This window comes from Carettochelys insculpta, chromosome 28, assembly GCF_033958435.1.
Source record: "Carettochelys insculpta isolate YL-2023 chromosome 28, ASM3395843v1, whole genome shotgun sequence".
Classification (NCBI taxonomy): Eukaryota; Metazoa; Chordata; order Testudines; family Carettochelyidae; genus Carettochelys; species Carettochelys insculpta.
In genome coordinates, this window is record NC_134164.1 from 6,200,036 (window position 1) to 6,319,713 (window position 119,678).

Consider the following 119,678-nt stretch of genomic DNA (forward strand, 5'->3'; position numbering starts at 1 on the left):
CCTGCAGGGCTGGGAAGCCACCACCATCCCACAGGAGGGGTTGGTTCAGGGCAGGGTGATCTTGTGGGGCGTGGGGGCTGAGACCCTGCTGTGCCCCTCTGCCCCCAGTGCCCTGGGCCTGGCGAACACATCCAGTTTGTGTCACGGAGTGTGAGGGTCCCCAGGCTCTGCCCCCCCGCCACAGGCAGACGCGACTCTCGCTCAGCAGGGAGAGCAGGAGGGTGATCGGGCGACAGGGACACAGCGGAGAACAGACTTGTCAGCACAGGAACCAGAAGCCGTCAGCACCGTCCATCTCGGGGAAAGGGGCCCAGAGGGGGTCCCTGAGCTGGACACTGGCCCCCCTTCCTCCCTCTCCAGCCAGACCGGACTGCCCCACTCCACAGCCCAGTTCCGATTCCAACCAGCCCGGCGCCTTCTCCCGCCTTTGTCCTGTTTCCTGGGGAAGATTGTCACATGGTGGCTTAGGTTACACACAGTCGGTAGCTCCATTGCCTGCGTGGGAGAACTCATCGCTCTGAAACTGCCCTCAGCGCTGTGCGCTGCTGCTGTGCCGAGGGAAACTGAGGCACGCACCTGGTGTTACTACAGCACAGTAGGAAACACCTGCAGCATAACTAGGGGAACAAAATCCTCACACACTGTGACTTCATCACAGTTTGTCCCTTGCAGGAGGCTGTGGAAGGAGGCAAGCCAACAGAGCAGCACGGTGAAGGGTCTGTGTACAGTCAGGGTCCCTCTCTGTCCAGGGCAGCTGCCTGCCGGGCGGGAAAGAGGTGAGAGGTGGCCCCTATCCTGGGAAAACTGGGAATCCTCCCAGCTTTGGACAAGGGCAGAAATCTGCCCCAGAAGCCAATTCCCAGCACAGGGACCTGGGCCATGTCCTGACTTCCGCTGCTCTCAGAGCAGCACTGTCTTACTCTGGTGCCAGCCCCTGTGCCGAGGAGAGGAAGCATCAGGGATGGGTTCCCAGGGAGTATCTCACAGAAGCCTGGTGTGACCTCTGGCCATCTGCTCGGTATGGGGGTGCAGGGGCTATGCCAGCCCAGGGTCAATATGTTTGCAGAGTAAGTGAATACCCAGGCTAGTGTCGTCCCAAAGGGAAGGAGCAGGGGAGTGAAACTTGTCACTTCAGCCAGGGGAGTCTCAGCCCCGACTTAATCCACAGTAATGAGCATCCCTGGAGCTGTCCCACAGCCTGTGCAGTAAATCCCCAAAATACGTGGCTTCAAGTTGCGCGTAACTCACTTTAATGTGAGTTAAGCACAACTTGAAGCTGCTCTGCGGCCGTCAGCCTGCCCACCTGCCCGCGGAGATCCTCTTCCCCCTGCTTCCCCCCAGCCGCGCCACTGTCAGGCTGACAGCCAAAGAGGCTGGGGGAAGGCAGGGAGAAGCAGCCAGGAAACTGAGCAGCTTTGGTGGGCTCGTCAGTTTCCAGGGTCCTGCAAGAAGCGCGGAGCTGGGAACCAAACAGCCGCCTGGGTCCTGGCTCCCCACACCAACTTGCGCAAAAAATTGAGTTCCATGGGGGTTACAGTTGCTGCATAACTCAGGGGTTTACTGTATTTGCTGTCCGCACCAGCTGGGGGAAGCTTGAATGTTAGAGAACCCCAAGAAGAGGCTGCCTAGGGGTCCCTGGGGCTGAGAGACAGTCGGTAGCCAGGGCTGACGAGCGGGGAAACATGGGGACTGGTCCTTGGTCACAGCCCCCACCCTCGGCCGCACCACACACATTGGTAAGATCCATGGGAAATGGGAAGACATGACGCGCACCCACCATTGCAGGGCCATAGGTGTCTCCTGACAGCGCAATACTGCACCAGGGAAGTAGAAAGGGCACAAGACATTCTCCTACATGGAGCCACTGTTCCATCAACAGGCGTGTCCCGTGAAGAATGGACTCAACCTGCTGTGGACCCACAGGGCTCTGTAAAGAGTGACCACAGGGTGAGAAAGAGGGGAGCTTGTTAATAAGTACAGAGCGGTGGTTCTTGTACAAACCCGTTACACCCGCATCTTGAATGCTGTGTGCAGATGTGGTCGCCTCATCTCAAAAATATATCTTGGCATTGGAGAAGAGTCATAAAAAGGCAACGGAAATGGTTGGGGCATGGAACGGGTGCAATATAAAGAAAGATTAAAAAGACTGGGATTTGTCAGCTTAGAAAAGAGACTAAGGGTGGGATATGGCAGAGGTCTGTAAAATCATGACAGGTGTGGAAAAAGTGGATAAGGAAAGTTACTTAACAAAAGTTACTTCCCATAACAAAAGAAGTAGGGGTTACCATATTAAATTAAGTGTAGCAGGATCCTTTGCTTCAAATGGCAAGACTGGGTCACAAATGAGGAGCTTTGGAACAGAGCAGGACGAGGACCGCTTGATGCTCAAATCAAGAGAAGACAGTGGATATGTCCGGGCCACGCATGGCGAAAACCATCATCCGGCGGAGTCCGTCAGGCTCTCACATGCAACTCGCAGGGAAAATGCAAAGGAGAAAGACCTTGACCAACGTGGAGAAGATCTGCTGAGACTGAAGGACAACAACTGGGGTGCTCCTGGGGTCAGCTAGAAGTTTTGTTGGGAGACAGAGCAAACGGGAGGGGACTTGTAGATGACCTGTGCTCCACTCGGAGTACAAGGCTCTAAGTCGAGTAAGTCAGCTTTAAAACTAACAGAGGAAGTTTGTCTTTGCGCAGGGCACAGTCGGCCTGTGGAACTCCTGGGCTGAGGATGTTGGGAAGACCAGGACTCTAGCGGAGTTCAAAAAAGAACTAGATAATCTCGTGGAGGTTAGGTCTATCAGTGGCCTAATGGATGAGTAGGAAAGACGTCCCTCACCTCTGCTTGTCAGAGGCTGGCAATGGGTGACAGGAAAGGCGACTGGATGTTCCCTGTTCTGTTTACTCCCTCTGGGGCATCTGGCATTGGCCGCTATTGGAAGACAGGACCCTGGACTGGATGGGCCTTTGGTCTGACCCCGTATGTCTGTTCTTATGTGTGTTTATCTCAAGCTCTGTTAAATAACCCTTGGTTTGATTTTGCTGTAGGCTTGTCGCCCTGCCTGGTGGGAAGCAGGGCGTGGAACTGGGATGAACCCAGGGAGTCGGGATGCTTTTCTTCCTAGAGTGGGGCATAAAGCCCACATCCCGAAGGCAAGGAGCAGTGCACTTGTGTGCGACAAAGCCGGGTGTGTAAATAGCCAGCCAGCACTGGGGCAGAGCAGGGCCTGTGTGGGGCAGAGCCATGCAGCCGCTGTAATCAGAGGGGGCTTCTGAGCATGCATGGACAGAGCTCCCTCTAGCGATTCACCCCAGAAGTCCTGCCCCTGCTCAGCCTCATCTCTGCATGGTGCCCAGGCTGGTATTCAGTAACCTCCCCAACAGTGCATCACTCTGGCTTGCCTCCCCTGCCCAGACCCCTGAGGCACCAGATGTGGGTCCCAGGCCCAGGCTGTGCTGAGGCTTAGCCCAGGCTTAGGGCTGAGTGGTGCCCTTCCTTTTCATCCCCCCGCAGCTGAGCCCTGCAGAGAAAGCAGAGCATGTCCAGCTGCACATGTTGCCATCCAGGAGAGACCAGCTGACTCAGAGCGTGGGGAGGCTGGGCCTTTCACCCCAGCGACTGGGGTGGGGGGTGCATGGTGATCAAAAAGCTCTGCCAGCCTGACGCGTTGTCAGGATGAGTCCTGGCAGCAGGGCCGGGGAGGTGACGCCAGTTGAGCTGTGACTCCCATACAGGGACGTTGGGCAGGACACCAGCGAGGGCTGCTCCTCCCTCAGCCCTAGCATTGATAGCTGCGTCTGCCAGCGGAGAACCAAGGATCCAGGGCCGAAGAGAACACCCTCTCCCCCCATAGCGCCTGCTGCTCAGCCCTGGGAGATGGGGCCAGAGGCAGAGGTGGGAAAAGTACTCAGAAAGTTACTTGAGTAAAAGTACAGTGGCTGGGGTGGGGGAGAGAGTGAACTTAAGTACAAGTCACTGGAATCCATTTGGGAAATTACTTGAGTAATATTACCCCAACCCCCATCTTGATTGTACTCAAGTACCCAGAAGTGAAAGCACCTGCACTTTTACTCAAGTAACTTTTTGGGTACTTAGGTACAGGTCACCCATATCCCTCTGGAAAACTGAGCACAAGGACATACACCTGCCCACACGCCACACCTTCGCTGTACTCAAGCACCCAGACTTGCAAGCAGCCGCGCTTTTACTCAAGTACCTTTTGGGGTATTTTTTCCACCTCTGACCAGAGCAGACAATCAGGAGCAGGCCAGGCATAAGCCTGTGGGGGCGGGACAGCCCTGAGGCCTCGCCTCTCCCCTACCCCCAGCCCTGCAAGATGCTCCTGCGCATCTCCGACTCCCGCAAGCCGAGCAGTCCTGCGGCACCTTAGAGACTAACACATTTACTGGTTAGGTAAAGAGCTTCTGTGGATAAGACCCACTGCATCAGATTGGAGTAGAAAATGAGAATCCAGCGTTTATCTAGCAGGGAGAGGGGAGGGAAGGAGGAGGAGGAAGAATAAAAAAGGGGGCGGGGGGGGTCAACTGTCTTGAATAGGAGCAGTGGAAGTGGTAAATTAAGTTAAGGCAGACGGCTGCCACCCCTGCCGGTATCAGAGACGGGGAAACTGCCCTTTTCTGCACCGGCTACTAACCACCTGGGTGGGACAGGACTGGGTGGAAGAGTTTGGTTGTGCTGCCCCCTGCAGGGCACCCCAGCCCGCAGCTCGGGGAGAGATTTACCCCAAGGGTGAATGCATGAACCCCGCTCAGGCCTGGCCTTGTCCCATTTCTCGCTCATTTGCCCCCAGGTTCCTCGCATCTCACAGCTCTCCCGCCAGCGCTGCCCTCACTTCCACCACATGCTGGCCCCTGCGGCCCCAGCTGCCCCCCAAAACGCCCACTGATTGGCTGCAGCCACCAGGAGGCAGCGCAATCGAAGCGGGGCGGGACGTGACAGCACAAAGGCCCCAACTTTGCTGCCTGCCCCACGGGGGCACAGAGCAGGGTAGCACCTGGGTGGTTAGCCAGGGCCTGGAAGGGTCTGCCACAATCCCCTCTGCAGAGCTGCCCTCCAGCCTCGCTCCACCCTGGGTTGGCCTCCCCGCTTTGGCCGCTGCTGCTCCTGTGCCGTGGCCAGCGAGGCCATCACTAGTCACCCCCAGTCCCAGCCCACAGGTTCCCAGGCGAAGGGGCACATGGGAGCTGGGAGGCTCTGGGAACGTGTGACCCCATTCTGCCTTGTTGCAGGCCCATTCACAGACCAGAGGTGGGGCGGGTCAGAGCGTCTAGCCAGGTGGCTGTCTTGTCCCAAAGGGGCCCCAGGGCCTTGCTCTCCCCAGTCCCTTGAATCCAACCATGAAACTGCACACAGCAGGGCCACCTGCTCCAGAGCAGCCGCCTGCCTTGACCTGGCACCATCCCTGCCTCAGTTTCCCCTCTGACTTGCTGGCATGTGCAAGTACAGACACCAGACAGTCATCTGGCCAGGTGAAGGCGGCCTCCAGCCCCCGCTGGCAGAGAGACACTCACCACCCCACACCCACCCACCCACCTGGTCTTCCCAGGGTTGCCCGGGGGCCAGGCTGAGGGTGGGAAGTGTCACTTCCTGCTCCTTCTCCAGCAACCACTTCCAGGCCCACCAGGCTGGAATCAAGTCTGCTGAGCTCTCCAGGCCCCAGCTGTGCTGTCTCTCAGGCTTAGGGGCCTCCCTTCTTCATCCTGCAGGGCACACAAAAGCTGGCAGGTCCCAGGGGGCCGGGAGCCGACCCCCTTTAATGGTCCAGCCCCCCCAACACACACCCCACAGCTGGAGCGGACGAGTCAACGAGGAACAACACGCACATGAATAACAACCACACACGGGCGCCCAGGGAAGCTTGCGTTGATTCCCAGGAGACAATAAGGCGGCTGATTTATTTTTCCACTCCCGCAGATCGTGCTGGGCCTTACATGCCCTCACCCCTGCCAGGCTGCTGGGCATGACACAACACCTAGCCCCACGTGCTGGGCGTTACACAGAGCCCCTCCCTCAGCGTTCTGGGCATTAGCCCCCCGCCCCCTGCCCGTTAACAGAAGGTGCCTCTGGAGCGTGGAGGGGAAGGTGCTGTAACCACACGGCTGCAGCCTTCCCTGGGCCGGCAAGCAGCCCCAGCCCCAGCCCCAGCCCCTACACGGTCTCCCGGCAGGTGGAGAATGAGGCCCTACTCCGGGGGCACTGCCCGTTTTGCGCCCAGCCCACGCAGCCGGCATCGCTGGCCAGCTGCCGCAGCTCCCGGCGGAAGCGCACGCCCACGAAGGCATAAAGCACGGGGTTGAGGCAGCAGCGGGCAAAGGCCAGGCCGCCGGTCACGACCAGCGCCAGGTCCTTGCGGCTGCTCTGGGCACAGCTCATCTGCCGGCTGCCCAGCATGTCGGCCGTATCCAGCAGCACCACCAGGCTGTGGGGCAGCTGGAGGGCCACAAAAACCAGCACCAGGGCCACGGTGACGCGCAGGGCTTTGTGCCTCTGGAAGCTGCGGGCAGCCAGCAGGGCGCGGGCCACGGCCGCGTAGCAGCAGGTCATGACCAGAAAAGGCAGCACAAAGCCCAGGAGGACCTGGGCCAGGTTGGTGGCTCCCTGGGCCGCCTTGGAGACGCCGGCAGGGAAGAGCACCCGGCAGAGCTGGTGGCCCTGGCGCCACTCCGCCTGGGCGTACACGAACTGGGGCAGGGCCAGCAAGGTGGAGAGCAGCCAGGCCAGGCCGGCGGCCAGCCAGCCGTAGCAGCGGGCCCGGGGGCGCAGGCGGCAGGCAGCGGGCGCCCGGACGATGGCCATGTAGCGGTCCACGCTGATGCAGGTGAGGAAGAGGAAGCCGCTGTAGAAGTTCAGGGCGTAGAAGCCCTGCAGGCTCCGGCAGGCGTGGGTGCCCAGCAGCCAGCCCTGCAGGGTGCCCGCCACGGCGAAGGGCAGGGTGAGCAGCAGCAGGAGGTCGGCCACGGCCAGGTGCAGCAGGCAGACGTCGGTCACGGAGCGGGCTCGGCGGTAGCGGGCGTGGGTGAGCAGCACCAGCCCGTTCCCGGCCACGCCCAGCAGCGACAGCAGCAGGTAGGCGGCTGGCTGGTAGGCGCGGGCAAAGCCCCTCACAGGCCCCTTCTCGCACAGCTCGGGCAGGGAGCTGCCGGCCTCGGGCTCCAGCTCATCCCCGGAGTAGAAGTTGGTGGTGACCAGGGTCTCGGCTGCCCAGGGGCCGGGGGTCTGCAAGGGAGAAACGTCAGGCTCGTTAGCAAGGAGCTTTGCTGCACTGCACAGCAACACAGCCACAGCACCGCACAACACAGCAACACAGCCACAGCACCGCACAACACCACAACACAGCACAGCTACACAGCACCGCACAACACCACAAACACTGTACAACTACACAGCACCGCACAACACCAGAACACAGCAACGCAGCCACAACACAGCTATACAGCACTGCACAACATCACAAACACTGTACAACTACACACCACCTCACAACACCACAAACACTGTACAGCTACACAGCACTGCACATCACAAACACTGTACAACTACACAGCACCGCACACCACAACACAGCAACACAGCCACAACACAACTACACAGCACCGCACAACACCACAAACACTGTACAACTACACAGCACCGCACAACACCAGAACACAGCACACCTACACAGCACCGCACAACACCACAAACACTGCACAGCTACACAGCACTGCACAACACTACGACCACAGCACAGCTACACCCCCCGCAGCAATGCAATACAGCACCGCAGCTACACCACAAGGCAACAAAACACAGCTCTGCACAGCTACATGACACAGCACCACAGCGACAGCACACTACCAAGTACCACCCAACACAACACACCACAGCCGCAGTACACAGCACCATGTGGCACCACCCCAACACCACAGCACTGAATCACCATACACCACAGCACAGCTCCACAGCACCGCAACACAGCACTGCAGTTACACCACATGGCAACAAAACACTGCTCCACACAGCAACACAACCACAGCACCACAACACAGAAACACTACCAGAGCAGAGCTACACAACAACAACACAATGCAGCACTGCAGTTACACCACATGGCAACAAAACACTGCTCCACACAGCAACACAACCACAGCACCACAACACAGAAACACTACCAGAGCAGAGCTACACAACAACAACACAACACAGCACTGCAGTTACACCACGTGGCAACAAAACACTGTTCCACACAGCAACACAACCACAGCACCACGCAGCAACACACCACACTACAACTCCGCACAACAACACAACCACAGCACGGCTGTACAACACTGTAGAGCGCACAACACAACACAACACCACGCAGCTCCCAGGTTTGGGGCTGCTGTGTGGGGGCTGCCAGGCAGGGAGAGGCCCAGGCCGGCAGGATGCTCTGCAGGCAGCAGAGAGAGCCCAGCGGGTGGCTTCCTTCGGCTCCTGGATGCTTGGCAGGGTGCATCACCCCAGGCACCTTGCAGGCACCTTTGGCCGGCGCCGGGCTGTGGCTGGGAGCCCAGAGCAGCTCAGCCGTTCTCTGACGAATAGTGAAAGTGTCAGCAACCAGAGCGTCAGACAGGAGCATCGCGGTGGGCACAGGTGCTCAGCATCCAGAACTCGAGCTACGTGGCACTCAGCACCCACAACCAGCGCTGCCTGGCTCTCAGTACTGAGAACTGGAACTCAGCACCCGAAACTGGAGCTGCCTGGAGCTTGGTACCCAGAACCAGAGCTCAGCACCTAGACCTGGAGGTGCCCCCACTCGGCTCTCAGGCCTAGGGTTGCAGTCGTTATCCTGAGCTGGGGACACTGCCAGAGCCAGAACCCTTCAGGTTGAGTGCTTGTGGGACAGGGAGTCCATCTCAGGTGTCATGGCAGGCCCCACAGAATGGCTTTGAGCCCCTCCACGGTGGCGCTCTGTTTCCTGGCCTGAACACACAGAGAGACACGCACAGACAGGGCGACCAGGCTGCCCTTCAATGGGGATCCGGTGGCTGCCTGAACTGCTAATAAAGATCAAAACAAAAAAGCTGTAAAGTGGCACTTCAAAGACGAACAAAATAATTTATTAGGTGGTGAGCTCTCGTGGGACAGACCCGCTTCTTCAGAGCACAGCCAGACCAGAACAGACTCAATATTTAAGGCGCAGAGAACCAAAAATAGTAATCAAGGTTGACAAATCAGAAAAAAAATGATCAAGGTGAGCAAATCAGCAAGCAGAGGAGCCGGGGGGGAGGTCAAGAATTAGATTAAGCCAAGTATGCAAAAGAGTCCCTATAATGACCCAGAAAATTCGCATCCCAGCTCAAACCTTGTGTTAATGTGTCGAATTTGAATAGAAAAGAGAGTTCAGCAGCTTCTCTTTCCAAAGTAGTGTGAAAATTCCTCTTGAGTAAGACGCAGACTCTTAAGTCACTAACAGAATGGCTCCCTCCATTAAAATGTCGACTGACCGGTTTGTGGATCAGGAGTGTTTTTTTGTCTGTTTTGTGCCCATTAACTCTTTGCATAAGTGAGTTTGACGTCTGTCCAATAGACTTTGATACCTTGATGATATCACCTTGATAATTTTTTTTTCTGATTTGTCCTCCTTGATTACTATTTTTGGTTCTCTGTGCCTTAAATATTGAGTCTGTTCTGGTCTGGCTACGGTCTGAAGAAGCGGGTCTGTCCCACGAGAGCTCATCACCTAATAAATTATTTTGTTAGTCTTTAAAGTGCCACTTTACTGCTTTTTTGTTTTGATAGCGTAGAGACTAGCCCGGCTTTCTCTCTGTTGCCAATAAAGATGCTTGGGAGAAGAGATGTGTAAAACCTGCTGAGCTCTGGTCCGTCTGACATCCCACCCCCGGTGATCAGATGCACCAGGCATGTGGGGCCAGCCCTGCCTGGAGACCCCACTGCAGAATGGCCCACACCAGAGACCAGCTTGCATCTCAGCCTGGCAGAACCAGAGCCCAGCTGGCGTAAATGGGCAAAGTCAGGGCTGTTGACGGAGGGAAACCACCATGGTGCACACCGGTAATTTGGCCCTGGCCCACGGTTTCCGTCTGACTGGGCTCTACGCTGAGCCTGCAGCTCTGCAAACCCCAGCTGCTTGGCCTGGCTTCCCTCCCCCAGCCTCACAGCAGCCCTGGGGCCCTGAGATCTGGCATGGAATTTTGCCCTGCCTACGCCAGGCAAACGGGCCCCACGGTGTCTTTGCCTGGTGGGCTGGGCAGAACCAGATTCCCTGCAGACGCAGCTTGGGACACCCCTCCTGCAAGGAGCTGCGCGTGGGTGCCAGATTCAGCGTGGAGCTCCCGGCTGGATCGGGGCCCCAGGGGCTTCCATTCCACTCTCGGCCCTTAGGCTGCAGGCATCGCCCCATGCCAGCCTGCGCCAGCCGTGGGACCATGGCTCAACTGCGCCGTGGGAAAATCCCATCCGAGAAAACCCGGTTGGCATAAAAACAAGCACGAGGCATCCCCTCCCCCACCCTGGAAACCCCCACCCCCAGCCCAGCCCCTCACCTGGTTCGAGGGAGACATCTCTGTCATTGCAAAGCTGCAGCCAGGGTCCTGCTCCTTCAAGGCTCCGCTGTGGCCACTCCCCGAGCCCGTCGCAGCCTGTGGTTTGACCACGTGCCCCACCTGATACTGAGAGCTCCTCTGAGAATCCAGGACCTGCCCCCGTGGGACCTGCATGCAGGAGGGGACCCGGGGTGCGGGGGAGGCAGGCCTGGTGTCCGTGACAGGAGGCAGCCCCTGAGTAGTGGTGTCAGACTGAACAGAGCTGGCGCCTCGCGCACCCGGGGGCCACGCTTTGTGGAATTGGGGGCATGGCCTGGCGGGTGCAGCAAATGGAAAGGAGACCCTTGGAGCATGCTTGGGCTGGGAACAAGGAAGCGAACCTGCCAGGGGGCCTTGCTCAGAACCAGGGCTCTCGGCCTGCAGAGTCCATCAGGTCTGTCTCCATTTGTCCCAGCTGTCCTGCTAGCCCATGATGCCGGGCCTGAGACTGGCCTGGGGAGGAGCCACTCACAAATCAGGGGCCTTGTACGGGGATAAACTTGTCTGGAGCCCAAACTGGCTATGGAGCAAAGGCTGCTCAGCCTGGGAGCTCTCAGGGGCTGGGACCAACAAGATGTTTTGAGATTGTGCCGCACCCAGCACAGGGGACCCCTGCTCCAGAACAGGGCTCCAGGGTGTTATTGTAATACAGCTTTATAATGTACAGCTCCAAGCACAATGGGTCCCAGGGCTCCTGGGAGTTACCGTAATGTACCTAATAATGTACAGCACCAAGCACAATGAGTCCCAGGGCTCCTGGGAACTACGGTAATGTACCTAATAATGTACAGCACCAAGCACAATGAGTCAGTCCCAGGGCTTCTGGGCACTACCATAGTGTATCTAATAACATACAACACCAAGAACAATGGGACCCAAGGCTCCTGGACTCTACCATAATGCACCTAATACCATGCAATGCCCAGCCACAGCGGGATCTGGGTCATGACAGGGACCCTGGACCACTAATAGTAATCACAGCTGCTGTGGATGTGCAGCTGAATGACTGGAACAAGGCCAGCTGCCACCAGTGGGGCTCTGGTCCCAGCGATTCCAGTGCAGCTGCACCAGTGACACCAGCTGGGCTCTGCCGCTGCTTCTGGCCAGTGACAGGGACTCACCTTCCCTGGGGAGCCAGGACCGTCTCTCTTTCAGTGCTCGGCTTCAAGTTCGCTTTCAGAGCCAGGGGCAGCCCTTGGGGCCGAGCAGGGGGTGTCACTCCACTCTGCCACGCCGTGGGTCTGTCTAACTTCACCTCCTCACAAACCAGTCCGCCCTGTATCACCCCACAGCCCCGGGCAGGGCCGGGAGGGGCAGAGGAGCTGCTCTTCCATTCCGGTCGTTAACAGGCTTTCGGCTTTTTGCAGTGGGAATCCCACCGTCCCCCCGTTTCTCCGAGCCTGAGTCACCTTTGCAATGGCTTGTCCCTGCTTGAGGCCTCCACGACCCGGCTGCTAGCACCTGCCCACCAGCCAGCCTGGGGTGCACAGAAACGGGGTGGGGGGGACACACCCCATTCAATGTCAGTGAGCCTTCTGCTGGTGTTCCCCTTGAGCTGGCTCTCAGCTGCCCCTGGACCAGGCCTGGCATGTTGTATCCAGCCAGGACACAGCATCTGAGGGCCCCACCAGGCCTGGGGGGCTGTGCTGTGCGAAGGAGCAAAAGGCACCAGAGCCCTGCCCACCTGCTCGGGTTCGGACCTGGCCTGTGGGCCTGTGCCAAACCGGGGGCAGCTGCTGCTTCAGAGCAAGCTGTCAGCAAGGGGCTGGGAGCAGGATGGAGCACTAGGCAGAGGCAATGCAAAGGGGCCTACGTGAGGCACGTGGGAAGAGGTGGAGGCATCAGCTGAGCTCCTGCTGGGCCTGGCGCACGGTCTGTCATTCACTGCTCCCCAGAGGCACCTGCTGGGCTGGGGACTCCTGCCCACGGCTCCCTAGATGTCACGGCAAAGTGGGGCTGCAGGCGGTGGCAGCTGTGGCCACCAGCTCTGGACGGTCTGAGAGGGGCAGGCAGCCAGGGCAGGACGACGACTTGGGCTGGGCTTTTGCAGCTGCCTCGCTGCTCCCCTCGTGGGCCCCTGGGGAGGGCAGGAGCCTCCAAAGCGCCAGGCAGCCAGCTCGGGGACACCCTCCTGCCACTCAGGCAGGGGCCTGGCCAGCCAGCTCCAGCCCCCGCACAGCACAGCCCAGCCCAGCCCACAAGCCAAGAGCTGCTTCACTTCTGAGTAACTAACTGTCCCAGCACACGGGGAGGCTGCACCTGGGATTCTCTGTTCTCTCTTTCACCCTCCGACCAGGCCCTGCTAACAGGAAACAGCCACGTCGCCCACCGCCAAGCAGGGCCTGCGCATCTCCCTGTCCCAGCCCTTGCCTGCCTCTGGGGTGTGAGGTTCAGGCCTCTTCAGCCAAGCTCAGAGCCCCCCGCTCCCGCACAAGAGGGGGGCCAGGTGGGCCTGAGCCTGGCTACCGGGTCCTGCAGTGCCGCAGCCCTGGCCTCGCAGACGTCCCTGGGGCCAGCATGCGGGAGGCTGGGGCTGCTCAGAGCTGCAGATGGGAAAAGACTGGGGGGCAATGACAGAGCGCAGGGCAGGGTTGGCGGGAGAGGGAAAGACCCACCAGGGTATTTTTGAGTGACCATCACCTCTCGTGTCCCCTGGGTGAATGTGCTCAGCTGGCCTAAGCCAGCTCCCCAGACCTGCATGGCCTTCTCTCCGGTATTGACGAGGGGAGCTGGCCTGAGCCCTTCCTCTGCTACATCCCTGAGAGCTGGGCCCCCCTCGCTTTGTGGCCTCAGGGCCCCAGCTGTGCCCCCACCCAGGGTGGCCAGGGCAGTGGCAGAGGAGCCAGGGGCTGAGGGCAGGGCAGGTTGAGAGTGCTAAGCCTCAGGGCGTGTGGGTGCAGAGGCGGCCGGAGCCATTGTGGGGGGCGGGCGGTTCTTATGCAGGACATGCGGCCGGCTGGCTCCGACCCCCCAAGGCTTAAGCTGCTTGGCCATCAGTGCCACATCTGTCACAGTGGTGTCCCTGTTTTCCTGCCAGGATACCCTGGCGCTGGGGCTGGGATGGGGGTTCACAGCCGCTCCTGCCCGGGCTGTGGCTTGTGATGTCGCTCACAACACCTGGAGGCGAGAGCTGCCTCCTGGACACCCCACTGCTTGGCACGGACTGCCCCCCTCACCGCTGGGGAGCCCCTATGGCCCAGGGCTGGGGGTGGCCAGCTGGACAGAGAGAGTGAACGCCTGCAGAGCCTGCCCGGCTGTTTCCTAGCCAGACCTGCATGCCCCCAGCCCCAGGCAAGGCAACGTTGCAGCTTTGCTCTAATCTTTTTCCCCATCCATGTGTGGAATAAATTTTGTTATGTGCTCCCAGGCATCTGCAGAGGTGCACCACCCCCCAAAATGCACGCTGCTGGCCCTGAGTGCTGGGGGCGCTCAGATAATCAGGCACCTGAATCTCTCCTGGGTGGCTGCCCAACTGCTCAGCTTACAGGCCACGCAGATTGCAAGCAGTTGGGTTGTACACAGTATTGCTTCTAGCTGCCTCTGGGTGGAAGCTCAGGGCTCTGCCGCAAAAGGTGCAGCTGGCTGGGCAGACTCTGCCCTTAGCTTGAGACAGAGAGGGCTGGACAATGGAAAATGGCCCATGGGGGATGTCAGCAGATCCCCACCTCTGACATCCCAGGTGCTGTTCAGACACAGCAGGAGCTGGTGGAGGTGGCTTTGGTTCCCTCTGCCCAGCCTGCTCTGGCCCAGGAGCAGGGCCATGAAGCCCAGCAGCGTCCAGAGGGTCTCAGGGTCTGGCTTGTGTGTCTGGCAGAGAAGCTGAGAGGTCCCTCTCCCATAAACAATGTCCAGGAGGGGCAGCAGCCGACTGCACCAGCCCTGCCAGCAGCACCTTTCACAACGGAGCATTGAGCCTGCACCCGGAGGCAGCTAGAAGCAATACCATGTGCAGCCCAACCCTGGTATGAGTTTGCCAGGTCTCAGCATGGCTGGTCAGCTGTGGGCCGGGCCTGTGTTTCTCCAGCGCTGAGGTTAAGTGAGAATCAGCACCACAGAGGGAAGCTGCATTTGATATTTTTGCTGTTTGTTTCTGTCTGTGACCTTATTTTGTAGGGAATGAGCTCCCAGAACTCACCGGTTTTCCCTGCATCCCCCCCCCTCCAGCAAATGGCAGCTATCCCCATCGTTAATTGCATCCAAAGCCTGGGAGCCAGCCAGGGCTTTGCCTAAATGCATTACACAACATTTCCGCTGCTCGAGGGAGGAGAATGCGGGAGCTGGTTAGAAACAACCTTCACTTCGCTCTGCACCTGTCAAGCATATGGCCTGGTTTCCCCCACCCATAGCAAAAGGTTAGAAGGGGGCTCACAGTCAGGGAGTCTTCTGGGGGGCTGCCAGCACTGACCTGCCACAGCCCCCCGCTCCCCCCCGAGCTGTTCCCCATCAAGCCAGGGACTCACCAAGCCATAGCCAGGCTGCTGGGGAAAGGGTGAACACTGTGACATGTGCCCCACCCCCCCAAGCCTCCCCTCCCAGACGCCGGACAACTCTGGCTGGGACTGTGGGAAAGATCTCGCCCCTGCACTTCCCCCCCACAGAGGCGCTCTGGGGCCCCTCTGATCCTGACACCCTCTCAAGATGGCCTGGAGCATCCAGCCCTGGAGGCAGCTCATCTATGAGAGCCCCGGACCAGCGCTCCGGCTGGGGGTGGGGAGGATGCTACAGATGGGCCGTGTTACCAACCAGGGTGGTTCCTAGGCCTGGCCTCTGGGAAAGGGGCCAGTCTCAGCCAAGAGGAACGAAAAGCTGCAGGACCCAGAGTGGGGCCCACAGCTGACCCCACAGCCCCTGTGACGGGGGTGGCTCAAGATAAGGGGGTTAGAGCTGCACAGCGGAGAGCTGGGCCAGCAGTCCTAATTCTCTGCCTGCCGCTTCCCGGGTCAGCTCCCAGCCTAGTCTGGGGTGAGAGGGTGCAGTGCCCCCTTTCAGTGGGGCAGTGCGTACAGCACAGATCCCTTCCCCCTGCACACCCACTGCCCCTGCTGTGCCCCACCCCCCTCCTGTGTCCTCACCCTCTTGTACACCCCCCACCCCGATCTGTGCCCCACCCCCCTTGTGCACCCCCACGGCACCAGCTTTGTCCCCCCATCCCCCTCCTGTGTCCCCACCCCTGCTCTGGCCCCATCTCCTTGTGCACCCCCACAGCCCCTGCTTCATGCCCCACCCCCAGGCGCACCCCCACAGCCCCTGCTTCGTGCCCCACCCCCCTTGTGCACCCCCATGGCCCCTCTGTGCCCCCATCCCCCCATGCTCCCATCCCCCTGCTCTGTGCCTCATTCCACACGTGCACCCCCATGGCCCTTTCTTTGTGCTCCCACCCCCTTTATGCACCCCATGGCCCCTGCTTCGTGCCCCCACCCTCCTTATTCATCCCCACGGCCCCTGCTTCGTGCCCCCACCCCCCCTGTGCCCCCATCCTCCTTATTCATCCCCACGGCCCCTGCTTCGTGCCCCCACCCCCCCTGTGCCCCCACCCTCCTTATTCATCCCCATGGCCCCTGCTTCGTGCCCCCACCCTCCTTATTCATCCCCACGGCCCCTGCTTCGTGCCCCCACCCCCCCTGTGCCCCCATCCTCCTTATTCATCCCCACGGCCCCTGCTTCGTGCCCCCACCCCCCCTGTGCCCCCACCCTCCTTATTCATCCCCATGGCCCCTGCTTCGTGCCCCCACCCTCCTTATTCATCCCCACGGCCCCTGCTTCGTGCCCCCACCCCCCCTGTGCCCCCACCCTCCTTATTCATCCCCATGGCCCCTGCTTCGTGCCCCCACCCTCCTTATTCATCCCCACGGCCCCTGCTTCGTGCCCCCACCCCCCCTGTGCCCCCATCCTCCTTATTCATCCCCATGGCCCCTGCTTCGTGCCCCCACCCCCCCTGTGCCCCCACCCTCCTTATTCATCCCCATGGCCCCTGCTTCGTGCCCCCACCCTCCTTATTCATCCCCACGGCCCCTGCTTCGTGCCCCCACCCCCCCTGTGCCCCCATCCTCCTTATTCATCCCCACGGCCCCTGCTTCGTGCCCCCACCCTCCTTATTCATCCCCACGGCCCCTGCTTCGTGCCCCCACCCCCCTTGTGCGCCCCCATGGCCCCTGCTGCAGCTCCCCCCCCCCGTCCCGCTGCAGACGCCGCCGGAGAGCGGAGCACGCGCGGCGCCCGGTCTCGGCGCGTGCATCATCAGCAGCCGGCGCAGCAGCTGCGGCAGGAGACGCTGCAGCGGGGGCCGGGCCGGGCCGAGCCGCGGGCACCCAGCGCTCCCAGCCAGCATGGGCAGCCGCCTGCTCTGCCTGCTCCTCGCCGCCTGCGCCGGCAGCCTGCAGCCGGAGCGCCGCTGCCCCACGCGTGAGTCCCGCGGCGTGGGCGCTCCGCAGTGCGGGGGAGGCTCTGCAGCAGCCCCGGCTCCCCGCGCTGCAGGCGGAGGGAAACTGAGGCACGGCCGGCGGGGGGGTGGCGCTTTCCCAAGGTCACCCGGCCCGGTGGTGGCGGCAAGGTCAGGACTGTCCCCCCCCCAGCTCTTGTCCCTGCAGCACCCGCCCGCGCTCACTGCGGTCCGGGGAGCAGCCGGGCCACAGAGCTGGCCCCTGCAGCAGCAGCGGGGAGCCGAGGGGCCTGCGGGGGATGGGGGTGCCCGGCTGGCGGTGGGGGATGGGGTGCCTGGCTGGTGCTGTGGGGTGTCCGGCTGGTGGTGGGGGATGGGGATGCCCGGCTGGCCTCGTGGGGTGCCTGGCTGGTGTTACGGGGGATGGGGTGCCTGGCTGGCAGTGTAGGGTGTCCGGCTGGTGGTGGGGGATGGGGATGCCCGACTGGCCTCGTGGGGTGCCTGGCTGGCAGTGTAGGGTGCCTGGCTGGAGTTGTGGGGTGCCCGGCTGGCAGTGTAGGGTGCCTGGCTGGAGTTGTGGGGTGCCCGGCTGGTGCTGTGGGGGGTGGGGTGCCTGGCTGGAGTTGTGGGGTGCCCAGCTGGCAGTGTGGTGTGCTGCGGGGTGCCCGGCTGGTGGTGGGGGATGGGGATGCCCGGCTGGCCTCGTGGGGTGCCGGGCGGGTGCTGTGTGGAGTCCATGCGGAGGGATTTTGGCCCCAGCCCCGTCCTGGTGCCCTGACCCTCTCCTGCGTGTGAAGTCATTCCCATGCTGGCCACTGTAGGGGCTGCGGGGGACCCAGCACAGCTGCCTTTGCTGGGAAAGAGGCTCCCCGGGCCCAGCCTTGGCTGTGGGTGGGGGCGCTCAGGGGCGCCCCCCAGGGGCACAGGAGGGGTTCAAGCAGCGGGCGGAGCTGGCGTGCTCCTGGTCTGCCGCCTAGCACTGGGAGCAAGGGCAGAGGGGCGGGTCCCTGGGCCACCCCAGGCTGGGGCAGGGCGATGGTTGCTGTGACCCTCTAGCGGAAGGAGGGGGGCAGGGAACAGTTCTGGGGGAGCCTGCCCCACCCCACCCCGCCCCACCCCACCCCGGTCCTGGGATTTCTCCCCTGCACACAGGCAGAACCTGGGAGGTGTCTTTGGCCCCACGCCAAGACCCAGCCCAGTGCTCCGGGAGTGAGCGCAGAGGGGGGCGCAGCCCTTGCCAAGGTCTCAGCAGAGGCTGGGGGCGTGCTGGCCGTGGGTGCTGAGCACGTGGCAGGGTCTGGCCCCTGGGCGTGGCTCTGACGCCTCTGTCCCAGCTTGGGGCTGCAGGGCGAGGGAGGGGTTGTGCTGCCAGTGCTGTGCTGAGCCCTATGGAGAGGCCTGGGATGCTGCTGGGTGGGTGAGGATCCCTGGAGGCACCTGGGGCTGGGGCGGGGGCACTGCCACGTTCCCAGTAGGGATGCCAGCTCTGCCACAGGGCCCTCACGCAGCTGGGGGTCTCCAGGGAGAGGAACTCTGCAGAGCGCAGTGGGGCTGGCTCAGGACTCGCATCCCGACCCCCTCGCTGGGCTGCAGCTGCACTGCCGCCCGCCGGGAGAGGACGCTGGGCTACGACCTGTCCGACTCCCTGGTTTCAGCTGGGGCAGGGCTGGGGGGCTGACGGGCCTATGCCCCTCTGGTGCCCTGGCTGAGGGGTCTGAGCACGGGGTGGGGTGCGGAGGGGAGAGAATCCTGCACTCCAGCACCAGCCCTGGTGCCCCTGTGCTGTGGGGAGAGGCCGTGGGTCTGAACTCCTCCCCCCGCCCGCAAGAGAACAGCCCTGAAGCAGGCTGAGTAAGGAGAGGCCCTGTCTCAGCCGGGCGCCTGTCCCTACCCAGTGCAGGGCTCTGGGACCGCCTGGGTACCTGCCCCAGATGCGCCTCTGTGCCCCAGCCCATCCCTTTCCCCCCCGGCTTGGCCCCCGCATAAACCCTCCCTGCACCAAGGACAGAGCGTGCAGCGGGATCCCCGAAGCACTGGACAACGGTGGAGATGAGGATACTGCTGCCCCCGGTAACCCCTGGCTTGGCCGATGAGCTGTGGCAGAGGGCAGCCGTCAGGTGGCTGCAGGACGGGGGAGGAAGAGGCTCACCCAGCGGGTGCCCCACAGGATGCAGCCTGAGGCTGCTGCAGCTGCCTGTGCATGCAGCCGGCTGGGGCTGCCTCCCCTCTGGAGTCTCCCAATGGAGGTTTGCATGACCCCCTCCCCATGCAGCCCTGGCTTGTCCTTGCCAGCAGCATCCCAGGCCCCCGCTAGCACCGGGGGAGCACACGGGGTCCCTGGCTGACCCAGTGGGAAAATGGGGCTCCCCTCCCTCCCCAGGCCAGGGTTCCCCCGGAGCTTCCCTGCAGCCCGTGGCCGTGTAGCTGGTGCAGGTGCTCAGCCTGCAGGGCGTGTCAGCAGCATTCTGCAGTGGGAGCAAAGAGGAGAGCGGCTGAGAGCAGACAGAAGCCCTGCAGCTCCCGGGAGCTGAGCCGAGCCGAGCCAGCCATGGCCCCGTGGGGCTGGTTCCCTGGCTGAGCCCACGGCCAGGGCAGCCACCCGTCCATGGTTCAGAGGCTGAACTTCCCTGGGCTTTCCCTTCCTGCCGCGGGCGCAGCTCCCACCCCCCAGCTGCAGGTGTCTGGGAACCGCCAGCCTTTACAGCTGCTCCCCCAGGGGTGGCACAGGTGGGGGCATTGTCCCCCGGGCCAACTCTGGGATAGCAGCAGTGAGGAGGGATGCAAGATACTGGGTGGTCCAGGTGTGTGCCCCGATTCCCTGTGCCCAGCCCAGGGCCTCCACCTCCTGGGCGTTGCGATGGGCCATGGGGGCTGTGGCCAGTCGGCCCCCTGCCCCCAGGCGCTGCATGGAGGGAGGGGGAGGGTGTGACCCCAGGCCTGGAGGGGGTTGGGGAGCTGGGGGGGGCACTTCAGACAGGCTCAGCCCCTGGGGTGGGGCTGGGAGCCTGGCCCACGGGCTGGGCTCTGACCCTGCCCTCACGCTGTCTGAGTGGCCACAGGGGAGGCCGGGGTTACTCCCCGCAGCCAGGCTGGCGTCTCAGCTACTGGCCTGCGAGGTGCAGCTGCTGGGGATCCAAGACTCAAGTTCCTGCCTCAAGCTCTCCCAGGCCAGTTAAAGGAGGTAATTGGCCCTGCTGGGTCCCTCCTGCCTCAGGAGCCAGCCCTGCCCTGGCTGGTAGGGGCTGAGGAAGGGGAGGGGAAGGGTCCAACTGCTGGACTAGGCTATTACCACCTAGCCAGGGGGACAGAGTCCCAGTGGCTGCAGGGCTCCAGCATCTGGGGAGAGGCCAGGGCTAGGACAGGGCAAGCCCAGGCAAAGAGGCTTTAATGCAGCCTGTTCCCTGCAGCGCACTGTTACGACGAGCTGGTCGCTCCCCTCTACTCCTCCTCCATCAGTGCCTCGTCTCGCTACAATATCTTCTACTCCTCCAGCTTCGCCCGGCTGCACAGTGAGTCCTGCCCGGCTGGGCCCTGCGAGCCTGGGGGCGGTGGGGCTGGCAAAGGAGGGGGGTCCCCAAATTCCCCAGGGCAGCGCCTGGGCTTGGGTAGGAGGGGGAGGTAACAGGCTCCAGCATTCCCGGTGTTTGTGGGTGGATGCTCAGGAGAGAGTCCGATGCCAGTCAGTGGATCAGAGAGTTCACCCCTAGGGGTTCAGTTTCTACTGGTGGTGCACGTTTGCCCCATCGCGGTGCAGGTATAAAATTATTCTGCACATGGGTGAGAAAGGTGAGCGGGAACGCTGACGGGTTCCCCCAACCGTGCTGGGCTGGGGTCCCTGGGGCAGCCCGGAGAGCAGGGAGCCAGCTGCCCTCGGGTGCCTCGGCTGAGCCCTGCAGGGAGTGGAAGGGCCAGAGCCGCAGATGCCACCGGGCTCTAACCATGCCCCCGGCGCAGGCAGCAGCGGCTGGTCTCCAGACCCCAGTGACAAGCAGCCCTGGCTGCAGATCGACCTGATGAGGAAGCACAAAATCAACGCGGTGGCCACGCAGGGGACGTACAACACGTACGACTGGGTGACGCGCTACATGGTGCTCTATGGGGACCACCCCAGCAGCTGGCGGCCCTTCTTCCAGCTGGGGAGTAACTGGGTAAGAGGCCGCTGCTGGTACATGCGGGCACGGGAGGGGGGCTCCTGCCAGCACCCTGCCCAGCCGCTGAGCGCCCCCGTTGGCACACAGCTCCCAAGGCAGGGGGCCAAAGAATCGGCCAGTCTAGGAAAGAGCAGGCGCCACTGATTTGGCTGCCCTGGGACGCTCGACCGAGAGGATGAAGCGATCCGGGGGACACCTCCCGTCAGTCAGGGCTTGGCCTGTGGAACTCCACGCCGCAGGATGGGGGTGAGGCCAAGAACTCAGTGGGACTCGAAGGGGGGCCGGCCAGTGACGCGGCTATCGAGAGCAGCCAGGGCTACCACGGCGTGGGGCGAGGCTCCCTGCTAGTCGGGCCATTGTGTGGCCACTCGGGAGAAAGTCACACGCTGCCCAGCTGATGAGCAGAGCTCCTGCAGCTCGAGGTGTGTTCGAATGGTGGTGCACGTGCCTTGGCACACGTGATAAAACTTATTCCGCACATGGGTGGAAAAGATTAGCGGCTGTAACGCGCATGGCCGAGAGCGTCTCTCCTCCTGCCCGAGGCCTCCGGGGTCTGACCTCTTCCTCCGAGGGGCTGGTGCAGAGGCCACAGCCTCCTGGCCCTGAGGAGCGGGGTGGCCTGGCGGGAGCACAGTGGCCGGGGGAAGGCGGGGCGTTGGGCACGGCTGCAGGGGCTGGTTCAACTGGGGCTGTTTCTCCACCAGACGTTCTTCGGGAACGTGAATGAGAGCGGGGTGGTACGCCATGACCTGCACTACCCCATCCTGGCCCGCTACATCCGCATCATCCCCACTGCCTGGAACCCCCGGGGCAAGATCGGCCTGCGCCTGGGTCTCTACGGCTGCCCTTACTGTGAGTGAGGGGTGCTCCTGGCTCCGGGCCCGGCCCAGGGAGCCCTCTGTGCTAGCAGGGTTGGGGACGCAGGCCCGAGGCTGCAGTGCAGGGGGATGGGGGGTCGTGGGGAACACAAAGGCGCGGAGCTGTGGGCCTGGCTCAGCTGGGTCCCTTTCCCCCCTGTGGTACAGTACAGAGCCCCAGGCCCCTTCAGCCCATCGGGGCCCTCGTCCTCAGGAGAGTTTCAGTTGGGGGCTTTGGGTGCCCCCACTCCTGGCAGCTCCCCCTCAGTTGGCAGGGTGCACAGCTGAGCTTTCCACTCTGAGCTCCTTCCTTGGCTGGGCTGGGACTCTAATCACCCCAAGCCTGGCTGTGGGGAGGGGAACCTTGCCCCACCCACTTTCCAAGGTGCCTGGGCCCCCAAAGGAACAATGGCCTGACTTCTCCCCATACTTCCCTTACACCCCCGATACCGGCTCTTCCCTGGGCCCGCCTGCCTCTCAGCGTCAGGCATGGCCCTGGCACACGGGGAGCCCGGGTCGGGTCAGCCCATGCTGCATGGAACCCTAGAGTCCGAGGAGGGACCTCAGCCCCCTGCCCAAAGCAGGACCAGCCCCAACTAAACCATCCCAGCCAGGGCTTGAAAACCTCTAGGGATGGAGATTCCACCTCCTCTCTTGGTAACACATTCCAGGGCGTCACCACCCTCCTGGGGAAAGAGTTTTTCCCAATATCCAGCCTAGACCTCCTCAGCCACCACTTGAGACCCTCGCTCCTCATTCTGCCACCACTGAGACCAGCCTCTCTCCGTCCTCTTTACAGCCCCCCTGCCGGAAGTTGAAGGCTGCTATCAAATCCCCCCTCACTCTTCTCTTCTGCAAACTAAATAAACCCAAATCCCGCAGCCTCTCCCTGCAGGTCGCACGCTCCAGCCCCCTAAGCATTTCATTGCCCTCCTCTGGACCCACTCCAATGTGTCCACCTCCTTTCTCACCTGAGGGCCAGAACTGGCTGCAACACTCCAGACGTGGCCTCACATCCTGTTGAACCGGCTGGTTCCTGTGTCCTTGAGCCTGAGCGCCCCATGGCACCATGCTGGCCGTCCAGTCTGCTCCAGCCTGGAGCCTGTTACCGTTCTCCAGCCTCCCAGCTGCTCCCCGGCAGGCCGGGTGGCTTCTGCTGGGCGGGGATGCAGGCTGGGGTTGCAGCAGCCGCCCCCCCCCTCTGGCTGGGGGCCCAAGTAGCCCGTCCTGGCAGGGGTGTCGGGGCCAGGCAGAGGGGTGCGGGCAGGGCTGGCCAGTGCCCTGGCTGACTGGGGTTTCGCCCCCCCAGACTCGGACCTGCTGTACTTCGACGGGGACGACGCCATCGCCTATCGCTTCCGCGGCAAAACCGTCCGCACCGTCCAGGACGTCTTCGCCTTCAGCTTCAAGACAGTGGAACGGGAGGGGCTGCTGATGCACGGCGAGGGCTCCCAGGGGGACCACATCACCGTGGAGCTGGTCCACGCCCAGCTTGTGCTGCACATCAGCTTAGGTGAGGCTGGGCCTGGCTGGGGCGGGGCGCTGGGGCGGAGGGGGAGGCCTGCTCCGGGATGGGGGAGGGGCACTGGGGGCGGGGTGGGGGGACTGCTCCATGTTAGGGCTGATCTGTGCTGGGGGAGGGGCGCTGGGTTGGGGTGCGAGAGTGGGGGGTGGGAGGGCTGCTCTATGCTAGGGGAGGGGTGCTGGGGCTGTGGGGTTGTTGGTGCTGAAGAGGGGTGCTGGGGCGGAATGGGGGGGCTGCTCCATGTTAGGGCTGATCTGTGCTGGGGGAGGGGCGCTGGGTTGGGGTGCTAGAGTGGGGGGTGGGAGGGCTGCTCTATGCTAGGGGAGGGGCGCTGGGGCTGTGGGGTTGTTGGTGCTGAAGAGGGGTGCTGAGGCGGAATGGGGGGGCTGCTCCATGTTAGGGCTGATCTGCGCTGGGGGAGGGGCCCTGGGGTGCGGGGGGGCTGCTCCATGGTGGAGGAGGGGTGCTGGGTTGGAGTGCTAGAGTGGGGGGTGGAGGGGGGCTGCTCCATGCTGGGAAAGGAGCGTTGGGGTGGGTGGGGCTGCTCCATGCGGGTGGAGGGGCGTGGGGGGCTGATCTGTGCTGGGGGAGGGGCACTGGGTTGGGGTGCTAGAGTGGGGGGTGGGTGGGTCTGCTCCATGCGGGTGGAGGGGCGTTGGGGTGTGGGGGGCTGATCTGTGCTGGGGGAGGGGCACTGGGTTGGGGTGCTAGCGTGGGGGGTGGGTGGGGCTGCTCCATGCGGGTGGAGGGGCGTTGGGGTGTGGGGGGCTGATCTGTGCTGGGGGAGGGGCGCTGAGGCAGTTGGTGCTGGGGGATGGGTCTGGGGGGCGCTGCTCTGTGTTAGGGCTGCTCCGTGCCTGGGTGGGGCGCAGGGGCTTGGATGGAGGGCACCGGGGGGCGACGACGAGGCAGACGGAAAGGGGGCAGGAGGATGGCAGGGGCTGCTCTGTGCTTGGCGGGGAGCAGTGCTGGGGAGGGCTGGGGGGCGAGCTGGGCTTGGCCAGGGTGGGTCCCTTGGGGGGGTGGGGGTGGGGGGAGATGGGGATGGGGGGGTTGGGCAGTGGGAGATCAGCTGGGGCTCACAGTACTGGGCGTGGGTCTGGCAGGGGGCTGGGGCTGGTCTGTACGTGGGGCAGGACCGGGGTGGGTCTGTAGGTTGCAGGGGGAGCGTGGCAGGAGGCGGGCTGGGACGACCCCTGCATGGGACCCGGGGGGTGACGGGCCAGGCTCCCCAGGCAGCAGCCCGCTGCACTCCAGCGAGGGGCACACGACGGTGACGGCGGGCAGCCTCCTGGACGACCAGCACTGGCACGCGCTGCGCATCGAGCGCCGGGGTCGCCACCTCAACCTGAGCCTGGACGGAGAAGTCCAACGTTTCCGCTGCAACGGGGACTTCGAGCAGCTGGACCTGGACACCGAGGTGGGGCCTGGCTGCAAGCGGGGCCAGTCGAGGGGGGCGGGGGGCCTGGCCGGGCACTGCCGCGGAGGGGGATGCCCACCCGTGGCCCATCATACTGCTGTGCTGAGAACCACGGGCAGCAGCGCCTAGTGGTCTCAGCTTGTGCCTGTGCAGTAGCCTGGGAGCTGGGACCAGGGGCTAACCCAGCAGAACCGGGCTCCTCCCACCCTCCTGCTGCGTGCTGGAGAGGGCTGGTGCAGGAGACCTCGTCCTGGGGAGCGCAGTGGGACACAGCCCGGCCCCCCGTGGTGCTGAGTTGCCAGCTGCGCCTCTCCCTGCTCGGCAGGGGGCACGTCCCATCTGCCCTGGAGGAGCAGTGTCCCAGGCGGCTGGGGCTCAGCCCGATCCCGCTGGCCTCCCTACAGCTGTTCTTCGGCGGCGTCATCAGTCAGAAGAACCGGAGCCTGGTCTATCGGCAGAACTTCCGGGGCTGCATGGAAAACATCTTCTTCAACGGGGTTCACATCACCAACCTGGCCCGCCACAGAGCCCCCAACATCCGCTTCGAGGTGTGGGAGGCTGGGGGGGCGGGGAACCCCAGCGAAAGGGGAGGGGAGCCCGGGAAGCAGGCGGCTTGCACATGGGGTCCCCTGGGCAGCCACCCAACCGAGGTGGGTGTCTAGCCTAGTGGGTAGAGCAGTCTCTGACTGCCACCAGGAAGCCCAGTGAGGTCAGCCCGGCTGTCGGCCTAGGATGGCAGCTGGGCACGGGCCAGGAGTGGGCTGGTCTGGTGCTCAGATCCAAGCCCAGATCGATACCACAAGGTCATCCTGGGCCTGGGGCTCTTGGCTGCTGTTGGCAGACGCCGGGTGTGAGCTCGGAGCCAGGGCCTCACGGAGCCGTTGGCTTTATGTAAAGTTGATTTTAATGCTGTGGTGGTCCACCACGGAGGGGGCAGAGCCGAAGCTGTGTCTCGAGTCCAGCAGGGCTGTCTCTGCCCGGCTGAAACCGGAGGCAAGTAGCACAGACAGTCGCAGGGACAAGGCCCGCTCCAGGCGGTGTGATTAAAGTTACCAACAAAGCTCCAGATGGCAGCAGGTTCAGATCCAGAGCAATCCGTGTGCCAGTTATAGCTCCTGGGCGGCGTTCGGGGTGAGGGGTCTCTCGTGGATTGAACCTCAGTAGAGGACATCACACAACGCATGAGCCATAAACTAACGTCCTTCCCTATGGTCGGGAGATGCACCCCGGGCTGTAATGCTCCCCGAGGCCCTGGCGGGAAGGTTTGTATCTTAGGTTTATTATCTGTGAGAACAGAGTGAGTGGAAATTCTACAAGGGTCCTGGGACCGAAGGATCACCCGGCACCCAACAGCATCTGTAGTGTACTCCTGAAGGCAACAAAAAGCCCTGTGGCACCTTATAGACTAACATATTTTGGAGCGTGAGGTTTCGGGGACAAAGACCCACGGGTCTTTGTCCCCGAAACCTCACGCTCCAAAATATGTTAGTCTATAAGGTGTCAGGGGACTTGTTGTTGTTTTTGAAGACATGGACTAACTCGGCTCCCCCTCTGATACTCACGAAGGCAGCATCCGCCACTGGTAACAAGCCAGGGTGTCCTTGAGCAGTTTGGGTCCCACTCTTTGATAAAGGACCTGAGCGCACATCTCAGAAGCAGAACGCTGTGGTCCAAGTTCTCTCCAGGGTGACCCCATAGCTACTTCGCCGTAAGGCTTTTCACCATTTGCTCCAGCTCCTCCGCAGTCGCTTTATCCCCCAGAATCCTTTCCACCACCCCGGTGACCCAACCACATTGCCCATCATGGCCACGGTGGCCTGCTCAGCGGGCCAAGCACGTCCTCCAGTACTTTGCACATGGCCCAGCCCGGGAACCAGCAGCCCAGGGCTCTGCCGGCGTTGAGCACCGCCCAGGAGTGGAGCTGCTGTAGGGACGTGTCCTGGTCCCGGCTCTACCGCCCCTGCCCCTTTGTGCCCAGGTGTGATGGGCATCAGAGGGGCAGCAAGGGCGAGTGGCTTTTGGGAGCCAGGCTGACGTAGCTGTAGGATGTGTGCTGCCGGCTCAGCCAGGTGTTTGCTGGATTCTCCACAATCCCCCTGACGTCCCAAATCCAAGGTGGGCGGGGGAGCAACAGGGCCCGCCGGGGAAAGGGAATATTGCATGTGGGCCTGGGAGAGGCCTCCTGCCTGACTCCCCCACCGCAGAATCATAGAACACTAGAACGGGATGGGACCTCGAGAGGTCATCGAGTCCGGTCCCCTGCCCTCCTGGCAGGGCCAGGCACCATCTAGACCAGCCCTGCTCGGTGTCTGTCTAACCTGCTCTTAAATATCTCCAGTGATGGAGATTCCACAACCTCCCCAGGCAATTCATTCCCGCGTCTGACCGCCCTGACAGTTGGGAACTTTCTCCTAATGTCCGACCTAAACCTCCCTTGCTGCAGGTTAAGCCCGTTGCTCCTCGTCCTGTCCTCCCAGACCAGAGAACCATTTTTTCTCCCTCCTCCTTGTAACCCTCTTTGAGGTACTTGTAAACCTCTGTCATGTCCCCTCTCAGTCTTCTCTTCTCTTAACTAGACAAGCCCAGTTCTTTCAGTCTTCCCTCCCAGCTCGTGTACTCTCGACCTTCCATCATTCTTGTTGCTCTTCCCTGGACCTTCTCCAATTTCTCCACATCTTTCTGGATTCCAATTGAGGCCAACTCCGTGCAGAGTGGGGCAGAAGAATGACTTCTCGTGTCCTGCTTGTGACACTCCTGTTAATGCAAGTCCCTGGCCTCAGACCCTCCCTAGGTGGGAGGTGGTGCTGTCACCCTGGCAGCCCTGGGCACCGCATGGTAGCATGGGCAGCACCAGGCCCTCAGCAGGAGGGTTCCTCTCTTCTTGCTCCCAGCCCAGAGCTGGCACCAGCCTGCTCAGGCCAGGGCTACTCTGGGAGCATCACCACCATCCCAGCAGGCAGGGGAGTCTCTGCCACAGCCCTACCAGTCTGAGTGCAGCTCTCTGCCTTGGGCACTGGGGTGGAGAGGCCCAGCTGATTCCCTGCCCACAAGCCAGGGGTGTTAGCAAGCAGCCCTGGCTGGCTCATCCTACTGAGGTTCCAGGCCCTGCTGTGGTCCCTTAGAGCCCCAGGCAGGGCCCACAGGATGAGCCTGGGCTGTCACTGCCCAACTCCCACCCCAGGCAGCAAAAAAGGAGGCAGCAATGCCGGGGGGCTCTCACCAGCTCTCATGTGGCTATTCCCAGGGCCACCTCAGCCACTACTGCCAGGACCAGCCCTACACACCCATCACCTTCGCCGGCATCAACAACTACCTGCAGGTGCCAGGCATCCCACGCCGGAACCGCCTGTCCGTCAGCTTCAAGTTCCGCTCCTGGGACGCCGTGGGGCTGCTGCTCTACACCAGCTTCGCCGAGCACCTGGGCTCCCTGGAGATGGTGCTGAGCAATGGTCAGATCAACGTCTCCATTGCCCAGCCTGGCCGCAACAAGCTGGAGTTTGCCGCAGGTTCTTAGCTTCCTGGGCCACAGGGGTCTGCTGGCCGGGTGGGTGGAGGGGCCCCCCAGAGCTGTGTCCAGAGAAACAGCCAGGCCTGGGTGAGAAGAGCCAGGGCTAGGGGATTTGCCATGTCCTCAGTACCTTGTTGCCATGGTTACTTACACCTTTCCTGGCTAGCCTCCAGTTCCTGCCACGCCCCCATCCTCTGCCACACCCAACAGCCAGGGCCAGTATCGACTCCCCGGCTCAGCACAGCCAGACTGGACGCCCGTGTCCGTTGCCTTTGGTTATGTGTTGGGTCCTGTCTGGGTGGGGTCTCAGGCCATGGCAGTGAATCATCTTGCCAAGGAGGTGCTGGTTCCCATCCTCTTCTGCAAGCTCTGAGCCCACGGGTATCCTCTCCCCCTGGCCAGGGTACTGGCTGAACGACGGCTTCTGGCATACGGTGGAGCTGGTGGCGCGGGATGGCTCGGCCGTGATCACCATCGACGACAACGACGGGGCCGAGTTCCGGGTGGCCCACCCCTTCCAGCTGCGCACGGGGACCCAGTACTTCTTCGGAGGTAAGTGGCCTGGGCCGGGCTGGCGGGGCCGGGGGTGGGGGCAAGCTGCACTCACCCTACCCCTGTGTGTTCCAGGCTGCCCCAAGCCTGCCGCCATCACTGGCTGCCTGTCGAACCAAACGGCCTTCCACGGCTGCCTGCAGAGTATCAGTGTGGACACGCTCCCCGTGGACCTGGAGCAGCTGAGGCTGCGGCGGCCGGAGAACTACTCCAACGTGTTCTTTGACATGTGCGGTATCACCGACAGGTACACGCCCGGCGGCTGTGGGCCAGGACCGGCGGCCTGACCACTCTGGGCTGTGGCTGTGCCCGGACTCCCCAGCCAGGGCTGAGCCAGAGCAAAGCGTGGTGGGAGGGGCATGTCCTCAGTATGGGGAGGCCGGGGTCCGAAGGGACCTGAGCTCAAGCCTATGCTCGGCCACCAGCTTTCAGCCACCCCATTTCTACTTGGCTCAGAGAGTGAGCTGGTTGTGGCAAGGACTCAGTCTGTGCAGCACCCACCCGGCCTAGTTCTGCCAGCCATCCCGCAATGTGCAGGACAGTCCTGGATTTCCCTGACAAGTCCCGCGTCTCACATTTATGTAACAGTGTCCTGCTGCATATGTGGGGGATGCGGAACTAGTCAGGGAAATTCCCTGCCCCAGCCAAGCTGCTTGTCCGGCGCAAGTTTTCCAAAAATCCAGCAATCTTAGCCCGGTCCGACGGGGCCTGATCCCCGCGGGGTCTGCGCAGCGCCCGGCCCGACAGGGGGTTCCAGTTCTCAGTCAGCGTCCATGCAGGGTCTGGCTGGGCTGGGGCGCAGCAAGTTTGCAGAGAACTGGAGTCGTGGCAGATGCCCTGGGCCAGGTACCGGCAAACCCTGCTCCTCCCTGGCCCAGCGTCTGGGCTTTTTGCCACCCTCAGCGGCCTCCCTGTGCCCACCAGGTGCACCCCCAATCTGTGTGAGCACGGCGGCCGCTGCCTGCAGTCCTGGGATGACTTCACCTGCGTCTGCAACCTGACAGGATACAAGGGAGAGACCTGCCACAAGTGTGAGCTGAGGGGCTAGGGTGGGCTCTTGGCCCCAGCTGCGGCACCCAGCCCGGCTCGCCAGGCTCAGCCCAGCCTCTCGCTTTCCCCTTCCAGCCCTTTATAAAGAGTCGTGTGACGCCTACCGGCTCAGCGGGAAAACATCCGGGAACTTCACCATCGACCCCGACGGCAGCGGGCCACTCAAACCCTTCACCGTCTACTGTGACATCCGAGGTAGCCGGGCTGGGGAGGAGAGATGCCCCAAGCTCTGCAGGGCCTGGGAGTGGGGCACGGGGCCTGCCCCTATGGGGGTGCTGGGTCCCAGGCAGCCCCAGGGCAGGGACTGGCTGGTTCGGGGGGCAGAGAATGGGGCATGGGCCGTGCCCCTCTGGGGGTGCTGGGCCCCAGCTAGCCCCAGGGCAGGGACTGGCTGGTTCGGGGGGCAGAGAATGGGGCATGGGCCGTGCCCCTCTGGGGGTGCTGGGTCCCAGGCAGCCCCAGGGCAGGGACTGGCTGGTTCGGGGGGCAGAGAATGGGGCATGGGCCGTGCCCCTCTGGGGGTGCTGGGTCCCAGGCAGCCCCAGAGCAGGGACTGGCTGGTTCGGGGGGGGGCAGAGAATGGGGCATGGGGCCTACCCTCTCTGGGGGTGCTGGGTCCCAGCCAGCCCCAGGGCAGGGACTGGCTGGTTCGGGGGGGGGGGCGGGGCAGAGAATGGGGCATGGGGCCTGCCCTCTCTGGGGGTGCTGGGTCCCAGCCAGCCCCAGGGCAGGGACTGGCTGGTTCGGGGGGGGGGGCGGGGCAGAGAATGGGGCATGGGGCCTGCCCCTCTGGGGGTGCTGGGTCCCAGGCAGCCCCAGAGCAGGGACTGGCTGGTTCGGGGGGGGGCAGAGAATGGGGCATGGGGCCTACCCTCTCTGGGGGTGCTGGGGGCCTGCCTGGCTCTGGGGAGCGGGGGAAATTGGATACAGGCACCGGCTCAGCCCATCCCCAGGCAGAGGTGACCGGACGCCGTCCTACACACCATACTGGTTGTTCTGGGGTCTCAGCCCAGTTCCTGGGGGACTGGTGTTGGAGTTTACCCCAGAACCAGGCGTGAGAGCCACTGCCTGCCGAGGGGTCCTCTAGGTGGCCAGCCCAGGTGGGGAGGGGCGTTGGCTGGTGGGGGACCCCCTTTCCCCACACCCTGTGTGCAGCAGGAGGGGCTGGTCAGGTCTCCCGCCGACTCTCTCCCGTCTCCTGCCTTGGCCCCAGAGAACCGGGCCTGGACCATCGTGCGGCACAACCGGTACTACACCACGCGGGTGACGGGCACCAGCCTGGAGCGGCCCTTCCTGGGCGCGGTGGAGTACTGGAACGCCTCGTGGGCCGAGGTGGCGGCCCTGGCCAACGGCTCCGAGTACTGCGAGCAGTACGTGGAATTCTCCTGCTACAGCTCCCGCCTGCTCAACACTCCCTGTAAGGGCCGTGGGGCTCCTGGGGGGGACCTGGGAGGCGCTGCCCCACCTGGAGAAGTGGGGCTCTTGGGGGTGCTGACCTCCCTTGGTGGGGGAGAGCTGGGGGGGCGTGGCCCTGGCCCTGGGGAGGAGCTGGGGGGCACTACCCTGTCCCAGAGGAGAGCTGGGGGTGCTGCCCTGGCCCTGGGGAGGAGCTGGGGGGTGCTGCCCTGCCTGTGGAAGTGGAGGGTCTTGGGGGGTGCTGTGATTGGTGGGTGGCTGGAGAGGTGCTGCCTTGCCCTGGCAATGGGCACCTGGGGGGGCACTGGGTCGGGGGGGAGTCTCACAGCCTGGCCAACCCTCCCTGCCCCTACCACTTGGGCAGGCCGAGCCCCTGAGCGGTGCAGGCCGACACCCCCCTCTGCCCAGAGCAGGGCTTGTTCTCCCAACCTCTTAGCCCAGCTCAGCCCCGCTTCCCGCCCCCATGTCTCCCCCCCGCAGCTGGGCTGCCCTTCAGCTTCTGGATGGGCCGGCACAACCAGCGGCATTACTACTGGGGGGGCTCCGCGCCAGGCGTCCAGCGCTGCGCCTGCGGCCTGGACAAGAACTGCGCCGACCCCAAGTACTTTTGCAACTGCGACGCCGACCATGCCCAGTGGTGAGCCCTGGGGGTGGGGGTCGGCTGCGAGGCGAGGGGACGGCGCAGCCGGTGCAGCGAGGGGATGGTGGAGGGTGGGGACAGCACAAGGAGGGGATGGCATAGCCAGTGGAGGGCAGGGACGGTGGAGCGAGGGGACGGTGGAGGGCGGGGATGGCGCAGCCAGTGGAGCGAGGGGACGGTGGAGGGAGGGGATGGCGCAGCCAGTGGAGGGCAGGGACGGCGGAGGGAGGGGACGGCGCAGTCGGCCTCGGGGTGCCCCTGTCCCCCTCTGACACCCGCTCGTTTGCCCCTGGCTCCGGCTGCAGGAGGACAGACAAGGGGCTGCTGAACTTTGTGGACCACCTGCCCATCACCCAGGTGGTGGTGGGAGACACCAACCGCTCCCACTCCGAGGCTCAGTTTCTGCTGGGGCCGCTGCGCTGCTATGGAGACCGTGAGTGCTGGCGGGGGCGGGAGTAGCCAGGGCCCCCGGACACCCCCTTGTAGGCTGTGCCGGGCCTGGGTCTCACCTTCCCCCCTCTCTTGCAGGGAACACCTGGAACACCATCTCCTTCAACAAAGGCGCCTCCCTGGTGTTCCCCACCTTCCAGGCCAACCACAGCCTGGACATCTCCTTCTACTTCCGCACCACCGCCCTCTCCGGGGTCTTCCTGGAGAACTCGGGCTGCAAGAACTACATCCGCATCGAGCTCAACAGTAGGGGCCAGACGCCGGGCCGGGGGGTGCTGGATGGGGACCCCCAGAAATGGGTCCGCCTGTGGGGAGGGATGGTGGGGGCGCTACCGGCAGAGCCGTGGGAGGGAGATGGGGGGTGAGAACTGCAGGGGCTGTGGGTGGGACAGGGGGTGCCGTGGATGGCCGTGCAGGGGCAGGGAGCCCCGAGAGGTGACCTCCCCTCCTCCCCAGCCACCAGAGACGTGGTGTTCGCCTACGACATCGGGAACGGGGACGAGAACCTGACGGTCAGGTCCCCCGTCCACTTCAGCGACGACGAGTGGCACGAGGTGAAGGCCGAGCTGAACGTCAAGCTGGCGCGGCTGCGTGTGGACAAGCTGCCCTGGGCGGTGCGGCTGGCCCCTCCGCAGAACTACGTCCGCCTGGAGTTCGACAGGCCCCTCTACGTGGGTGAGTGCGGGATGGGGGGTGGAGGGCTGAGCCCAGCGCCCCTGGGCAGCTCCCCCTCCCCCAGCAGCAAACAGGAGACCGGGGCTGTCCTGAACCCAGGAGTCCTGCAGCTGGCACAGCTGGTTTAGGGTGGGCTGGCAACTGGGATGCTGGAGGTCTGTCCCCAGCTCTGCTATTGACACCCACTTGGTGCCTCAGTTTCCTCATCAGCTGAGAATCAGGGGCTCTCCCGGGGGCTGGGCTGTTCCCAGGGGCTTGTAAAAGGTGTGAGCTAATTGCCACGAGCGAGCCAGTGTTTTGGGGCTGTGTCCATCCTGCCAGGGGATCCCTGACTAGTGACCTCCGGGTCAACGCAGGCCGTCCTGACCCATACCTCGCTGTGGAGGGTTAGGGCACCCCTGGGTCTTAATGGCCGCCCATCTGCCTGTCCCATAGAACCCACTTAACTTCAAAGTGACAAAGCCGGCCAAAGCGATTGGCAGCACGTTGAACCGGTGAAGGAGCCGTTGGCGTGGCAGTGAAGCCCCTTAACAAGCATTTGCTAACCCCTGGGCTGAGGTTCTGCGTTGGTGGACAGTAACAGAAGTGGCCGTGTCCGGCTGTATCTGAGCACAGCAACCCAGCAGCCCTGGAGCACTTTGAAGACTAACAAAACACCGTATTTGGTGCTGGGCTTTCATGGGGCAGAGGGACTATTTCCAGTCCAGCACTTTCTCCACATCTGAGGAAGTGGCTGTGCCCCCCGGAAGCTCATCACCGAATACGCTATTTTGTTAGCCTTTAACGGGCTGCAGGACTGTGGGTCTGTTGTGTAAGTGGACAGAAAGAACCTGAGCTTAAAATTGGCCATAAACTATCTCATTTGTGATTCGCTGCCAACTGTAAGAACATACGAACGCCCTGACGGGCTCACACCAAAGGTCCATCCAGCACAGTGACCCGCCTTCCGACGGTGACCAAGGCCTGGAGTGCCAGAGGTCCCTCTCCTGACACCCATTTCCAGCCTGTGACACACACAGGCTCAGGACACCGTTCCTATCCACCCTGGCTGATGGCCATGTTTGGACCAAAGCTCCATGCAGTTATCTAGTCCTTTTCTGAGCCCTGGTAAATTCCTGGTGTTCACAACCTCCTCTGGCCGGGAGTCCCCCTGGCTGGCCGTGCGCGGCGCGAAGGAGAACTTCCTTTTTTTGCTTTAATCCTGCAACCCACTAATGCCACGTGTGACCCCTAGTTCTTGTGTTCTGGGAACAAGTAAAGCACTTTTCGTTGCTCCCTGTCTGCACCCCAGTCGTGATTTTGTAGACCTCTCTCAGATCCCCCCCTTCCTCCTCTTCTCTAAGCCGAACAGGCCCAGTCTATTTAATCTCTCTCCGTACGGCTCCCGTTGCGACCCCCCCTCCTCATTCCTGTTGCACTTTTCTGAACCTCTTCCAATGCCAGGATATAAAATCACACCTGTAAAAAATCCCCTCCAGGCTGCCACTGGGCAGAGGGGACCCAGTTTCATAGTGCTACGTGGGGCCTAAGGAACCCTAACGAAGGCCCTGGGTGGACAGTGCAGCCCAGGCTGGCAGGGCGGCTGCACCGCTAGCTCGCGTTGGGCCTGACGCCGTCCATCCCCGGGGCCAGGCTCGGCTGAGCACCGGCTGCACCCCTTCCTCGGCTGCCTGCGGGCGCTGCGCATGAACGGAGTGACGCTGAACCTCGAGGGCAAGGCCAACGAGACGGAGGGCGTGCGGGTAAACTGCACCGGCTACTGCCAGCACCCGCGGGTGCCCTGCCAGAACAGCGGGCTCTGCGTGGAGCGGTACAGCCACTACACCTGCAACTGCAGCATCTCCGCCTTCGACGGGCCCTTCTGCAACCACGGTGAGGGCTGCTCTGCTGCAGCGCCGGGGCCGGGGCAAGGGCCGGGCTGCCTGCGGGGTGGGACCCGGGGGCTCAGAGCTCCCTGCCTGGAAGTCGGGGTGAGGGCCGGGCTGCCTGCGGGGTGGGACTCGGGGCCTCAGAGCTCCCTGCCCCGAGGCCGGGGTGAGCAGATCTCTACCAGGGCTGCTGTGTCAGACCCGGCGGCCTGGCAGTGGGGCAGGTGATGCAGCCCTGGGGCAGGCAGTGTCCCTGTGGCCTCAAGGGAGCCAGGCAGGTTCCTGTACCCTAGAGTCAGGGCACAGGGAGGGCCGGCAGCTGCCCCCTCACTCCCTGCGCCCCCCAGACATAGGCGCCTACTTCGAGCCGGGCACCTGGGTTCGCTACACCATCCTGCCGGCCGAGCTGTCGGCCGCCCGCGAGTTCGCCAGCATGGTGAGCCAGCCGCTGCCGGGCTACAACCTGACCGGCGAGGAGCTGAGCTTCAGCTTCCGCACCGAGTCCAGCCCCGCCGTGCTGCTGTACGTCAGCTCCTTCCGCAGGGACTACCTGGCCGTGCTCATCCGCGAGGATGGTGAGAGCCTGGCGCCGGGGCCCCCACCCACCTTGGGCCACAGCCCCCTCCCCGCCTGGGATCGCGGCCCCCTCCCGACCTTGGGCCACAGCCCCCAACCCACTTCCCCATCTCCCTTTCTGGGACCAGAGCTGGGCCCTCCCCACCTGGGGCTGGAGTGGGAACCAGGGTCCCTTCCCCCTCAGGGCTGGTGTGGACCCCTCCCCCGGTCTGGGCACAGAGCTGACACTGGGAGGCTGCTGTGGAGCCGGGTTGGGCTTCGGGCTGTCCCCAGCTCATGCCGCAGGGTCCTGCCCTGGCAGGGACCCTGCAGCTGCGCTACCAGCTGGGCACCAGCCCCTACGTCTTCCCGCTGACCACCAGCCCCGTGACGGACGGGCGGCCCCATCGCATCAACATCACCCGCGTCAACCGCACGCTCTACACCCAGGTACCGCTGGGCAGGGCCACCCGGGGGGAGGGGATGCCAGGCTTCTCGGGCTGCGGCGCTGGATGCCGGCGAGGTTGGGCAGAGCCGAGGGGGGGAACTGCCCCAGCCTGAGCTCTGGCCCCCCGGGGTCGCTGACCAGGCTGCGCTCCCACCCCAGGTGGATTATTTCCCCGTCGTGGAGCAGCAGTTCTCCTTGTTCGTGGATAGGAAGCTGGACTCACCCAAGAACCTGTATCTGGGGCGTGTGATGGGTAAGCCGGGGAACTCCTCCACTCCCCCTCCCAGCCTGGCCCCCAGTTAACCCCCCTCCTGTCCGTGCCCTGCAGAGACGGGCGTGATCGACCCCGAGATCCAGAAGCTCAACACGCCCGGCTTCTGGGGCTGCCTCTCGGGGGTGACGTTCAACAGCATCCTGCCCCTCAAAGCCATCTTCCGCCCCAGCGGCCGCCTGGCGCGCCACAGCATCACGGGGGAGCTGGTGGAGTCCAGCTGTGCCTCCCTCCCCCTCAGCATCGTGGGCATCCCACCCGAGATGGACCCTTGGTACATGGGCGAAGGTAGGGAGAGCCTGGGGCTGGCCCCACTCAGCTCACCGGGGCCTCCCCCCAGCTCTGGGAGAGGGTGCAGGACTCCTGGGGGTCGTGCCCAGCCTCGGCAGCAGTCCCCTCCCCTCCCTCCCTTTGTCGCCAGGGAGGAGCTGCTTTGGCTGGGCAGCCCCTCACCCCCTGCCCGGAGCAGCGCCCCCCAAAGAGCCTGCCTGGCTGACCCCCACCCCCTCTCTTGCAGAATTCCCCCACGTGCACGACGAGGGCTGGCTGGGGATCATCATGGGCTGTAAGTGATGGGGCGGCCGGGGGGGAGGCTCGGGGCGGCCTGCAGCCCAGGGGAGAGCTTGGTTCCGGCTGCGCTGGGCTGTTGAGGAGCCAGGGGCGTTGGCTGGCCGGCCCAGCTGCCCACGAGGGGGGGATCTGGGACCCCCGCCCTGGCCAGCCGCCGGAGGTCGATGCTCAGGCCTGTTCCCTCCTTCCCCGCAGTTGTGACCTTCCTGCTCCTGCTCCTGGCTGGGCTGCTGCTGCTGCTCTACCTCTACCACCACCGCTACAAGGGCTCGTACCACACCAACGAGCCCAAGGCTGTCCAGGACTACCACGCCTCCGGCAAGCCCCTGGCCCCACCCAAGGACCAGACCCTGCCCCAGATCCTGGAGGAGACGAAAGGCGAATAGCTGCCAGCAGCGGGGGGAGGAAGGGGCTGATGCCTCCAGCCCAGTGCTGGGAGGGGAACCAGCATGGCCGGACCAAAGGGCCAACAAGCCAGAACTGCCAGAACCCCCAGCTCCTGGCTGGGGCGCCTGCTCCTTCCCCTGCTCGCGTCGTGCTTCCCACCTCCACGGCCCGGAATCGGGCCAAGCTGAGCCCGGCTGCAGCCACAGCCCCGGCCACCCGCCTTGGGGCAGGCAGGCAGCCGGAGATGCCATCTCAGCCCAGACACAGGGCCAGCCCCCGGCCTCCCCGCTAAACTCCACTGCAACCCCTGCTTGGTGGGGCCACGGTTGTGCCGAGGGAACCTGGGGGGCAGCCCGGCCCTCTGCCAGGGCCACGGTGACACTAGCAGCTAGACTTCCCGCTTGTTTACTCGCTTAGCCACAGCCACGACCTGCCCCGTGCGAGCCCCCGCCGCTCCCTGCAATGGTGCTTGGCGTGCACATGCCCCCCCGCCCCCGGCTGCTCTCATCCAATCAGGTAACGAGTTTTGGAGTCTCTCTACCGGTTTCGTTGCTGACCCGGCGATCTCACACTCCGGTTTTTATTCTCCGTTTGTATAAAACACAAAAAGAGATGAGGGTGGCGGCTGCTCCCCGCAAGGGGAGCCTGGGCCCAGGCCCCACGTCGCTGCAAGGGGGGTCCTGCGGGACCCCAAGGCCTGGGCAGGCCGGGCGGTTTATTTTCCACAGCTCTGTTTTGTTGACTGATACATGAAGATGTGCAAATAAAGGCAGAATGACAGAGTCTCGTGGCGCCTGCGTGGTTTGCCTGTGCCACGGGGCTGTGGCCTACGGCTGAGCAGGTGGAAGTTAAGCAGCTGCTCCCTTAAATCAAGGAAAACTCCCCTCCAGCTTCTGGGGGTGGTCAGGCCCTGGGAGCAGTCGCCTTGCCCTGCCCAGAAGCCAGTGAACAAACCCCCTTCCCTGGGAGCGCTGCATGGGCAAACCAAACACCCTTGCCCCTGCCAGCCCAGCAGGTGCCCCTAAGGCGCCACAGGAAACTGCCCTGGGTCAGCCACTCATTTCCGGAAGTCAGCAAAGCCCCGGCCAGGGGAGGTGCTGAGCAGATTAACAGCGCCTGCCCCTGTGCCATGCCTGCTGTTCCAGCATGTCAGCCCCCACATCCCAGGCAGGGAGAAGAGAATGAACACAGGTGGCCAGGCCAGGCCATTCACTACCACTTTATTAAAACACAAGTTACAAGCTACATCAGTTTTAAAGTGCATATAATTCATGGGCAGCAGACCACAGACACAAAGCCTCTCACCATGCAGCTGCTGCAGCTGGGGCGAGTCATGGGCTCAGACAGACACATGAGGGCCCGGGCCCCCACGCCTGCCAGCCCCAGGGAGGGAGAGGGGGGCCTAATGCCCTGCAGGAGGGTAGGGCAGCTGCTAGAAGGAGCAGGAGGGCAGAGTGTGGCTCTCGTGCCTACCCCTTGGGCACAGAGCAAGGACCAGCATGTGGGCTCAGCCGGCTAGTGCAGCTGGCTGCTGGGCCAGGGCTGAGTTCACTCCTACCAGCCCAGCAGGAGAGTGCAGCTTCTTGCAAGTCCCCTGCCCCAAGCCACAGTCCCTAGCTACTGCCCTGCAGGAGCTGAACCTGAGCCCAGAGCAGCCGGGCACCTCCCCTGTCTTACAGCCCCAGAACATCCTGCCCCCTGCTTTCACTCCTGGGCGCAGCCAAGACCCTGCTGACACCCCAATGCATGGGAGGGAGGGGGAACAGGCCCCACTTGGGCTGGCAACTGTGCCCTCCACCGCCAGCCAGGCAGGAACAGCCTTGGTCCCACAGCAGGGTGGGGGATTAACACAATTGCTTCAGAGAACAATTAAAGTGCTCGCGTGATTTTTGCATGGGGGTGCTGAGAGCAGACACCAGCCCTAGGTGCCCGTCCAGGAACAATCTCCAGAGCCCACCCCTGGGGCTGCACGGCCCAGACAGGGCCTGGCCTGACGAAGATACTCAGTCACCAGCCACAGCAGCATATTTACAGCAGGCAAAGCCCTCACGGAGCCAAACAGCGCCGGAGGAGAGTTCTGTGCAGCGGCCGATGCTCCAGCCCAGAGCCACACCCGGCTCGTAAAGTGCCTTACGGGTACTGAGGGGGCAACCGGGGCCAGGGGAACTTACAGGGTGATCGGGGAGTCAGGGAGCTGTAGGCCAGCACTGCTCCGAGCACTCCAGGGAGACCCAGGCTTCCAGCCCGCACTGCTCACAGCCGTTGAGGCGGGAGCCATGCCAGTCCCTGGCTGCGCTGGGGAGTAGAGCAGCTTGGGGCTCAGCCCTGCAGGGATGGGGGGTAAAGGGTTTACCCCCCCTGCTGCACCAGCCGCAGCTCACTCAAGTCCTTCGCCTCACTAAACAGGACACACATCCCCAAGGGATGAGATGAGCCTGGGGGGGCATTCGAGCAGGGCCCAGCCGCCTGTTACAGCCTTGGGGCTTGAAGGGTGCAGGGTTCCCCTAAAACCAGGCCCAGCAAGCTGGAGCCCTTCTGGCCTGGGGCTAATGGTCCCTTCTCATTTGTTCCATCCATGTGTGGAATAAACTTTGTTATGCGCACGGCCAGTAGACACACACAGTGCTAGCTCTAGGCACTCTGCTAAGGAGCTGGGCAACTGCTCAGCTGACAGGGAACGCAATGCCTGTGATGCCCCAGCCTTGCAGAGCAGGAGTGTGCACGAGGGCCCGACTCACACTGCATAGAGCCTGGCAGGTAGCAGCTGGGACCTCCTCCTCCCCAGCCAGCCTCGCACTTCCTGCCCCCTCCCACCACTGCCCCGGCTCCTGAGGCAACACCACCCCGACCAGCCACGTGGCCCGTCTTGGCTCCCGCACACAGCCTGTGCAGGAGGCTCCGCCCGCCCAGGGCTGTGCCGAAGGGGGCAGGGCTGACCCTGTGCTAGCAGCCTAGCCCCCAGGATGCCAGCGTGGAAGGAAGGAAAGCGAGGGGCGGCCCTAGAGACACCCCAGAAACAAAAGCCCACTCCACTAAGCAGAATAGCATCAGCCACCGCTCCCCTGCCATGCGCATGGGGACACGCTCCGGCCCCTGGGCTTCAGCCGCAGCCGACAGTTCAGAGAAGGAGTATTTCTTGGCCCCACCTCTTCCCTCCAGGCCCACGGCTTCAGTCTCTGGCTCCAGGAGCGCACGGATGGCGTGCAGCGTCTGAGCCAGGCCCCCGCTTACCCCAGGCAGCGTCTGAGCCAGGCCCCCGATTGGCCTGGGCTTTGCTCCCAGGCACTGGCTGGAACAGAGCGCTTGTGACCCTCGGCAAAGGGAACGGGACGGTAGCTTCGGAGGCATGGAACGAAGACGTGGCATGTAGCAGTACTGGCAGAGTGCAGCAGCTGGGGGCCGTCCCTTGGAGGGGGCTAGATGATATCTGTCTCTCTTTCGATGCCTACATACTTCAGGGCATCCGCCTGGCTGTACCTGCAAGACAGGCACAGTCACTGCCCCAGCAGCCGTCAACAACCGGTCTAATTTATTGCACATACAAAACAGGAAGCGACTGTCTAGGAAGAAATACAGCAGAAAGGGCTCTGGGGTCATAGGGGACCATGCGCGAAACGTGAATCAATTGTGTGACACTGTTGCAAAGAACCCGACAGGATGTATTAACAGGAGTGTTGTGGGCAAGGCACGAGAGGTCGTTCTTTCGCTCTGTTTGGCGCTGATTCGCCCTCCGTTGGAGTATCCTGTCCAATTCTGGGCAGCGCATTTCAAGAAGGATGTGGAGAAATTGGAGAAAGTCCAGAGAAGAGCAACAAGAAAGATCTAGAGCACACAAGCTGGGAGGGAAGACTGAAAGAACTGGGCTTGTTTAGTTTGGAAAAGAGAAGACCGAGAGGGGACATGATAGTGGTTTTCAAAAACCTAAAAGTGTCCCAAGGAGGAGAAAGAAAAATTGTTCTCCTTGGCCTCTGAGGATAGAACAAGGAGCAATCGGCTTAACCAGCAGCAAGGGAGGTTTAGGTTGGACATTAGGATAACCTTCCTGTCAGGGTGGTTAAACACTGGAATGAGTTACCTGGGGAGGCTGTGGAACTTCCATCACCGGAGATATTTAAGAGCAGGTTAGACAGACACCTCTCGGGGACGGTCTAGATGGTGCCTGGTCCTGCTGGGAGGGCAGGGGGCCGAACTCAACGACCTCCCGAGGTCCCTTCCAGTTCTAGTGTTCTAGAAGTCGCCTCGCCACGCCACGCCCTCCCCTGCCAGCTGGGCTCCAGCTCACCTGTAATCAAAGAAGAGCTCCTCCCCCGCCTGGATAGCCCTCTTGGCAAAGATTCCAATCCGGTGGTCTCCGTTCACCATCACCACTGTGGCAAAGAAAGGGGTGAGGGCTGCGCTCCCAGCCTAGCTCTCCCCAGCCCCAGGGAAGCGCCCAAGGGTGGGGGTGGACAACAGGCTCAGCCCCCTGATTGCTCACAGACCCAGAAGCTCAGGAGTCCTACGTTAGCGAGGGCTGCGGGGTACTTCCCAGAGCCGCAGCCTGGGGTGCTCTGCTGGCTGTGGCGCACTCACCTTTGGCGTAGCAGTTGGGGTTCACAGAGTGATTGGCAAAGCGGATTTTGTTTCCTTTGCGGGTGGCATCAACAACGAAATCTGTTAGGAAAGGGAACCCCAGGACCCCCGTGAGCTCCAGGGGCCGGCCACACATCCCTCCACCAGCTCTGGGGCTTGGTTACACCCTCCCCCCGCCTCCCACGCTGCTCCGGTGAGTCAGGTACCCCTGCCCCAGCGTCAGACCAGCACCACAGCCTCTGCACGCAGCTACTCTTCAGAGCTGGGCACAAGAAAATCTCCTGGGCACGGCAACATCTTTGCCAAGAGGAATTTATTCCTCTGAGGAGAAGCCAACTGGGGCCGCATCCCCCAGCTCACCTGAAAGCCTGTCCCAGAGTCACGGCCCTTGGTTGTGTCTACACGGATCCCAGCACAGCTGGGAGCCGATCACATTGGCTGGCTGCTTGCGCAGCACGGAGCTGAGTGGTGAGCCCAGGAAGTGAGTCTCTCAGGCCCCGGCTGCCTCCAGCCCCGATTCGGGGCTCACAGCTCTGTCTTGCCAGATCTGAATGCTGTCCCCAAAAGCTCTGAGCAGCCGCTGAGCGCCCGGTGCTGCCAGTGCCAGGCAGTTACAGGGAGCTCGGACAGTGGCCTGGCCCAGGACCGCGGAGGCAGGGAGCCAGGAGCTTTGGCAATGGGGAAGACCCCAGGTGACCCCAAAAGCACAACACCTAGGCCAAGCCGATGTCAAGCCCGGGAGATTCCGCCAGTCACTGCTACTGTTGGCTGGGAGCTGCCATGCGGAGCATCAGAGTGAGTGACATTTAGGAATCTCCTGCCCCTGCCCAGGAGTTACCATTGTTGAGGTTGAAGAGGAAGCTGGACATGTACTTGTCATAGACCTTTCCCCGCCGGTCGGCCTCGTCCTGAGAAATAAGCTGGGAAACAGACAGGCGTAAGGCTGTGTCCTGCGGGGACAAGGCTCTCTCCACACAGGAAGCAGCCCCTGGACTCTGGGGCGGAGGCCGCTGGTCGGCCAGCTCAGGGAAATGGGGCCGACAAAGATTAAATGTGTTTCTCTCTTTCGGCCTCGCTCACAGTTACGCACCTCGGAGGGTGAGGAAAGCTCAACCCATCCTGCTAGAAGTTTCCTCTAACTACATGCCACATGAACTGTGCATGGTCAGGCACCCAGGCAGGGCCTGCTCGTTAACCAGGGCCGTGAAAACACACCACATTGCAGCCGGAGCCCCAGGAATTGGAACTGGGCGCGTCTGTCACCCTGGACCCTGCAGGAAGGACAGGCCGAGGGGGCTTTAGGCTGGCACCAACCTCACCACAATATTCAGAGATAAATTCGTTCTTCTGCACGGATTCCTTGATGAACGTCCCCCAGCCGGCGACGTCGGAAGGAGCCAGCAGCAAATGCTAGAGTGAGAGACAGAGTTCAGCGAAGTCTGCAGAGCTGCAACACAGCAAAGTATGTAGGGGAAGAAGAACACCCGGATGTTGAGCAGACAAGCCCTCAGGGAATTGGCTCCCCTCCTCTAGGGTGCTCCTTCGTGCATTGCTAATATTACCAGCAGGGAGCTGCATTCAAGACTCTGTCTCATAGGGAGAAAAAAAACAGCATCTGAAGACAAAACTGGGGCTCGTCAACACAAAACGGGCAGTGTGCTCATGTGGATGTGAGAACTGGCGCACTAAAACACCTTCAAATCACAAGCTACAAGACATTCATCAACAGATGCCCGAGGTCCGTCCTTCACACCAAATGGCAAGACTGGGTCACAAATGAGGAGCTTTGGAACAGAGCAGGACGAGAACCACTTGACGTTCAAATCAAGAGAAGACAGTGGGGACGGCCGGGCCACGCTCTGTGAAAACCATCATCCGGCAGAGTCCGTCAGGCTCTCACATGGAACCCGCAAGGAAAACCACAAAAGAGGAAGACCTCGGACAACGTGGAGATGATCTACTGAGACTGAAGGACAACAACTGGGCTACTCCTGGGATCAGCTGGAAATTTTGTCCCAAGACCGAGTGAAGTGCAAGAGACTTGTAGATGACCTGCGCACCACCTGGAGTACAAGGGTTTAAGTCAAGCTCAGGATCAGGCCTCATCACGCCAGGCAACGGACACACTACTGGGACACGATCCCAGCCTCATCTTCTACCTGCTTCCTTGTAGTGTCATCGTTTCTGTTGAACCCTGGGCTGTTTCTTAAGGCTCTGCCCCGTCCCGAGTTGTCCCTTCCTATGCTTAGCTCCAGGTGGGCTTCTTAACACAGGCCTCTCTCTGCTTCATCGCAGTGCAAACCCCTCCAAACAGCTCCCCCTGCCCTTAACATCTCTCCACTCAGGCCTGGTCTCTGGGGAACAGAGTTTGGAAAAGTGCCCCAGAAGTTACTTGAGTAAAAGTACAGCTCCCCCCCCCGGGGTGTACTTAAGTACAAGTCACTGGTGTCCAATTGGAAATCTACTCGATTAACCTCCCCCCCATATTGATTGTACTGAAGTACCGAGAAGTGAAAGCAGCTGCACTTTTACTCAAGTAACTTTTTGAGTACTCTCCCCTGCACTGCTGGGGAAGCTGCCAGGACGGAGCAGCAGGGGTTGAGGGGTGCAGCAAGTACCTTTTTGAGGCCCCGTTGGATGCTGCAGTTCTTACAGGAGACCACCTTGCAGTCCCAGTGCTCCGACGCCCCGCAGGTCAGGCACAGGTCAGGGTCGCACTCCCGCACGGCCAGGTAGCACGGACACTGCTTGGTGTTGCACTGGGTCTTACAGCGGCAGCCGGGGAAGCGGTTCTGACCTGCAGCGAAAGGTACAGGTCGGGTCAGGTCAGAGGGTCCCACCCAGGGCTCTCTTCGCCCACGGCTGGCTGGCGAGGTGGGAGAGCGAAGCTATGCTGGCATTTGGAGCACCCGAATTCCGCAAGAGGAGCGGGCGAGCACCGCAGGATGCAAAGGGACCCTGTGGAACGGCAGAAAGCCGGGGACGCCTCTCTTCCTGCTAGCCAACAGAGCGGGTAACTGGGCCCAGCAGGGAGCTGAGCATATCAAGAGCCCTCTGGGAGCAGAAGAGCAGCACAGTGGAGGGTCGGAGACTCATTGAGCGCCTGGGGCCGCTAGCAGAGCAGCGGGGGGCCTGTGGCACACTGGGCAAGGTGCAGATGTGAGTTACCCGCTGAGAAGCCACGACTGACCCCAGACTTGGGCAGACAGCTACCCGGGCCTTGGGCTTTTACGGTCCCCAGCCACCCTACGTGAACTGCCCGGCTGCAGGAACACCAGGGACCTGTTGCAACGCCCCGTCAGCGCGGCTGGGTGGGGAGCAGGGCAACCGGCTTTGTGCCCGCCTGTGTCCTTACAGTCGGGATTGCACTGGCAGAACTTCTCGCAGAAATTCTGAGTCATGATGCAGGGGCAGGAGCTGTCGCAGGGGTGGTCGGGGTGGTCGCAGGGCTGGTAGTTGTACACCTGGGTAGGTGAATTATCTAGAAGAAGAGGGGGAAAGTCATGGTTATAACCTGCCCAGCACCAGGTTCCGGAGCACCCGCGCATGCCGCTTCCCGTTCTACCAGCAGGGGGCGGGCAGCCCTGCAACAGGGAAGCAACCGCCTTGCGCCGGAGTTGTTTCCAATGCCCCCCCTGCCCCGCGTGCTGAACCTCCGCCTGGACACACTGTCCCAGAAGGCTGCTCCTGGGACGAGGTGGATGGGAACTACACAGACACGCCCGGCGCATCCGGGACCTGACAGCGGCACCGGCTCCAGGGCTGCCGCTCCCTGCTTGAGCGGGCTGGAAAGGCTCAGCGCTACCCAGCCCACTGATGCTTCTCAGAGCCAGGCCACGCAGGCAGCTCCCCGAGCGCGGCCAGCGCTGCATCCTCGGCGCTATACCGCACCTTTCTTCAGCTGGATCTTCCTGCAGTGCGCAGCCCACAGCCTGAAAGAGAAACCCAGGGCTGGCCTCTATGGGAAACAGGTCCCAGGTAGCTCAGCAGCTGGAGGCGAGTCCGCCGGCAGCCAGGCTGCGCTAATAACCCCAGCGGCCGGTCGCAGAGCAGAATCGAGCCTTGGGTGCAGAGGCTCCTCAGGGCAAATGGAAAATCAGGCCACACCCAACCGAAGACCACAGCGCAGTGGGCTGGATCAGAGACGTGCATGAAAAGCTGGTTCGAGCCAACCAGCTTCCAATGGGGCCTTGCAAGAGGGAACCGCGTCCTTGGATAGTGCCGCCACGGACCAGCTCCCCACCACCAGCACACGTGGCTGCAGGACCGGGACGCACGTGCCGACGGGGCTGAGCAGGGACGCTGGCTGGGAACGCGGAGGCGCTGCAGCATTGTAAGAACTGAGCAAGCTGGGGAGCACTTACCTGTGTTTCCTTTTCTTCTTCTGGGACGGATTCATGAGCTCGCTGGTGGGCAGGTTCATCACCAGAGATTCTTTCACCGCAAACTGGAAGACCTATACGAGGATCCATAGTGGGGAGGTGGGCCAGGCAGCCTCTCCAGCTCCCACAGGCCAGCTGCCCGCTCCCACCCTCGCTGAGGAGAGGGCGTTTGCTGCCGCTGCTCGTGTGGTTAGCAAACCCCGTCCTCTTGCCAAGGCAACACTGCAGAGCTTGTGCTCAGGGACCATCAGCACTGAGGAGCAGGACAGCAGGGCCAGCTCTGGGCCCTGAGCGCCAGGCTGCAGCTAGCTGGGCCGAAGGCCGCAGTAACAGGCAGCGTATGGCGCCTGCGCGCATCCAGCGCTAAGCTTCAGATGGCCTTGATGTGCCTCGAGAGGCTGGGCAGTGAGAGGTTCTCCCAGTGCTTGGGTGGGACCCCGAGTTCCAGCTGCTCCTCCTTTCTCACTGCAGCCAGTCCCACGTGCCAGTGTGAACCTGGCCAAGTCGGAGGAGTGACAGCTCGAGGTCCCTAAGCAGCACAGCGCAGGGAATCCGGCCCAGGCTCTGGGGTCCCTCATGCTTCCAAAGGGAGATGGGCAAATCCCCAGGGGGATCCCAGCCAGGGAGAACACACCCACAGCGACTCTGCGGGTGCAAAAAGGCGCAAGAGGCATTTTCAAAGGGCCTCCAAACCCACTCCAGCAGGCAGGAGCCTGAGGCTCAGGCAGGGAGCTGGCAGGTAACTCCCCTGCAAACCTGGCCCCACCCAGGAAAGAGGAGAGTTGTGGGGAGTCCTGGTGCAGGCCTTGTGGAACCTCCAGGCCAAGGAATCAGCACGCACAGATGCCGGCTGGGCTGACCCCAGAGCCAAGCACTCCAGGCAGGGGGCTGGTGGGGGCGGACAGCACAGCTTCACGACCCACCAACCCTCGGCTCTGCAGAAAATCAGGAGCAGGCAGCGGGGCGGAAGCAAGGGCAGTATCCCAGGCCCGGGGCTTCCTCAGGACAAGCAGCCGCTCTGCAGTGGCAGCCTCCTCCCAGCAGCCGCGCACCAGACGGGCACAGTTAGGTGGGTGGGTTGGTCCTCACCCCAGGGAAGCCGGGGCCCCGAGGCAGAGCGGAAAGAACATTGAACTACGGTGCTCCAAGGCCGAGGAGAGCAAGGGCCGCTCCTGGCACAGCCGCACCAGGACACAAGGCCCTACCTGCTTGCAGGTTTTGGTGCCCAGCAGCCGGGCTATGGAGCAGAAGTTGTTGAAGTAGGTGCCGTGGAGCACGCGGAACAGCGACTCCTCCGCCCCCGTCCACTCAACGGCCTCCTGTGGTACTTCCGCCACAAACAGCTGGGAGGAGGCAAGGCCGGCCTTCTGCTTGGTGGGGGTCTGGCTTCGGGAGTTGGCCTCTAACAAGAGCCACAGGCAGGAAATAGCCATCAGGGCAGCCACCAAGATGCAAAGCACTCATGTCTGCCAGGACCCAGCCCCTTCCTCAACCCTGCCCAGAGGTGCAAAAGTACACCCCTCCCCAAAAGTTACTCAAGTAAAAGTGCAGCTGCTTTCACTCCTAGGTACTTGAGTACAATGACTGTGGTGGGAGTAATTTTACTCAAGTAGTTTCCCAGAGGGGACACTGGTGACTTGTACTTAAGTTAACACCCCCCCCCAGCACTCCAGCAGCTATACTTTTACCCCAAAAGTTACTTGAGTACTTTCCCCATCTCTGTTTCCACCTAGGCAATCTCCCCTGCGGGTCTGCCTGCAGGGGCACAGAGCAGCTAGAACTGCACCCCCATTTCTCAGCCCCAGTCCATGCCCCCTGGGACAGCTGGCAGGGCAGCACCCTCCCCAGAGGCCCCTCTTGGGAAGGCCTGACACACAGGGCCAGGCAGACGCCTCCGGACCGACCCATGGGCAGACGGGAGCGCTCCGACGACTCGGTCTGCTCTTGCTGTCCCTGCCCACTGGGCCGAGACACGGAGGGGCAGCGTCTGGGTGACCTGGTGCCACCAGACAACCTGCCTTGGCAGCCCTCCAGCGCCGGCTCTGCAGCAGCCTGGTCCGAAGAAGGAAATGTACCGGCGGCTGCTAAGCAACCCACCCCTGCAGAAGGGAGGCTGCCGAAGCCCTCTGCACACTGGCCGGCGCGGCCTTGTTTCTTCTGCTGCCGTTGCTCCCGCCAGCTGCGTGGCAGGGTCCCAGCACAGCCCCAAGCCACAGTACGGCCTGGCTTCCCCAAGCTGTGCGTGCTCCTCTCCCAGTGCAAGGGAGCAGGGCAGGGAGCAGCCGGCTAGGGCTTGCATCCTTTGATCCCTGAAACATTCCCCGTAAGCAGCCGCCCAGGTGATGCACAGCGCAGCCACCACTGGCAGCGTGTGTTTCTATTGGTGGTGCGCAGCTGCACATGCCTCGGTGCGCCTGACAAAATTTATTCCGCACAGAGATGGGAACGATGACAGGCAAGCCCGCTCCTGACCAGCCAAAAGGGCTCTGTGGAGGAGAGGACCCGGCTGTCCTTGTTCAGCACAGCTGGGGCTGCAATGCCAGGGAGGGGCCTAGTGAGATGCAAACGGGCAGGGTCTGGGGGGAACGTGGCAGACCCACCGAGGCGTCATACCTGAGGAACTGGAAGCCCAGTCGTTGCCAGTGTCTCTGTCGCTGTCTCCCTCCTTCGTCTCAGCGACGGAGGTGGCCGAGGGGTTCGAGCCAGAAGCGCTGACAACGTGGTGCCTCCGGCGCCGCCTGCCTGAGCACTTGGACCTGGGATTGTGCAGCACGGCAAACTCCTTGGCTCCTTCCTGCAATCAGAAGGGAACGTGGCCCACGAGGCCAGCGGCTGAGAGGAGGCAGCCAGCTGCTGCCGCCCCCTGCCTGAGTCAGGCTGGTTGGGAGAAGGCTGGGGGTGGAGCAGTGCCTGAGACATAGGGGAGTTGCCCCAGGCCAGCCCTGGTACCAAGGCACCAGATAGTCCTGCAGATCAGGCAGGAGCAGCGGGGGGGCCCTGAAACCTACCAGCCAGAGGAAACAGTCTGTCCCACAAGGATCTGGCTCAATCTTGATCTCTCTGTTCTTCCGTTTATAGACATTAGGCGTCGCGTGGAAAGCTGAAAAATACAAGCCTCCGTCACGTTAGCACCAGGCACCTTCCAAACCGGAGACTCCCCCGTCACCACAGCGGAGGAGGCAGCTGACGCGCAGCAGCTGTGGTAAACGGTGCTGAAGTCCGGGAGTCCTGCTCTACTTGGGAACATTTTAGCCCAGTCACCTGCCTGCCCCGTCTGCTCACCACAGACGGAACCTGAGATCTGATCAGGAGAGGCTGGGAAATGAGACTTAATGACACCCACGTACTGAAGCAGGGTTGCATTCCTGTTTAATCCAAGTCGAGCTGAAGAGACAGCGGCCACTTCACAGGGGCCCCCAGGAATAGGCAAGAACCAGGCTGATCGGCAGAGCAATGCTCACAAGGCATCAGCGTGGCAAGCTGGAGGAACGGGCCCAGCAACTAGTTATAACAAAGGTGGGGGCCGCTGCCAGCCACAGGGTGGGGTTGGCGTTCGGCAGATCAGGTCGGTGGTGGCTAAGGAACAAATGACGTCCGCTGTGCTGACTCTTTCGCACCAAGACTGGGACTCCCCACCTGCGGCAGCTGCCCCTTCTGTCTGTGCAGATCAGAGGGGAAGATAAGCTACGAGAACAGACTGATGCAGCCAGGGGCCTGAACAGTTGTTAATCTGCCTCTCTGGGACAGTGACACTGCACAGGGCAAAACCTGGGGGAAAAACCAGACACCCCGCCCAACAGAGTCTGGCATGTGGACAGCAGCATCACCTGCGTGGGCCAGGTAAAGAAAGGAGTCCTGAGGAACCAGTCCCTTCAGGGCAGTTTCCAGCTGAGGCGTGACTTACGGTGCAGGAAGCAGTCGTATTTGAAGCAGCGCCTGCAGAAGAGCGTGTGGAAAGAGTGAAGAGACTGCTCCCGCTGCACAGACTTTGCATATGGCCCATCAATGTTTGGGGTGCACTGGGGGGGCAGCACATTCGGATCAGACTGTTCAGTCAGTTCCCGGTACCTGTTAAAAAGAACAACCCACCATGCCTGTGTGTTTTTGCAGCAGCGGGGCGAGCTGCTCTGGGCCCAGGCTCTCAGCTCTGCATGCAACAGGGCTGTGTTCAGAGTGTGGAGCCAGACAGAGCTTTGGGTTTTCACCTTGAAAGTTCCCTCCCTGTGGATTTACCAAAGGCCAGCTAGCCGCTTCATTAAATGATAAAGGGACCCACAGCATAGATTTTCAGACAGCCATTAATAATATTATTGGAAGTTATTTAGTTTAAAAATAATAATTGATTGTAACTTCGCAATTTATTTAAAACTTATTCTCGATGATCATTTTTATTTATCTTTTATTTTTTCCACGGACCCAGGCTGGGAACCACTGCGCTAGACGCTGTAACCAGGTGCGTCTCCTACCGCTCTTTCATGTCTTCTGGGAAGCCGTTCTCAGGAAACATGGAGGAAATCGCACTGAAGATCATGTCATTCGGGAACTGCTTCTTTGAGCACTTTTTGTTGCCTAAACCAAAACAACAGAAGAATCCCAAGTTCGGCACCTTTCCCTTGACTGGCTCTTGAAAGACTAGGTTTATCCCAGAGGATGCTTTGCATCCCATCTTAAAAGGCAGAGACGTGATCACGCCAGCATCCAACAGAGAAGCTTTCCTTCGTCCAACAGCTAAGGAACGGACAGGTCGAGTGCCATTCACCCTGCCATCCAACACCTGCAGCAAGTTTCAGTGGTGATGTGTAAGGGAAAATGACTAATGGTTTGTGTTGCAAAGAGACTGGGAGCGCATAAAATCCCTTCCTCCAGCGCCAGTGGGAATTTAGGGAAGCAGGGTGCTGTCTGGACAGGGGCTTTCCTCTTGGATGGTTCACAACCAGGCTAAACTATCAGACAGCTGCAAATGTCAGAACCCTACAGACAATACTCCAGAGTCTCTGCAGCTCAGAGTCAAATTCCCTGCTAGAGGCATCGGCCAGAGCATCACCTGCCAGAGCCGGAGACAAAATCTGCCACCGAACTTCCTGAGATTACACAGGACATGGGAAAATCCCACTGTTTTAACATCTGCCTGCTGCAACCCACACCAAGGAAACATTCCAGCTAGCACGAGAGGGGGAGCAAGGACGTGCCACAAGCTTTCTAACTGGCATTACCTTTATTAGCCATTAGAGACGTAAATTCCTGACTAATTAACCACCCAGCTAAATGTCGACAGATTAAACAGGTGGAGGTCCGGGGGCGGGATGAAACAGGGCAGGCTGCTCCAGCCCAGGTGGGGCACCCACCTCCTGCAGCACTCCCATGGCTACCACAGACCAGGGCTGCTCTGGCCAGGCTGGAGCGTCAAAGCTAGCAGACAGCCCCGGGGCCGCCACGGACCAGGGCAGCTCCGGCTGGGCTGGAGCACCCCCGTGTACGGTGGGCCCTGCAGGACTGCACCAGCCCCCCTGCCCATGGCGATTGGGAGGTTGCTCCAGCCTTCACCAGTTACCTGTAACCAGCAAGTCTCATCCGTTCAGGGCAAGGCTTACCCGTAAATCATTAACATCCCAATTAGCTATCAACCACTACCACCGTCCCCGCTTCCACTATCAAACCCACCTTCCATTGTGATTCGCTTTCTTTTTCTGGTGACCGGCAGCTCCTCCTTCCCCTCTTCCTGTTTCCCCTCCGAATCGAGGCCTTCCTCTTCCTCATCTGAGTACTGATTCAGGGCCTCAACAAGCTCCAGGAACACAGCGTCGCTGATCAGGACCGACCCTGTAATCATCTCTGAAACAGCAACATCAGCTGCTGCGTGGACATGCTGCGATCTTCGACCTAAGCGTGCTGCTAGAGGCACGGCGTGTTTGGGGGATGAGGGAAAAATTGACTGTGCGTCATGCTTCATCTCCCCTGGCAGCCACCACACGCAGCAACACAGCCAGCCCCTCGGCCCAGCGGAGCAGGAATTGCTATGGACGCTAACAGTCACTAACACAGCTGTCTGGGGCATGGGAGGGGAGCCGGCTTGTCTGTGTTTCTTTCTCCAGGCAGGGCCTCGTGAGGGGCGAGGCAGCTCGGTGGGGAAACTCATGGGTTTTTCCACTTGGATTGGGGTCTTGGCTCTGGCCACAAGTGAAAGGAGTTCGCTGGTCTCCCTAAGCCTCGATGGCGGCCTGCCATTGTTATGCAAGTGGCAGGGCTGCCTGAGAGAGGCCGAGGGCTGGCCGGCTCTGGAAGGTTGGGCATGGTGCCCCGGTGGCATGGAGGGCAGGGAGACAGGACTGACCAGCAGGGGGCGCTCTGGCTTTACATCCTTCCTATTCTAGAGACCACTGGGCAGAGGGTGGGTACTGGGGCAGGCTGGGCCTCCCTAGTCCAGCACACTTGGGACAACCCTCCCCCAGAGCCTCCCAGCTTCACTGCTGGCCGACTGGGCCAGGCTCCCTGCTGCTGGCCCCAGCTCTGCCCGAGTGCTGGACCTGAGAGCCCGGTTTTCAGGAAGAGCAACCTGTACTGCTGTTTGGTCTCCTCAGCTGCACCATAGCCTTAGCCACACTCCAGGCTTGCAAGGCCTTTCCGGGGGAAATGGAGAGGCCCCCGGCCTGGGTTACCTTCCTCGCCGTGAACTTTCCCGTCGTAGTTATTGATCAGCTCTTCAATGAAGGTTTCATCTTCCTCCTTCACCTCGTCTCCCATGTAAGGGATATTGCACAGCACGGTCTCATCCTCCACCTGCAAACAGGTCAGGCAGCTAGCACTCACGGACAGACAGCGGCGGCCTTGTGGCTGCTCCGTCCCGTTCACCCAGGGGTTTGCGAGAGACTGACCCCTCCCTTGCACAACACGAAGTCCACTGAGGGTCCCCGACCCACTGCCACAGCACAGTCAGAGGTGAAGGAAACAGCCTGGTCAATGCCAGGGAGCTCACGAGGGGGGCAGAACTCATTACCCACAGCAGGGCCAAAGGGTCTCCGAATATTCCACTGCTGCCCTCGGGTTTGGCCACTCTGACATCACTCTGCTCCCCCCTCACTGCCTCTCACAGGCCTGAGCGCGTCGCTGCAGCAAGCAGGTCCCAGAATCGATGCTGTGACAGGAATCATAGAATACTAGGACTGGAAGGGACCTCGAGAGGTCATCGAGTCAAGCCCCCTGCCCCAATGGCAGGACCAAGTACTGTCTAAACCATCCCCGATGGACATTTATCTAACCTGTTCTTAAATATCTCCAACAATGGAGATTCCACAACCTCCCCAGGCAATTTATTCCACTGTTTGACCACCCTGACAGACAGGAACCTTTTCCTAATGTCCAGCATAAACCTCCCTTGCTGCAGGTTAAGTCCATTGCCTTTTGTTGTATCCTCAGAGGCCAAAAAAACCCAAGTCTTCCCCCTCCTCCTTATGACACCCTTTTAGATACTTGAAAACTGCTATCATGTCCCCCCTCAATCTTCTCTTTTCCAAACTAAACAAGCCCAGTTCTTTCAGCCTTTCTTCATAGGTCACGTTCTCTAGACCTTTAATCATTCTTGTTGTGCTTTTTTGGACCCTCTCTAATTTCTCCACATCTTTCTTGAACTGCGGTGCCCAGAACTGGACACAATACTCAGCTGAGGCCTAACCAGCGCAGAGTAGAGCGGAAGAATGACTTCTCGTGTCTTGTTCACAACACACCTGTTAATGCATCCCTGAATCATGTTTGCTTTTTTTGCAACAGCATCACACTGTTGACTCATATTTAGCTTGTGGTTCACCATAACCCCTAGATCCCTTTCTGCTGTAGTCATTCCTAGACAGTCTCTCCCCATTCTGTATGTGTGAAACTGATTGTTCCTTCCCAAGTGGAGCACTTTGCATTTGTCTTTATTAAACTTCATCCTGTTTACCTCAGACCATTTCTCCAATTTATCCAGATCATTTTGAATTATGACCCTATCCTCCAAAGCAGTTGCAACTCCTCCCACCTTGGTATGATCTGCACTGAATAAGCGTACTTTCTATGCCAATATCTAAATTGTTGATGAAGATATTGAACAGAACCGGTCCTAAAACAGATCCCTGAGGAACCCCACTTGTTATACTTTGCCAGCAGGACTGAGAACCATGAACAACTACTCTCTGAGTACAGTTATCCAGCCAGTTATGCACCCACCTTATAGTAGCCTCATCTAAGTTGCATTTGCCTAGTTTATTGATAAGAATATCATGCGAGACCGTATCAAATGCTTTACTAAAGTCTAGCTATACCACATCCACCACTTCTCCCCTAGCCACAAGGCTCGTTATCTTATCAAAGAAAGCTATCGGATTGGTTTGACATGATTTGTTCTTTACAAATCCATGCAGGAAGGGTGCGTCAGTCTTTCTGCGCCTGCTTGTTCTCTCAGCTCACCCTCAGCAGCACCTCTGGGGGTCAGACAAAACAGGGCCATCCCAGGGGACAGGTCTCGAGCCACAAGCATGGAGCCCTGGGCTATACACCCAGGTCACAGACCCTGCCCCATGCCACTCCACCCCCACCCTGCCTGGCTAGGGGTTGCCTGAGACAGGGCATGGGTGGCAGATCCCCCCGGCTCTCACCCTGTGGCACAAGTGACACCCTGCTCCACCCTGCTGCCCGCCTGGCCTGCTGAGCCCTGCTTGTCCACCCACAGGCGGCTAGAAGATGTCCTACCCACCTGCACAGAAGCGGCACTCAGCAGGCTGCTGCTCACACCCCACGGCAAAGGTGGGGGGAGGGAGTGACCCCCTGCTGCTACCACTACCTGCCTCTGGCCACCCACACCCTGCCCCAGCAATCCTTCCTGCATCCAAAGGGGATGGCTGGAGCGGCTGTCACAGGGCCCCTGCAAAAGCACAGGGCCTAAGGCAGCTGCCCCTCCTCATCCTACGGACCGGATAGCTCTGGGCAGAAAGGTAAGCGCTGCCTATCTTCACCATGGAATATTTAAAAACAGAAACAGTTCCACAGCTGAGAAAGAAACCAGCCTCTGAATTCAGGCTCTGACAGCTTCGGCCAGCCCTCGGGATTTAGCAGGGAGCCAATAAGCCAAGGGCTACAGCATAAAACCATTCCCTTCCGTAGCTTGGGAGCAGCAGGAGACTCAAAGGAAGAAGACTGAGGCGGTGTCTGCAACCGCAGGCATGTAGGGATGACACGTTAATCGCCTCCCATCACAAAACGCTCACGTACCATGAAGTTCTGCTGAAGAGGGGACCAGGAATACATAATAGGCACCAACGCCACCGTGTTGAGGGTCCTCATGAAGATGGTCTGGTTTGGGAATCCGGGGAAATTGCTCTCGACGGTGCACTGGAGAATGAGCAAACACAGGGCAAATCAGACACAGCAACACGTCTACCTTGACGCCGTCCCAGACGTGCGGCTACAGGTCTGCTGAGTTTTACAGTCCCTCACATCCCTCATCCAGGTTTTCTCCTGTCCCCCATTTCTGCAGCCTGGGGGGGAGCATAGGCAGGATCAGACACAGCCATAGGGTGCAGAGGGAGATACAGCCCTCTTCTGCCATCCCTGCAAGGACCTGCCCTGTAATCAGCTCCTGTGGCTGCCCTCCTGTTTCCACCACATTCCCCAGTACCTGCTTCAGGAAAGGGTGCCCAGAGCCTGGCTTCATTAGGGGGACTGGCTGAATGCGAAGCTTCTTCCAGTCTTCATTCAGAACTTGAGTTTTTTCTTGAACCTTTGCAAAATTGGCCACAAACAGGGCCTGGAATTAGAGAGAAAAGCGCTTACACTCCTCAACACCAGCTTGGAGGCAAGGTGCTGAAACCCCTGCTTGGAATGCGTGATACACAGCAGGCTGTAGAGTCAACACAGCTGCTCCTTTCAGCAAAAAGCGAGGAAGAATCCTATTCCCATTTTACAGATCAGGAACTGAGGCTCAGAGGGACTTGACCAAGGTCAAAGTGAAAGTCTGTGGCACAGCAGGGACTGGAACCTAGGTTTGCCGGTGCCAGGTTAGAGATCTGGTGATTAGGGCATTCAGCCACAAGCAAGGTTCCTGCTAATCTTTTCCATCCATGTGGAGAACAGATTTTTATGTGCACAACCAATAAAACACAAAACCTAGCTGGGGGCACCCTGCTAATTGGCTGGGTGGCTCTTGAAGTTCTCCTGAACGGCTACCCAAGCACCCAACTTACAGGGAACACTGGTCACGAGGAACAAAGAAGGAGCCTCTATGCCCCACAAGGACACTAATCTTGGCCTAGACTAACAGCAGCGTGTTATCAATTAAAAACAAATCCACAGATTATAAAGCCCAAAGGGACCATTCGCTGTCGCTCTTCTCTGAGCCCTCCCCACGTTTGCCAACATACTTCATAAATTACGGACTCCAGAACTGGACGCAGCGTTCCAGCAGCCATCGCAACAGTGCCAAACACATCATCTACCTTGATCCCCACTTCATATTTTCCTGCTTACACATACAAGAATCGGCCTCAGAGAAGGCATTTACCTTTGCTCCCATGTTGGCCTGAAATCTCTTGAGCTGCCGAAGCCGCATGTATTCAGACTTGACTTTTCTTTTCCAGTAAATAATACACTTAGATGTGGGAGGAGTTGGGATTTCCATTTTCCTGAAAAACATAACAGAAATGGTAGCATCGGATGGCAGAGCGCTTCTTTGCAAACACAAGGAGTTTCCTAACAAAAATCATGTGCCGGATTCTCAACCCCTCAGGAAATGTATCTGGCAACAAAAAGGAACCGTAGGCACAGACTGCATCACCCTTCTGTTTGTTTAAGGAATAATTATGGTGCAAACAGTACATCGGAGAGGCACACAAAGTTCTCAGGGCCAAGTGGACACTGTGCGCTCAGGACAGAGCATTCATTGTGGACAGACCTCACCTATCTGTGCCCGTATGATGCCTCGTCCTAACAGCACCAGCCTGAGTGATGTCATTTGCAACTAAATCCTCTGAGCAGCTCCTGTGTTTCATGGCTGCAACACTCTGAAGGCAAAGATTGGAATCACACCTTCTGCCCCTCCTCACCAGGTCAGCTGGGTCTTTCCCTCTCTAGCACAGTACAGAGCAGGTCAGGAGATTTTGCTTTTCTTCCTGGAGTGACCCACAGAGGTTTATTTATTGAAGATCCCAGACACTCCCTGAGGTAGCACAAATCAAAACTAAAAGCCAGTCACACACACCCAGGAGAGGCTCTGGGGATTGTCCCCAGGGACTGAAGAGTTACAAAACATACTTCTGCAAGGTTAAATCAGTGTTTCTCACTCAGGGACACAAGTATGCTTGGGGGTACATCAACTCATCTAGATATTTACCTAGTTTTACAACAGGCTACATAAAGACACTAATAAAGCCGGTACAATCTAAAAGTTCATTCAGGCAATGACTTGTTTCTATTACTTCATATACTTTCCGCTGAAACGTAAGTACAATATTTCCATTCCAATCCATTTATTTGGTAATAAGATGGTAGGAAGCCTGCAAGTTTTCAGTAGTCGTCTTCTGTGATATTGCAGCATGTTTTTGTGAGTAAGTTTCAGAGGGGTAGCTGTGTTAGTCTGTATCTGCAAAAACAATGAGAAGTCCTGTGGCACGTTACAGACGAACAGATTTTTTGGAGCATGAGCTCTCATTGGCAAAGACCCACTTCGTCTTTGCCCACAAAAGCTGATGCTCTAAAATATGTGCTAGTCTATAAGGGGCCACAGGACTTCTTTTTATTTTTATAAGCAAGTAGTTTTTAAGCGAAGAGTAACTTGGTGAGATGCAAAACCAATCTGACTCCTGGAAAGGGTACAGAAATCTGGAAAGGTTGAATGGCACTTGTATCAAGACCTCAGATTACCTTAGGGCGACATTTCTCAACCGACAGTATCCATACCCTTAGAGTATGCAAGAGAAGTCTGGAGGTAGTTTATAAATAAATAAATATATATATAAAAGGTGCAGTGGGTAGTCCGTCATGTCCGACGGTGACGTCTTGAGCTTGCACAGGCTCATCAGTGGCGGACTTGCATATGGCTGAAGAGTCCAAGCTTTGAACGGCGTGGGCATTCACAGTGCGGGCAAGGGAATTGTCCTCTCTCTGTTGGTGCGGCTGCTGCTGTTGCTTTCTTCTCTCACGAGCATCGATGAGGCGTACACGTCGCTGCTCTTCAAAGTTGTCATATGCGTGTCATACGAGAGCATGCCAGCCTGTTCGGTTTTTTGCATGCTGCTCTAGCTGATCTGGTTTTAAACCAGCATGAGCAATGTGTACTTTATAAAAAAAAAAAGTTGAGGAACTCTGGGTTAAATCAGCTTAAAGTTCACCCAGGACGAAGTACGCACGTTTTATTTGGATCTAGTCATAGGGGGAGGACACAAAATCACAACATGTATGTGACAAACCAGGCTGCAGCTCTAGGAATGAACCTGGCCTCCTCTCTAACGGCAGGAGAGGTGTCTCTCTTGCACACAATGCAGCAACACTAAACAGGGCTCTGATCTCATGCAAACTGCATGCGCAAGCCTGATTTTGTCGGGAGTCAGGTTAGTCTTAGCAGTGAGATACAGTCAATTCTATTTCATCATTTAGCCCATCTGTCTGCATGACTGTCCACATAAAGGGCCCAGAGCCATACCTAGAAGCATGGCACCTCACTTCAAGGCTGGCCAAGCAGATCGGATCCTGTTGTAACATCACAGAAGGCTTTGGAGAACTCAGATTCCGAAGCACACAAGTAGTTTTTCAGAATTATATTTTTGTTTTCCTTTCATCTGCTGGGATTTAACTGTCTGAACCCCCTTGGGGTACAGCTTCAAAGCCACTTCTCTAGTGTTCAAACAGCCCTTTTATTTAAAAAAAAAAATACTGCCATTCAAACCTAAGAAACCAGACCCCCAAATAAAGACCATGGGCAGCCCTCCCTCCAGCCCAGAACAAGCCTCCTGTGTGTGATGGGGTTAAAATTACCTACAGAGTACAACCCAAACAGTTAGGCTGTGACTGAAACATGTTCAAAGGCGCAATTAAGTAAGAGTCGACAGCAGCAACAGCGACAAGCACAGTGAGGGGTTATGGGTGCGTTTGACAGTGGGAAAATCATTCCATTTCCACCCATGTCTGAGGCGTAGTCAGCGAGGGAGCGAAGGAACAATGTCAGAAGCACAACTGACACGTGTTTTTGTTACAGATTCCAAATACAGGAAATGTGACGTGTGATGGTGCCACCCCGTTAGAGGGAGGCAAAAATGATGGTGCTCAGCGGTCTGACACCCCAGCTCAGTGAGTCCCCTATTGCACAGGCACCCCTTATTGCAGCTCTCCCACCTCACCCCCATCACGCTTACCCTAAGCCTCCCATTCCCTACCTCCCCTCAGTTGCACCCCACACATTCCTTTTTACCGCACCCTCAGCCCCAGATGCAACTGGTTCCCTTGACACACCTGCCTGTCCCGCTGCTTCCCTCCTCCTAGAGTCCCCCAGCCCCCTCCCACACAGCAAACCGCCCCTAGGACTGCTCCCCACACTGCCAAAGGCTCCAGCACCCCCTAGGAGGGGACTAGCCCCAGAGCCCCCTCAGTCCATGCCCCCACATGAGAGGACCCGCTCCAGAGCCCAGGAGGGGGTGCAGCCTCAGAGCCACCCCCACAGCCACCCCCCCACTGATATGCCCTTCCAGGAGGATATAACCCCACATGAAAGAACCAGACCCAGAGCTCTCTTGGCCCATACTCCCCTGGGAGGGGACCAGCCCGAGAGGCTCCACCAGCCCACAGCTCCCCGGGACAGGGATAGCCCCACAGACCCCCAAAAAGAGACCGGCCCCATAGCCCCACCAGCCCAGAGCGCCCCAGGGAGGGGACCAGCCCCACAGAACCCCAAGTCCAGAGCCCCCTCCCCCGGAGGGGACCAGCCGCATAGAACCCTCAACCCAGAGCACCGCCCCCCGGGAGGGGACCAGCCCCACAGAGCCCCGCCCCCCCCCGGAAAGGGACCAGCCCCATAGAACCCTCAACTCGGAGCCCCCACCCGGGAGGGGACCAGCCCCACAGAGCCCCGCCCCCCTCGGAAGGGGACCAGCCCCACAGAACCCTCAGCCCAGAGCTCCGCCCCCCCCGAGAGGGGACCAGCCCCATAGAGCCACCCCCGGGAGGGAACCAGCCCACCAGCCCCCAGCCCCATGGAAGGGGACCAGCTCCATAGGGCCCCCAGCCCCATGGAAGGGGACCAGCCCCACCCCGGGAGGGGACCAGCCCCATAGGGCCCCCAGCCCCATGGAAGGGGACCAGCCCCACCCCGGGAGGGGACCAGCCACCCAGCCCTGTCACTCACTCATCCATGGAGCTCAGGTGACCTGCAGAGGCCCCAGCACACCCCAGCCGCTCTGCGCCTGCGCGAAGCAGCTCGCCCCACCCCCTGCAGGGAAGCTCCTCCCCCCGAGCCGTATCCGGGCTCAAAGCCCTGCCCCCTGCCGAAGACCCCGCCCCCAAGGCTGCAGGCGCAGCCCGAGCCCCGCCCAGGGGCGAAGACTCCGCCCCTTGCAGAGCACGTCGGAGGCGTCCCTGCCGTGGGATGTACCAAAGCGAGGGGAGGGGGGGAAGAGGGGAAGGATCGTACCACTGGGGGCTCTGCCACTCAGGTCGGGAGGGCACGTGGGCAGGACCATTAACGCACTGAGAAAAGGACCAGCCAGTCCTGTGACCTACGAGAGAGGCCGCCTGGAAGGGAGAGAACCCAGGAGTGCTAGCTAACCCCCCCCCCCGGAGTGGGAGAACCCAGGAGTCCTGGCTCACCCCCCCCACTGCCCCCCATCAGGGGAGAGAACCCAGGAGTCCTGGCTCACTCCCCCTCTACTGCCCCCCATCAGAGGAGAGAACCCAGGAGTCCTGGCTTACCCCTCCCCCCGACTGCCCCCCATCAGGGGGGAGAACCCAGGAGTCCTGGCTCACCCCCCCCCCCGGACTGCCCCCCATCAGGGGAGAGAACCCAGGAGTCCTCCCAACAGAGGGAGACACAGGCCTCAAACGCAGACATCCTGGCTCCCTGCTTTACCTGCTAAAACCCACTCCCTTCCCAGAGTCTGGAGTACAGCAAGGGAGCCTTGAACTCTCCATGGCTGGTCTATGTACAGGATAACAGCCTACTACTGCTACCAGTTATTCCATTTGCGCAAGTGGCAGACGTCTGTGTCGTGGCATTCAAGATCCCAGTCTCGCTGATGAGCCACATGGGTCAGTTAGTTTCCACATGATGAAATTTCTGGGTTTTTTTTTTATTTTTTTAAACTTTGAAAATTGCATACAAATAGGACAATGTGCGAGTTGGCAGACGGTTAGCGCTCACCCATTGGGAAATGCCAGAATTAAAGCTCGCTTGTGCAATCTTACCTCTGTGCCTTGTAATTTTTATTACGGCCTTTAATGACCGGGTCCTAAGAACGGCCATACTGGGTCAGACCAAAGGTCCATCCAGCCCAGTATTCTGTCTGCCAAGAGTGGCCAATGCCATGTGCGCCACAGGAAGTGAACAGAACAGGTAACAACCAGGTGATCTCTCTCCTGCCATCCATCTCCAGCTTCTGACAGAGGTGAGGGACGCAACTTCCTACCCATCCCAGCTAATAGCCATTAATGGACCAAACCTCCAGGAATTTTATCTAGCTCTTTTTTAAACCCTGTTCTAGTCCTAGCCTTCAAAGCCTCCTCTGGCCAGGAGTTCCACAGGTTGACTGTGTGCTGAGTAAGGAAGAACTTCCTTTTATTCTCAAAAACAAGTCCTGTCACACCTTATAGCCTAACATATTTTGCAGCGTAAGCTTGCACAGGTTCTTCAGATACTGTTCATCAGACACTGTTTTTTCCAGCGCTTGACTTTGCAGCTTTGGCGTGCTTCCTCTGGCAATGTAATACAGTCTTCCCCCACCTTCCGAGGGTAATTCGTTCCTGAAAAACCCCTCTTAGGGTGAATTCTCGTAAGTCAAAGATGTACTTAGCATTAATTTCAATGGGAAAAAATTTTATGCATTCCTCAGCCCCAAAATTTACACCCATTTATGCTAAAACAACACCAAATCCCATTAAATCTGGTGCAAGTGGGGCAGGCAGGGCAGAGCAGGGCACGGGGAGGCAGCCCTGCCTGAGTGCAGCTTAGGTTAAGTGGGGAGGGGGCGCTGCCAGGGGCTGGCCGTGTGGGGAGCTAGGCAGGCACAAGGGACCCCCAGCTGGGGAGGGGTGATGCCTTGCTTGTGTGGGGCTGCATGGCAGAGAGGCCCCATAGGCGGGCGAACCAGGCGCTAAATGGGCGGGAGCATCACAGACGGCGAGCAGCGCCCGAGGCACAGCTCTGCAGGGCAGGCAGCGGCGGCCCCCTAGCTGCCCAGGGGGTGAGCAGCAGTAGAGGGACCGGAATGGGCTGCGCGCCCAGGATCCACGTCTCGCAGAGTGGCGTGATCTACTGCCGGGACTCGGATGAGTCTACCTCCCTGGAGTAGAGTGCCGCCCCCCGGCAGGGCACCGCCGGCCGCCTGCACGGCCTCTTCGTCAAGACCAGCGCAGCCGACTCCATCCCCTCGCTGCTTGCCTACCAGAGCCGCCAGCCTCCAAATGGGTCCTCGTAAATGCGAGGAAATGCCTCGGAAGCTGAAGGAGGGGTATTAAACGAAACTCCTCGTAAAGTCGAATTCTCATAACTCGAATGGGCGTCTCTCGGGGTGTGACCGTGCAGCAGTCGTGGGCAACCCACGGGCCTCCTGGCTGTCCCCCTCCCCACACATGCCATGTGCACCAGCGTCTGGTTTGGGTGACTTTGGTGTATTACAGGGGTCAGCAACCCCCTGGCACAGATGCCAAGAGCGGCATGTGAGCCCATGTTCACTGGCAAGCGAGGTGAGCTCAGCCCCGCCCCGCCTCCCCCTATGCAGCTGGGAGCTGGCTCAAAACCAGGCTGCCTGTGGATTAACAAAAGACCAGCTCATGCTCCCAACCACCACCTACGCTGTGGATCGGCCCAAAAAAGCCAAGAACAGATCACCACTGATCATCACCTACAGCCCCCAACTCAAAGCACTGCAACAAATTATTAAAGACCTACAACCTATCCTTAATCAGGATGCCACACTCCAGAAGGCCCTGGGTGACAGGCCTGTTCTCTCCTGCAGACAACCTCCCAACCTTATGAGGATTCTCACCAACAGCCACAGTCTATAGCCCAGGAATACCAGTCCTGGAACCTTTCCCTGCAACAAAGCCCGCTGCCAGCTTTGTCCACATATCTTCTCTGGAAATACCATCACTGGACCTAACCAGGTTACTCACAGAATCACGGGCACTTTCTCATGCTCCTCTACCAACATCATATCTGCCATCATGTGCCAACAATGCCCAGATGCTTTGTATATTGGACAGACTTCTAACTCCCTTAGACAAAGGGTTAATGGGCACAAAACAGACATCAAAACACTCCAGATCCACAAACCAGTTAGTCAACATGTTAATGGAATGGGGCATTCTGTCAATGACCTAAGGGTATGTGTGTTACTGAAAAAAAACTTTCACACAGCTATTCAAAGAGAAACAGCCAAGCTGGCTTTTATATTCAAATTTGGCACATTAACATGTGGTTTGAACCGGGATGTGAAATTTCTGAGTCACTACAGGGGCTCGTCTGCATACTTGGCTTAATCTAATTCTTGACCTTCCTCCCCCACCCCTCCACTCTCTGATTTGCTCACCTTGATCATTTTTTTCTGATTTGTCCTCCTTGCTTACTGTTTTTGGTTCTCTGTGCCTTAAATATTGAGTCTGTTCTGGTCTGGCTATGGTCTGAAGAAGTGGGTCTGTCCCACGAAAGCTCACCTAATAAACTATTTTGCTAGTCTTTAAAGTGCTACTTGACTGCTTTTTGTTTTGATAGCGTACAGACTAGCATGGCTCCTTCTCTGTTACTACACGGTAGAGTGCTGCATCTTAATTTATTTATTAATGAAGCTGTTGTAAGTAGAACAATTATTGACTTTATTATCACCTGCACTCGGCCGTACATAGAGGTCAGAAGGTCAAATTTCAGCACTCCACCTGGGAAAGGTTGCTGACCCTGGTATATTTCAGTAAACTCTATTAGCCAGAACTCTCAAATAAGTGGCATTTTAACCATAAGTAAATTTGAGTTACATTTTCCATCAGTACGGTGTAGTGCAAGTCAATCCAAATAAATACAGCACATACTGGATGAGTTTACAGTGTACAATGCTGCTGCGGTTGGTAAGTAAAGCACTCTGCCTACATTTTTCTTGGTTTCTTAATATCTAATCTTGTTTTTCATGAGTGTTATACATTGCTCTCTATTACCCAGAATATATGAATACAGTATCCAGCAGCCTCCTGGGCTGGGGCTGCTGGATATGAAAGCATTCACTGTACCATCTTTCCAATCCAAGGGGCAGTTTCTAGGGGCCTGCCTGGGGGCTTTATAGGGGAAGGAGTCAGATTTTGCTCTTCTGTTTAATTCCTGTAGAGGAGGCTGTTGTTAAGACAAAGAAGGGCTTGTTGCTGGCTTTGCAAGACAGTCAGGCTAGGTCTGCGCTAGCCACGGAAGAGCGAACGCTTAGGTTCAATCTTCCAGGATGCCCTTTCACGCATGCACAAAGTGACAGATTCTGGGATCAACGTTGAACCCGGATCTCCTTTCGAGCTGCAAGGATGAAGCAATGTCAGTGGGAGCAACACTTCCATCGACGTTCTGCACTGAGGAACAGGGACCGATGGCGACGGCTGCAAAATCGATTTTCGGTCTACAACGGGCGCACCTAAAATTGCGCAGCAGCCGTCGACATTCCCGGTAAACGTAGACGTAGCCTCAGTCTCACAACGTGATGGTTACACCAAATCCCTGGATTTAATGCCGGGACTCCAGGCTAGGTCAGCCCTAGCGTGCCCCCCAGGCGCACTTCAGACTGTCCATTGCTCATGGCTGTGCAGCACAGGACTCCTGCTGTTTCATAGCTGATGCTGCCTTTCTGGTTAGCAGCATTACCCTAGAGCACAAGGAAGCACGATGCGGCTTGCGTGCCAGCTGCCTGAGAGACTCCTCTGATTAGCAGCCAGATCAGCCCAGGGCACTCGAGTGAACAGCCCCCCAGAATTATTCCATGGGTAGAATAAATGTTATGTGCACTGAGGCGTGTACAGATGTGTACCACTGGGGGGAGCTCAATGCAGGTTGTCCAGGTGGTCCCAGGGCTTGGCTCTGGTGCGTGCTTCCTCCACGGGTCTGACAGAGCTGAGTGTGTTGATCTTTCGGGCCTGGTCACAGGCCCATCTGTTTCCTTTGGCTTGGGTGGGAGGGGGCGGAAGGGTTGGCCTCGCTGCTGTGGCAGGGATTCTTTTCCTGGCCAGTATTTGTTTCTAAGCCTCTATTCTGCGTGTAGCCCTCGTGGCAGGAGAGGGGGTATTGGGAGCACCCCCAGGCATAACTACGCTGGGGAAAGGATGAGCGCGTCGCGCCTGCTCACCTCTGCCTTTCAGGTGTAACAGGCTGGAGTCACACCTCAGCTGTTGGGAATGCCAGTGAAGGCCAGCGCTTCGTGGCCCCACGCCTCATTCTGCTCCTGCTAACTTCAGCCTCTGCCCGGCTGGAGAGGGCTCCTATAGCCAGTGTCACTCTTGGCCGGCAGTGCACCGAGCTGGGCGTTTCAGAAGCCTGTGGCCTGTCCTCAGCTCCACACATGCTGAGCCTCTCCAATACCTACCCCGCAGGGCTGCAGCAGAACTCAAGCTACACCTACCTAGCCCTCCGCCTGGGCCTGCCGGGGCAGAGAGGGGACACAGCCTGCCTGGGGTGAGCGGCTGGGGGGTAGGGCTCCCTCAAATTTTTGTATCCATGGGTAGAATAAATTTTATGGTATGCACTAAGGCACGCAAATATGTGCACCACCAACAGAAATGCATGCTGCTGGCTTTGCATGCTCTCAGCAGGGAACACTGGCTGGGTGGACCGAGGCCTCCGGCTGGGCCTGCCTGGGGCTGAGGGGCCTGCCCGGGGTGACCGTCCCCCGGCATGACGAGCTAAGCGAATGGAGTGCAGGGGGAGCAGCCGTGCTGGATAGCAAAACCTGCCCCTCTCAGCTGGACCCCGCAGCGGGAAGTCGGGCACCGTCTCAAATTTTGCAATCAGCCCGGGAGAGAGTCCGTCATCCTGGGAACCCTGAGCAGCCAGCGCTGAGCCAGCAGGTTGGAGGACCTCATCCTGGAGGATCCTGGCTCCTGCTCAGAGCAACAACCCCTGCCTGGCCTCGTGGAAACGCCACACTCCCTGTGCTTTGGGGTTGGCTTTCCAGCTCTGCCGCCCCGCCGGGGCTGCCTGTGCGGCAGAACAAACACTGATAGCATCGGCTCACATTGCTCTCCCAGGGAATGACTTGCGCTAGGGTATCTCCAACAAAAATCTCCCTTTGTTTCTGTTTTGCTGTGTCTTTATTGGCTCCAAAGCCTTGTTTGCCTCAGTGCCAGAACGATATGACTGAGGCGGACGGGGCGGGGCGGGGGGTTTGTGCCCTTTCCCACGTACCCGCTGCCTCAGAGGGCAGACCCAGCACCTGCATTGCCGCAGCGCCATGGTGTAAGGCCCTCGCGGCTCCCCAGCCTGCCCCCAAGTCAAGGGGAGCCTCTGCTTTTGACTTCAGCGTGGTTGGGAGCAGTGTTCCCGCTAACTCTGGGATGGGGAGCTGCAGGAAAATGAGGCAGAGGCCCCGCACACAAGTGAGCAGCAACTCACCTCGCCCCCCCTGTGCCCCACCAAAAGTCCCTAACTAACATGGGTCCCAAATGAGAAGGGAGGGAAAGAGGGGCTCAGTTCATGTGCAAGGCAGCTGAGGGGTGCAGGAGACACAGAGGGTGGGTGCATGAGGGTTGTGATACAACTTGACAGCCTCCTGCTCTAACCACTAGGCTAGACTACCCCCTCAGGGACAGAACCCAGGTGCTGGGCTGGAACCCAAGAGTCCTGGCTCCCAGGCTGCTGTGCTAACCACTGGGATATGCTCCCACCCCCTACTCCTCCTCCCCAGCAGGCATAAAGCCCAAGAGTCCTAGTTCTCTCCACTCTAACCACTAGACTCTTACCCCTCTGGGGTGGGCTGGGATAGAACCTGGCACTGCTGGCTCCTAGCTGCCTGCGCGAACTACTAGGCTAGACACCCACCTCCTCCTTGGGGTGACAGAGCCTAGGACTCATGGCTCTTAGCCTCCCTGCTCTAACCACTAGGCTAGACTCCACCCCCCCTCCCAGGGCTGGGACAGAGCCCAGGAGTGCTGGCTCCCAGCCTCCCTCCACTCTGCCCAGTAAACCCCACTCCCACTTCCACATGGGGGGAAAGCCCTGGGCCTTTCCGTGGGCCCACTCAAATGGCCCATGGGCTGCAGGTTCCCCACCTGTGTGCTGACTTGTTCCGTCCATGAGCAGAATACATTTTGCTCTGTGCGCTGCAGCATATGCCGATGAGCACCACACGGGTGGCCACGGGGCGCTCTGCTGACCAGCTGGGCGGCCCCTGAGTCTCTCCTGGGCGGCTGCCCAAGCGCTCAGCTTCCAGGAAACATGGGTCAGGAGTAACAGTCGTCTTGCGTGGCTGGAAGCCCTGCTCGCTTGCAGACCTCCAGCGTCCAGGGCCAGGGGGTCGGAGCCACACCCTCCCTCCAGCTGGTGGCCTGGTGGGTTGTTATCTACCGGCACATCTGTTCCTCCTGGGAGTCAACTCTGCGCACCAGTTGGGCCCTAGCTCTGTGCTGCCCAGAAGCTGGGAGCTAAATGAGAACAGACAAAAGGTTAACCACCAGGCCACTAAACACAGCTGCGGAAAGGGAAAGGGAGGGATGGGGACGCCCAGTGAGAGACCCCCCTGGATTCCAAGCTTCCCTGTGCTAAGACCACCAGAAATGCAGCAGCTCACAAAGGTGGTCCTGGGGGCCTTTGAGGGGGGATCCGCTGGCTGAGAAAGCATGTGGAGCCTTTGGGGGGATACCATGGCATGGACAGCGCCCTTTGGGAAGGGCAGGGAGCGCCAGCCTCCCTCCTTTTCTTGTAACTCGGGGTCACTGTGCTTGGGAATGCACCATGCTAGCTAGTCCGAACCGAGCCCTTGTGTGGCCACCCTGACACCAGAAGAGCTGGGTAGATGGGTTCTCAGTGCAGGTGGTGGGAGAGGGTGGCCAGGGACCGGGCTGGGGGAACAGAGAGCTCCTTAGCATGATTGCGTTTGCAGGTCTGGCTGGAACATCAAAGCCACATGATAAAGTGGGCTTTGTAGTCACCCAGCCCACTGCTCTTACCACTGGTCTCCACTCCCACCCCCCTCTCTGCAGGGTGGGGGAAGACCCTGGAGTCCTGGCTCCCTCCCTCCTTTTGGCAGGGGGCACTGCGGGCAGAGCGGAACCTGAGACTCCTGGCTTGCAGCCCACTGCTCTAACCACTAGCCCACACTCCCACCCCCTCTCTGGGGGGTGGAATAAAGCCCCAGCTCCCTCCAGGAGGGGGTCACCCCAGGCAGAATAGAACCTGAGGTCCCTGACTTGAAGCCCACTGCTCTAGCTACTAGGCTATGCTCCCTCTGCGGAGGGGAATAGAACCCAACCATCCTATGCCCCTCCACTGTCTGGGGGAAGGACTAGACTCCTACCCCCAGACTGGGGGATAGAACCCAGGAGTCTTGGTTCCCACCCAGCTACTCCCTGGGCTCTTCTGAACCGAGCCCTTGCACCAACAGGCTGACGCCAAAGGAGCTGGGTAGGTGGGTTCTCGGTGCAGGTGATCGGAGCAGGTGGCCGGGGACCTGGAGGCTGAGGCGGGGCTGGGCCTGACCAGCCTTTGCAGGTCCAGCCCCGTGACTCCCCTTCAGCCCTGCTTGTGGCGCCGGCACAGGAAGGGCTGGATGTGGCCATAGCTCTGATTAGGGGAAATGGATCCCGCCTGGGAAACCCTCTTATCGCTTGCCACTGCTACTGCCCCGGCTGCTTGGCTGGGTTGGAGCTACCAGACATGCCAGGCTGAAATTCCAACCACAGCAAAGTGGATCAGCCACATCCTGCCCAGGGTGTGCCCTGCACCCAAGGGGGAGCCAAGGCACCGGCAGAGGAGCCCAGGGATGGGATTCCTTGGTGCCCCCACACTGATAATGAGCGCTGTCCCTGCACCCCAGCTGCTACCCGCGTGTGGAATAAATTTTGTTGCGTGCGCCGAGACAGGTGTGGATGTGCACCACCAACAGAAACACAGGCTGCCGGCTGTGGGCGCTCTGCTAATCAGCTGGGCGGCCGGCACCTGACTCTCTCCTGAGCAAGACCAGCCTGCCCCAGTGGTGCTCCTGGGCAGGCTGCCAACACACCCCCTGCATGCCCTTCTCCAGACCGCATGCGAGGGTCGGATTCTTGTCTGTGTTCCTCTGGCGATATGGGGGACCCTGAGCTGATTCACACCCTCCTTGGGCTGTTTCCTCGCTCCCTTCTTGTGACAAAGGGGGCTGTGTGAGGATTTTATTCCCCTGTGGTGCCTCAGTTTCCCTAGGCGCAGCATCAGTGCACAGTGGGGAGGGGAGTTTCCGTGGGATGACTTCTTACAGGTAGACAATGGGGCTTGAGGCTCTTTGTAACCTAGGCAACCAGGTGACCCCTTTCTTCCCCAGGAAACAGGACAAAGGCGGGAGAAGGCGCCGAGCTGGTTGGAACTGGAGCTGGGCTGTGGAGTGGGGCAGTCTGGTCTGGCTGGAAAGGGAGGAAGGGGGGCCAGGGCCCGGCTCAGGGACCCACTCTGGACCCCTCTCCCCAAGCTGGACGGTGCTGACGGCTTCTGGTTCCTGTGCTAACAAGTCTGTTCTCCGCTGTGTCCCTGTCGCCTGATCACCCTCCTGCTCTCCCTGCTCAGGGAGAGTCACGTCTGCCTGTGGGTGGGGGCGCAGGGCCTGGGGACCCCCCCCTCCACTCTGTGACACTTCCCACCTGTCCCCTCTGGTCCTTCTTTGTCCCCCTCCTGTCTGGGTTTTCTTTAGATTTCTCCTTCCCCGCCGGAGTGAATCGGGGCCCCGCTCATGGTCCCAGCTTTCCCTGCTGGAGCTGGTTGCATTCACCCCTGGAATCTCTCCTGCAGGGAAGGGGGGGCGCTCCCAGCTGCTGGCGCAGGTGGAATCGTGTTTCACCCTCTGCACCCTGAGCTGGGCTGCTCGGTGGTGCATGCAGCTGCCAGTTCATCCGTTTCAGGGCATCGCTGTAAGAGGCTGGGGGCTGCCATTGACAGGCAGGGTTGTGTCCCCCAGCTGCTGAAGGACAGCCAGCTCCCCGTCCCTGGCTTAGGGTGACTCCCATTCTCAGGAGCCTGGCGACGCTTCTGGCCTCGCTGTTCCATCCTGGCGCCGCACCTGACTGCAGGATTATGTGCACCTATAACGCAGGGAGCTGGGGGCTGCGGGGTCCACACAACAGCTTGTACTACCAGGAGTACAGGCTGGGGACCGACTGGCTCAGCAGCAGCACGATGGAAAGGGACCGAGGGGTTATGGTGGATGAAAGGCTGGATATGAGTAAACAGTGTGCCCTTGTAGCCAAGAAGGCTAACGGCATAGTAGGGTGCATTAGGAGGAGCATTTCGAGCAGATCTAGGGAAGTCGTTATTCCTCTTTATTCGGCACTGGTGAGGCCACATGTGGAATATTGTGTCCAGTTTTGGGCCCCCCAGTATAAAACAGATGTGGATTTGCTGGAGCAGGTTCAGCGAAGGGCAACAAAAATGATTCAGGGGCTGGAGCACAAGACCTATGAGGAGAGGCTGAGGGATTTGGGCTTGTTTAGTTTACAGAAGAGAAGACTGAGAGGTGATTTAATAGCAGCCTTCAGCTTCCTGAGGGGGAGCTCTAAAGAAGAGGGTGAAAAACTGTTCTCAGTGGTGTCAGATGGCAGAACAAGGAGGAATGGTCAGCAATTGAAGAGGGAGAGGTGTAGGTTAGATATTAGGAAAAACTGCTTCACCAGGCGGGTGGTAAAGCATTGGAATGTGTTGCCTAGAGAGGTGGTGGATTCTCCATCCCTTGAGGTTTTTAAGTCCCGGCTGAACAAGGTCCTGGCTGGGATGACTTAGTGGCGGTTGATCCTGCTTGAAGCAGGGGGCTGGACTAGATGACCTCCTGAGGTCCTTTCCAGCCCTATGATTCTGTGATTCTGTGAGTATGATTCTCCCCTATCCTCCGGCCTTCCTATGCTGCATCCCAGGGCATTAGAGCGGGCAGAAAGGGCTCCCCCACTTGCAACAGACAGGCTCTGCAGTGCCCTTGCTCACAGACCCTGAGTCCCCCTGCAAGAGCCATGGCAGAGCCCAGGGCTGGGCGGAGGCCCTGGCCCTGCCACGCCAACCTTGGCATCTCTGCCCCCACCTCCTAACAAGGTGCCGAGGCTTGGGGGGAATGCAGGGCCTCACCCCACACCTCCCCATCTCTGTCCCCCAATGGAGACACGGCCAGCACACACTGCCCAGCAGCTAGTGGAGGGCAGTCCAGGGGAGTGGTGCCCTAGGTAGGAGCCTGACACTGTTCTAACTTACACCTGGCAGGTGCAAGGCCCTGCAGGACCCTAGCGGAAGGGTCAGCAACCTTTCCGAGGCCAGGGCTGAAATTTCACCTTTAGACCGTTATGTACAGTCCGAGGGCCGGTGACACTTTTTAAAGTCACTAATCATCCCACTGACAACAGCTTCATTCATAAATAAATGAAGAGGCCAAGCTTGATCACGGAGGTGGTGCTTGGGAGCATGAGCTGGTCTTTTGTTAACCCACAGGCAGCCTGGCTTTGAGCAAGCTCCCAGCTGCAGGGGGGAGGAGGGGCGGGGCTGACCTCTGTGTGCCGATGCAAATCGGCACACGCGCCACTCTCGGCACCAGTGCCGGGTGTCGCTGACCCCTGCTGGAGAGAGTGCAAATGGGGCAGGGCCGCTCAGCACCCAGTCCCCAAACTTTGTGTAACGATCAGCTGGAATCCAGGGGCTGGCCCAGAGCTGCACCTTCCCACGCAGGCAGAGTGGAGACTGGGAGGTTTTCTGAGCAGAGGATTCTCCCCCATGCCCCACACCCCAGTTATCTTTGCTCCCAGGGCTACCCCCAAGCCAGGGCCTGGGCAGTGGCTACCCTGCTCCTCTCAGTCAGCCTGCTGGCTCCCCAGGGGCCTGGTTAACCAATCGCCTCCAACGCGGCAAAGCCAGGGAGCTATCGGAGTGGGTGAGCAGGAATGCCTGGTACCAGTTAGCCACCAGCCAGTCCCCCGTCCCAGACCCTGGCCCTCGCCAGCTCCCGCACTCCCCAGGCCACGTTCCCTGCACAGTTACCCGCAGCCCAGAGATCTCACCTGACAGCTTATCTGATGACTTTGGGGACTGGAAGATTCAGCCCCTAGGGAAGCAGATGTTTTCCCTGCCTCTTCCCTCCCATTGGCTGGGCTGCAGCCAATGGTGGGGGTGGAGATGGGGCGATATCTGGGGAAGAGGGCCCTGCTGCCCGTCCAGTGGGGAACATCTGTGCCCGTTGGCCCACCCGGGCAGGAGGGAGAATGACCTTCCAGCCCCTGCGACACCTCTGCTACTGGCTGTTCTTCCCTGTTCTGCAGTGGGGTAAGGCAGCTGCCTCCTCCCCGGGTCCGGCTAGGGGCCAGATGGGGCTTGACAGCTCCTGCTGGGCCCCTTGCCTCTAATGCCCAGCCAGACCCAGCTCCAGGCCTGACACGCTGCCTGGCCGTGGTCCCTTCGAGGGACCAGCCCTTGCAAACTGCCCTGGCTCCAGCTGCTGCATGTATCTCTTCTCCTTACTCTGCTCCTTTGTGAGCCAGCTGCTCCTGCTTGGCCTTGGCTGCTGTTGGAAGACAGGCTAAGGGGCTGGACAGACCTCGGTCTGACCCAGCGTGGCTGTTCTTATGTTCTCATGTTCTCCTGCTGCAGGGCGCGGGGAGCTGACCTACGGAGACCTCGAGGATGAGAGTAAGAGAGCCCTGTATTTGTCTCCCAAAGTGGGACCGTATCAGACCCACAGGAGTGATCCTGGGGCCTGATTCTGAGCTCCCACCTTCATCCTGTGCCACTCATGGCACCTGCACCCCACCTTCCAGCTGCCCCCTCTCCTGCCCCTCAGGCACGTGGGGGTCTCCAGAACCATAGGCAGTTCCTCCATACCCCACCCAGCAACGGGGGAACCCTTGTTCCTGGGGTCCCTTCTTGGTGGATTCCCCGAGGTCCTGGCCACTGGTAGAGCAGTCTGGGAGATGCTGCTGATGGTGCTCACAGACACAGCTGGACAGATTCCCCCCGGGGCCAGACCCTGCTGATTTCCTGCAGGAAAGGCTGCACTGACCTTTCCCCTTTGTTCTTGCAGGTCTGTATCTCCAGGAGGATGGTGAGTGACACTGACCAAACCCAGGCAAGACTGGGGGGGAATCTACACAGGGGTGCCGCGTCCCACCCTCCATTCCCCATCACATGCACTTCTCCAGAGTGGTCCTAGACCCATGCAGCGGGATGTGCGCCAGGGCTGGGCAGGGAGACGGACCCCGTGCAAGCCCTGCAGGGCTCCCACTCCCAGACTCCGAGCTGTCGCTGGAGAGCAGCCAGCGACGCTGGGAACAAGCAGGAACTGGCCCAGCTGGGGTGCAGCCCTCGATTCACAAGCTGCCGTCCCAGCTCCAGGTAACAGGCCAGTTCTCTGGGGAAGGACCAAAGGTGCCCCCTAGATTTACCAGCCCTGATTGTGGGAATGGACTCTCCGGCCAGGCCCCCGGGATCGCCTGATATAGCTGGGGCTCTTGGTAACCTCTCTGGAGGGCCAGGGACTGGGTTGGCTCCAGACCAGAGCCCAGCACGAGGGATGGTCTCTGGACTCTGCTGGGCTGTGGGAAGGCTGGAGCTGCACTGCGGAGGCCGGGTTTGCAGAAGGAGCTGTGGGGTGAGGTCACTCACCCCCCCGCCCAGTCTCAGAGCCTTGTTAGGAGGTGGGGGCAGAGATGCTGAGGTCGGCGTGGCCGTGCCAGGGCCTCCGCCCAGCCCCAGTCTCTGCCACGACTCTTGCAGGGGGACTCACCGCCTGCTCGCCTCTCCTAGGCCTCTTTGCCGAGGAGGGGGGGTCAGCCCACTGCAGGGACACCTACCTGGAGTGGATCTCCCTGTACTGCTGGACCAGCTTCCACGCCGCAGTCATGGCCACGCCGGAACGGAGCCGGTGCCGGTGGGACCACATAGGCAGGTCTGGAGACAGATCCTTGCTCCTGATGTGCACCAGGGCTGGGGCTGGCATGCAAAGTGCGAGGGCAGAGCACAGCCTCACCGGCTCTTAGACGGGCTCAGGGACTCTGAGCGCCCAGCTCAGGAACGAGCCCATGGGAGAAGGGGGTTTTGAAATGAGTCAGTGCTGCCATCGCCTGTCTCCCTGTGTGCACCTGGCAGTGTGCCGAGAGCAGGGCACGCTGCGCAAGGGGCCTCTGGGGCGTTGGGCGTGCAGGGTGGTGTGCGGCCCACCATTGGTGGCGTGCAGCCTCCAGCGGGGGCGGGGGCGTGCAGCGTACCATCAGCTGCAGGCTGCATCTGGTATGCAAGGGTTGGTGTGCAGTGCACCATAGGCTGAGGCAGTGTGCAGGGGACGTGCAGCACACCATTGGCTGTGTGCAGCATCTGGTGTGTGAGGGGGTTGTGCAATGCACCATTGGCTGTGTGCAGCATCTGGTGTGCAAGGGAGTTGTGCAATGCACCATTGGCTGTGTGCAGCATCTGGTGTGCAAGGGAGTTGTGCAATGCACCATTGGCTGTGTGCTGCATCTGGTGTGCAAGGGAGTTGTGCAATGCACCATTGGCTGTGTGCAGCATCTGGTGTGCAAGGGAGTTGTGCAATGCACCATTGGCTGTGTGCTGCATCTGGTGTGTGAGGGGGTTGTGCAATGCACCATTGGCTGTGTGCAGCATCTGGTGTGCAAGGGAGTTGTGCAATGCACCATCGGCTGCGTGCAGCATCTGGCGGGCAGGGTGGAGAGCAGCGCGCCATTGGCTGTGGGCAGCGGGCTGGCAGCACATTATCCGCTGCCGGCAGTGGCTGGTGCGGGGGGGCGGTGTGCAGCAGGGGTGGCTGCGGGCTGGTGGCTGCACAGCTTCCACGGGTGGCTGCACTGCAGGGTGCCACGTGCAGGCCTTTGAAGGAGGAGGGGGACCCCCCCAGGTGCACGGTGCCATTACCTGATGCATGGCCAGTGCCCAGCTGGGCTGGACCAGCTTGCTGGCTGCTGTCCCAAACCCCACCCACCGGCTGGGTTCAGCCTGGACTCTCTTCCTTTCCTCTCCAGGATCTACAGCGACCTCTCCAACTGCACAGCGCTGCTGGCCGAGGCGCTGGCCTGTCCCTGGCCCAGCCCAGCTCTCGACTCCTTCTTCCTGCAGATCCACGCGGAGTATTTCACCAACTGCACCGCGCCTGCCCGTTCCCATCCCAGCCAGCCACCCCTGGGGCCTGTCCTAGCCATGGCCGCTGTGCCCACCTGCCTGACCCCTCTTGTGGCTGCTCTCACCCTCCGCAAGGCCAGGAAGGCTGGGCCAGGGCCAGGGCCAGCCCCTCCATGCGGCACCATCTGTGCTCAGCAGAGAAAGGGCTTCTTCTCCGGGCACCGACTGGAAACGGGGAGAGAGCATCTAGTGGTCGGGGAAGAAGTCGGGGTTGGAGCCAGGACTCTGGGGTTCTCTCCCTGACGCAGGGAGGGGAGTGGGGACTAGGGGGTTAGGGCTGGGAGCCAGGACTCCGGGGTTCTCTCCCTGACGCAGGGAGGGGAGTGGGGACTAGGGGGTTAGGGCTGGGAGCCAGGACTCTGGGGTTCTCTCCCTGACGCAGGGATGGGAGTGGGGACTCGTGGGTTAGGGCTGGGAGCCAGGACTCCGGGGTTCTCTCCCTGACGCAGGGATGGGAGTGGGGACTAGTGGGTTAGGGCTGGGAGCCAGGACTCCGGGGTTCTCTCCCTGACGCAGGGATGGGAGTGGGGACTAGTGGGTTAGGGCTGGGAGCCAGGACTCTGGGGTTCTCTCCCTGACGCAGGGATGGGAGTGGGGACTAGTGGGTTAGGGCTGGGAGCCAGGACTCCGGGGTTCTCTCCCTGACGCAGGGATGGGAGTGGGGACTAGGGGGTTAGGGCTGGGAGCCAGGACTCCGGGGTTCTCTCCCTGACGCAGGGATGGGAGTGGGGACTAGTGGGTTAGGGCTGGGAGCCAGGACTCCGGGGTTCTCTCCCTGACACAGGGATGGGAGTGGGGACTAGGGGGTTAGGGCTGGGAGCCAGGACTCCGGGGTTCTCTCCCTGACGCAGGGATGGGAGTGGGGACTAGTGGGTTAGGGCTGGGAGCCAGGACTCCGGGGTTCTCTCCCTGATGCAGGGAAGGGAGTGGGGACTAGTGGTTAGAGGATGGGGGGTAGCTGGAAGTTCTGTTCCCACGTCTGTTGTGGGCTCCCTGGGCCCCTCCCCTCCTTGTACGGGGAGCTAGCACAGCTGCTCTGGCCTGGTGGTTGCTGGTCTGGGGAGGGGGAGCACTCGGCTCCCTGCTGGGGGTGGGCTCAGGGACAGCTGGTTGCTCTCCAGGCCAAGCAGTGACTGTAGGAGCTGAACCCAAACCCCCTGCAGCCTTGGCCCGTGCAGAGCGCTCAGCCAGCAGGGACATGCCTGGGGCGGTTCCCAGATTCGGTGGGCAGCCATGGTGGGCTCTGTCCCACTGCCACGAGCCGGCTTCCCTCCAGCCCCGACTTGAATCCCCCCGGGGGCAGGACCCGGGAGAACAGAGCTTGGCTGGCTGAGCATGGGCGGTGGGGGAGAGAGGCTGAACTCTGGGGCCTTGCTGGGCCAGGCAGAGGAGAACCAGACAGCGACAGCATGGCCCTGTCTAAACTCCAGCTGACATCAGGGGGCGTTCCCTTGGCAGGGAAACCCCAGCCTCGGCTCCAGAAAACAAAGAACAGGAGCCAGGGGCTCTAACCCCGAATCCACCCCAAGCAGCTTCATGCGCTGGGCGTTATCCACTCCAGATGTGGCTGCTTTCCAGGGAGTGCCTGGGAGTGTCCTGGAACGAGCTCCTATGCCGCAGCCCAGTGCTAATTGGCTGGTGACTCCAGGACACTGCCAGGGAAAGCCCAATGCGCAGAGCCATGGGATCTGCTCAGAGCTGGGAGGGCTCCTCTTTGCCGTGAGCCTTTGGCCCCATAGTTTAAACTCCCTTCCAAAGACTGACTTTTAAAGGGGGGACGTTGGAGTCCAATGCTGTCTCCGGCCACAAGTGACATGAGTTTGGTTGGTCTCAGTGTGGTCCGTGCAGGATCAGGAGCATGTCGTAGGACTACTGCACTGTGTGGTGTCATTCTGAAGTATTCACTTTGGCTTGGGGACACCTAGAGCTGGGATGGCAGGGGGCCCTGGCAGAGCTGGGCATGAGGGCAGTGAGGGCTGGGCTAGTGGGGGGCAGAGAGCCCTGTCATATTTTTTTCCATTCGTGGGCAGAATAAATTTTGTTACGCGCACCGAGGCATGTGCTGATGTGCACCACCCATAGAAACACAGGCTGCCACAGTGGGTGCTCGGCTCATCAGCTGGGCAGCATTTCTCCTGGGCAGCAACCTCAGGGCTCAGCTTTGGGGTTGGGGGAGGGGCTGCCAGTCATGACAGAGGGGCACCAGCAAAGCAGATTGGTTTTAATTAAGCAGCTGTTAACAATGCCCCCCACCACTTTGGTAACTCCCCTTGGGAGAGGCCCTGGCACCCTGGGCAGGTGCTCCAAAGCTGCCGTGTCTCAGTCCTTTCAGCAGAGCTGAGCTAGGGCTGGTTCTTCCCTTGGCTGATGGTGTTTGGCCATATGGGGCCCATCACCCCTGCAGTGCCCGCGGGCCTACCAGCCCCACAGCTGGTGAATGGCAGTGCCCATCCACAGCCAGTCTGTGTTCCACATCCACTCCCCGGAGCCAATGGATTTCACAACCCAGACGGGATTAAAGGGAAATACACAAGTAAACAAACAGTGGGCCTTATAAAAGCAGCCGGCTGGTGGAAGGAGCAGAGCCCCTCCTGCCTGCCCCAGCTGCAAGGGGCGACGTGGGGCTCTGCCCGGGGCCAGCAAAGGCTTGGTGCACCCGCGGACCCATGCCCAGCAGAACACACCTAGCAGCCCGGGCTGGCGGGCGTGCTGTTCTGACAGGCGTCCCACGGGGAGGTCTGGTTTAAGGCAGCGCTGAGTAATCTCATTTTTCACACGTCTTCTGTAGTCACTACCAGCCCGGTCAGAGGAAAGGAGTTGCTTCCTGTTGTTTCAATTGAAATAGCGGTCCTGGCTGTTAGCCGCCCGGCTTTGCAGGATGGCACTTTGTAGAGAAACCCGCTCTGGCAGGCTCTCCCCTCGGCTGCTGCTGCTGCTGCTGCTCTGGGGTAAGTGCACTGGGCTGCAGGCAGGCTGGGGTCACTGTGACCAGCTCCTGGAGTTGTGGGGGGAGGTGACAGCTTTGAGCCACTTAACAAAGCAAGAGTTGGCTTCAGCTTCCCCAAGCCAGATCCCTCTGGAGCCCCTCATTGCTCTGTGTGCGTGTGGGATGGGAGGATCCCAAAAGCCAGGGTTCCTGCTAACTTTTTCCATACATGTGTGGAATAAATTTTGTTATGTGCACCGAGGCTTGTGCAGATGTGCACCACCAATAGACACATGCACTGCTGGCTGTGGGCCCTCTGCTAACCTGAATCTCTCCTGGGTGGCCGCCCAAGTGCTCAGCTTACAGGGAATGCTGCCCCAAGGTCTAGCTGCCTAGTGTACAAGAGGTCCTGGGACAGGAGATGGATGGTACTGGCTACTGAGCTTAGAGTGACCCCTCCGGTTGGACTCTGTGAAAGGGGGAGGCCTGAAAGGGGGGGCCTGCAGTCTTCCCCCACTTAACACCACACAGAGACCTGAGTGGCAGGGGTAATGCCTGTGTGGAGGATAAGACCTTCGGACTCCTGGACTCCTTCCCAGCTCTGCCACAGCCACCTCTGCACCCTTGGGCAGGTCTCTGTGTCTCCATGTCCAGTGGAAAAACTACCCCAAAAAGCAACCTGAGTAAAAGTCCTGCTGCTTTGAAAAGATGTAATTAAGTAAACCTCGAAGGATTCTTCTGGAAAACTCCTTGAGTAAAAAGTAGAAAACTGTCTCATCTTAATTGCACTCAAGTACCCAGAAGTAAAAAGTTGCTGCCCTATGGAAATGGATGGTTAACTACCTGAGTGATCATAGGGCAGTGTTCTATTATTTATCTATGTCCATATATAGATGCAGATAGATATAGCTCTGCATACTTATGCATAAAATAAAAAAGCAGTCCCGTAGCACTTTAAACGCTAACCAAATCATTTATTAGGTGAGCTTTCGTGGGACAGCCCCACTTCTCCAGACCACAGCCAGACCAGAACTACAATCTGGGTCTGTCCCACGAAAGCTCATCCCCTAATAAATGATTTGGTTAGTCTTTAAAGTACGCCTGGCCTGCTTTTTTGTTTTGATAGTATATTGACTAGCACGGCTTTCTCTCTGTTAGTGTACATAAAACGTGCATTATACACGCACCCGCAGTGTAACAGAGTCTGGCCAGCAGACCATGGCAGAAAGGGGGAAAGGCAGCCCCCCACGCAGCAGGCCGGGCTGGGGGAGGAAAGGAAACAGCTGATTAAGCACTAAGGTGAAAGCAGCAGGGAGGGGCTGCACGTAACCGGTGGGGGCCAACTGAGCCCCTGGCTGGCATGCTGGCAGGGCTTTAAAAAAGTCATCCCAGCTGCAGAAGCAGTGGGGAATGAGCGAAAAAGAGACAAGACCGTTAATGAGACCAGCAGTATTTGCAAAAGGCAGCCGTGGGGGGAAGGAAGTAGCTCCCTGGACATCTGGGCTTCCCTCCCTGCCTGGGGCTGATAGCCCTGAGCACGGCTAGGGGAAAAGGACACAGCAGCTGCCCCATGCGTGATGGAGGTGGGGATCCCGGAGGGGCTGGGGTTTGGTAGCTGGGCTTTGTGCAGGGCCGTTACAATGTGGATGGCTGCGCCTGGGAGCCTGCTCATGCCTGGAGGTGCAGGCGTGTGTCTGCGGGGACCCTTCTGGGACACCCCGGCTATTCTGCACCTCGCATTGCCCCGGGCTGCTCCTCTCGGCTCAGGGTCATTGGCGCCTCCCTGCTCATGGCCACACAAGTACGAACAGGCCTTAGTGAGGCTCCGACAGGCGGAGAAATTCCCCGTCAAAGCTGGGCTAGGATGGGGCAGCCCGCTGGGCGGCATAAAATGGCTGCCCACGGCCTGGCCTGAGAGGTGCTGGAGATGAGTTGTCCCTCAGTGGCCCTTGCAGACCAGCTGCCTTCCTCGGGAGCCCAGAGCTGTTGCTGGGAGCTGTCGGGAACACATTGTGCAGGCCTGGTTCTGGCGCCCGCGGGCAGAGGTGCTGCTGACGGGAGCAAGAAGACATGATCGCTGAGGTCCTGCACGCGCAGGGACGTGGAGAGACAGCAAGGGGCCCGCCCCAGCCCCGCTGAGCCCAGACAAGCCCCCCCAGCCATGGATCTGCTTCCAGCTCTGCTGAGCCATGGGGCCAGCCCTCCTGTGTCACGTGTGAGCCCCACTGAGCCCCAGAGCAACCCCCGCCCCACGGCGCTATGGATCAGCCCTGCTGGGTCATAGATCAGGCCCCAGATACGCTGTGCCACGGACCAGCCCCTCAACCCCTCTGAGCCCCAGCCCAGCTCCCAGCCCCTCTGAGCCCCTCTGTGCCCTGGATCAGAGCCCCCCTTCTTGTCTGTGACCAGCCAGACTCTGACCTGTGCTGGGACAAGTGGGGGGACTGCAGGGTCTGTCACCAGCTCCCAGCCTGGCCCCAGGAGGTCTGGATGGTGTCAGGATGGGGGGCTGCCCTGCTGGAGGACGTGGGCTCAGCCCCCAGGCCCTGTCCAGTCGGGAGGGGGCAGGGGGAGCAGCTGGGAAACGGAGGGAGGCTCGAGGAGGGCACTGCAGAGTGAAGTCTCCGGTCCAGGCTCCCGGGTGCTGACTGCAGGGAGACGGCCGGTCCCACGGAAGCAGTGTCCAGCCTGCTCACCGGGGCCGTCTCTGCAGAGGCAGCGAGAGGGGCTGCACCAACCCCAGCCCCACTGTCTGGCCCAGGACGGGGAGCTGGTGCCTCGGGCAGCCCCTGCGGACAGGCTGGGGGCTGTGCAGGCCACTGAGGCCAGAGCCCTAAAGGTCCTGGGGAGGCCCAGGTGGGGCAGTGTGGCGGAGCGGTAGCCCGGGCAGAGCAGAGCGGCAAGGCCACCGAGGCCCCTGCAGGGGCCAGTGGCTTTGGCCTGTGCCCGCTTCCCATCCCCTTTCTGCTCCCATAGCTCAGGGGTTTGAGCATTGGCCTGTTAAACCCAGGGTTAGGAGTTCAATCCTGGAGGGGGCTATTTAGGGATGGGGGCATATAGCTATCAGGGATGGTGCTTAGCCCTGCCAAGAGGGCAAGGGACTGGCCTAGATGACCTCCCAAGTCCCCTCCAGTCCTAGCAGATGCGAATCTCCAATTATAAAATAAAATCCCTGTTGCCGCTGCGGGCACCGGGCAAGGGCTCAGGGTCAGGCACTGACGTGGCCTGGGGGGGGCACACGCTATTCCTTCCAGCCCCGTGGCCTGGCTGCAAGTGAGGCTCTGAGCATGGAGGCCCCTGGCCCAGGGCTCACTGGGCTGAGCTGCTGTGGGTGGGAGGATTTGGAGCTCACACCTGCTGCCAGCCCACAGGAATCACCCCTGCAGTCACCCTCCACCCCTCTGGTGTCTCCTCCGGACTCTGCCCCCACCCCGAGCAGCTGGGGGAGCAGAGCAGAGGCTGAGCTTGCCGAGGTGCTGGGCACGCCCTGCGCTGGCAGTATCTGCAATCAGCCAGGCCCCTGGGGACCCCTTACCTGCACTCTAGGGACGCCCACACCCTCACCCAGTTCCTAGGGCTCCAGGTATAACCCTGTTCATTTAAATACTCACCTTTCTCCAGTTCCTAGAGCACAGGGCGTGACTCCCGGCAGGTTCTCAGGGCCACTGCCAGGTGTCCCAGAAGAATGAACAGAACAGGGAATCATCAAGGGACCCCCCCATCACCCATTCCCAGCTTCTGACACACACGGGCTAGGGACACCTTTCCAGCCCGTCCTGGCAAATAGCCACGGGTGGGCCAAAGCGCCATGAATTTATCCAGTTCTTTTTCTAACCCTGTTACAACTCTGGTCTTCACAACCTCCTCTGGCCAGGAGTTCCACCGGCCGACCGTGTGTTGCGTGAAGAAATACGTCCTTTTGTTTGCTTTAAACCTGCGACCTATTCGTTTCCTTTCCGGCCCCATCGTTCTTGTGTTACGGAACCTTTTCCTTGCTTAAAAAACAACAAGAAGTCCTGTGGCGCCTGAGAGACTAGCAGACATTTTGGAGCATCAGCTTTCGTGGGCCAAGATTCACTTTGAAGCTGATGCGCCAAAATATCTGTTAGTCTGGAAGGTGCCACAGGACTTCTTGATGTTTCTGAAGATACGAACACGGCTCCCTCTCTGGTACTTCTTTTCTTGTTTACTTTCTCCACACTGGTCCTGGTTTTACAGACCTCTATTGTATGCCCCCTTAGCCTCCTTTTTTCTAAGCTAAAAAGCCCCAGTCTTTTGAATCGCAAACCCTTAATCATTCTTGTTGCCTTTTTTCAAACTTTTTTCAAATGCTAAGATATATTTTTTTGAATGAGGCAGCCCCAGAAGAAGATGTAAAGGATTGGTTACAAACCACAGTTCGTAGTTACGTAGTGGCGTATCAGTTCTTTCAGACCTCTTGGGTGAATGCCGTCTTGTCCTGGGGACTTCTTACGGTTTAGTTTATCAGTTCGTTCCAAACCTCCTCAAATGACACCTCCATCTCAGACAATTCCTCATACGTGTCACCTAAAAAGAATGGCTCAGGGCTGAGAATCATCCTCACATCCTCAGCCATGAAAACTCATGCAACGAATGAATTTTGTTTCTGTACAATGGCCTTATCGTCCTTGAGTTCTTCGTTAGCATCTCAATCATCCATTGGCCCCTGTTGTTGTTTAGCAGGTTTCCTGCTTCTGATGTAATTTTTTTTGTTGCTGTTATTCAGTTTTGGCTATTCCTTTTTTGGCCTTCCTAATTCTATTTATACACTTTATTTGACAGAGTTTATATTCCTTTCTGTCTTCCTCGCTCTTTCTCTGCAGGGCTGAGCTTTACATTTATTTAAGGACAATAACTGAGAAGCATTATTACCAATAGCGCCTGTTGTTAGCATAAGGTGCAGTGCATAACAGGCTAGTTGGGCCCGTGCGTATAAAGGGCCATGTCCACAAATTTCCATCTAAATCTCTCCTCATGCCCTATCCTGATTCCTGGCTAAAGGGCCCCAGGGAACAGCCCACGGGTGTTACTTCCACACATGAGACCAGCGTTCCCTTTAACATTTTCCCCATCCATGTGTGGAATAAATTTTGTTGTGTGTGCTGAGGCATGGGAGGATGTGCACCACCAGTAGAAACACACGCTGCTGGCTGTGGGCGCTCTGCTAATCAGCTGGGAAGTGCTGCAATCTCTTCTGGGTGGCCGTCCAAGAGCTCAGCTTACAGGGAACGGTGTCCAAGACCCCATTTCAGGGCAGGACACCCTACTAGGCAGCAGGAGACCCAGCGGGCCACAACTTATTGGCGTTTCTCCCCTCCAGCAACTCTCAGGGGCGAGGCCCAGCCCACAGGTGCTGCTGCTCTGGAACTAGAGTCTCTGCTGGACATCTGGTATAAATGGATAGTAATGAAGTCTGAGAAGCTGCACAATAACTTGTCCTCCAACGTGACTGAAGGTAAGCGCCTAGAGGTGTGATTCACTGTCCCATGGTGCGGCACCTCCATCACTTACCGAGAGAAAAAGCGCATCGCCGGCCGGCTTTTAGCTCAAACCGTAGAGCAGGGGTCAGCCACCTTTCCAGGTCGGAGTGCCGAAACGTGACCTTTTGACCTCTAGGCACGGTCGGGGAGACTTTTTAAAGTCACTCATAGTCCTGCTGACAACAGCTTCGTTCCTAAACAGCTGACACTGCAGAGCTTCGCCGGTTCAGGGGTGGTTGGGAGCATGAGATGGTGTTTGGTTCATCCTCGGGCAGCCTGGCTGTGAGCCAGCTCCCGGCTGCATGGGGAAGGAGGGGTGCAGCTGAGCTCCTGCCTCGTGTGCCGACGGAAATCGGCTCGCGTGCCGCTTCTGGCAATCATGCCGGGGGTTGCTGACCCCAGCTGTGCAGGCTTCTGCGCTGAGCTCCAGGTCTGAGTCTGCTTGTGGGCAGTTACCCCAGGAGCCAGCTGAGGGCAGGGTGGTGTGAACAGAGCCTGCCATGCTAGGACGGAGCTGGGGGTCCCGGGATTCCTCCCCTGTTGTTGGCCAGTGAGTCTCAGCCCAGTACTTGGGTCCCTTTGTTAACCAACCGGCCCCAGGCACCTGGTGGCCCTGGGAGTGCTGGCGTGACTTGAACTCGGTGCTGTCTGGGAATGTCTTTGCACCTCTCACCCTGTCGTCTCTCTGGCTTGCGTGTCCTGCCTCTCCTGCACCCTGCAGGCCTGCGAGCATCCGTGGCTGTGCAGTCCACTGGGGCCAGTTCCATGCACGCCCCGGGGGTGAGGGGAGGCACAGATGGGGCGGCGTGAGGGAGCTGGCAGCCGGAGCAGAGGGGCAGGGTGCTTCCCACCTGGGGAGCTGGGCTATCCCACATGCACATTGGAGAGGTGCTGGTGGGAGGCGCCATGTGGGGCTGGGCCATGCCCTCTTCCCCTCCCCTTTCTGTTCTCATGTCTGTTCCTGCTGCAGCTGCCCGGTGGGCTGCAGGCACACAGCGAGGGCTCAGGGCCATGCACTGATGTAGCCTGGGGAGGGCACAAGCTGTTCCCTCCAGTCCCATGGCCTGGCCGCCCTGGCTGTCTATGAGTGAGGTTCTGAGCATGGGGGCGCCTGGGCTTGCAGAGCTGAGCGATGGAGCCACCGTGGGTGGGAGGGTTTGGGGCTGGGTGTGTTGGGCTCAGACCTGCTGCCGGCCCACAGAATGACCCCTGCGGCCATGCTCACCTCCTCTGGAATCTGGCCAGACTGGCTCTGCCCCAACCCAAGCACCTGGAGGACCTGAGCAGAGCAGGGCCTGAGCCCCTTGGGCTGGGCTCGCTAAGGTGCTCGGCACATGTGGTACCCACAGGCAGCCAGGGGTCCAGCTCTGTCTGACGGCCAGCTCCCCAGGGGCCTGTCGGGCCCCCAGAATCAGGGCCCCTGTCTGGAAATCTCTGTCTCAAACCCCGCTCATTCCCTGTCCTGATTCCTGGCTATCGGCGGCCAGGTAATGGCCCCAGGGTGTCCCTGCCACACCTAAGACCCCAGATCAGGGCCAGGCACCTGGCCAGGCAGCAGCAAAGCCAGCAGGGCGCATCTCACTGGCGTTTGTCCATTGCAGTGATTCTCGGGACCGAGCTGCCCCCCACGGGCACTGCCGCGCCAGAAGCTGAGTCTCTGGTAGAGTTCTGGTGGAAATGGAGAGTGACCGAGACTGAGCAACTGCACAACCGGAGCCTGTTCTTTAATGTGACTGGGGGTAAGTGCCAGTGTAACCCACACACCTGGGCGCAGGTTTGAGTCTGCCCGTGGGTGGTGACGCTAGGAGAGTTGTCCCTATTCATGCATAAAATATGCCGGTGGGGACTTGTTTCCCAGGGCTGGGTGCTCCTTGCAGCCGTGTCTCCAGTAAGTGTCTCCTCTCCATCATAGAATCATAGAAAAGTAGGACTGGAAGGGACCTCGAGAGGCCATCGAGTCCAGCCCCCTGCCCTCATGGCAGGACCAAGCACTTTCTAGACCATCCCTGAAAGCCATCTATCTAACCTCTTCTTAAATATCTCCAGTGATGGGCTGTGTCTACACGTGCACACTACTTCAAAGTAGCAGCGCCAACTTCGAAATAGCGCCCGTCACGGCTACACGTGTTGGGCGCTATTTCGAAGTTGAAGTCGATGTTAGGCGGCGAGACGTCGAAGTCGCTAACCCCATGAGGGGATGGGAATAGCGCCCTACTTCGACGTTCAACGTCGAAGTAGGGACCGTGTAGACGATCCGCGTCCCGCAACATCGAAATAGCGGGGTCCTCCATGGCGGCCATCAGCTGAGGGGTTGAGAGACGCTCTCTCTCCAGCCCCTGCGGGGCTCTATGGTCACCGTGTGCAGCAGCCCTTAGCCCAGGGCTTCTGGCTGCTGCTGTGGCAGCTGGGGATCCATGCTGCAGGCACAGGGTCTGCAACCAGTTGTCGGCTCTGTGGATCTTGTGTTGTTTAGTGCAACTGTGTCTGGGAGGGGCCCTTTAAGGGAGCGGCTTGCTGTTGAGTCCGCCCTGTGACCCTGTCTGCAGCTGTGCCTGGCACCCTTATTTCGATGTGTGCTACTTTGGCGTGTAGACGTTCCCTCGCAGAGCCTATTTCGATGTGGTGCTGCCCAACGTCGACGTTCAACGTCGACGTTGCCAGCCCTGGAGGACATGTAGACGTTATTCATCGAAATAGACTATTTCGATGTCGCTACATCGAAATAACCTACTTCAATGTAGCGTGCACGTGTAGACGTAGCCATGGAGATTCTACCACTTCCCTTGGCAATTCGTTCCAGTGTTTGATCACCCTGACAGTTAGGAACTTTTTCCTAATGTCCAACCTGAACCTCCCCTACTGCAATTGAAGTCCATTGCCTCTTGTTCTATCCTCAGAGGCCAGGAAGAACAAGTTCCCTCCCTCTGCCTTATGACACCCTTTTAGATACTTGAAATCTGCTATCATGTCCCCCCCTCAATCTTCTCTTTTCCAAACTAAACAAGCCCTGCAGGGCACCCCAGGGGACGGACTGACTTTGAGAACTGAGCCAGAGCCAGGAACTTTGCTGAGGGCATGAGGGCTCAGGCATGTCGCTGCTTGGGGCGGAGAGGGAACAGGGGCTGGCTGACCAGCCTCCACTGCTCCTGCTGAGTCGTCCTGCCTGCAGGCTCATGCTGCTCATCTCAGAAGAACCTCCCTGCCAAGCTGTCACATGCCCTCTGCTGCTCTGGGCTTGCCCCTGTATCTCCCTGCGGGGGGGGGCAGCCCCCTGTAATATCTAGGGGGCTTGTGGGAACAGCTGAGAGAACCATCCCTGGGCAAATTGCTCAAAACCGGGCCACTTACAGCCCAGACTGGGGTCTCCTTCGCAGTGAGCGAACCAAGCCAGCCGCAAAAGTACCTCAGCTGCCTGTGTGGCCAGCCAGAAGTTACATCAGCAAATCTCATAGATTCCCCAGCTGCTCTGACACCCCAAACCCCCCTTACTCAGGTGAGGGGTGATGAAAACCTATTTCACTAAATCCACACAGATTTTTCCAGCCCTCAAAGGGCCCAGCCACACTTGCAGGTCAATAGATACTTTGATCTTATCCAAAACAGCACAAGGCTGGGCCAGCCCTTGGGGATCTAAAATCTAAAGGTTTATTCATATGGAAAGAAAGAAGAGGTGTGTCTACACTTGCATTCCTCTTTGGAAAGAGAGATGCAAATAACGTAAACAGAAAATGCAAATGAGGCATAATTTTGCATATGTTGTGTCTCATTTGCATATTCTAATTCCAAAAGCACTTCTTACGAACGAAGAAAGCCAGTGTAGACACTGCTCTTTCGAAAGTAAACCCCGTCTTCGAAAGAATTATTCTTCCCTTTATTTAATGGCAAGGAGTCTTTCGAAGATGGGTTTACTTTCAAAAGAACAGCGTCTACAGTGGCTTTCTTCTTTCGAAAGAAGCTCTTTTGAAATTAGAACATGCAAATGAGATGCCAAATATGCAAATTTATGCCTCATTTGCCTTTTCAATTTGCCTCATTTGCATGCCTCTTTCGAAAGAGGAATGCAAGTGTAGACGCACCCAGAGTGAGAGACAAAAATTGCTAAAGTGGTTAAATGATGTACATCAATCACAACTATTGGTGCAGACTCCAGCAAATTTGTCTCAGATCCCCCGTGAACCCGATCCTGATTCCTGGCTAAAGGGCCCCTGGTAACAGCCCAGGGTTGTCCCTGCCACACCTGAGACCCCAGTTCAGGGCAGGGCACTTGGCCAGACAGCAGCAAAGCCGACGGGCTGCATCTCACTGGCGTTTGTCCCCTTCAGCGACTCCCGGGAGCGAGCACCCTCCTGCCGGCACGGCTGCACCAAAAGCTGAATCTCTGGCTGAGTCCTGGGTGCATTGGATACAGGTTGAGCAGCAGCACCACCCGAACCTGTTCTCCAACATGACTAACGGTACATGCCAGGAGCCAGCCCTGAGCAGGGCGGTGAGAACAGGGCTCGCCGTGCTGGGGCTGGGCTGGGGCGCCAGGGATTCCTCCTTTGCCACTGGCCAGCAAGTGTCTGCCTGGTGCCTGTCTCCAAAAGGCCCTGGGCATCTACCAGCTCCATCAGTCTTGGCAAGACCTTCACCGTGGTGCCGTCTGGGAATCTCTATAGCTTGTGTCCTGCCCCCCACTGCGCCCACGGGCCCGAGAGCTCTGGGGAGGAGCCCTTCCAGAGGAAGCTGGTGCCTTGCATGTGGTGGGGATGGGCACAGTATCAAACCCTAGGAAGGCCAGGGTCCCCACACACACCCCTCCAGCCCTCACAGGCCTCCTTCTCAGCCCCCTGCCTGGTGCCATCCCCTCAGCCTGTGCTGTGTTACTGGGCAAGGCCAGGCTGCCCTGTCTCTGTGCCAGGGTGTGCCCTAGCCCCATCTGCCTGGAGAGCCTCAAGCTGCCTGCAGCTTCAGGAGCACGACCCCCCGCTGTGGGGAACCCAGGCACCCTCCCGGGTTGGCTGAGCGCCCTGCTTAGCTCTTGCCAGACTGTTGTGGAGTGTGAGCCCTGGGGGCAGCTGAGCAGCCTTAATGTGGACTCACAGACAGCGGCCAAGGGGTCTGCCTGTGTGCGTGCGTCTGTTGCCCCAAGAATCTCAGCAATATTCAGGCCCGTGCCCAGCTTGCCACCAGCTGCTCCTTGCTCCGAGCTTTGCTTTTCTTCTTCCCAGATGCAATTTATGAGGCCGTAGCCAACTGGTGCTGGGTCGAGTTCCTTCACTGGATGAGAAACGTGCCCAGCGTGCAGCTGTGTGAATGGAGAGTCATCAGCAGGTACCACTGGGGGGTGGGGGATCAGCCAGCCCCAGTGGGGAGTTTTTTCTTCGGCTCCTGATGGAGCCAGGCAGCGGCAGAGCGCCCGAGCGGCCTAGCCGAGGGGTTGGAGGCAAAGCGCAAAGGGCTCTCGCCCTAGGAGCCTGGCAACCCAGCCGAGGACAGCTGCCTCTGGGTGGGGCAATAGGGGGTGTGCCCCCCCACTGGCTGTGCCAGGGCTGCACTGACCCAGACACCCGCCTGCGGCTGGGCAGCGCGCTCTGCAGGGAGCTTGTAGGGAAAAGAAGCAGCCTTGGTTAGTTCCCAATTTCTGAGGCACCAACTCAAAGCGAGCAGGACCGTGAGCCTCCAGCTGTGTAGGGCCCGAAGCGTTGGGGAACAGGCCGGGCCCCCCAGCAGCCCCGCCTGAGCAGCCTGAAAGCCCAAGTGTTGGGGCTGCCTTCCCCAGGCCGGCCAGCACCCCGACTTCCTGCCTGGGGCTGTCGCCTGCCAGCCGCTCAGTCCTGGGGGTTCACCTACAGATCCCGATTTCCAGAGCTGCTTGGAGCACCCCGCTGCATGGGGGTGGGCAGGGACTCCAGCAGGGTCTAGCGTTTGGAGTAGAGGGAGAAGGACTCAGGTTCTATACCTGCCCCCCAAGCGAGGGGGTGGGAGTCTAGCCTAGTGGTTAGAGCAGGGGTGCTGGGGCAAGTGCAGTCCTTCACAACCTGCATGCCACGAAGTGGCGATTACTGTGCCTTAGAGCACGGCGGCAGCGGCTATGGTAAGTCGCAGGCTTCGAGTTAGAATGGGGCCGGGGGGGGCCGGATCCTGGAGGAGGGGGAGGGACTGAGGTAGAGATGGGGGGCGGGGCTGGGGATGCTGGGTCCTGGAGGAGGGGGAGGGGACTGAGTTAGCGACGGGGGGGGGGGGGGGGGGGGGGCTGGGGGTGCCTGAGGAAGGGGATTGGGTTGTATATAATGGGTGTGCCATGAAATCATAGCGAGTGCTGAAGTGTGCCACGAGGCGGTAACGGGTGCTAAGCCCTGTCTATAAAATCATGACTGGTGTGGAAAAAGCGAGTAAGGAAAAGTGATGTACTTGTTCCCGGAAGGTAAGAACCAGGGGTCACCCCATGAAACTCATGGGTAGCAGGCTTAAAACTCACGCATCGGACGAAGCGGGTCTTTGCCCACGAGAGCTTATGCTCCAAAATATCTGTCAGTCTATAAGGTGCCGCAGGACGGCTTGTTGTTCTCGAAGGTACAGACTAACCCGGCTCCCTCGCTGATAGGTTTAAAACTGAGTATTTCTTCATGCAGCACACGGCCGGCCTGTGGAACTCCTGCCAGGGGAGCTCGTGAAGCCCAGGACTGTAACAGGGTTCAGAAAAGAACTAGATAAATTCACGTAGGTTTGGTCCATCAGTGGTAAGGAACGGTGTCCCTGGCCTCTGTCTGTCAGAGGCTGGGAATGGGCTACAGGGGAGAGATTACCTGATGATCCCCTGTTCTGTTCGCTCCTGCTGGGGCACCACTGCTGGAAGACAGGACACTGGGCTGGGTGGACTTGGTCTGCCCCAGTCTGACCGTTCTATGTTCTTACGTTCTAACCCCTCGGCCCCAAACCAAACCCCCCACCTTGTCCCCTTCCCCCCCCAGGCCCTACAGCAACCTCCGCCACTGCCTGGAGACCCTAGCAGAGAAACTGCACTACTCCGAGGGCTACCCCAACAGCATGGCCGAGGAGTTCATCATTCAGAGCCACTGCGACTACTTCTTGAACTGCACCCAGGAGCACCCCGTGTTCCTCGACCCCCCGGAGGACCTGCTCCTGGCCCTCATCACAGCCCCCATCTGCCTGATCCCTTTCCTGGTCACCCTGGTGGTCTGGCGGAGCAAGGATGGCAAGATGCAGGCCTGAGTGCCAGGGCGCTCCGGGGTGCCAGAGGTATCGCTAATATCTTCGGGAGCGGGAGCTGGTTCGAACCTCTGAGACAACCTGGACGCGGGCCGGCCGGCCCTGGCCTTCACCAGCTAGCCGAGCCCCAGTATGGGAGTGCCCCACCCCGCCCCTCCCTCCCTCCCGCGCTCGCTCCCAGCCAGGACTGGCAACTCAGTTCTATCCCGCCACTTCCAACCTGGCCACCGCCGGCATCTATTTGAAGCGCTGGGAAGTGGGCGGGGCACAACTAAGGCTCCTCCCCCAGCCTGGTGGGAGGGGCCACTGGACCCAGGGCTCGGCTGAATGCTTGGGGCAACTTGTGAAAAAACCAGGGGCGGGGTGCAGGCCGTGGGCTCGACGGGAGGGACTTGGAGGGGGACCCGGAGCAGAGGACCCTGGAGAGTGCCCAATGCTCCTCAGAGCCGTCTGGGGAGCCAGTGGACGCTGCCCAGAGGAGCTCTGCTCGGCTGCATGCAAGGGAGGAACGCACGTGGGCCCCACAGTGGCAGAGCACAGCACTGTCCAGCATCCTCCCCTGGTCTGGTCAATGACCACGCTAGCAGGGGCTGGCGAGGCGGTTTGCGAAGAGGAACAGGTGAGGGGAGAAGGGCAGCCAGGGCCTCGGGAGGAGGTTCTGGAGGAGCTGGAGTGGGGGCTGCAGCCGGGGGCGCTCGAGGCAGGCGCGCACCTGGTTTTCCCTCAGCCGCAGAAGGGGCAGGCGTCGGGGATGGGGGTGAACAGCGCCAGGTACACGCCCATGCTCACGGCGCCGCAAAGGAGCCGCTGATATCCCCAGCGGGCCCCGGGACCAGGGTGGAATAAAGGCCGGCCCACGGGGGTTCCCCACCCTCACACAGTCCCGGCTCCATCTCACAAGCCTGACTGCCAGGTCCGGCGGTTTGGAGACGCTGCCTCTGGGCCCCTGGAGCTTCCTTCCTCTTGGGCAGAATGGCCCAGGGAATGTACTGCACGGCGCCCGTTCAGAAGAGGTTACCAAGCTGGACTTCCCTGGTGCCTGCCGGCGTTCCTGTGTCTGACTCTGCCCTGGATCTAGCGCCTGCCTGCTGGGGTCCCACAGGCAGCTCGCAGGAGCTTAACAAGAGCAAAGCCTCTCCAGGAAAGGGCTCTGCCGAGTCCCTGTGCCCTGGGCACCGCGGAGAGGACATTGATCTGCACTGAGAAACGGCGAGGGAAGCCCTGGGTGGACAGATTCACAGAGCAGCTCCAGTTCCTGGCTCAGATATACCCAGACACACCCATGTGCTCTGCAGAAACGCCCTCCCCTCGCACCGCAGCACTGGCAGAGCTGACTAGGCTGGGGCTGGTCTTACGAGTGCATGATGGGGATCCTTCCCCGGTGCTGCCAAGAAACTTTGTGTTGCCTGACAGGCGGTGGCTTTCCTGTCCCTGATCCCTGGGGCAGACTCCCTCGCCATGTGACACTGCACACCTCCTTCACCCGCTTTTCCCAAATGTTTTCTGCTCCCCGTCGCAAGCAGGCTCCTCGGTTAACCAGTTGGAGATTAAAGACCTTCCCTTCCCGAGCCCCAGCACTTCCTTTTGCTGTTCGGTTTCCTGTCTTGGCGCCTGCAGACACGTGGGAATGGGGCAATCGGAAGAATGAGACATACCCCAGGCCTTCCCCTCCCCCCGACTCTCCCAGCTGGGCAGTGCCCCCGGTGCCCTGCAACGCAATCCTACTGAGGGTTGGCTAGAACGTGATTCAGTCTCCCCTGCAATTTGTGGCACGGAGCAGGGACTCAGGGACTCTCACAGGATCCTCCCTGACCAGTCAGAGGCCCACGGACCCTCTTGGCCTGTGGCACTTTGCTGAGTGACATGTAAGCCCCATGTTCCTGTCTCCTGGATAATGACACTGGGCCCAGCCAACAGCTCCAGGGAGCTGCCAATAGCCTCGTTGTGTAGTGGGGCTCCCTGATTGCTCAGAGCAGTGGAGGGGAAGCTGGGTCCCACCACAGCTGGAGCAGGCCAGTCCCCAGGACCAGCATGGGACCAGGTTTCCTTGGCCAGCACAGGGTGCAAGGAGCTGGGGACTGGTGCAGATCGGTGCCCGCTGAGGCCTGCACAGATTACTGGTGGGCAAATCAACGTTTGTGCCTGACCTGGCCACGCCTCTGTCTGTGACCATCTCCTTGCCTTAGCAAGTCTATGGCAATCACTGTGCGTGCTTGTGAGCGGGGGTGCACTCACAAGCATGTGTGCATGCACACGAGTGTATACGTGCGACGGCATGTGACTGCTGGCCTGCGTGTCTGCAGGAGCCCCCGCCTGTCGGGTGGCTGCCCAGTCTGGGTAGCCGTGCCCAGCAGCGCAGACTGGGCCTCTTCTTTCCTGCCAGCCCCTCTGCTCTCCCTGGCCCAGCTGCTGGGCAGCTACGCCCTGGAAATATTCCTGGTTTAAATGTCAATGTCTCCTCCAGGCTGAGGGTGGGAGGGGTGGCTCAGCAGGCCCTTCCTGTTGGCGTGGGCTGCTGTCAGTCTGGGTGGCACCAGAGCTAAGAAGAGGGGAGCCCCTCCCCGCTGCAGCAGTGTTAGCTCAGATCCAGCCCAGGAGTCAGTCCCATGCTGGCGCACAGCCTGGCCCTGGGTTGCCACAGGCCCTGGGTGGGTGGCTCCAGGCAGTTCTTGCCCCAGCTGGGCCCTAACCCGCCTGCATCCACCTGCAGGCAGCTCTCTCCTCGGTCGGACCCCACGTTGCTCCCATTGGGGGCCCCGGAAGTAGCGCATTCTGGCTGGGGTTTGTGAGTCGGATGGGCTCTGACACCCCTCCTGGCTCTGTTCCCTGACCACTCCAGTACTCTCTGCGAGTGCCTGGACTCAGGCAACCCTTGAGCAGGAACCACTCCGGAGGCCTCTGGGTGGGCAGTAATCCATCCCCATCCGTGCTGCATGGCAACAGCTCATGTGCAGGAGGGAGACAGAGATGAGGCTGCTTCTGCCATCCCCTTTCCTGCCTGGACAGTCGGGGGACAAAACTCCCAGGCCCTCTCCGCAGGCTCCTTCCTTCCTCCTCTCACCCACCCACGGAAAAGCTGTGGGACGCCAGGGTCCGGTCTCTGCAGCTCCCAGGAACACGCTGTGCTGTGCCCCTTTGGGAGACACCCCCTGCTTAGCTGACATGGCCTCAGCATGAGTCCTTAGGCAGGTGAAGGGGGAACGACCCTCGTGAGCGTCTGCAGAGGGCCTCAGCGGCTCTGCCGCTCGGCGGTCAGGGCACAGTCTGTCCCAGGGCGTCTCTCCACTCAGGGCCAGCCTGCGGCTCCCCTGCCCCTCCGGTTCTGATCTCGGTGCAGGGCTGTCTGCTCCACCCAGAGCCAAGGTGATGAGGGGAGGACACGTGGCAGCCGTCAGCCCCCGGGTGTGCAGGCCTGCCATGACGACCGCATGCAGGGGTCCAGATGGGTACAACAGGGCACCGACCTCTCTGCCCTCCTCATCTGGCACGTGGACAGCCCCAGCCAGAAGCAGCCGGGGTCCGAGCGCTGCCCACATGGCCACGGCACTGAGGCGCCCCCAGGCAGCTGGTGGCATTTGCAGCCGTCCTTGTCCTCCCCACAGTGCCTCAGCCCAGTACAGTCCTGGCCTTCGGGGTGCCATGTACTGGCCCATCTCTTCATCTTCCACCCCCTCCGCCATGCTCTGGCTGGGAGGGCAATGCTGCCCCCTACTGACCAGTATACCCCAGTGTTCCCAGCCCTCCTCTGAGGGGAGCAAGCAGCTCCCGGGATTCCTTCTCCTGCTGTCTCCCCCCTCCAGGGGTGATCTGGAGATCTGGGGCTGGCAGGAAAGGAGCCAACGTGCAGGGAGACAGCTGAGGAATGCAGGTAACGGCCCCAGAGGCACAGGGCAGCAAGGATCTGAGCTGAGAAGCTCTGGGGAAGGAGCGGGGTGATTCCAGAACCACCCCGAGGAATCCTAGGTCTGTGCAGCAGCCTGAAGCAGCCAGGATGAGGCCTCACTGGGATGGATGTGCCAGGTGCAGGAAGCACAGGGACTCCCCAGATTCCAAGCATGCGGCGCGGCCCCCCGGGCCAATGCCAGTCACTGAGAGCAGGCGTCCCTCCACATGGCACCAGGGGATGCTATAAGAGGGAATGAAACAGCCGTGGCTTGAAGAGAGTAAGGCTGGGAAGCGACCGTGAATGGGGTGAGGGGCCCTGGAGGGTGATGGGCAGAGTTGGTGGGATCAATTTAAAAAGTGCCCGCCCGCAACCCTGCCATTGCTCTTCCCTGTGATGGTAGCTGTCCTGTCACATACCTGCGCCCCTGGGATGGGGCTGCTAGAGAGACCAAGCAAGGTGACAGGAAGCACCAGATTCCTGCCCCAGATGGAGAACAGTCTGCCAGTGCCCCAGGAATAGAATTGCTTTGCAGTGAGGGTCTAGGCCTCGGCCCTACCCCTGCATCTGGGCTGCTGGGATAGGGCTGGGAAGTGGGAGCTGCTGCAGCTGCCTTTGCAAGCTGGCCAGGACCGAAGAAAAACCTTAAATCAGACGAAATCGTCTCAGGGTACGCACACGCTGATTTCTAACTCGAAAATGCCCCTCATCTCGTTGATGTGACTGGCCAAGGCCCTTATGCTGGGATCCAGCTGCCTCTTCCAAGTGATGAGACTGAAGCTTGTCAAAGTGACCCCACGTGCCCACAGCTAGGACCCCTCTCCCGGCCTGCGGCTCTGGAGTACCCTCTCTACATGGAAGCCTGGGGCACATGCCTAAATGCATCCCAAAGGATGAGCCTCTTGATGACCCTGACAGAACAGCTTCAGGTGTGGAGCTCAATACCCAGCTCAGACATACACGTATCCCCACACTGCTCCTAAGCAGCTGGTCTCACCCTTGCCGAGTGACAGGGGAAACTGAGGCAGTGGGGGGTGGGGTGGGACATGCCCAAGATGATCGATCAGGCCACAGATGCCTGAGCCCTTGGCTGCCAGGCTGGAGCCTTCACTACAAGTCAATACAGCTCTGTCTAGCTCCCCCCCGCACACCCAACCCCCCCGACAGGCCCAGCACCCACGCCAGGAGCCACCCTGCAGCGAGGGGAGTTTTCAGGGAACACAACTGGGCTCTGCGGAGCTCCCCAAGGGGCTGGGGGCCACTTAGCTGGCCCGAGGGATGGGGGGACCTTGAGCCCATCACCCTCACCCCCCCCCCACACACACATACACACTGAGGTGGAACGAAAGCTGCCCGGAACCTTCCTTCGCGGCGGCGTGCGGGGCCGGAAGTGCAGGCAGCGGACCGGAAGTCGGCGGTGAGGGCCGGAAGTCGGTGGGGCGGCGGTTCCGGGTTGGCTGGGCGGCGGCGATGAGCTTTGAGTGGCCCTGGCAGTATCGCTTCCCCCCGTTCTTCACGTGAGTCCCCGGAACTGGGCGCTGAGAGGACCCCCCCCCCCGCGTACCGTCCCCGGGCCCACACGAGCCCCCTCGCAACCTCCCTGGCTGATCCCCCCCTCGCGTGTCCGCGGTCAGTCCCGCCCCGGGCGGGCCCCACCTGCCCTTTGAGCCGGGTCAGAATCAGGCACTGGGCCTGTGGCTCTTGCCCCAGGCGCTCCCCGCTTCCCCATCCCTGGGCCCTGCCTCCGGCACCTGGGGGTTTCGTGTCTCGGGGCGGTGTCAGGCCCGGCCCGCCTGGTGCGTGGGCCCTTGCGAGGGAACTGCTGCGTCGCTGGCCACAGCCTGGCGTGTATCCTGCGAAGGGTCACAGAATCGCAGGGCTGGAAGGGACCTCAGGAGGTCACCTAGTCCAGCCCCCTGCTTCAAGCAGGATCAACCCCCACTAAGTCATCCCAGCCAGGACCTTGTCCAGCCGGGACTTAAAAGCCTCAAGGGATGGAGAATCCACCACCTCTCTAGGCAACGCGTTCCAGTGCTCAAGGGGCACAGCACAGGGCGTTCCTGGGTCCTAGGCCCTCTGCAACAGTGAGAGCCCAGCAGGGCAGTACCCCGTGGCTTACTGAGCTTGTGGAGAGGGGGCAGTGCAGACCATTTACCTCTGGGATTCGTGTGTTAATGTAACTGCTCGCTGATCGTAGGGTGAAGTTTGCACGTAGGGGTGGCCTGTCTGGCTGCACTTGTCACCCGCTTCAACGTCTTTAACGCCAGAACGTGCTGAGCGTGGAACCAGATGTTGACCCAGAGCATTTCTGTGTTTGCTTCTAGATTGCAGCCCAATGTGGACACCCGGCAGAAGCAGATGACAGCCTGGTGCTCCTTGGTGCTGTCGTATTGTCGTCTCAACAAGCAGTACACGATGACGGTCATGGAAGCCCAAGAAAGTCCACTTTTCAACAACAAGAAGCTGCAGCGTATCCTTCGCTCTCATGCCCTTTCATTGTCCAACGTGCTGTGGTGGCTTTACTCCAAGCCAAAAGTTTGAGGTGTCAGGTTAGAAAGCAATTGGTAACCACTGGAGGGGTTGGGACCAGGATGTGCGGAGTGGCACGTTTCCCATCCGGAACGCCATGAATACAGCACAGGGACCGTCATTCACTTCTGGCAGCTGTAGAACAGAACTCTTTGCAAGGTGCAGATTTTTTCAGGTAAACAGCTCTGCCCCTTGGGCTCAGGCCAGCAAACTCATTCCATGTTAGCATTGCAGCATTAAGTGGTAAGTAATGTTGTGTCAGCAGGGGCAGTAGCAGTAATTAGCAGTAATACCCCTTTGAGGCAGTTGTTTCTCTGTGCTGTTGTCTGCATGTGTATTGAATATCATAAGGAATACGTGTAAGAATAGGAATTTTTCTAAGTGCCATTGGCCAAAATTCTTCCTATTAGTCCCGGCCTTAAGGAAAACTGTATCCTGGGTGAACTTGTGTTTTGGAGTCTGTCCCCTGAGGTCCCCATCACATCTGGCCCCTGTAGCCTCTGTTCAGGTCTTAATTTGTTTTGAAAGAGGTAAGTGTTGGCTGGGTGGCCAGAGAGCAGAAGCTGCTGCTGGCTGGGCACCCAGCGCTGGAGGCATCAGTAAGGCAGAAGTAAGGGTAACATGTTATATGGTGTGTGGCCACCCTTATTTCTGCACTGCTGCTGTGGCTTGTGATGCTTAGCACTCAGCCTGCTGCTCGAGGCTGGCCTAATGCTATCACATAGGGACTGCATTTTGCCAGAGCCCATGGCCATTCTGCAGTCTTCTGGCCACTCCCGGCTCACCAGTGGCGCCCCTTCAGATTTTGGTGGGGAGGCAATGTTAGCTGTTAGTGATTCCAAGACTAGTTAGGCATCTGAAAACTCTAGATCAGCTGTTCTCAAACTGTGGGGTGTGACTCTCTTTTAATAGGGTCACCAGGGCTGGCTTAGACTTGCTGTGGCCTGAGATCAAAGCTGAAACCAAAGGAAACCCCACTGCCTGGAGCGAAAGCCTGCCACCTCCAGTCCTGGGTGGCAGAGCTCAGGTTGCAGATCCTCTGCCTGAGGGTGAAGTCAAGCATCCGCTTTGACCCCTGCGCCACCCAAGCACAGGGGTTCTGGCTTTCATTTTGTGCCCCCTTCTTTTGGGGCAGCGGGGCTCAGGCAGACTCAGATTCTGTTCTCCCTCCTGGGGTCGTGTCGTAATTTTTGGTGTCAGAAAGGGTTTGTGGTGCAATGCAGTTTGAGAACCACACGCTGGGGCTTTTTGCAGATAACAACTTAGTGCTTTTGCCAGCTAATTGCTATTTAATTCCTACATAATGAGAAAAAATATATCTGCAAATACCAGTTAAAGCAATAGTGTAAGTTCAGAACAAACAGGAGATAATACAGCAAGATCTTCCCTATCCCAGACCTAGAGATGTCAGTCTTGGAGCTTTAATGCAGATCTCGGAAACACAAGTTTGATGTTTTGTATGCTAGCAGGGATAAATAAAAATGAATTCTGCTTATTTTCTCTCACAGGCACCCTCTGTTACTGCCGTTATCTCCTCTGTTTTAGTCAATTGTTTGTCACTCCACTAAAACATAGTTACTTAATTTTAACAAATTTTTTTTCTTAAGAAAGGGAACTTATTTGTCCAAGTATTTTGACACTTATGTTTGCTGAGCACAATCATTTACATTTGACTACATCAGGACTGTTAGTATCAGACTTGGAACTGCATTTTATGTTTGTATGCATTTCAAGTTGTATTACAGCTATAACTGAAAAAAAGGATATTTTGAAGGTAGGCAACCTGCATTTTCACGGTGCTGAAGTTACATGTTTAGATAATTTTTTAAACTGGCAGTGTTAAGGTGCAATTTACGTTCCAGATGGATTCCACTCTTTGATTGTACAGGTTGAACCTCTCTCATCTAGCACGCTCTCATCTGGCAACATACGTAATCCAGTGTGATTTTAGTTAGCTGGATGACAATTTCTGGGTGTGGCCAAGTTTCCCGTGGTCCCATAAAGTTTGTTTACCACCACCAGTCCTGGCTCTCCATATTCTGTGCTGTTATTTAGCTCTAATTTACCCCAAATGTCTTCTAAGAGCCCAATAAGCACTGGCAGTTTTGGTAATGCTGTTGGACAATATTAACCTCCTGTGGTCTGGCAAATTCTCTCCTTTGGCACTGGTCAGATCCCGAGGGTGCCATACTAGAGAGGGTCCACCTGTACCACTTTAAATAATGTATGCCAAGCACAATATGCTAATAAAAGCAGTAATGAGAATTACTCCAGCCAGGACAGGTTAGGCAGTTAGCACTTAATACTCAAAGAATTAAATGTAATCATAAGAAGAATTAACTTATGAAACGTACAGACCAGTTAAACCACTAAAGTAACTGCTTGGTAATACTTGGTGAACTTAGAATAAAGTGGCAGAGAATCTATGTGGTTTGTGCAATTTGACAGGAAAACCCAAGAATAACAGCAGCAGCAATAATAGAAGTTTGTATAAGAGAGTATGTGGGTCAGTGTTCTGTATTCTTAAATAGAGCATTCACCAGCCTGAATGGTTATTCCGACAGCAGCGGTCACTCCTGACCCAGAGGTAGCAGCACAGACAGGCTGCCCCTTGTCCCCACCCACAACCCAGCTCATTGTAGACTAGGTACACAGGTGAAGGGCAATGTTCCCTCTAAGCTGAGTGCTTGGGTGGCTGCCCAGGAGAGATTCAAGCGCTGCCCAGCTGACAAGCAGAGCACCCACAGTCAGCAACATGTTTCTACTGATGGTGCACGTTCCCACATTCCTTGGTGTGCATAACAAAATTTATTCTGCCCATGGATATTAAAAACCAGAGGTAACGTTGCCAGGGGGATACCCTGACAACAGCGCTCTGTTCAGCAGACGGGAGGCAGACTCTTGGTCCTGAGCAGCTTGGCTGAGATCAACTACAGTAGTGGGAAAGGAGCAGAGGGAGGCAGGCGGCAGAGCTTGCAGACGGCAGTGGAGCAGGGTGGCAGGGTGGGGGCAGCAGAGGGTTTATTTCAGTTATGCCGGGCATGCTTTGCTCTCTGTTCCTCCTCCCGCAACCAGTTCCCGCTGGGAACAATATTGGGGATGGTCACATGTCTGACATGGTCCCCTGAGCTTTGCCTGTGCTGCTAAATTGCCCTGAATGGTTCCTTAACTGAGAACCAGGGAAACTCCCCATGGAATCCATACAAGTTGTGTTAGAAGAACTCAGGAAAAAAGGTGGGTGCAAATCTCTGCTGAATTGTCTGTGGCAGTTCATGTTCCCTGTGCCAGTCCGACCTCTGCTTAAGTTCCCTGCTAGTGCTGATAGTCTGGCTATGCGACTGTCCCAAAACATTCTGGGCATGGACTGTACCACTCCGACTGAGAAGTCATTCTTCTGCTCTACTCAGCGCTGGTTAGGCCTCAGTTGGAGTATTGTGTACAGTTCTGGGTGCCACATTTCAAGAAATGTGGGGAAATTAGAGAGGGTCCAGAAAAGAGCAACAAGAATGATCAAAGGTCTAGAGAACATGACCTATGAAGAAGGGCTGAAAGAATTGGGCTTGTTTGGTTTGGAAAAAAGAAGACTGGGGGGGACATGATAGCGGTTTTCAGGTATCTAAAAGGGTGTCATAAGGAGGAGGGAGAAAGCTTGTTCTTCTTGGCCTCTGAGGATAGAACAAGAAGCAATGGGCTTGGACTGCAGCAAGGGAGGTTTAGTTTGGTCTTTAGAAAGAAGTTTCTAACTGTCAGGGTGGTCAAACAGTGGAATAAATTGCCAGGGGAGGTTGTGGAATCTCCATCTCTGGAGATATTTAAGAAGAGGTTAGATAAATGTCTCTCAGGGATGGTCTAGACAGTATTTGGTCCTGCCATGAGGGCAGGGGGCTGGACTCAATGACCTCTCAAGGTCCCTTCCAGTCCTAGCATTCTATGATTCTACTGGAGTGCTCATTGTTTTTCAGTGTTGTCTTTGTTTTCAGAACTCCTTGTCCCTTTCCTTCTGCAGCATCGCTAGCCGCTGCCTTGGGGGAGGTAGAGTCAGGCCCAGAGGCAGGAGAAATGTTTGATGTGATTGTGGGCGTGGGTAGGAAGCCAGCTTGGGTGACAGGATGGAGTGGCAACGGAGCTGCAGACATGCAGACTCTCTTCCTGTAATGAGAGGTGTCGTTCTCGGTTTGGGGCCTGTGGTAAGGAGAGCCTTTCCCTTGTGTTTCAGGGAACCTCGAGTGGTTAGACAAAAACAAATCCACTTTCCTGATCATGTGGCGGAGACCAGAAGAATGGGGGAAGCTCATCTATCAGTGGGTGAGGTCGCAGAAGCGTTGTTATTGTTCAGAGCCAGCCCCCTTTTCTGTGTATGGGGAGGCAGCTGTCATTTCAGATTTAACAGAATTGCTGGTCTGACATCTCACCTGCAGACAGCACTGTCATGGAGTGTGGGGGGGTCCCCCGGCCCTGACCCCCATCTGAGCCAGGAGTGACTCTCACTCAGCAGGTAGAACAGAAGGTTTGTGAGTTGACAGCGACCCAGCATAGTACAGAGGTGTCAGTACAGCAACCAGAAACAGTCAGTCCAGTCCATTTTGCGAGGGGCCCCCAAGCCAGGGCCTTGGATCCCCTTGTCTCTTTCCCCCAGCCCAGGCTAAACTGCCTTCCAACTCCCCAGTTCCAATTCAAACTGCCATACCCTACCTACCCCCTTTGTCCTGTTTCCCAGGGAATAAAGATGTCACCTGTGAGCTCACATTACCATTATACACTGATGCTGCCTAGTAATAGAAAGCCGTGCTAGTCTACACACTATCAAAACAAAACAGCAGGCCAGTAGCACTTTAAATACTAACATAAAAATTTATTGGGTGATGAGCTACAGTGGACAGACCCACTTCTTCAGCCCATAGCCAGACCAGAACAGACTCAGTATTTAGGGGACAGAGAACCAAAAATACTTGATTCCTATTTTTGGTTCTCTGTGCGTTAAATATTGAGTCTGTTCTTGTGGGGCTATGGTCTGAAGAAGTGGGTGTGTCCCACTGTAGCTCATCACCTAATAAATTTTTATGTTAGTATTTAAAGTGTTACTGGCCTGCTTTTTTTTTTTTGATGCTGCCTACTGAAACTCGGGGAAACTACAGGGCATCAGAAGATGCATGCCATCTAACCATAGGGACAAAATCCTCATGCCCCCACGCTGTGTCACAAGCACGCCCAACAGCCAGCCTCACAGGCAACTGTGCCCTGCCAAATCACCTGGCTTGTGACTTGTGAAAACCAAAACCCTCACATGTTCGTGTCCTGATCCTTCACGGGTCCCACTTCTCTCTCCTGCCAGGAGGTGTGGGGCTCTGGGAGTTGCACACCTCGCATTGTGTCAAAAGCTGTGATTTGCAAGTGATAGATTATTCCTACCTATCCTGGTGAGCGTGGTTGAGAGCTCAGTAGTGAGGACAAGGCTGCGGTTGCGTTCCCCTCCGTGAGAGACAGTGGCGGGTGGGTGGGTGGGGTGGGATGCGGACTGCTTACTCCACAGTTGAATCTCCTTGTCTGAGGAATGAGCTTGTTTGCTCAGTAAATACTGACTGGGTTCCACTCTGCTGAAATGAAGTTCCAGCAGAGATCTGTGCTGGGAAGAGGAATTGTTTGTAAGACACAAAGTGAAGTTTTCCACATGGCTCTTGTTGTCCCAGGTGTCTAAAAATGGCCTGACCAACTCCGTGTTCACACTTTACGAACTGGCCAACGGAGAAGACACCGAGAAGGAAGGTAATGTGACACCTCCTGTTTTGGGGCTGCTTTCCAGAGCACAGCAGTGCTGTATGAATAAATAATTGGTACTGCCAGGTGTCCGTTTGAATGGTGAGCTCCTTTACAAATGCTTGTAGTGGCTGCATGTATTTTGGAGCTCACACCGATCACCACTGAGAAGCAGGGCTCGAAGCCTTATTCTCAGCCTGCCCCCACCCCGCTGCTGAGATCCTTGTATTGTTACTGTGCGTTATCCCTGCCTGTCTCTAAGCTTCTCTCCCTTCGCTGTACCAAAACTCTTAATTACTTGTTCACCTGGCTTCAGAGGAGTTGAGTTGTGGGATCTGCCTGGCCCCCTTGGAGGTCTGTGCTGAAAGCTGCCTTATCTCTTCCTCACCTGTTCAACAGCACCCAGCCCCTTGCTTTCTGAGGCATCAATGTAATGGGTGATGGCAGCCAGGGTTCCCGCTAATAATTTCCAACCATGGGCGGAATAAATTTTATGCACTACAAGCATTTGTGGATGTGCACCACCAAGAGAAACGCAGGCTGCTGGCAGTGGATGCTCTGCTAATCAGCTGGGCAGCACCCGAATCTCTTCTGGGTGGCTGCCCAAACACTCTGCTTGCAGGAAGCACTGGTTTACTGGTGGTTTGGATTATTTGTGCTCTTAGTTACGCTCTTGGGTCTGTGCAAGGTGCTCCCTAGGGCACCTCCTAGTTTGCCGTCATTAGTCGAAGGCTTCTGTGCCTTGGGTGTGAGGTGTATTCTTGTGGCTGCTGTTGACTGAGCATGTTTCATCCTGCCCTAGAATTCCACGGCTTGGAAGAGTCCATGTTGCTTCGGGCGCTGCAGGCCTTACAGCAAGAGCACAGGGCTGAAATTATCACACTCGACGACGGCCGAGGCGTCAAGTTCTTTTAACAGACGCCACCTCCTTTCTCAACTTCTCTGACTGCTAAAGTATTTCTAGCATGAAAAGTTCAGTCGCCGGGCCTGGAATTGTGCAGTGACTAGGCACTGCTGCGTGTTCTGGTTCTCTTGGGCAAGGTGAAGCTGGGAAGCCTTCTGAAGAAATGACTTTTTCTTAGAAATCTTCAGAGATTTTCTGCGTTTTTCTTCCTCCTGTTGATTCTGTTCGCCTGAAGGGTCAAAACAGCTCTGGGTCAATTACAGGGGAGCTACTCCGGGACTGATGCAGAACCACTCCAACTGTTGACCCTAACTCCCGGCAAAGCAGCTGAAGATCAGACCCTGGTAAGCTGATCGCCTGGTTAGCTGAGGTTGGCTTCGAAGGGCAGATCTCTGCCTCTGGTTCTGGTCACGCAGTGAGGCTCTGCAGCCCCTGGCTGCATCAGCAAGTGCGACAAGCGGAACCCCAGACCAATTCCAGCTTTTCAGTGACATCTGCAGAACAGGAGGCGCTCACTGTGAAGCATACTGCACTGGGGGTGTTGGGGATGGGTGCCTGGGAATTAATTTGGCATAATTAAACAAAGATGTATTTATAGAGCTGCACTGGGTGGTTTTTTCGCCTTGTTGGTAATGAATCTGAGGGTTGCTTTTCTGTCAGAGTAGTGACTTTAAAACCATGACTCTGCATCGGTGTTCGCTCTAATTTTTTCCATCCATGGGTGGAATAAATTTTACGTGCACCAAGGCATGCACAGATGTGCACCACCAATAGAAACACATGCTGCCAGCCGTGGGCGCTCTGCTAATCCGCTCTGCTTACAGGGGACGCTGTGTTGAAAAGGCTGTGAAGATGGCAGCCTACCGGGGTCAGGAGAAGGATTCCCAGCCAGTCTGTCTCCCTGATTCCAAACCAAGTTGTCCACCTTTGCCTGCAAAAAGCTGTCTTTTCTCCTTGCCTGCCCCAGGGACAGTCGGGCTCTTTCCAGCTCGTGGCCTAGGATATGCAGGGAAAATTTCCCCTTCAGCATCACCTGGGCTTCCCTGCCTGTGGCTAGCGGCGTGGGCAGGTGTGACCTGGCTGCTTCATAGCAGCAGTGCATTGTGGGAAGGTACGGTTTGGTGTTCAGCCCCTCTTCCCCGGTGAGGGTATGTGAAACAGCAAGAGCTCAGCTCCATTCTGCGGGCCACATTTTGCTGTGTTCTCTGGGACAGCCCGGAACAGTTTGCCCTTCCCTGCCCTTGTCTAGCCGGCATTCGGCGCTGGTTCCCGTCCAGCCCTCCCTGCCATCCATCGTCAGCGGCAGCTTAATTGTCAGTGCTGACAAGGCGCTAGAGCCAGGCTGGGGTTTGTGGGGCTGGTGGAGAGAAAACCCTTCCACCTCCGAACGGGTGCACATGTGACTTGGAATCAGTGGTCCCCGCACCCTCGGCTCACGTGCTGCCTTCATTGACTCACATTTGGGGGCTTCAGCGTGATGCCTCAGCTCTGGGACTGTATTTTACTGCTGCCCTGAGTGCTGTTTTGCTGGTGAGAGGTCTGGGAATAGCTGTGGCCTCGTTCCTCTCCCCCTGCCCCAGGCTGGGCGGTTTATGCAGGGCTGATGCAGTCTCCGGTCGTGTCTGGAGCTCACAGATCACCCCCCCACAAGGACTTGATCCGGCTGCGAGCGTACAGCAGGGTAGCCTGGTGCTCTGGGAATGCTGCCCACCACCACAACCAGGAGTCTTATTTCTGGGACTACGAAAGCCTTAAAATCATCGGTTTGATGAGGTATAACCGTAACCCGTTGCTGGTGCTGCCTCGTGATTCCTCTCTAACGTGAGGGGAGTGGGGAGAATCCCTTCGCTTCTCGAGAGAGTGACTGTGCTGACAGACTGGGTTGGGAGTCCTTATTTAAGGCGCTGCTGTGTGGGCAAGGTGCTGTTATGTGATCTGCCGCCCACCCCCTCACATCACCCCTGAAACTGACAGGCAGATGAGATTACAGAGACGTCTTGGTCTGTTTCCCTAAGCGCCTGCAGCTTCCACCTTCCTGCGGCTGACGCAAACACAGAGCAAAAGTATTTAACCTCCATCCAGAGCCAGGTGTGCCGGGAGAAAGAAGACAGATCCGAGCCCACCATTGTCTGCCAGCTGCAGCCGAGGGTCGCTGTGCCGGAGAACAGCACCTTGGCTTGGTGTCTGCACAGAGCAGCAGTGGGTGTGCTCTGGAGAGTGGCTGGTTTCTTTTGCCCAGCAGAGGGTGCCAGCGTCTTCTGCAGCCGTGGGCCGGTGCTAGGACTGTGCCCTGGCTCACTATTCTTTGGTGAAACGTGTTAATTCATTGGCTTCCACCCCTCTCCCAAACAGTGGGCAGATCAGACGGGTGCCAGTGCAGAGCTTCCAGGTTGGCTTTGGTTTCTCCCGTCACATCCAGGCTCTTGCCAGACTCTCTGGCCTCAGCTCATGCTCTGTCTCTGCTCCTTTCCCCATGCTGCAGCACAGGTTCTTGCCCTCGGGGGGCTCTGTGCACACACAGCCCAGGCTTTCCCCCACCCCTGTAGTGGGGGTGGTGGCAAAAGGGTTACAAGCCTTGTCTGTGACCCTGACCCGTGAGCCCTTAACAAACGGCCCCAGGGTGTTTGTGTGTCTTTCCAATGCACGTGGTTCAGACCTGCCTCTGGGCCCTGCATTCCTGCTCCAGTCGCCTTCCTCCGATCTACCCTTGCTCCCCTTGTGTGCGTCTGTTCTTAATTAAACACTCAGCTGCCTTGGGAAAGAGCTGATGTAGCTTGAGATAACCCTGCAGGCCGAGTTACCTTGTGTTCAGCAGGCTCTGACAACCCTTCCCTCCCCGGATCCAGTCTCCCAGCTGCCTAGTCTGGGGCGCGGGGGAAAGGGAAGGAAGAACACCCCTTTTCCCCCTCCCAGGATACGGACAGAGTAACCAGGCTACTTCACAGCCTCCAGGGATGGGGAGTGTTCCCTCCATCACCTCCAGCCAACTCTAACCTGAATGGCGAGTTCCTTGGGGCAAGGATTCTCTCTGTGCTTTGACCAAGACCCTGCCCAGCTGGGGGCTATCTGGAAATACCCATATTATGTAGTACTGAGGGCCTGAACAACACTTGGGCAGCTGCCCAGGAGAGATTCAGATGCCAGCCAGCTGATCAGCAGAGCGCCCCCAGCCGCCAGCGGGTGCTTCTATTGGTGGTGTGCGCACACATGCCTCGGTGCACATAACAAAATTTATTCTACACCTGGATGGAAATAATAGGGGGACCCCGGCCTCTGGAGCCCAGACAGCCTCACTGGCCACTCCCTGTCCTTGCAGGATCCCAGGAGAACGGCAAGGCAAACAAAGCTGCCGGCAGGATAATAGCTGGGTGTTTTATTGTCATCTGACACTAATTGTTTGTCATCCTTATCTGGGGGGTGCACTTGGCTTGGCAAGGCAGTCGCATGACTGGGACATGAGAAGCGGCCTGGCTTGCGTGGGTGGGAGTTGCTTGCGCTAGAGCCGGGCCGGGTTGGAAGCTGCTAGGTGCTGCGTGGGGTGGAGGTGATCTGATGTTTGTGTGAATGCGGTGGAGCCCCTTTCCCTGCTAGCTGGGGGTCTCTGGAGTGCCGGAGGAGCCAGTCAACCTTCGGGCAGGGGAGCTGGGGCAAGGCCAGGTGTTTGGCTTCCCCAACTGCCTGTTTGACTCCTTGCCTGCAAGCTGTCTGGGGCAGGAGCTGTCAGGCACACTGAGCAGAATGGGGCCCTGCTTCCTGCTGGGATCTCAGGGGATACCACACAGCACATAATACCAGTGGCTGGCTGGAGAGAGACAGGTGAAAGGTGATATTCTCTGGCCTGGCTGATGCAGGAGGTGAGACTGGATGGCCAAGCTCTGGCCTTCGCAGCCAGTGTTCCCTGTAAGCTGAGCGCTTGGGCAGCTGCCCAGGAGAGACTCAGGTGCCGTCCCGCTGATTAGCAGAGCGCCCGCAGCCACCCACAGTGGGTAGCAGGTGTGTCTGTTGGTGGTGGACATCCACTCATGCCTTGGTGCACCTAACAAAATTTATTCTGCCCATTGATGTCAAAAATCAGAGGGAGCAGTGTTCACAGCTATGGAGAACACCCTGGTGATTTCCAGAGGGCAGAGGCTAGCCCATGGCCATGTAGTAGGGAGTGGAACCCAAGCGTCCTGACTGCGATCACAACTCCACTCCCTTCCCCTTGGGTGTCTTCACAGTGGTCCGTGGAGGTTAGTCCTGAGTAGGAAGAGAGGGGAGAGGGAATCTGCTTTTCCTCTGCCTGGGACATCTTGACCCAGCTGTGCGTGTCGAGGAAGTGGTCCAATGACCTGCACCCCTCGGCTGGAGGAAGGAGAACCGCAGCATGCGCTGCAGGCCAGGGCTGGGATAAAGCACCAGTTGGGGGTGTACTGTCACATGCAGGGGGGAGACGGAAAGAGCAAAGCATGAAGACTCCCAGCTGTCCCTGCTCCGTCCAGCTGGGCTTTGCCATAGAGGTTTCAGAAAGGTGCCCAAAGGGGCTTCTGCTTTCTTGGGCCGGGGACGAAAAGCAGGAACAGGCAGCTAATAGGCAACCAGTTCTGCGGCAGCACCTACCCTCCTGCATGGGGGAAAGGAGACGGGAAGGACTCCTGCAGCGCATGACAGGAGGGGGCCCACTGCAGGCATCCAGGCAGGGGCCTGCCCAGTGGGCGTAGGGGATGGTGGGTGGGAATTGGATCAGGTTTCATCCATTCCAACTGTCATGACACAGGAGTCTGGGCTTGTGGATGCAGCAGGCGGCTTGGCAGGGGATGGGGCCCCACACTGAGACTCAGCAACGTGGGGCCTCTTTGGAGCAGCCCTGTTCACATTGCGGGGCACCGGTCCAGCCAGAAGGGCGCATTGGTCCCTTGCTGAGCCCTACTCGCCTTTTGGACATGCTGGGAGCAGGGGCCTGTTAGCTTCCAGGGATCTGTGTGGGCCTATCAGGCAGCCTGCAGGTCTGAGATCACAGCTGCAGCTGGTCATGCTGATAAGAGGCTAACTGGCCAAGGAAGGTGGCCCTTTGGGGCCCTGGGCTGAGATAAGGGCACTATCAGGCCATGCACACCTGGTCAGACCTGCTCCGGGAGGAAAGAACCTCGGGGCATTTAAAAACCGCCAGTGGTATAGTAACAGAGAGGAAGTGGGTCTGTCCCACGAAAGCTCATCACCTAATAAACTATTTTGCCAGTCTTTAAAGTGCTACTTGCCTGCTTTGTGTTTCGCCAGTGGTATGATTGTGTGGTTTCAGTTGGCTCAGTTTTGAGCGCTTGTCTGGGGGAGCCCTGAGTCTGCATTGGCCTCAGAGCTGGAACCGAGGCACCTCGCTCTCATGAGAAACGTTACCTGCCTGGGACTGGGGTTGTGACTTCCCTGGGTACACGTGCTTTAGGGTACTGAGTGCACATAAGGTCGGGGGTGGAGCTGCAGTAGGAAAGTGACCCATGTCACACCAGGGACTGAGAATGGCAGGCTGAGAACTCCCTGGGGAGCACACAGCTCCCTTAGTCACTGTCCAGGTCAGGGGCTCAGGGCTGCAGGATTTCTGCCTAGCATAGGGTGCTATCACTCTCTCCTGCCCAGCGCAGAGCTGGGAACCCGCCCTGGGAGGAAGCAGCAGTGTGAGGCAAGCGTGACGCTGCATGTTGCCTTGCTAGGCGAGTGACTCTGCCGTGGACGTGCTGTGCAGCTGGGATCGGCCTGAAAGTTTCTGATCACGCACAGGTCTCCTGACATCCTGAGCCTTGTGCCATTCTGCGCCGTCAGCCTTGTGAAAGGGTTCAGATGGTCCCAGGATGTGGGCGCCTTCTCAGCAGTGTGATTAACTCTGAGTCTCTGAGGAGATCTGTCCACCCCCAGGGAACACGCAGCCTTCCCCAGATGTGCAGCGGCTGGGGCGAGGTTAGGACACTCACCCCCCAGTGCCAGGCCAAGCCGGACAGGTGACTGAATTGGGCGTCCCAGTTTTGTGCAGGGAGGCCTGGGGTCCAATGCCGCTCTAATTTTTTCCATGTTTGTGGAATAACTTTTGCTGTGTGCGCCAAGGCATGGGCAGATGTGTACCACCCATAGAAACACACGCTGCCGGCTGGGGGCGCTCTGCTAATCCGCTGGGTGGCTGCCCATGTGGTCAGCTTACAGGGATGATTGCTGGACATCGTGCCCAGAGTTTGAGAGGGGCTGAGTGTGGTGGGTGTGCAGACCTCCTCCCTGTCTATCCCCCCTTGCAGCTCCCTGCTGTTACTGAGCTCAGTAGCGCAGGCTGGAGCCAATAAACCAGGCCCTGGAGTAGAGTAATGTCTCTTTGTTGAGTGACCTAATCCGCGAGCAGAGCGAATGCCCAGCTAGCAGCCAAACATAGGAAAACAGGCTAAGTTGCCTGATTAGAGCCGGGCTGGCACCAGCAGCAGGGCCATGGGAAACGTCACCCTGATAGGGCCCAAGACAGTCCCTGAGCTCCAGGCTCCAGCACTCGATTAAGGTCTGGGAGTCTCTGTTCTCAGTGCATATTGGACTCCCACGTGGTGCCCCAGGGTTGGCTCAGAGGAGGAGGATGGACGGTGCCTCTCTCCTCAGGCTTTGCTCTTCCTGAGGCTGGGCAGCAGCGGTGACTTGTGTGAGCTCCTTGGGGCGTCCCCAGCAGTGGCAGGATGGGCCAGCGCCCGGTGTGTTCCTCTGCCAGCATGGCTCCCCCGCGCCCCCCCCATGGCCGCCTCGGGTGGGGGGTGGGGGGCTCATTCTCCATGCTCCTCAGGCCTGGGCCCCTCTGCTGAGGCTGCTGGCAGAGGCCTGACCCCAGTGGTGGCTTATGATGGAGACATCTGCCTGTCCGAAGCTGACCAGAGGTCTCCTCCTGATTCAGTGCCCCCAGAGCCCTGAGCCCAGCAGCCTGGGGGAGTTCCCAGCAGTTCCAGACATGCCCCAGCAACCTGGAGGCAAAGAGGCCCAGTGCTCTAGTACCAGCCATTCCCTGCAGTGTTAACACTCACAGTTGCTTTGTTCTGGAGCTGAAGATGCATCCCAGGCCTCTTGGTGCTAGTGGAGCTCTCAGTTTTCCATCTGGGCTGCGTGCAGCCTTCTGGACCTGCTCTGGATTTGCTCACATTTCCATGCACTGGGCCAAGCCCCATCACTTGGTAGCAGCGCTCACCCAGTGCTCCAGGGGAGCGTCTGTTTTGAGAAGGGAGTAAGGCCAGAGGGAACCCACTTTTCCTCCCCCTGGGGCATCTCACATCTGTGCCAGCCCCAGCTGCAGGACAGATCGAGCAGCACCACTACCCCTGCCGTGCCTGTGTTGCCCAGAACTGGCAGCTGGCCTGGTGCAGCCAGAACAGAGAGCTGTTCCCCTTGTTATTTTGGAAGCAATTGGTTTACAGGAATTGGTGCCAAAATCAAAATCTTCCTCCTTCCCCCTCCCAGAGTCACATGTTAAGAGTCCCTGTTTCTGTACGTGCCTTGGTGCACATAACAAAATTTATTCCTCCCCCCCAGAGATGGTAAAACTAAAAGGAACCCTGGGTCAAACCCAAGCTACACATGAACAATTTTCAAGGAAGGAGAAAGAGTGGGTCTCAGCAAAGGGGGCGTTGGCGGGAGGTTCCAGGTCCAAGCTGTTTTTTCCCCCAAGCAGGACTGAAGTAGGGGGAGGCGAAGGCATCAGGAACCAACCAGTGTTCTTGGGATTTGCCGGTTGATCTCGGATCTATACAGGACTTCTGCAGAAACAACATTTCATTAAATGTTTCTTCTCCACCCAAACCCTGCCCCTGGGCTAAGGGGATTTACAGGGCTACAGCTGTGCTGCACGTTGACCCGTGCTGGGTTGTGAATTTTTGCCCTCGCTCCAAGGATCTGAGTATATTGTCCTGGAAATGGGGGTTTAGTGGTGTTAATCTGGCAGAGGACACAGCTGGATGGCTGTTTCCACCCTCCCCTTGGAGTTTCTCTTATTGTTTAGTAGAAACACTGTGACCCCAGGGAAAATAAATTAATGGGACCTACAGCTGCTTTGTACTTTGTGTCTCTGGATGGACACACACACACACGTATGTTTAACCGTCTGTATGCGAGATGAAGGTGGCTGGTCCAGGCTGTACACGTTGGAATAGCTCATAGCTTAATGTCTTTATTGCACGCTCACTTAGCTGTTGTCACTGGTCGCTAAAGCAGAGCTGGCTGCCGTGCTGAGACAAACACAGGGGCCCTGACACCTGGAAGTGCTACAGCCTGGAGCAGGAGGTGGCTCTGGCAACTTGCAAGAGAGAGTCAGCGACTGCTTTCCAGTAAACACGATGCTCTGAAGCCTGGGGTTAAAAGCGGTAAGTAAATGACTGGAACAAGCACTTTGCTACGGCTCAGCTACACCTGCGTCAGCTTGCTGCCAGAGTCATTTCATGCCATGGTGGAGCATGGGCTGCAGGGAGCAGGCCTGGGAGGGCCAGGGGCTCCCTGGGAACCAATCTATATCATAAAACTCTCTAAAATGCCTTTGGTTCTGATCAGGGCCAACCCTGGACCAAATGGCACCCTACAGTGAGAAGCATCTTTGAGCCGCACCCCCTCCCCCATTTGTTAAACTTTTCATTCCCTTTCTATTACATTTGTAGCCCATTTTGCAACTACAATGCACAGTTTATCCCTCTCTTATGAGAGGATAAATTTGCATGCTGGGGTCTGTAAACCTGCACTTGTACCTGCCCTATATAAGCAATACAAATAATTTGTGGCTTTTAAGCTTACAGAAACTTTTCCATGTTAAGGATAACTGAAATGTACTAAACCAAGAAGTGGAGCTGGGCACCAAGACTGGCTGGACCAGTATTACCGAGCATGACGGGAGGTGACAGCCTCAAGTTGTTAACCCTCGTGCTTTAGTTCTGAAGGTCGCTTTGCTTGTCTTTGCCGTGCAAACTGAAGCACAGCGAGAGAGAGATCCAAAGACCAGGCAGTGCCATTTTCCAGCCGTCAAATATCCAGCGATATCAGGCTCTCGGCAGCTTTCGTCTGTCGAAGATACGTTTTTGTGAGCCTGAGCCGGGAAGAGACGGGCTCACCCCTCACAGCTGTGACCAGCAGCACGCGCAGGCTCCTCAAAGGGTCCTTTAGCTCTGCATCCCACACGAATGGAAGCACTTGGAGTGGAGTGTGTTTCTTGTGTGGCAAAATGTGACGGGGGTTGTCCGGTTCAACACAGAGGCCTTTTAGCCTGGACGGCTGAACACACTGTGCTTTATGTATTGAGTCTGTTCTGGGAAGGCTGAAGATCTGAAGAAGCGGGTGATCATAGAACCCGAGAACTGGAAGGGACCTCAAGAGGTCATTAAGCCCAGTCCCCCTGCCTCACAGCCGGACCAGGCGCTGTCCAGACCAGCGGTTCCCAAACTTTTCGGCATCATGCCCTCTTTTGCTTTTTGAGAAACCTTCCTGCCCCCCTCACCTCTTTTTTACCATCATCCAACCCCCCCTTTAATAAAAAATTCAATTTGTAATTTAAAGTAAACACAAAAACTTGATATAAAAACGTCATTTAAAATTAAAAATAAGCACAGATAGTTTTTCTTGGTCCCTTGCGGATGCCTGGTGCAGCCCCAGCTGGCCGAGCGCCTGAGCCCGTGCCCGCCGCCAGAGCTGCCTGCATAAGCCACCCACTTGCCTGAGACCTGCACTGCCAGAGCCGACCGCCTGAGCCCTGTGCTGCCAGGGCCAGCTGTCTGCCCACCAGCCACCCGCCCCAACCATGTGCCAGCCGCCCGAGCCCCACACTGCTGGGCCCAGCTGCCTGCCTACCAGCCCAAGCCCCCCTGTACTGCCAGGAGCAGTCACCCACCTGCCAGCCCAAGCTGCCTGAGCCCCACAAGCACTGCGAGCCACCCACCTGAGCCCCTCCCCTCCCACAAAGCCCAGGACCTTTAGCCCCCACTCTTACCCCATCCCCACCCCCACATCTAACCCCATCTTCCTCCCCCTCCCCCTCCCCTGTCCAACCCACATTCCCGCACCTTTGCAGGAGGCAGCTAGCTTCATGTGGGTCTTCTCCAGCGGCCTGGTTCTTTGAGTGGCTGTGCTGGGTCACCCATGGAAAATGGCAGGGCTGAGAGCCCGAAGCAAAGGCCGGCTCTTTCTCTGGGTGGTGAGCATGATGGGGGGCAGGGCTGGGTTGCCTCACTTCCCCCCCAACCAGAATTTCTCCACACCCCCAGTTTGGGAGACCATGGGCTAGCCCAGCCCTGACGGGTGTTTGTCTGACCTGCTCCACGGGCTCTTGGGATCCTACAGGCACAGGCCACTGGCAAGGGAGCGTGGAGTCTCTGCGCTACAGCCTTGGCTGGCTTTTAGCTCACGCAACAGAGCACCTGGCTTTAGCCCCAAGGGTTGCGGGTCATTCCCGCTTTCCCACGACCCAGGTCCCTCAGCCTTCCACTTCATTTGTCCACCTTCTTCTTCAATGGACACTCGAGCGGTGTCAATAAATGAGCGATAAAAACTCCCTCTTGCATTTGTCTTCCAAGCCTCCCATCTCTGCCCCCCCAAACCAAACTGTCTCTTCTTCCGGTGAATACGAGTTTCTTTGGCAGCAGCGATGGCATCGTCAACTCCACTGTCTCCGCGGGCCACAATGAAATCAAGGCAGCTTCTCGGCACAGAAGCAGTTGCGATGCCCATCAACTGCGTTCGCAGAGCTTTGGTCCCGACGGTTCCTGGGAGCAGGATGCTGTGCCGAACCACAGCTGAGACTAGAAATTTGAAGTCAGCGGTCGGCTTTGCCAGGCTTTGCACCTCGGGTCGGGTTCTGATCTCGGCTTCACTCGGCCACGCCACTGCCATCAGGATGCGATAAACCGCTGTCGGCGCCGTTGAAGCACAAGACATCTCTGAGTTTAGGTGGCTAACATTCAGCTTTATTGAATTCAATAAGGCAACAGATGAGCCAAGCTGGACACTCCTAAAACCAGGTCCAGCAAGGCTGCTTGATGCAGCTAACTCTAGTATTTTATACCCTGGCACAAACAAGCCCAGTGTCAGAGGCAATTAGTTAGAGAATCGTAAATCACTTCCCAAAGAGAAACCGTTATCAGCAAGGAAAAATGGGTGCCAGGGAGCTGGATCCCCAACTCCAAACAGTTCATTAACTCATTGCATAGAGCTCACCCTCCCAGCCATTCCCCAACAGGTGAAGCAAAGGACCGGCTCCTGTGTGTGTGCAGAAGTAAGGGATGTGAAACGGCTTTGGTACAAGATGGCTTCCACAGCGCTCTGTCAGTGGAGCTCTCCCAGGGTCCGTCTACGCAGCAAAGTTCCTTCGGCACCATGGCCGCTCGTTCAAAATAACGTGGCGAGCGTCTACATGAAGCGGCTAGTTTCAAAATAGCCGATGGCTTATTTAGAATTGGGTCAACCTCATTCCAGGAGGAACAGGGCCTGCTTCGGAAGAGGGGCTATTTGGAAATAAGTGAAACAGCAAACCCTCAGCATCATGGACTAATGGAGAAAGGGGTGTCCATTAATGCCGAAAGTCCATTATATCCCAATGGCTGTGGTGTATGATGAGGCACTGGCCTTCCCAGCCCATCACTCACTCCTGTCCTCTGCCTCCCCCTTTCCTTCCCCCCACACCTCTGTCTCCCTCTCCGATTACCAACACAGGAGCTGAACCCGGCCTGGCTCCTTCTACCTCCTGTAGCTCTCAGGGCTGTGGTTCCTCGAGCCCCCGGCTCCGAGCTGCCCACGTGAAGGTAGAGTGTGGTTGCCCTCAGCCTGCCAGCAGCCTCCAACACCATGTCCGCTGCTCAGCCCCATTGCAGGCAGCAGCAGCCAGGCCCCGACATGCTCCATGCACTGGGGGAGGAGAGCTCCTGTGACCCCCCGCAGCACCGCTCCTTGGCTCCCCTGACCTCAGTGGCCCCAGCCACAGTGGTGGTCCCTCCAGCCCCCATGGCCCCAGCCACTCTGCAGCTCTTCCAGCCAAGGTGATGGCTCTGGCAAGTCTCCGGCATTTATTTGGAGGGGGTAGGAGGCTGGCAGACGGCGTCCATTATTTCCGAAGTCCGTTATATCGGGGTCCATTACATTGAGGGTTTACTGTAGTGCATCCAAGGGTTTTGTTTCAAAATAGGCTCTGTTGTGTCTGGATGCCCTATTTCGAAATCGCTGAGTGCTAGTCCGACGTGCATTTGGTGCGTAGCAGCGTTATTTCCAAATAAGCTTTTCCAGAATAGTTTATTTCAAAATAACTTCTCTGTAAACGCAGCCCCAGGGACCGTCACTTCGCGGCTTCACAGTCAGATTTGTAACATCGTCCGTCAATAGGTGACGCTGAAAGCAGGACGCAGCCCCTTTGCCGTAGTCCGAAGAGAGAGACAGATTCTGAAGGAGCGGAGTCTGCCTCTGACGCGAGGCTGGGGGAATGACAGCCACAGCTGCTTCTGTCATCACACCAGGCTGATTCCGCCTTATCGCTTCTCTCCTTTTCACGTGAACCAGATTATCCTTTGTCGTTACTCCCCTTTGCCACGTGAGCGACATTCTGCTTATCACCACTGTCCTGAATGCTGCCAGGAAACCTGGACGATTCCGCATCACTTTTCTATGCTGTAGCTTAAAGGAAATCCACTAATTCCTCAGTAATGGGACTCCATCCCTTACACTTTGCTCCTCCATTTCTTCTGCACTGGGACCATCGCTACCACCTGAGCCCTGCCTGTGTCGTTCTGTCTGAGATGTTTTCCCATCAGATTTGCTCCTGGCTGCAAACTGTCCTGCAGTTGTGCTTTTTGCTTTGCTCAGCTGAGTTTCTGGAGGCTTCTTTGAGGGCATCATGTATTTTCTCAGGGTGGGGAAGAGAGAGACAGAGAGAAAGAGGGACACTCAAGTCCAGGGGGAGGGATAGTTTGTGAGTTCAATCCTTGAGGAGGCCACTTAGGAAGTGGGGCAAATAGATGTCAGGGATGGTGCTTGGTCCTGCCAAGAGGGCAGGGAACTAGATTAGATGGTCTCCCAAGGTCCCTTCCACCTCTAGGAGGGGTGTGTGTGTGTGCCAGCGGTCTTAGCAAGTCACCAAACATAACACGTTGAGCATGGCAAGAGAAGTAACACCTTGTAGCATAGGTAGGGGTTGCACAGATATCTTTGGTATCTCATTAAGTATGTCCTTTATTAGGCACTACTTAGAGCCTTCAAGGCTGGAAACACACATGCCCTTTTGCAACTACACAATAAAGCAAGGTTCACCATACAGCAGCCAGTGGGGCTGACTGCAGGCCCTGAGGCCAGGTGGGAGGGGGCCTGTCCCTGTGCCCCAAAAGGGGCAGGGCCAATGGGAGAAGGGGTGGGGCCTAGGGGCCCCTCTGCCCCATCCCACACCACACAGAGCAGTGGAGCAGAGGCCAAAGATGCATGGGCAGCTGCCCTCTTCGCTGCCCCCCATCAGCAGGCCTGACGGCAGCTGGGCTTCCATTTCATTCCTGTATCTCCCTGACTGCCTAGCAAGGGACACCCCGCCCATGAAATACCAGCAGGGGCTTGGCTGCCCGCGCTCTAGGAAAACACAGTTCTCAGAAACTCTGGATGGTTTCACGAGATTCTGCGAAGACCCAGAATATTCCAGGAGCGTCGTGAAAAACGAATCCACACCCAGGAGATCTGGAACATTTTACTTCAAGCATTCCGATGGCCCTTTTGTTATAATAAAACAATAAAAACAGCCCCCCCCCAAATCTGGTCCCCCCCCCCAAGCCCGGCACCCCAGGCAGTTGCCTGCCCTAAATCTGGCCCAGATTCCGATCACTCTGCTCCCTTCTCCCCTCACTGGAGAACTACAGCCTCAGCAGAACAACACGCAGCCAAGTGAGGAAAGAAGTAAGCGACCAATGGGGAGTCACACAGGTTAATTCTCCTGTTTTCTTGCAGCATCAGCATTTGGGAGAATGATTCCTTGGTGCAGAGGTGACTCGGTTTCTGTGTCAGGAGTTTCCTCCACCAGGAATGCCCTCCCCAAGCGTGCAGCAGAAGAGACAGCTGAGGAAGGAGCCCTGTCTAGCAGGTGGCTCTGCGTTGCTTGTAGGACAGGCTCTGGACCTCTTGGGGAGTGTGAAATTTATAAGGGGGGGTGCAGCACATTCAGCTACCGGGGCTCAGGTTCATCCACCTCATTAAAAATGGTGAAAGCTGCGACGGTTTTTATGTCGGTGTAGTCACATTTCTAGATCGACTCATAATGGTTTTACATTTGACATACTTCTTTTCTGACACGTGCCAAAAGTTTGGGTTTTTTTCCCCATATGATCGTAAACGAAATGTCCATCTGTTTGGATGACATTAGACAGGCGGTGGGGGGGGGGGCACCTGGATGAAAATGGGGGCTTGACAGAAGAAAGTTAATTCACCCTGGGTTATAGGAAGGAAGGAACTCCTGCCATAGCAGGGCATTTGTCATCCCCAGATCTCAAAACACTTTACGATGGAGGTCAGCAACATCCGCCCATTGGACAGATGGGAAAACAGGCTCAGAGAGAGGCAGTAATTTGCCAAAATCAGTGGAGGAACCAGGACCTCCTGAGCCCCAGGCCAGTGCCCTGGACTCCCTAATCTAAACCAGGCTCCTGCCTCTCCCACACAGCAACGTTGCCTGCATGGGAGGGAAGGTCTCGATCACTACTTGTGCCTTGATCTGACCCCCCCGCCACTCCCGGATATGAGTCCTCCCTTTACCTGGGCCCAGGAGGCAGCTGGCCCACAGGGCTCATTAGCCTGCAGTGGCCTGAGAGGTTTTTAGGCCCATGTGCTCCTGGTCCAGCAGTACTCCAATTTTTTTCCTCCATGGACAGAAAAAAATTTATGTGCACCAAGGCAGGTGCGGATGGGCACCACCCATAGAAACACGCTGCAGGCTGTGAGTGGCTGTGGGCGCTGTGCTAATTAGCTGGGTGGCACCTGAATCCCTCCTGGGCGCCTCCACTTTCGGCAACCCTGCTCCCTTGTCAGCCTTTGTGCGAAGAGGAGGGAGCCCATTTCTTCGGGGCCCCGGCATCCTGACACCACAGGCTTTCCTTCTGCCACAGCAGTGCTCCCCCGGAGACCCCTTGGGCGCCAGGCTCTGCCGTGCTCGGCGCTGTACACAGAACCACAGCAGGCCCTGAGCCAGGGCGGGGGGGGCGACC

General features: G+C 58.7%; 5 protein-coding genes across 7 annotated transcripts; 3 read left to right on the top strand and 2 right to left on the bottom strand.

The window, feature by feature from the left end:
* Positions 1–6,169: 6,169 nt before the first annotated feature.
* On the bottom strand, positions 6,170–10,901 carry CCR10 (C-C motif chemokine receptor 10). The gene is given in 3 exon segments (XM_074978705.1): positions 6,170–7,237; positions 10,549–10,746; positions 10,749–10,901. Coding segments are annotated over 3 exon segments (1,419 nt in total).
* A 5,957-nt stretch (positions 10,902–16,858) lies between these two features.
* CNTNAP1 (contactin associated protein 1) lies at positions 16,859–38,083 on the top strand. Its single transcript, XM_074978770.1, has 24 exons — positions 16,859–16,989; positions 20,374–20,475; positions 20,921–21,114; positions 21,822–21,969; positions 23,284–23,487; positions 24,735–24,919; positions 25,324–25,467; positions 28,164–28,425; positions 28,830–28,979; positions 29,055–29,226; positions 29,904–30,010; positions 30,105–30,224; positions 31,243–31,446; positions 31,926–32,082; positions 32,391–32,518; positions 32,614–32,781; positions 32,992–33,210; positions 34,843–35,082; positions 35,426–35,653; positions 35,956–36,083; positions 36,241–36,334; positions 36,410–36,640; positions 36,870–36,917; positions 37,118–38,083. The coding sequence occupies exons 1-24, from the start codon at positions 16,914–16,916 to the stop codon at positions 37,306–37,308; spliced, it is 3,900 nt and encodes a 1,299-aa protein (XP_074834871.1). The 5' UTR covers positions 16,859–16,913; the 3' UTR covers positions 37,309–38,083.
* Positions 38,084–38,517: 434 nt separating this feature from the next.
* On the bottom strand, positions 38,518–60,663 carry EZH1 (enhancer of zeste 1 polycomb repressive complex 2 subunit). 3 transcript variants are annotated; one of them, XM_074979025.1, is made up of 20 exons: positions 60,623–60,663; positions 56,792–56,912; positions 55,910–56,038; positions 55,504–55,623; positions 52,920–53,040; positions 51,925–52,095; positions 50,730–50,832; positions 50,168–50,331; positions 49,272–49,363; positions 48,877–49,057; positions 47,469–47,665; positions 46,246–46,337; positions 45,773–45,813; positions 45,237–45,362; positions 44,500–44,678; positions 43,196–43,291; positions 42,720–42,801; positions 41,882–41,962; positions 41,592–41,676; positions 38,518–40,786 (listed from the first exon to the last, which is right to left on the bottom strand). In XM_074979025.1, the coding sequence occupies exons 1-20, from the start codon at positions 60,628–60,630 to the stop codon at positions 40,726–40,728; spliced, it is 2,250 nt and encodes a 749-aa protein (XP_074835126.1). In that variant the 5' UTR covers positions 60,631–60,663; the 3' UTR covers positions 38,518–40,725. The 3 variants fall into 3 exon arrangements, with proteins under 3 accessions (XP_074835126.1, XP_074835125.1, XP_074835124.1); XM_074979024.1 differs by having other exon boundaries at positions 51,925–52,152; XM_074979023.1 differs by having other exon boundaries at positions 51,925–52,155.
* A 17,876-nt stretch (positions 60,664–78,539) lies between these two features.
* Positions 78,540–92,992, top strand: RAMP2 (receptor activity modifying protein 2). The gene is made up of 6 exons (XM_074978833.1): positions 78,540–78,735; positions 84,055–84,189; positions 85,816–85,953; positions 88,537–88,668; positions 89,425–89,527; positions 91,168–92,992. The coding sequence occupies exons 1-6, from the start codon at positions 78,666–78,668 to the stop codon at positions 91,427–91,429; spliced, it is 840 nt and encodes a 279-aa protein (XP_074834934.1). The 5' UTR covers positions 78,540–78,665; the 3' UTR covers positions 91,430–92,992.
* Positions 92,993–96,720: 3,728 nt separating this feature from the next.
* On the top strand, positions 96,721–105,085 carry VPS25 (vacuolar protein sorting 25 homolog). Its single transcript, XM_074978873.1, has 6 exons — positions 96,721–96,826; positions 97,634–97,779; positions 101,019–101,072; positions 102,055–102,143; positions 103,526–103,601; positions 104,395–105,085. The coding sequence occupies exons 1-6, from the start codon at positions 96,780–96,782 to the stop codon at positions 104,505–104,507; spliced, it is 525 nt and encodes a 174-aa protein (XP_074834974.1). The 5' UTR covers positions 96,721–96,779; the 3' UTR covers positions 104,508–105,085.
* The last annotated feature ends 14,593 nt before the right edge of the window (positions 105,086–119,678 follow it).

Coding starts and splice junctions, on each gene's coding strand:
- CNTNAP1 (XM_074978770.1), top strand. CDS start 16,914: ATGGGCAGCCGCCTGCTCTGCCTGCTCCTCGCCGCCTGCGCCGGCAGC. Junction 36,335..36,409: donor GTATCTGGGGCGTGTGATGG/GTAAGCCGGGGA, acceptor CGTGCCCTGCAG/AGACGGGCGTGATCGACCCC. Junction 36,641..36,869: donor CCCTTGGTACATGGGCGAAG/GTAGGGAGAGCC, acceptor CCTCTCTTGCAG/AATTCCCCCACGTGCACGAC.
- EZH1 (XM_074979023.1), bottom strand. Junction 53,041..55,503: donor CTCTTCAGCAGAACTTCATG/GTACGTGAGCGT, acceptor ACCTGTTTGCAG/GTGGAGGATGAGACCGTGCT. Junction 45,814..46,245: donor AAGAAGAAAAGGAAACACAG/GTAAGTGCTCCC, acceptor TTTCTCTTTCAG/GCTGTGGGCTGCGCACTGCA.
- RAMP2 (XM_074978833.1), top strand. CDS start 78,666: ATGGCACTTTGTAGAGAAACCCGCTCTGGCAGGCTCTCCCCTCGGCTG. Junction 84,190..85,815: donor GTCCTCCAACGTGACTGAAG/GTAAGCGCCTAG, acceptor TGTCCATTGCAG/TGATTCTCGGGACCGAGCTG. Junction 89,528..91,167: donor GAATGGAGAGTCATCAGCAG/GTACCACTGGGG, acceptor TTCCCCCCCCAG/GCCCTACAGCAACCTCCGCC.
- VPS25 (XM_074978873.1), top strand. CDS start 96,780: ATGAGCTTTGAGTGGCCCTGGCAGTATCGCTTCCCCCCGTTCTTCAC. Junction 97,780..101,018: donor CAACAACAAGAAGCTGCAGC/GTATCCTTCGCT, acceptor ACTGAGAACCAG/GGAAACTCCCCATGGAATCC. Junction 103,602..104,394: donor AGAAGACACCGAGAAGGAAG/GTAATGTGACAC, acceptor ATCCTGCCCTAG/AATTCCACGGCTTGGAAGAG.